The 133,317-nt window shown below is 57.8% G+C and overlaps 11 protein-coding genes across 16 annotated transcripts in view; 7 read left to right on the top strand and 4 right to left on the bottom strand.

The window, feature by feature from the left end:
* Idh2 (isocitrate dehydrogenase (NADP(+)) 2) overlaps positions 1-2,921 on the bottom strand; it is a 10,720-nt gene extending 7,799 nt beyond the window's left edge. Inside the window, exon 1 of the mRNA XM_042670429.1 lies at positions 2,789-2,921. Coding sequence (XP_042526363.1) covers positions 2,789-2,906 — 118 coding nt within the window. The 5' untranslated portion in view covers positions 2,907-2,921. The remainder of the gene's footprint in view (positions 1-2,788) is intronic.
* Positions 2,922-29,603: 26,682 nt separating this feature from the next.
* On the top strand, positions 29,604-54,479 carry Sema4b (semaphorin 4B). Its single transcript, XM_042670457.1, has 15 exons — positions 29,604-29,875; positions 38,743-39,086; positions 46,150-46,313; positions 46,412-46,474; positions 47,741-47,839; positions 48,045-48,156; positions 48,327-48,440; positions 48,517-48,668; positions 48,789-48,967; positions 49,065-49,215; positions 50,246-50,456; positions 50,582-50,697; positions 51,328-51,494; positions 52,735-52,820; positions 53,048-54,479. Exons 1-15 carry the CDS (start codon positions 29,604-29,606, stop codon positions 53,776-53,778), a joined length of 2,961 nt encoding a protein of 986 aa, XP_042526391.1. The 3' UTR covers positions 53,779-54,479.
* Positions 54,480-55,343: 864 nt separating this feature from the next.
* On the bottom strand, positions 55,344-58,146 carry Cib1 (calcium and integrin binding 1). Its single transcript, XM_042670423.1, has 7 exons — positions 57,996-58,146; positions 57,866-57,900; positions 57,130-57,238; positions 56,160-56,310; positions 55,947-56,065; positions 55,765-55,853; positions 55,344-55,555 (listed from the first exon to the last, which is right to left on the bottom strand). The coding sequence occupies exons 1-7, from the start codon at positions 58,044-58,046 to the stop codon at positions 55,534-55,536; spliced, it is 576 nt and encodes a 191-aa protein (XP_042526357.1). The 5' UTR covers positions 58,047-58,146; the 3' UTR covers positions 55,344-55,533.
* Positions 58,147-59,406: 1,260 nt separating this feature from the next.
* Positions 59,407-61,144, top strand: LOC122099988 (ER membrane protein complex subunit 5-like). The gene is made up of 2 exons (XM_042670424.1): positions 59,407-59,505; positions 60,384-61,144. Exon 2 carries the CDS (start codon positions 60,579-60,581, stop codon positions 60,972-60,974), a length of 396 nt encoding a protein of 131 aa, XP_042526358.1. The 5' UTR covers positions 59,407-59,505; positions 60,384-60,578; the 3' UTR covers positions 60,975-61,144.
* Positions 59,446-62,948, top strand: Gdpgp1 (GDP-D-glucose phosphorylase 1). The gene is made up of 2 exons (XM_042670422.1): positions 59,446-59,505; positions 61,652-62,948. The coding sequence occupies exon 2, from the start codon at positions 61,660-61,662 to the stop codon at positions 62,809-62,811; it is 1,152 nt and encodes a 383-aa protein (XP_042526356.1). The 5' UTR covers positions 59,446-59,505; positions 61,652-61,659; the 3' UTR covers positions 62,812-62,948.
* Positions 62,949-65,937: 2,989 nt separating this feature from the next.
* Positions 65,938-74,652, top strand: LOC122100009 (tubulin polyglutamylase TTLL13-like). The gene is made up of 14 exons (XM_042670456.1): positions 65,938-66,212; positions 66,493-66,533; positions 67,570-67,688; positions 68,816-68,946; positions 69,112-69,268; positions 69,624-69,767; positions 70,004-70,089; positions 70,390-70,621; positions 70,930-71,114; positions 72,261-72,446; positions 72,710-72,887; positions 73,146-73,322; positions 73,907-74,213; positions 74,390-74,652. The coding sequence occupies exons 1-14, from the start codon at positions 65,938-65,940 to the stop codon at positions 74,650-74,652; spliced, it is 2,481 nt and encodes an 826-aa protein (XP_042526390.1).
* A 503-nt stretch (positions 74,653-75,155) lies between these two features.
* Ngrn (neugrin, neurite outgrowth associated) lies at positions 75,156-78,313 on the top strand. Its single transcript, XM_042670470.1, has 3 exons — positions 75,156-75,353; positions 75,908-76,018; positions 77,329-78,313. The coding sequence occupies exons 1-3, from the start codon at positions 75,181-75,183 to the stop codon at positions 77,921-77,923; spliced, it is 879 nt and encodes a 292-aa protein (XP_042526404.1). The 5' UTR covers positions 75,156-75,180; the 3' UTR covers positions 77,924-78,313.
* Positions 78,314-82,698: 4,385 nt separating this feature from the next.
* Vps33b (VPS33B late endosome and lysosome associated) lies at positions 82,699-96,050 on the top strand. The gene is made up of 23 exons (XM_042670460.1): positions 82,699-82,843; positions 84,027-84,107; positions 84,659-84,720; positions 86,671-86,720; positions 87,024-87,091; positions 87,748-87,793; positions 89,412-89,506; positions 89,800-89,904; positions 90,522-90,618; positions 90,773-90,850; positions 90,972-91,045; positions 91,234-91,320; positions 91,469-91,559; positions 91,714-91,788; positions 92,047-92,111; positions 92,228-92,282; positions 93,771-93,817; positions 93,891-94,023; positions 94,487-94,560; positions 95,023-95,124; positions 95,236-95,311; positions 95,393-95,509; positions 95,728-96,050. The coding sequence occupies exons 1-23, from the start codon at positions 82,748-82,750 to the stop codon at positions 95,805-95,807; spliced, it is 1,854 nt and encodes a 617-aa protein (XP_042526394.1). The 5' UTR covers positions 82,699-82,747; the 3' UTR covers positions 95,808-96,050.
* A 2,554-nt stretch (positions 96,051-98,604) lies between these two features.
* On the top strand, positions 98,605-115,089 carry Prc1 (protein regulator of cytokinesis 1). 6 transcript variants are annotated; one of them, XR_006146060.1, is made up of 16 exons: positions 98,605-98,721; positions 103,135-103,267; positions 103,442-103,564; positions 103,823-104,056; positions 104,133-104,303; positions 106,604-106,753; positions 107,756-107,903; positions 108,685-108,821; positions 110,397-110,492; positions 111,531-111,677; positions 111,810-111,917; positions 112,377-112,487; positions 112,769-112,868; positions 113,233-113,274; positions 113,387-113,419; positions 114,314-115,089. XR_006146060.1 is itself a non-coding variant. In XM_042670416.1 (16 exons), the coding sequence occupies exons 1-15, from the start codon at positions 98,627-98,629 to the stop codon at positions 113,393-113,395; spliced, it is 1,881 nt and encodes a 626-aa protein (XP_042526350.1). In that variant the 5' UTR covers positions 98,605-98,626; the 3' UTR covers positions 113,396-113,419; positions 114,314-115,089. The 6 variants fall into 6 exon arrangements, 5 of the variants coding, with proteins under 5 accessions (XP_042526350.1, XP_042526348.1, XP_042526352.1 ...); XM_042670416.1 differs by having other exon boundaries at positions 112,769-112,945; XM_042670414.1 differs by lacking the exon at positions 113,387-113,419 and having other exon boundaries at positions 112,769-112,945.
* Positions 115,090-118,330: 3,241 nt separating this feature from the next.
* Positions 118,331-121,951, bottom strand: Rccd1 (RCC1 domain containing 1). The gene is made up of 7 exons (XM_042670455.1): positions 121,783-121,951; positions 121,333-121,699; positions 121,129-121,250; positions 120,177-120,269; positions 119,823-119,984; positions 118,863-118,892; positions 118,331-118,621 (listed from the first exon to the last, which is right to left on the bottom strand). Exons 1-7 carry the CDS (start codon positions 121,949-121,951, stop codon positions 118,470-118,472), a joined length of 1,095 nt encoding a protein of 364 aa, XP_042526389.1. The 3' UTR covers positions 118,331-118,469.
* A 1,531-nt stretch (positions 121,952-123,482) lies between these two features.
* The window catches only part of Unc45a (unc-45 myosin chaperone A), an 11,649-nt gene continuing 1,814 nt past the window's right edge, over positions 123,483-133,317 (bottom strand). The window contains exons 6-20 of the mRNA XM_042670413.1: positions 133,154-133,317; positions 131,783-131,951; positions 131,273-131,443; positions 128,581-128,752; positions 127,531-127,831; positions 126,853-126,947; positions 126,568-126,709; positions 126,309-126,449; positions 126,057-126,184; positions 125,893-125,959; positions 125,544-125,657; positions 125,253-125,368; positions 124,478-124,595; positions 124,237-124,392; positions 123,483-124,129 (exon numbers count right to left, since the gene is read on the bottom strand). The exon at positions 133,154-133,317 is cut by the window's right edge and continues 4 nt beyond it. Coding sequence (XP_042526347.1) covers positions 123,872-124,129; positions 124,237-124,392; positions 124,478-124,595; positions 125,253-125,368; positions 125,544-125,657; positions 125,893-125,959; positions 126,057-126,184; positions 126,309-126,449; positions 126,568-126,709; positions 126,853-126,947; positions 127,531-127,831; positions 128,581-128,752; positions 131,273-131,443; positions 131,783-131,951; positions 133,154-133,317 — 2,312 coding nt within the window. The 3' untranslated portion in view covers positions 123,483-123,871. The remainder of the gene's footprint in view (positions 124,130-124,236; positions 124,393-124,477; positions 124,596-125,252; positions 125,369-125,543; positions 125,658-125,892; positions 125,960-126,056; positions 126,185-126,308; positions 126,450-126,567; positions 126,710-126,852; positions 126,948-127,530; positions 127,832-128,580; positions 128,753-131,272; positions 131,444-131,782; positions 131,952-133,153) is intronic.

Below are 133,317 nucleotides of genomic sequence, written 5' to 3'. Positions count from 1 at the left end.
GTGAGGTTCTGGGTTGGATCTCCAACACCAAAAGAAAGAAAAAAATAAATGCAGCCAGATGCAGTAGTTCACACCTGCAATCAACCCCAGCGGCTGAGAAGGCCAAGGAGGAAGTTATCACTAGTAAAGTCCTGGCTGAGCAACTTTAGGAGAGCCTACCTCAAAGTATCAAAGGACAGAGGGTGTAGCTGAGCGGTATAGTTCATGCCTAGCACTGCAAGGTCCCGGGATGCAAGTACTTCAAAATAAAAGTGGGCTTGGAGACGTGGTTCCCGTAGTAGAGAACCAGCCCCTAAGCAAAAGGGTCAGATAACAGAATTGGAGTCTGAGTCTTAGAAAACAAAAAATAAAATAACAACTCTTTGGCATTTTTAGCATGAGCTCATCTGTAGTATAAACCCACTCCTGATTTTTCTTCCAAGGTTAGTGCCCTGAGGGGCAGTTTCTATACCGCCCACTCCCAGCCCCAGGGACCCAGGAGGTCTCCACACCAGACAGAACATCTGGGAACTGAGCATTCAGGAAGCCAGCAAGGTCTGCGGTGACCCGGCCAGGAAGAAGATGAGGGCAGGCAGGCTAAGTCTTTCTTGCAACGGTTCACCGTGCAGAGCTGCTAACTTTTCAGAACCACCAGCCACCCTGGCTGGAAGCTGCATGGTTAGAAAGAGACCTGGGCTGGAATTTGACCGGCAGCAAAGTCACAAGACCAGGCTAGCCAAAAAATATTCTTTCCTTGTGGGTGAGGGGAATGCCAGGGATCCTGTCCCCAGCGGCTGTGCCAAGTCCCAAGTGCAGGAGCCCTGGGCAGCATGTGCTGACAACCCTTCCTTCCACCCTGCTGGGGCTTTCAGAAGCTGCAGAGGACGGCTCCCTCCCCATGAGCCCCTGGCACGTCCTCCTTGGAGCCTGGCACTATGGTCAGCGTGGTCCTCATCCTTTTGTCTTTCTCCTTTTAACAGTGCAGGGAAGAACTGGAGAGAGGCCTGTGGTCCTGGCCTGGCTGCTCAGGAGGCTGAGCTGTGGCTGGTGGCCCGGCCGCTCGGGAGGCTGAGCTGTCGCTGGTGGCCCGGCCGCTCGGGAGGCTGAGCTGTGGCTCCTAGCCTGGCCGCTCGGGAGGCTGAGCTCTGGCGTGGTGGCCTGGCCGCTCGGGAGGCTGAGCTCTGGCGTGGTGGCCTGGCCGCTCGGGAGGCTGAGCTCTGGCGTGGTGGCCTGGCCGCTCGGGGGGCTGAGCTCTGGCGTGGTGGCCTGGCCGCTCGGGGGGCTGAGCTCTGGCGTGGTGGCCTGGCCGCTCGGGGGGCTGAGCTCTGGCGTGGTGGCCTGGCCGCTCGGGGGGCTGAGCTCTGGCGTGGTGGCCTGGCCGCTCGGGGGGCTGAGCTCTGGCGTGGTGGCCTGGCCGCTCGGGGGGCTGAGCTCTGGCGTGGTGGCCTGGTCGCTCGGGAGGCTGAGCTGTGGCGTGGTGGCCTGGCCGCTCAGGGGGCTGAGCTGTGGCTCATGGCCTGGTCACTCAGGAGGCTGAGCTGTGGCGTGGTGGCCTGGCCGCTCAGGGGGCTGAGCTGTGGCATGGTGGCCTGGCCGCTCAGAAGGCTGAGCTGTGGCGTGGTGGCGGCTCAGGAGACTGAGCTCTAACAATCGCAGTTCAAAGCCAGCCAGAAAAGGTCTGCTAGCCTCTTTATCTCCAAGAAACTACTCAAAAAAAAGCGGGCTGTGGCTGCGGCTCCAGGGGCAGAGCGCCAGCCGGGCACAGAGGCTCAGGACGGCGCCCGGCCGGGGTTCTAGTCCCAGTACCGATGAAAAACAAATACAATTTAAGACGACCCGAGGCCCGGGCAAAGCCGCGGTGCGGCGCTAAGTCTAGAAGTAGAGGCAGTGGAAGGAAGACGGAGGCCTCCCCAGGGGCGCGAGGGCCCGGGATCGGGGATGGGGATCGGGGACGGGGAATCGGGGGATCCAGGGATCTGGGGTCCAGGGACCGGGGAATCGGGGGCCGGGATCGGGGGCAGGGGCGCGACGGGCATGCGCGCCAGGTCCGGGGTGGATTCCCAGACCCAAACAGTGAGTGGGGGGGGAGGGGGGAGGGAATGAGGAGTGGGAGGGGGGAGAGGAGAGGGGAGGGCGGCGGGCGGCGGGTCCGGAGGCCGGGAAGCGCCTCCCGCGCCGCGGGGGGCGGAGCGGCGGCCACACAAAGGCGGGTCCCGGGCCAGCTGTCGGGCTAGGGCTCCGAAAATAACCGCCGAGGGGCGGGTGAACGCGGGGCGGGCACCGGGGGGCGGGGACCGGGGGCCCGGGACCGGGTGAGTGCGAGGCAGGCCGGGACCGGGGAGCCGCGTCCCCCCGCCGGCGCCCGCGCCGGGCCCACCCAGAGGCGCGGGGCGGGGCGTCCGGAGCCCCCCTCCCGGAACGCCGGGGGCGCAGGGCGGCCCCGGGCCCGGCCCCGACGCCGATCGCCCGCGCCCTTGCGGCCCCCACCCCGCCGCCCGCCCCTGTGTGGAGCCCCGCGCCCCCGATCCCCGCGTGGGACTCTGCCCCCCCGATCCCCGCGTGGAGCCCCCCGTCCCCGTCCCCCGCCCCCCCCGATCCCCGCGTGGAGCCCCCCGTCCCCGTCCCCCGCCCCCCCGATCCCCGCGTGGAGCCCCGCCCGCGCCCCCGATCCCCGCGTGGAGCCCCCGTCCCCGTCCCCCGCGCCCCCGATCCCCGCGTGGCCCCCCGCCCCCGATCCCCGCGTGGGCCCCCGTCCCCCGCCCCCCCGATCCCCGCGTGGAGCCCCCGCACCCGTCCCCCGCGCACTCACAGTGGCGCCGCGGCGGCTCCGCCGGGCTCCGGGCGCAGAGGCCCGCAGGCGCCCAGGCGGGGCCCGCGCAGCCGGAGGCGGCGTGCAGCGAGCGGAGGACCCGCAGGAAGCCCGCCATCCCGACGCGGCGAGGCCAGGGCCGGATCCGCGCGCCGGGCCGGGCCGGGCCTCCCGCACGCGGGGCGGGGCCGCGGGCCGCGGCCTTATTGGGCCTCGCCGGGGGGGCGGGGCCGGGCCGGGTTAGCCCCCCCCGCCCGCCCTCCCCCGGCTCGGCCCCGCCTTCCCCGGCTCCCCGCCCTCCCCGGGCCTCCAGGGTTCGCGCCCACCCGAGCCCAGCGTCCCGGAACCTCAGCCGGCTCGGCCCGCGCCTCTTCTCCGCGGTGAGCGCGGCTGCGGCCCAGGAGTCCCGGAAACTATGCCACAGCCCTCGAGTTCCGCAACGCGGGGCCTCCGTCCTCAGGATCGATCCCAGGCTCCAACGCGGGGCCTCTGTCCTCAGGATCGATCCCAGGCTCCAACGCGGGGCCTCCGTCCTCAGGATCGATCCCAGGCTCCAACGCGGGGCCTCTGTCCCAAGGAGCAAGCCCGGGCCCCCTCTGGACCTCCTGCTCGCCAGGCAAGCCAACCGTGGCTGCAGCCAGCCCTGCCCATTCTTATGGGGTTGGGTGGGAAGGCAGGCAGCACCCGGCCACCACCGCAACCAGCTGGCTCCCGCCCGGGCGCTTTCTAAAGTGAGAGCCCACAAGGGCTGCCGGTGTGTTTCGAAAACCCCCACAAATCCTGCGTTCCCAGTTGCATAGACTCAATCCAAATAGGAGCAACCTTTCTGTCCAGCCACCCACAGGCGCACACACACACACACAGTCTCATAATAAACACTGCCAGGCGGAACTGCCCCAGGAAGGTGACCTTGAACTGACTTCAAAGCTTCCCTCCAGGACAATCAGGCGAACAGAACTACGGCTCTGGTTTTGGAGTCCATTCAAGTGCGCCCATGGGGGCTGCATTAGAACCCCGCGAAGTCTAAGCCTCTGTCAAAATCCTGGTCTGGAGCCAGTGTGTACCCCACCCAAACCCTTTCCCTTTCCCTATTCTCTCAATTCTCTCACGTAAAACATGGGTAGAGGGGCTGAAGGGCTAGTTCAGGCAGTAGAGCACTAGCCCGTGGATGACAGAGTCATGCCCTCAGTTCAAATCCTGGTCCTAGAATAAAAATACTGGAAGCCAGGCACCGGTGGCTCACGCCTGTCACCTAGCCGCTGCTGCAGAGGCCGAGATCTGAGGATCACCCCACAAAGCAGCAGGGGCAGGAAAGTCCATAAGACTCTTGTTTTGTTTTCTTTTTTGTCGGTCGTGGGGCTTGAACTCTGGGCCTGGGCACTGTCCCTCAGCTCTTCAGCTCAAGGCAAGTGCTCTACCACTTGAGCCATAGCGCAACTTCCAGCTTTTTCTGCTTATGTGGTGCTGAGGAATCGAACCCAGGGCCTCATGCCTGCAAGGCAAGCGCTCTACCACTGAGCCACCTTCCCAGCCCTATTTTTTTTTTTTTTTCGTTAGTTATGGGGCTTGAACTCTGGGCCTGGGCGCTGTCCCTCAGCTCTTCAGCTCAAGGCGAATATTCTACCACTTAAGCCACATTTCCACTTTCAGTTTTCTGGTGGTTTATCAGAGATAAGAATCTCATGGACTTTCCTGCCTAGGCTGGCTTTGAACCAAGATCCTCAGATCTCAGCCTCCTGAGTTACTAGGATAACAGGCGTGAGCCACTGGCGCCTCTAGTGGTCAGTGTTCACATCTGTAAAGCAGAGGAGCCAAGGGTGTTGTGTTTGTGTGTCAGTACTAGGGCATTTATTTTGTGGGGTGTCTGTTGGCACTGAGAGGTGAGGGACAGTCTCTGGACCTAACTTGGGTCCTAGCACATCTCCAAGAAGGGTAGACCTTGGGCTGGGAAAGTGGCTCAGTGATAGAGTGCTTGCCTAGCATGCACAAAGCCCTGGGCTCGATTCCTCAGCACCACATAAGCAGAAAAAGCCAGAAGTGGCTCAAGGGGTAGAGTGCTAGCCTTGAGGAAAGAAGAAAAGAAAAGAAGAGATCAAGGACAGTGCTCAGGCTCTGAGTTCAGGCCCCAGGACTGGCCAAAAACAAAAGAAGTGTGGACTGCAGAGGTCCCTGGGCAGCTGCCTGGACCCAGCCACGGCGGAGAGCAGTGACTCAGACCTCATTCCTGGGCTGGAAGAACAGCAATGCCATTATTAGAAATGTGAAGATTGGAGGGGAGCAGGCGTGGGGGGAGAGCTATTTATGGGTCCCCACTGGCTTCCTGCCAGCTGACTGGTCCCTGGCCCCACCTGATCTGCCTGCCACATTTCCTAACACCTTCCTGCCAGAGCAGAGTCCTCTACAGCCACCCCGCAGCCCAGACACCCTCAGTAGCTGCCACTGGGTAGAACAGTGAAACCAGGATCACGTGTGCCATCCACGGCCTCGTCCTCCACCACCATCCTCTTCTGCTTTTCTCAAGAACCCTGCTCCTGGGCTGGGAAGGTGGCTCAGTGGTAGAGCGCTTGCCTTGCATGCCTGAGGACCTGGGTTCGATTCCTCAGCACCACATAAGCAAAAAGAAAGAAGCCAGAAGTGGCGCTGTGGCTCAAGTGGTAGAGCGCTAGCCTTGAGCTGAAGAGCTGAGGGACAGCGTTCAGGCCCCACGACCGGACCCAAAAAAAAAAAGAAAAGAACCCTGCTCCTAGCCTCGCCCTTCCTCTCACTTTCTGACAGACTGGGATCCGAGTCTCGGTTCTGGATTTATTTTGTTTTTGTGAGTGTGTGTGTGTGCCGGTATTAGGGCTTGAGCCCAGGGTCTGGGTGCTGTCCAGATTTGTATGTCCTGGTTGGAAGTGAGGGATACAACCCTAAAGGCCAGTCTTGAATCTTGAACGTATGTGACCCTATCTCAAAAAAATTTTTTTTAAATTTAAAACACAGATACGTGTGTGTGTGTGTGTCTGTGTGTGTGTGTGTGTGTGTCTCCTAGGACTTGAACTCAAGGCCTGGCACTGTCCCTAAGCTTTCGTGCTCAAAGCTAGGACTTGACCACTGGAGCTACACCTCCACCTCCACTTCTGGCTTTTGGTGGTTCATGGGAGATTGGCTTCTCCCTGACCTTCCTGGCTGGGTTGGCTTCCAACCTCAGCCTCTGCACCCAGCTACACACCTTCAGCTAAAAACCAATGGTAAGTTCAGTCCAGATGCCCAGGCCAGACTTTCTGGTAGCTTCCTTTAAATAAGGGCTTTCCCTTCTATGGCTTTTTAAAACTCAGGGGGAGAGGAAGTGAGGTAAGAGGGGGAGGGCACCCACAGCGGGCTGGAAGAAGCCCAGGGCTCCAGAAGCAGACACAGGACAAAGACCGGAGCAAAGTGACCCAGCCCTGGGAAATTCGCTTCCCACACTGGAAGAGTGCTGGGACCTTGCCACCTTTCCCACCGACGAACTGCCAGGAAAGCGGGGAAGGTCAGGGCCAGAGTCAGGACGAGGCACCAAACTGCATTTCTAGTGATTTCATTTCATTCATCACGCGCGCGCGCACACACACACACACACACACACACACCCCTTGTTTAGGCTTGGCTCTGGTGGCTCATTCCTGTAATGGTAGCAACTTAGGAGACTGAGATCTGAGGATCACATCTGGAAGCCAGCCTCACTAGAAAAGTGGTAGAGATTTCTTCTTTCTTTTTTTCTGCCAGTCCTAGGGCTTGAACTCTGGGCCGTCAGCTCTTCAGCTCAAGGCAAGTGCTCTACCACTTGAACCACAGAGCCACTTCTGGTTTTCTATTGGTTTGTTGGAGATAAGAGTTACAGACTTTTGCCGAGCGCTGGTGGCTCACGCCTGTAATCCTAGCTACTCAGGAGGCTGAGATCTGAGGATCCCAGTTCAAAGCCAGCCCGGGCAGGAAAGACCGTGAGACTCCTATCTCCAATAAACCACCAGAAAACCGGAAGTGGCGCTGTAGCTCAAGTGGTAGAGCGCTCGCCTTGAGCTGAAGAGCTGAGGGACAGCGCCCAGGCCCAGAGTTCAAGCCCCACGGCCAACCAAAAAAAAAAAAAGAGTTACAGACTTTCCTGCCCAGTTGGCTTTGAACCATGATCCTCAGATCTCAGCCCCTTATACACAGAAAAAGCTGAAAGTGACACTGTGGCTCAAATGGTAGAGTGCTAGCCTTGAGCAAAAGAAGCTCAGGTTGCCAGGCACCAGTGGCTCATGCCTGTCATCCTAGCTACTCAGGAGGCTGAGATCTGAAGATCGCAGCCTGGGCAGGAAACCCCATGAGACTCTTATCTCCAATAAACCACTAGAAAATTGGAAGTGGTGGGGCTGGGAAGGTGGCTCAGTGGTAGAGCGCTTGCCTTGCATGCCTGAGGCCCTGGGTTTGATTCCTCAGCACCACATAAGCAAAAAGAAAAAAAGCTGGAAATGGTGCTGTGGCTCAGTGGTAGAGCGCTAGCCTTGAGCTGAAGAGCTGAGGGACAGCGCCCAGGCCCAGAGTTCAGGCCCCACGACCGGACCCAAAAAAAAAAAAAAAAATTGGAAGTGGGGCTGTGGCTCAAGTGGTAGAAGAGCGCTCGCCTTGAGCTGAAGAGCGCAAGGACAGCGCCCAGGCCCAGAGTTCAAGCCCCACGATGGACAAAAAAATAAAAATTTAAAAATATAAATTAAAAAAAGTGTCATTATAAAGGCGATATACAGAGGGGTAGCAGTTACGTAAGCCAGGTGAACAGTCCATTTCTTTTTGGACAATGTCACCCCTTCCCTTACCCAGTTCTTCCTTCCCACCCCACCCACAAGTCGTACAGTTCACCGCCTGCCTGCCTGCCTTCCTTCCTGCCTTCCTCCCTCCCTTCCTTCCTTCCTTCCTTCCTTCCTTCCTTCCTTCCTTCCTTCCTTCCTTCCTTCCTTCCCTCCTTTCTTCCTTCCTTCCTTCCTTCCTTCCTTCCTTCCTTCCTTCCCTCCTTTCTTCCTTCCTTCCTTCCTTCCTTCCTGCCTTCCTTCCTTCCTTCCTTCCTTCCTGCCTTCCTGCCTTCCTTCCTTCCTTCCTTCCTTCTTTTGTTCCTTTCTTTTTTGTTGTTTTTGGTCATGGTGCTTGAACTCTGGCCTGAGCACTGTCCCTTGACCTCTTTTGCTCAACGCTAACGCTCACCACTTTGCACCATTGCTCCATTTCAGGTTTTTGAGTGGTTAATTGGCATCTCTTGGGGACTTTTCTGCCTGGGCTGACTTTGAACTGAGAACCTCAGACCTCAGCTTCCTAAGTAGCTGGATTCTAGGCGTGAGCCACTGGCCTCTGTATAGCTTAATTTCAACGTAGTGTCCAGTGAGTACCATTGTTGCATTTGTTCACCATTTCTGTGCCTAGAGTGCCAGTCTTAAAGGAAAAAGCTAAAGGACAAAACCCCAAGCCCTAAGTTCAAGCCTCAGTACCAATACACACACACACACACACACACACACACACACATATACACACAAAACAGATTTGACAAAGTCTGGTGGTGTAGCTTGGTAGTGGAGACTTAGATCCTGATTTAGGCTCTTTAGAGTCTGGATTTGAGCCCTAGCATCAGAAAAGGAGCAAAGTGGATTTAAGTGTAACCACAACTGAAAAGCTCTTTGATACTGTTTCAGTTCCCACATTATAACTAAGAAAACTCTCTGGAATATATTTTGTTACAGAAAAAATATCCTCTTGGCATGTCTTTGTATTGTTGGCGTGTGGTAGTGGCTTTTGACTTGGTGGGGGTTCATTGGAGGTAAGAGTCTCACAGGCTTTGCTGCGCAGGCTGACTGTTTTCACACCTCAATACTGAGATCTCAGCCTCCCTAGTAGCTAGGATTACAGGCATGAGCCACCATTAACTGGCAAAACTGTGTTATCAGCCCAGTGTATCTCATTTAACAACTGAAAGAGAAGGTTAGGAATAGAACACGCAAGTTCTTACTTTTTTTTCAGTCCTGGGGCTTGAACTCAGGGTAGAGCCCTACTACTTGAGCCACAGCTTCGGCTTTTTCTGTGTATGTGGTACTGAGGACTCGAACCCAGGGCTTCATGCGTGTGAGGCAAGCAGCCCTCCTAGCTGATTTTCAAAGCTCCTGGTATCTAACCCTGGTCTCTCCTGGGCCCCAGCTGCTCCTCACTCCAGCAGGCCCCTTTTGGAGGGACAGACCCGCAGGCCAGGGGAGGGTGACCTTTTCCCTCCCTGGCTCCAGGCTGTCCTGCATTCTGCTCCACCTGCAGGCATGCCCTTGGTGGAAGACTGTCCTGGAATGTGCTGGGCCTGTTTGTGGCTCATTGTGCCCAGCTGCTGGCCCGGCCACCCTGTCAGGTGTTCCCAAGGTCAAGCCGAGGAAGGCCAGATGGGGGGAGAGGGAGGAAGGGAGGGGGTGCCCTGCTCTACACCCCATGACACCTTGGTTCTCAGTGAGGAATGTCCTTGGTCTCCAGACCACACCCCTCCTCTGCCCTTGGGAGTTTACAGTCCTGGATCCACCCAGCTCCAGAGGCTCAACCCAGTCATCCTAGCTTCTCAGGCTGAGCTCTGAGGATCACAGTTCGAAGCCAGTCTGGACAGAAAAATCCCTAAGATCTTAGGAGCAGCTGATCAGCAAGGAGCCTGACGTGGAGCAGTGGCTCAGTGCTAGAGTGCCAGCCTTGAATGGGAAAATTAAACAAGAGCCCAAGGCCCCGCATTCAAGCCCCAGTACTGGAACTGTGTGTGTGTGTGTGTGTGAAGTCTGTGTGGTGTGGTCTGTGTGTGTGCTGTGTATATGTGTGGTGTGCATGTGTGTGGTATGTGTGTATTGCATTGCATGTGTATGTGTGGAACGTGTGTGTGGTCTGTGTGTAGTGTAGTCTGTGTGTGTGCTGTGTATATGTGTGGTGTGCATGCGTGTGGTATGTGTGTATTGCACTGCGTGTGTATATGTGGAACGTGTGTGTGGTCTGTGTGTGGTGTGGTCTCTGTGTGTGTGGTGTGCATGTGTGGTGTGCATGCGTGTGGTATGTGTGTATTGCACTGCGTGTGTATATGTGTGGAACGTGTGTGTGGTCTGTGTGTGGTGTGGTCTCTGTGTGTGGTGTGCATGTGTGGTGTGCATGCGTGTGGTATGTGTGTATTGCATTGCATGTGTATGTGTGGAACGTGTGTGTGGTCTCTGTGTGTGTGTGTGGTCTGTGTGTGTGGTGTGCATGTGTGGTGTGCATGTGTGTGGTATGTGTGTATTGCACTGTGTGTGTATGTGTGTGGAACGTGTGCATGGTCTGTGTGTGTGTGTGGTCTCTGTGGTGTGGTCTGTGTGTGTGGTGTGCATGCGTGTGGTATGTGTGTATTGCACTGAGTGTGTATATGTGTGGAACGTGTGTGTGGTCTGTGTGTGTGTGTGGTCTGTGTGTGTGGTGTGCATGCGTGGTGTGCATGTGTGTGGTATGTGTGTATTGCACTGCGTGTGTATATGTGTGGAATGTGTGTGTGTGGTCTCTGTGTGTGGTGTGCATGCGTGGTGTGCATGCGTGTGGTATGTGTGTATTGCACTGCGTGTGTATATGTGTGGAACGTGTGTGTGGTCTGTGTGTGTGGTGTGGTCTCTGTGTGTGTGGTGTGCATGCGTGTGGTATGTGTGTATTGCACTGCATGTGTATATGTGTGGAACGTGTGTGTGGTCTGTGTGTGTGTGTGGTCTCTGTGTGTGGTGTGCATGCGTGGTGTGCATGCGTGTGGTATGTGTGTATTGCACTGCGTGTGTATATGTGTGGAATGTGTGTGTGTGGTCTCTGTGTGTGGTGTGCATGCGTGGTGTGCATGCGTGTGGTATGTGTGTATTGCACTGCGTGTGTATATGTGTGGAACGTGTGTGTGGTCTGTGTGTGTGGTGTGGTCTCTGTGTGTGTGGTGTGCATGCGTGTGGTATGTGTGTATTGCACTGTGTGTGTATGTGTGTGGAATGTGTGTGTGTGGTCTGTGTGTGTGGTGTGGTCTCTGTGTGTGTGGTGTGCATGCGTGTGGTATGTGTGTATTGCACTGCGTGTGTATATGTGTGGAACGTGTGTGTGGTCTGTGTGTGTGTGTGGTCTCTGTGTGTGGTGTGCATGCGTGTGGTATGTGTGTATTGCATTGCATGTGTATGTGTGGAACGTGTGTGTGGTCTGTGTGTGTGGTGTGGTCTCTGTGTGTGGTGTGCATGTGTGGTGTGCATGCGTGTGGTATGTGTGTATTGCACTGCGTGTGTATATGTGTGGAACGTGTGTGTGGTCTGTGTGTGTGGTGTGGTCTCTGTGTGTGGTGTGCATGTGTGTGGTATGTGTGTATTGCACTGCGTGTGTATGTGTGTGGAACGTGTGCGTGGTCTGTGTGTGTGGTGTGGTCTGTGTGTGTGGTGTGCATGTGTGGTGTGCATGTGTGTGGTATGTGTGTATTGCACTGCGTGTGTATGTGTGTGGAACGTGTGTGTGGTCTGTGTGTGTGGTGTGGTCTCTGTGTGTGGTGTGCATGCGTGTGGTATGTGTGTATTGCATTGCATGTGTGTGTGTGGAACGTGTGTGTGGTCTGTGTGTGTGGTGTGGTCTCTGTGTGTGGTGTGCATGCGTGTGGTGTGTGTGTATTGCATTGCATGTGTGTGTGTGGAACGTGTGTGTGGTCTGTGTGTGGTGTGGTCTGTGTGTGTGGTGTGCACGTGTGGTGTGCATGCGTGTGGTATGTGTGTATTGCATTGCATGTGTATGTGTGGTCTGTGTGTGTGGTCTGTGTGTGTGTGTGGTCTGTGTATGTTGTCTGTGTGTGGTGTGCATGTGTGGTGTGTGGGACGTGTGTATTGTGAACGTGTGTATTGTGTGGTGTGGGTGGGTATGTGTGGATGGGTGTGGCCTGCATGTAACTCCGCTGGATGTAGGTTTGTCGTCCGCACCCCCATTCCTCGGAAGCGGATTTGCCCTGGGTCATTGAGACCTGAGGTCTGGAGCAGGGGTGGGTGGCGGGCACAGACCCTTGGGCAGCTCTGAGATCGGCTGGTCGGGTCTGCTGGTGTGGGGGGCGTGGCAAGACAGGGGGGAAGGGCGGGGTGAGGCAGGGGAGGGGCCGGGCGAGGCGGGGCGTGACAGGGGCGTGGCAAGACAGGGGAGGGGCGGGGTGGGGCGGGGCAGGGGAGGGGCCGGGTGGTGTGGGGGCGTGTCGGGGGCGGGGCGGTGTGGGGGCGTGTCCTGGGAGGGGCCGGGTGGTGTGGGGCGTGGCGTTGTGGGGCGTGTCAGGGGCGGGGCGGTATGGGGGCGTGTCCTGGGAGGGGGCGGGGCGGTGTGGGGGCGTGTCGGGGCGGGGCGGTGTGGGGGCCGGGTGGTGTGGGGGCGTGTCGGGGCGGGGCGTGGCGGTGTGGGGCGTGTCAGGGGCAGGGCGGGCGGTGTGGGGGCGTGTCGGGGGCGGGGCGGGGTGGGGCGGGGCGGGGCGGGGCGGGCGGTGTGGGGCGTGTCAGGGGCAGGGCGGGCGGTGTGGGGGGCGTGTCGGGGCGTGGCGTGGCGGTGTGGGGCGTGTCAGGGGCAGGGCGGGCGGTGTGGGGGCGTGTCCTGGGAGGGGCGGGGCGGTGTGGGGGGCGTGTCGGGGCGGGGCGTGGCGGTGTGGGGCGTGTCAGGGGCAGGGCGGGCGGTGTGGGGGGCGTGTCGGGGGCGGGGCGGGGCGGGGTGGGGCAGGGTGGGGCAGGGCGGGGCGGTGTGGGGGGCGTGTCGGGGCGGGGGCGTGTCGGGGGCGGGGCGGGGCGGTGTGGGGCGTGTCAGGGGCGGGGGCGGGGCGGTGTGGGGGGCGGGGCGGTGTGGGGCGTGTCGGGGCGGGGCGGGCGGTGTGGGGGCGTGTCGGGGCGGGGCAGGGCGAGGCATCTCGGGTAGGGCAGAGTGGAGCTGCGCCTGCCCACTCGCGCGGACTGAGGCGGGGTCCTGCGTGGGTGCCGGTGAGTCGCCTGCAAGAGAGGGGCCCGTGGTGGGCGAGGGAGGGGCTGCCCACACCACTCGCGCAGGCCTCACCGCACCGCACCGCGCGGGCCTCACCGCACCGCCCTCACCGCACCGCCCCGCCCTCACCGCACCGCGGGGCTGCACCTCACAGCCTGTACAGCGCAGGCCGTAGCACAGGGAACGGGCTGGACCGGGTAGGCCGCGCCGCACTGCTCACATCACGCAGGCCGTGCCCCTCAGCGCTCTGTCCCACACAGGCCGTGTCCCACGCAGGCCGTGTCCCTCAGCGCTCTGTCCCACGCAGGCCGTGTCCCTCAGCGCTCTGTCCCACGCAGGCCGTGTCCCTCAGCGCTCTGTCCCACGCAGGCCGTGTCCCTCAGCGCTCTGTCCCACGCAGGCCGTGTCCCTCAGCGCTCTGTCCCACGCAGGCCGTGTCCCTCAGCGCTCTGTCCCACGCAGGCCGTGTCCCTCAGCACGCCATGCCACACAGGCCGAGCCACGCAGTCACACCACACCGTTGTACCACACGACACAAATGCCTGGGTGCTGGCAGAACCTGAAGCTGCCACACGCGGGTTAGCAGAGCAAGGTAATGGTTCCTAAGAAAACACACCGGACCCTGGAAGGGGCTGGGGAGTGCGGGCACTGAAGAAGCTTGGGCCAGGGGAGGGGCACGCAGCTTGAGCAAAGAACTAACAAAGACGCCCACAGAATCCTGTCAGAGAAGCTCTGTCCTGACAGGTGGCTGGCATCCTGAGAGCGCCTGTGATCTCAGCCACTCGGGAGGCTGAGATCTGAGGACTGCTGTTCAAAACTAGCCTGAGCAGACAAATCCAAGAAACTGATCTCCAACTCACTGGCAAAAAGCTGGAAGTGAAGATGGGCACCAGTGGCTCACGCCTGTAGTCCTAGCTACTGGGAGGCTGAGATCTGAGGATTGTGGTTCAAAGCCAGTCAGAAGTAGCACTGTGGCTCAAGTGGTAGAGCGCTAGCCTTGAGCTGAAGAGCTGAGGGACAGCGCCCAGACCCACAGTTCAGACCCCATGACCACCCCCCCCCCAGAAAAAAAGGTCCTGATGATTATATTTTTACCACATTAAGGAGAGGAAAAAAGTCCTTTGGTGCCTTTGACACTGGATTTCTCATGAGATGCCCCCCCCCCCCGCCTCTGCTCTGGCTCTGCACCCCTTCCTCTCACATCCCCCGCTGCCCTGCTGCTGTTGGGATCCCCTACCCCTAAGTTCCGATATTCCCACACACACAGCTATTTAACCCGTGTTTAACTAGTTCCCTCCCCTCCCCCACCCCAGCAAAGTGGCTAATCAAGATATTTTTCCCAAACAGAGCCTGTTCTCACTGCTGAGTGCTTGGGGTCCACCATCTGGTGCCTGCATTGGTCCCTGGAGAAATCTGTAAGGAGAGACACCAGCTGAGGCCGGCCATTCCCTTCCCCGCCGCCTCCTCCCTGCCAGCTGTGTGCAACAGCCAGAGGTTGGTGGAGGGATCTGAGGCGGCAGCTCCTGGCAGCCTGCCGACAGCCCTTGGGGCAATGTCGTATGTCTCAGAGGCCCAGGCCGCTGGCACTGGTGGCTCACGCCTGTCATCTAAGCTGCTGAAGAGGCCAAGATCTTAAGATCAAGGTTTGAAGCCAAACTGGGGAAGGAATGTCTGTATGAGAGACTCTTTATCTCCAACGGAACCATTACAACAGCTGGAAGCTGAGCTGTGGCTCAAGTGGTAGAGCGCCAGCCTTGAGTGAAAAAGTCAAGCGGTGGCCTGGGACCCTGAGTTAAGTATTTTTGCCCTATCGTTTGATTTCTCATTGGCTTCAGCTCAGAAGGACTTGCTTGTAAGGCCACCAGCTGTGTGGATTTTTCTCCAATGGACACGAGGCAAAACCAGGCCAGCTGCCCCCTGTAGTGCTGCGGGGAGGCCTGCGTGGCCACCTGGCCGCCTCTCCTCACTTCCCACCTGCCCCTTCTTCTTTGCCCAGTCTCACCTCTTCCCTGGCAGTCTTTCCACTGAAGTTTGGCCAAAACTATTCCATAAATTACTACTCTTTATTCATCTATTTGTTTTGCTCATCAGGCAACAGAAGCTGGCCTTGAACTCGTGGCCCTCCTACCTCGACCACCCGAATGCTGTGATTACAGGAGTAGGCTAGCATACTCAGCCACTTTTCCCCATGTTTATCTGGAGCTTGAATCACATCCGTGAACATCAGTGTGTGCCTTTTTCTCTAAGGAGGAACTGCATGCTCTCTCCTCAACTCAGGTGTCTGGAACCCACAGGAGGATCTGGAGCTGAGGCTGCCAAATAGAATGTTCTAGTGCTTGTTCTTTTGAAGACATTTCCAGCCAAAAGCCCCTGCTCTATACTCTTCTCCCTTTCCCATGTGTGGCCTCACTGGAGGGTGTACAAGATGCTGATCCTCGGAGCTCCTGTTTAGAGCAAAATTATAAAAGAAGGCGCAGCGAGACCCGGAGAGCAGCTAGAGCAGCTCCCAGCGGTTCCGAGGCCAAGTAACAGGTGCCAAGCTGTTTTCCTTGCCTCATCTTGCTCTTGTTGGACTGACGCTGTTTTCTTGCCCAAGCTTTTATTACTTGTGTGCATGTGCGTGTGCTTGTGTGTGCATATGCGTGCATGTACTGGTACTGAAGCTTGAATGCAGGGCCTGGGTGCTGTCTTTTGGCCTTTTCACTCAAGGCTGGTGCTCAACCATGTGAGCCACAGCTCCAATTCCAGCTTTTTGCTGGATAATTGGAAATAAGAGTATCACAGCTTATCTACCTGGTCTGGCTTTGAACCTTGATCCTCAGAACTCAGCCTCCTGAATAGCCGGGATTACAAGCATGAGCCACCGGCACCCAGTACTGGTCTCTCTTGATGTCTGTCCAGCCCTCAGGAGGCCCAGACGGTGGGCTTCTTCCAGCAGCCTGTCAAGCCCTGCCTCCTGCCTGTGCGCATCTGGCAGCCACTGATGTTGCAAGCGGGTTTAGTTACAGGCTGCAGCCATGTTGCAATACTTGGCAGGTTGTGTCCTATGTGTATGTTGTGGCAAAGGTATGAGAAGCCTCTGAGGTCAGGATCTGCTTCTGGGCCTTGGAGTCCAGTCCCCCCCTTCCTCCTCCACCTCCGATGTCATCCCCAGCCTAGCAGCAACTCTAAGGCATGAGTGCAGTCACAGTCTCACAAACAGAGATGCTGGTAGATAGATTATCCATGGCAACATCAGAGGCTTTGCCTGGCTCAAACATTCAGTGAAGGGGGGTGGGGTGGGCAGCATCCAAGGTCCATGGACAAGACAGCTATTCACTCTGGACAGTTCAAATCAGAAAGAAGGGCAAGGTGGGTTCTGTTGCTTTAGGGAACACTTAGCAGGACTGGCACAGAGTCGGTAGAATTTGAATATTGATGGTCAGATGCCCCATCCTTCTGACTTCGCAGGTAAGTTTTTTTGTTTTGTTTTGTCAGTCTCAGGGCTTGAACTCAGGGCCTGGACACTGTCCCTGAGCTTCTTTTGCTAAGGCTAGCATTCTACCACTTGAGCCACAGCACCACTTCTGGCTTTTTTTCTTTTTTCTTATGTGGTGCTGGGGAATCGAACCCAGGGCCTCTGGCATGCAAGACAAGCGCGCTACCACTGAGCCACCTTCCCAGCCCCACTTCCAGCTTTTTCTATGTATGTGGTACTGAGGAATCAAACGCAGGGCTTCATGCATGCTAGGCAAGCACTCTACCTCTGAGCCACCTTCCCAGCCCCACACAGGTAAGTCTTAAGGAACGAGAGTCAGATATTTTTGCTATGGCTTTGAAAAAACCCAAACACCATTTTCCACATCTTTACTCTGAGATATCAACTCTCTCCCTTCCACCCAGCCCTACTTTTTTTAGTGCTGAGATAGAACCTAGGGCCTTGTGTATGGGGGGCACGTACTCAGTCATCAAGCTACAGCCCTGATAGGCAGGTGCTCTACCACTTGAGCCACTCCTCCATCCCAGCTTTTTGCTGGCCATTCTGGAGTTGGAATCATGGAGATTTTTTGGGGGGGCGTCCAGTCGTGGGGCCTGAACTCTGGGCCTGGGCACTGTCCCTCAGCTCTTCAGCTCAAGGCTAGCACTTTACCACTTGAGCCACAGCGCCACTTCTGTCTTTTTTCTTTTTGCTTATGTGGTGCTGAGGAATTGAACCCAGGGCCTCATGCATGCAAGGCAAGCGCTCTACCACTGAGCCACCTTCCCACCTCATGGAGATTTTTGTTCGTGGGCAGGCTGTGAACTTCTCTGGATTTCAGCCTTCTGAGTAGCTAGGATTACAGGTAGGAACCACTGTGCCTGCTTATTCTTTTTCCTTTAAATGTGATTCTGGGAATGAAACCAGACCATCTTGTATTCTCTCCGTGAGATACACCTCAGCTTAAGGGATTTGTGGTCTGTTCTCGTCTTTTATCCATGTAGTTTCTTTGCAATTCAAAGCACAACAGGTAGAAATTCTGTCTCTGGGAAGGTCAATCTGCGGTGCCACTTGTGCCACAAGGCGGCGCTGTCTCCCCACTCCTGGGCTAAGGACCCAAGGTGGCAGGTCCCACTGTGCCAAGCCTCAGCCCAGCAGTGCGAGGAGAGAGGTCCCTGAGACCAAGAATGGGGGGATCCACAGACACCCTCCCCCAGGCCTCTCCTGCCCCTGAAAGTCTGTCAGCAGAGAGGGCATGCGTCTGGGGTGCAGAGGCCGCGTTGGTCAGGCTGGGATGGAGGTCATGTTTAAATTACAGACTGGGGGCTGGGAAGGTAGCTCAGTTGTAGAGTGCTTGCCTTGCATGCACGAGGCCCTGGGTTTGATTCCTCAGCACCACATAAGCAGAAGAGGAAAAAAAAAGCCAGAAGTGGTGCTGTGGCTCAAGTGGTAGAGTGCCAGCCTTGAGCTGAAGAGCTGAGGGACAGCGCCCAGGCCCAGAGTTCAGGCCCCACGACCGGACCTGGAAAAAAAAAAAATTACAGACCGGGCAGGAGTGCTATGCTGGCAGGTTGGCCTAAGAGCCAGAGGGGCGGGTGGTGTCTGGGGCATGACCTGGGCTGTGGTGATAATTAGGGTGCTGGGTGGGGCCTGGCTGGGAGAGAAAGGGTGTGGACCCCACAACAGAGATACGCTGCTCTGGGCAGACAGGCTGGGCACTGCAGGGCGGTCCGGGTGAAGCCCACACGTCTTCCTCCAGTCCCCTGTGGTCAGGCCTCAGTCTCTCTGGACGACAGGCATTCTCTGAGGACGGGCCTGCCTTCCTCCTGCCTTCCTACCTTCCCTTCTTCCTCCCTTCCCCCTCCCACCCTCCGCTCATCCACGCAGATGGCGCTTGCTTGGGTCCCGCTGTCCAGGCCCCGTGGAGACGGGAGACATGGTCATCTCTCCTGGTCTCTGCAGTCTGCTGCTCTCCATAAGTTGATGTTTTTGCCAGTTTGTTCTGTGCCAGTCCTGGGGCTTGAACTCAGGGCCTGGGTGCTCTCCCTTAGCTTTTTTTTTTTACTTCTCTACCACTTGAGCCACGTCTTCACTCCCAGCTTTTTGGCAGTTATGAGTTTCATGGATTCTCCTGTCCTGGCTGACTTTGAACCTCAACCCTCAGATCGCAGACTCCTGAATCACTAGGATGACAGGCCTGAGCCTCCGGTCCCCACTTGGTCTCCATAGATTTACTCACAGCTCTCCCCTGGGAGTTCTCCTGTCCCTCTCTGCCCAGCCAGATGTGACCATCATCCGTCCTGGGTGACTTCCGCAGGCCCTGCCAGGCCCTGTAGGTCCCTGGGTGTGAACGTCCAAGGTGGGGCTCTCCGTGGCCACTGGCCTGGCAGGTCAGACCAGCACGTGGTGTCTACTCTGTCTTCACAGCCCAGCTGCAAGGACTTTCACTTGGCACAACACCTGGCGTGACTTCTCTCCTACTGTGCGGCGACCATGGCTGGGTTAGGCAAGGACGCGGAGGAATGTATTGCCCCACCATGGGCGGATGGAAGGAGGACCGGACCAGGAGCACAGTATCAGGCCACCGCCTTCGCCTCCTCTCCCGGCCTGGGTGCCGTCCCTGAGCTCTTTTCACTCAAGGCTGGTGCTCTACTACTTGAGCCACAGCTCCACTTCTGGCTTTTGGGCGGCTCATTAGAGATGAGTCCCATGGATTTTCTTGCTGGCTTTGAATCTTGATCCTCAGATCTCAGCCTTCTGAGTAGCTAGGATTACAGGCGTGAGCCACCATGCCGAGTTTATTTCTTCCCTTTTATTGGGCTAGGGCGCGTGTCCAGCATGTCTTTGAAGACATTGTGTACTTCGTAAATACCGGCAAATGATAGGCCCAGGAACTTTGGTTTGGTTTATTTGGCTGAAATCTCCGGTACATCTTTCCTGGCCAACACACCACCACTGCTGCCCCTCTGGTGGCCGTGGTGTTAGCTCCTGTGTCTCCTTAGGGCAGAGCTAGAGAGACCCCCCACCCAGCCAGGGGAGACCCCCACCCAGCCAGGGGCCCACGGAGCTGTCACTCCTAGTTTCCTCCTAAGAAAATTGAACCCAGCAGTGTGAGCAATGCTGGTCTTTCCTCCTTTCCTTTCCCTTCCCTTTCCTTTCTTTCCCCTCCAATGGGAAGTCACCAGGACTGGCTTTTCTGTTTGGATCCCTTTGTTCTTCTTGGTCAAAAGCAGTCTTGTAAAATGACGCCCTCTTAGCTGGTCTCTGGGCGTGAACGGCAGAGGCACCGGCGTGGCATCAGGCTCACCCGGCCCCTGCGGGAAACATTCGGGCTGTTTGCTGAGGAAACTAAGGCTCTGTGTTGGTGATGTGTTCCGGTCCCAGTGCTGTGGGAGGAGGGGAGGCGCCTCAAGTCATTCCGTACGTTTGATTTGGGTGATTTTATACAGAAACCTGGGACTCTTCCAACCATTCCGGAGTCTGAGATCTCAGGATCATGGTTCAAAGCCAGCCCAGGCAGTGAGCTCTGAAGCTGGAAAGGAGCCGGGCGCCAGTGGCTCATGCCTGCAATCCTAACTACTCAAGGGTCAAGGCTCACATTTCACCTGCTCAGGAAAGTCTGTGAGACTCTTACCTCCGATAAGCTACCAAAAAGCTGGAAGTGTTGCCGTGGCTCAGGTGGTAGAGCACTAGCCTTGAGCACAAAGAGTCTCAGACAGAGTCCAGGCCCTGAGCTCAAGCCCCAGCACCTACACAAGAAAAGAAAAGGCGGGGGGGGGGGGGGGGGGGGCTGGGAAGGTGGGCCCTGGGTTTGATTGCTCAGCACCACATAAACAGAAAAAGCCGGAAGTGGCTCAACTGGTAGAGCGCTCTCCTTGAGCTGAAGAGCTGAGGGACAGCGCCCAGGCCCAGAGTTCAGGCCCCACGACCGACAAAAATAAACAGCTGTCTGAGCTAACCCCCAGCCGAGCTCAGAGGTCAGAGCCAGATGAAATTCCAGCGCACAACTCCCGGAGGCTGGCAGCTGGGGCTTCAGGACTTGTGTTGTCACGCCCCTTCACCACGTGACCCTGGAGCGGTCACCTGGTCTCCTCCTGCCTCGCTTTCCCGATCTGAAGGAGGAGGCAATCACAAGGGTTAAGTGCAGTGACCCAGCTGGCTGTAGTAAGAGATGCTGGCTGTTGTGGTTGTAATTAAATCAGGAACCCCGGGTCACATGGCCTCCCCCGGTCACCGGAGACCCAGGTCCCGTGGGAGCAGCGGCTCCCGGGCCCCGTGCAGGTGTCTGAGAAAGTTGGTAACTGGATTAAAGAGAGCAGAGGCCCCAGGTGCTTGCTTGCTTGGTGCTTTGGTTGGCGGGGGGCCAGTTTCCTGCTCGGGCAGGGCAGGCTGCTCTGGCAAGGCCGGCTCCTCTTCCCTGTCCCTGCCGCCAGCTGGAGGCTGGGCCTGGTGAGGTCGGTCGCAACCCAGCCTGGGCCATGCACTTCCTCTCTGGAAGTCTGCTAGGGTCAGTGGAGTCAAAGCAGGAAGCCCTGGGGCACTCGGGTGGCATTCTAGGCTCTTCTCCTGGCTCTGACGCCTGGAACTTTCCTTCCAACCTCACCCAAGGGTACCAGCCTTGGTGGGGAGACACTGAGGCTGGAGTCTCAGGTCTAGGCTTGAGTGCCAGCTGGGAATGGAGCAGGAGGTGTCCTGGGGAAAGCCAGCTCTCTCCATGCCTGCCTGCCTATCGGCCTCCCCTCTCCCTCTCCCCCCCCCTCCCTCTCCCTCTTCCTCTCCCTCTCTCTCTTCTCCCCCCTCCCTCTCTCTCTCTCTCTTCTCCCCCCCTCCCCTACTGCCTGTTGAAAATGGCACTTGAGTCCCATAATCCCATCAGAGATGAGCTGTGTCTGTCCGTCTGTCCTCCTTCAAATCTGCCACCAGCCCACAGCTCCTGCCTGCTGTCCAGGCCCCCAGCACAGCTGTTCCCGTCCACTCACAGTGTCCGCCAGCCTCAGGCCCTTTGCTCTTCCTGTCCCTTTGTCCCAGAATATTTGCCTGTGCCCTTGGCTGCCCTGTCACTTGGGGCCTGCCCTCGGGGCTCACTCCCTGGGAACACTTTCCCGAGTGACCAGCCCTGGCCTGAACCCCTCTCCCAACATCACCCTTGCACTGTTGGGAATCGAGAGCACACCTGGTCGCAGCTCTCACAGCTGGTGCACACCTTGCACACCTGGCACACAGCTGGTGCACACCTTGCACAGCTGGCACACAGCTGGCGCATACCTTGCACACCTTGCACAGCTGGCACACAGCTGGCCCGTACCTTGCACACCTGGCACACAGCTGGTGCACACCTTGCACACCTGGCACACCGCTGGTGCACACCTTGCACACCGCTGGCACACACCTTGCACACCTGGCACACAGCTGGTGCACACCTTGCACACCTGGCACACAGCTGGTGCACACCTGGCACACAGCTGGCACATGCCTTGCATAGCTGGCACACAGCTGGCACATGCCTTGCACAGCTGGCACACAGCTGGCCCGTACCTTCCACACCTGGCACACAGCTGGTGCACACCTTGCACACCTGGCACACCGCTGGTGCACACCTGGCACATGCCTTGCACAGCTGGCACACAGCTGGCACATACCTTGCACACCTGGCACACAGCTGGCACATGCCTTGCACAGCTGGCACACAGCTGGCACATACCTTGCACACCTGGCACAGAGCTGGTGCGCACCTGGCACACAGCTGGCACACAGCTGGCCCATATCTTGCTCTCACTTCTCTGGGGTTCTGCTTTCATTTGTCACCCAGGTGGTTTGGGAGCTACATTTCCAGACCCCTTCATCTCCCTCCTGAATCTTCTATCACAGGTGCCCCAGCAGTGCTCTCTGGACCCCAGGATTCCCCACGGGCCCCCACCTCAGCCCACGCCCCCCTCGGCCCCCTGGTCCATGGCTTTCACAGTGTGCAGACAGACCATGCTCACCACGCCGCCTGCCTGTTGTCTAATAGCCCTGCAGGGCAGGTGGACCGGGACCATAAATGTTTTATTGGGGGGAAAACCCAGGCCCCCAGAGGCTTATAGAATTTGCCTGGTGCTGGGGGCCTCCTTAACTGCAGGGCCAGGACTAGAACTTGGACCTTAGGAAGAGATTTCCAGAAGCCACAGTTCCACTTCCAGCTTTTTGCGGGTTAATTGAAGATAAGAGTCTCAAGGCCTTTCCTCCCAGGCTGGGTTTGAACTGCGACCTTCAGATCTCAGCCCCCTGAGTAGCTAGGATGACAGGCGTGAGCCACTGGCTCCCGGCTGCTCTACATGTATTGAGGTCTGCAGGTCTCAGGCATTCTCAGTGCCCTGGTAGGTTGGTTCCACACCTCTGTTGTCCCGTAGACAACACCGCATTCATTCGCATCTAAGCTATGAAGATCTTTGTGCACTTTCAGTCCTCCTCTGGTGGCTTGTAATATCTGACACAATGTAAATGCTGCAGTCAGGAGTGAATCAACGATGAGGCGATGAGGCAACCCTCCCCCTAACCCTCCCCAAGCAGAGGCAGGAGGGTCCCAAGTTCAAAGCCAGTCTAGGCTACATAGTAAAATCCCGTCTCAACAAGCAAAACAGAAAAACCTCCATTGGGGTGTGGTGTCCCAAGCCTGTAATCCTAGCTACTTGGAGGTGGAAATCAGAGTATCACGCTGTTGAAGCCAGCCATGGCAAAAAGTTTGGGAAGGTTACAAAGGGGTGACACCGATCAAGGTGTATCGCATTTCTGAACTGCTTTGTTAATTGGTGGCTCCTTTGTATGACTACCTAGAGATTCAAAAACAAAAACAAAAGAACAACTTTGCAGGACTCTCTCTCTGTGTGGCCAGGTGCAGTGGTGTGTTCCTGACCCCCAGAGAGGGAAACAAACGGGATGGCAGGCCAGCCCCACCCAGCCCCTGCGTTAAAGCAGGACCCTATCTCAAAAGTAACCAGGAACAGCCAGGCGCCGGTGGCTCATTCCTGTCAACCTAGCTCTTCGGGAGGCTGAGATCTGAGAATTCAAGTTTGGAGCTAGCCCGGGCAGACCCTTGAGACACTTATCTCCACTTAACCACATAAAGTGGGAACCGGAGTTGTGGCTCAAGTGGTAGAGCGCCAGCTGGGAGGGGGAAAAGCTGAGTGCAAGCGTGAGGCTGAGTTCAAGCCCCAGTACCACCCACAAGCAGAAAGGAAACAGGAGATGCTACGCAAATGGCGGTTGCTTCTTGCTGTTCGGGGAGTGACAGGGTGGGGGGCGCGGTTCAGACGAGTCTGTCTCTGGCCCACGGCTTTGCTGTGTGTTGGGGTGGATCTGCGGAGAGGGAAGCTGCACAGGTCACACATGCATGTCACCCAGGCGAGCGCCAGAATTCCTGCCCGCTTCCTAGACTGCAAAAATCCCAGAAACCACAGCACATGTCTTCGTGCACCGGCTGCATTGCACTTAGTCCACAGTACTAGTGTTGGTACCTCCACGGAGTACCCAGTCCTTCACATGTTCAATGACAGATGAGGTTCCCAGAAGGGACTTGCCCACATGGAAGAACAGGAAGGGCGGGGCTGGAACCCAACCTGACCGGAAGTGGGGCTTGCTTACCTGCGTGGGAATTCGCCCAGCTGCAGGCCAGATGACGTTCTTTGCAGCTACTTGTTAAAACCCGAATGCCGTCTTTAGATGCCGTCACTGGGCTCATGACAGGGTCCCAGCCTTTCGCTGGGCTTTGCAGTGGGGAGGAAGAGACAAGGAGTTCCCAGTACCCTGTTGTGACGGTCGGACACAGGCTAGCTCCTCAGAACACAGAAGCTACATAGGCAGTAACATGGGACCTTTGAGGGGAGGCTTTTCAACCATCTCAGGGTTTTTGTTGTTGCTGGAAGTGGGGCTTGAACTCTGGGCCTGGGCGCTGTCCCTCAGCTCTTTAGCTCAAGGCAAGCATTCTACCACTTGAGCCACAGCACCACTTCTGGTTTTCTGGTGGTTTATTGGAGATCAGTCTCTTGGACTTTGCTGCCCAAGCTGGCTTTGAACCGCGATCTTCAGATCTCAGCCTCCTGAATAGTTAGGGTAACAGGTGTGAGCTACTGCCACCTGACTTCAGTTGATTTTTAAGCTAGGGTGTCAGGCTGGCCTTGAATTCTCCATCCTCCTCCCTCAAACTCCCCTCGGTGCCTGGATTAGAGGCCTGTGCCGTCGTGCCTGACACTCTCTTCTTTGTGCCTTCGTGTTCTATTTCACTTAGCGACTTGCTTTGTGCCCCCCACGTCAGGGCTTGGACTCAGCGCGTCGAGCACCACGCACACTCTCCCGCCGCCCATCACCCCGGCCACACCTGAGTGAAGAAAGCTTTTCCTTGATAATCAGAAAACACGAACAAAGTTGTTTTGTTTTAGAAGACTCCTTGGGGGTGCTGAATGAAGGAAAGAGACCCTTCTGCGTGAGTGACAAGAGTCATTCAAGGCCCTGTGGAGTGTCTGTGGCTGGACTCTGCCAGCCACTCGTGGACCCTCGAGTTGGGTCACCGTTGTGAGGTGCTGGGGGCGAAGTTGTTGGTTTCTGAGGAGAGAGGCAGGGATCCGTGTGGTGCCACGGGACAGCTGCCTTCCTCAGGGTCAGCGGGTGAGCGTCAGGGCCAGTGGGTGACGGAGCTGAACGGTGGGGAGCAAAGTGACCGGGCTCTGGGTAGTGGCCGTGAGTCACGGCCCGCAGAGTGTGGAGTTTCCAGGCCGTTAACTTACCTGCCCGCGCCCCAGTGAGTCAGGCGGGCCAGCCGGCCCAGTGCACCCACTCATCCACTTCCCCGCCCCGCCCTGCCACGCACGCAGCGCCTCAGCCCTGCGTCACGGGAAGGCGTGGTCCCTGTGCCACCGGAGACGTGTGCAGCCCTCCCAGGGTGAGGGCAGGCCGGGAACTGTCCAGAGGACCCGGAACAGGGTAAACAAATGTCACCGAGTCCTTTCCCGTCAAGGTCACCCTGGGCTGTCGCTCCCGGCAGACGTTGCCTGAAGAGCTGGAAGCAGCCAAGTCATCCCTCCACGGTGGTCCATTAGAAGACACTATGGCACTTGCAGAGATGGGGAATGTTACACGGCTGTTAAAAAGGATGAAGGAAGCTGAGCACCCGTGGCTCACGCCTGTAGAAATACAGAGCAGAAGCAAGTGCTGAGCAGTGGCGATCAGAGGCAGGAGTTGGAGGGGGAGAAGACCATAGAATCCTGAGAGGCTGCCACTGCCCTGCCCAAGGCTTGTGGCAAGGCAGCCGCACCGCCCACTAGGAAAGACGCAGATAACAGATAACACATTCATAACAGATAACACAGTCATAACAGATAACAAGCAGCCCGGACACTCAGGAGAGATAAGCAGCAGTGCCCGGAGCAGGGACCGGGCCTCAGGACTGTGGGGGGGAGGGGCTCCGTGACTCAGGAGTTGAGAGAAATTTATCTGAAGAAAATGATAATGAGTAAATGAATTCTGTGGATGCAAATCATGACTATGTGCGTGCCCAGGCACATGCACAGGTTTTGGGGTTTGAATTCAGGATCTCAGGTTCCACCGGACTTTTTCCACTTAAGGCTGGCGCTCTACCACTTGAGCCACAGCGCCACTTCCAGCTTTTTGGTGGTGGTGAATCAGAGATAAGAGTCTCACGGACTTTTCTGCCCGGGCTGGCTTTGAACCAAGATCCTCAGATCTCAGCCTCCTGAGTAGCTAGGGTGACAGGCATGAGCCTCCGGCACTGGGTATCATCACAGGAGAGTGTGAGCCCACCTTGGGTTCCATCCCCGGACCACACACAAAAAGCGGAACCCAGGAGGGCATGGAAGAACACACCGTGCACACCAGCACTCAGGAGGCTGACACAGGAGGATCAGAAAAAAGTTCAAGGCCAGCCGTGCTGCACAGCCATCTCCCAGTGCTCGGGCCGGGCTGGAGAGTATGGAGAGGGGGGATGTTGGTGTGGGCAGACGCCGAGGCCCGTGCCGCGTGGAGTGGAGCCTGGCATTCCTGCCCTCAGTTCCCACACTGCACTGAGCCGCTCTGGCAAAGCCTCAGCTCTGAGCTGACAGCCCTCCCTCCCGTGCTGCGTGGGGTCCCGAGCGCGCCCAGGTCGCCAGTGGGGCAGCCATTCCCAGCCAAGGCCCAGTGTCTTTGGCATCCGGCCCTGCCCCGGCCAAACCCAGAGAGCCTGGCAGGAAGTGACATCTTGACACAGGCAAGTGGGCTGTTGAGGGTCTGGAAACTTCTGACCTTTTATAGGGCATTTCTAGAGCCTCCAGGCTGGGGGAGGGGCTGCTCACCCTGCTATGGGAGAGGAGAGGTCACTGGCTCAGATTCCTGGTTTATGGGCTGGGGAGGGGCGGGTGGCAGGGGACAGAAGAGCCCTTGAGCTGCGTGTCTTCTGTGTGTGGGCAGGAGCCAGGCATGGGCGTGAGGGTTCTGTCTGGGATGGGGAGGTGGGGGGCTGGGTGGGGAGCAGGTGGGGGCAGCTGTACCTAAGCTCAGGACCGCTCCCCCGCCTCCCCCCCACAACCACGGAGGGCCTGCAGACATCCTCAGCCAGGCTACGCGCATCTGGGGCTCGACTTGAGATGGAGTCTTGTTGGGCTGCCCAGGTGGGTCTTAAAATTCTCCTCAGAGCTCCCTGAGAGTACCCAGGGCAGCCTGGCTACCACTTGAGTCACAGCGCCACTTCTGGCTTTTTCTGTGTATGTGGTACTGAGGAATGGAACCTAGGGCTTCATGCATGCTAGACAAGCACTCTGCCACTGACCCACATCCCCAGCCATGGGCTGGTTTGAACCTCGATCTTCTAGCCGCCTGAGCAGCTAAGATTGCAGGCGTGATCCACCAGTGCCTGGCAGGAGTATATTTCTTTTTGAACAATGTCACCTCTTCCTTTGCTTTCCCCTTGTTCCTTTTGTTGTTTGGAGACAGGATCTTGCTACCTGTCAAGTTCAGGCTGGCCTGGAACTTGAGATCCTCTCGCCTCTGTTTGCTGAATTACAGATGTGTGCCACCACCCTGGCCCTTTATTTAAAAAGGATGGTCAGGTGGCAGTTAAGTGTGCAATCTCTCTATATACTTACTTTTGTAAAAAGAAAAGAAAATTCAGTGTTAACGAGCTGACTGCCAACCTGAAGTGTAGTGTGACAATGTTAGGAAAACCAAGCAAACTCTTGCCATCCACGCCAGGGCGGGTAAGCCAGAACGAGATGGCCATCCACACACAGCCATTTGTGGCTGCTTGCTTTGTAATCGCCCCAAACCAGAAACAGTCCACGGAAACTGCAGCTCAGTGGTGACGAGTTCAAGTCTGGCACATTCCCACTGCACACTACTCAGTAACAGAAAGGAAGTGTCGGCGTATTGGCACACAGCTGTAATGCCAGCACTTGGAAAGCTGAGGCAGCAGGAGGAGCCTCAGGTCAAGACCACTCTGGGCTCTTTGTAAATTTTGGCCAGCCTGGGCTACCTAGTCACACCTTGTTTCAAAAACTAAAACAGGGCTGGGAAGGTGGCTCAGTGGCACAGTGCTTGCCTCCCATCCATGAGTCCCTGGGTTCGATTCCTCAGCACCACATAAGCAGAAAAGAAGCCAGAAGTGGTGCTGTGGCTCAAGTGGTAGAGTGCTAGCCTTGAGCTGAAGAGCTGAGGGACAGCGCCCAGGCCCAGAGTTCAGGGCTCACAACTGACAACAACAACAATAAAGAGCCAGCAGCCGGTGGCTCACGCCTGTCATCCTAGCTACTCAGGAGGCTGAGATCTGAGGATCACAGTTCAAAGCCAGCCTGGGCAGGAAAGTCCATGAGACCCTTATCTCCAATTAACCACCAGAAAACTGGAAGTGGTACTGTGGCTCAAGTGGTAGAGTGTTCACCTTGAGCTGAAGAGCTGAGTTGTAGCACCCAGGCCCAGAGTTCAAGACCCACGACCGACAAACAAAACAAAAACAAGACAAAAAATGAAAACAGAATAACAACAGCAAAAAAAGAAAGAAAGAAAGAAAGAATAAAGGAAAGATAGAGGGCTGGGAATGTAGCTCAGTACGTGTGAAGTCTTGAGTTCATGTCCCCAACACCACATGAACAAATTTGCACACACACACACACACACACATTTTTCTTTTTCTTCTCATTTTGGGACTTGAACTCGCAGCCTCATGCGCAAGCCCAGCCCTTGACTCTCACAGCTGGTGCTCTACCACTTGAATCATGCCTTCAGGTCTTGGCTTCCTGCTGGCTAATGAGGTATAAAGATTTGTGCGTCTGGGCTGGCTTTGAACCCCGATCCTCAGCTCTCAGCCTCAGGCCCCGCTCAGTGGTGTTATTTTTCACAGTGATTTCTGGAAGCACATGGGTGCTGCTGTGTGACGGAGGCAGCCTGGGCACTGCGGCCTGCAGGGGTGACCGGGGACGGAGGGCTGGGCGGGCGCATGGAGCCTGGACGGGGGGCGTAGGGGCTGGAAGGGGCGCGGGGCTGGACAGGGCGCGCGGGGGAGGGGGGGGGTTGGAAGGGGCGCGGGGCTGGACGGGGCAGGGGGCTGGATGGGACGCGGGAGGGAGGGGGGAATGGGGCGCGGGGCCTGGATGGGGCGCACTGGGCTGGATGAGGCTGGATGGGGTGCGGGGCCTGGACGGGGCGCGGGGTCTGGACGGGGCGCGCGGGGGGCTGGATGGGGCGCGGGGCTGGACGGGGCGCGGGGCTGGACGGGGCGCGCGGGGGGGGGGGGCTGGAAGGGGCGCGGGGCTGGAAGGGGCGCGGGGCTGGATGGGGCGCGGGGGGGCTGGACGGGGCGCGGGGCTGGACGGGGTGGGCCGCCCGTGTTTGGCAGGTGTTTGTGCAGATGCAGGTCCGTCCAGATGGAGGCCCGGGACGGGTTCGGGGGCCAGGGGAGGCCCGGGACGGGTTCGGGGGCCACGGGCGGCCTCAGGGGCGGGGGACAGTGGTCAGTGGAGCCCAGCCCGGGCTGGGGAGGGAATCCCCGCTAGGGAGCTTCAAGGTTAGGGAGAAGGTCATGGAGGGCGCAGGGAGTCACCCCTTCCCGTGCGCCTGCGCGGGGGGGGGGGGGGGGGGGCGGGGAAGAGCGGGAGGGCCGCAGGGGGAGGGGCGGGAGGCGGAGGAGCTCCGAGCCCGGCCGGGACGGTTCCCGTAAACACGGGGCGGGGCGGGGCCCGCACTTCCGGGGACGCCGCGCGCCCGACCCTCCAGGCCCCGCGGACGGCGCACGCAGCCGGGGACTTGGGCCCGGTCCCCGCGCACGCTGGCTCCGGGCCGCAGGTAGGCGTGGGGTCCGGGCCCGGCGGGGTCGCAGCCCGGCCGCCCCGCGCCCGCCGCCCCGGGGAGCGCGTCGCCATGGCAGCCGGAGGCCGGCCCCGGTTGCCATGGCCGCCCGGACCTCGCGGCCCCGCGCCCCGCCCCTCCTCCGGCGTGGGGACCGGGCCTGGGGTGGGCCCCGGGTCCCCAGGTGGATTTCGGGAAGCAGGAAGTCGGGGTCCCGGCCTTGCCCGAGCCAGGCCGCTGGGAGGGCCGCACGGCCCGCCCCGCACAGCCCCGCACCCGCAGCGGCGGTCGGGCTTCACCCAGAGGCCCTCGGAGGGAGACGGTGCAGAGCAGGGCTGCCCCTGGTGCGTGCAGAGCTCAGTCTCTGGGTGACCTAGAGATGGGGGTGGGCCCGGGGGGCGCCGAGCACCGCACTCCAGCCACAGCCCCCCAGACTAGTGGAAGCAGGCCCCGCAGGCGCTGGGCCTCACACCCGCCACCGCGCCACGCCACATCTGAGCCTCTGGGTGCCTTTCTCCAGTGAGCCAGCCAAACTCCAAAGTGGAGGGGTGGTTCAAGTGGTAGAGCCCCAGCCTTGAGCAGCAAAGGCTGAGGGACAGCCACCAGGCCCCTAGTTCAGGCCCCAGTACCTCATTTAACTTCAAGTTAAATGAGGACATCTGCGATCATGGGCTGTGCGTTTAGCCACTGTCCAAACCTCCAACTCTTCTGGGGCCCCCAAGGTCCAGAGGGGGCTCTCCAGTCAGCACCCAGCACCGTGTTCTTTAGTAAGCATTCAGCATACTGGCTGTCTCCCAGCTTGGCCTGGGGCTGGAAATGGAAACCCAGGTGGGTCAGGGCCGCTGCGTGCACAGGAGCTGCGGCAGAGGCAGAGCAGGGAAAGAGGATGGGGGTGAAAGTGAGTGTTGCACCCCGGCATAATCCCAGAGGAGAGGTGAACGGGCGGAATTGTGGCCTGCACAGCCCCCTGCCACGTTGGCTCTGACCACAACCTTTGTTGGAGACCCAAGAATGAGTGGCAGTGTCTGGGGAAAATGTATGCCCAGACTGGATGGGGCGTCTCTGGAAAGACGAGTTTTAAGCTGTGAATTCTGGGAAGAGAGCAAACCTGTGGGCTCCTTCCCCTTCAGCAGGAGCAAGGGTAGCTCACGCCTGTCATTCCAGCTACTCAGGAGGCTGAGATCAGAGGATCTCAGTTGGAAGCCAGCCTGGGCAGGAAAGTCTGGGAGACTCTGATCTCCAACCAGCAAAAAGCTAGAGGTGGAGTTGTGTGTCTCAAGTGGTAGAGCGCTAGCTTTGAGCAAAAAAGCTCATTGAGATCACGAAGCTGTACCTTCAAGCCCTGGACCCAGCACACAAAAATAAAGGCCAAACCGGGCGCCCGTGGCTCACGCCTGTCATCCTAGCTACTCAGGAGGTCGAGATCTGAGGATCACGGTTCAAAGCCAGTCCAAACCAGAAGTGGCGCTATGGCTCAGCAGTAGAGCACTCGCCTTGAGCTGAAGAGCGCAGGGATAGCGCCCAAGTCCAGAGTTCAAGCCCCATGACTGACCAAAAAAAAGGCCAAATGCAGGGAGACAGGGCTGAATGGAGGGAAAGATGAGGGAGGAAGGAAGAGCGGGAGAAGGAAGGAGGAAGAAGGAGCCAGCGATGCCAGGCTCATGCCCACAGGTGACTCCTTCCTGCCCTCCAGCTGCTGGTGGGGGGGAGGCATCGCTGGCTCCTGGCTTCCAGTGCCCCGGTGAGCAGCCTGTGGGCACAGAGGGCACCTCTTGAACTCAGGGCAGTGACAGGGTGGACTTCATGTTCCGCCCTGCCTGGGCAGGGACAGGTTGAGCCCTGTTGTCTGCAGCCCAGCCCTGTGGGGTGGGGATCCCTCCCGGGGAGGGGAGCGGCTGGCTCAGGCCCCAACAGGCCCCAGTGGGGGCGACGAGGGGCCAGGAGGGTGGCTCCCCGCCGTGGAGGGTGTACCTGGGTGGGGCCGGCTGTGGGAGCTGCAGCCTCAGCACCAGGCGTGCAGGAGGCGGCCGAGCCCGAGGGAAGGGCCTACAGGAGCTGCTCCTGTGCCTCTTAAGATGGGTACGCGGAGCTAAGCACCAGTGGCTCACGCCTGTCATCCTAGTGACTTAGGAGGCTGAGATCTGAGGATGGCAGTTCAAAGCCAGCCCAGGCAAGAACATCCATGAGACTCTTATCTCCAATGAACCACCAGAAAAATGGAAGTGGTGCTGTGGTTCAAATGGTAGAGCACTCACCTTGAGCTAAAGAACTCAGGGACAGTGCCCAGACCCAGAGTTCAAGACCCATAACTGACACCCCTCCAAAAAAAAAAAAGAGATGGCCAAGTAGTGACCCTCAGACGGTGCTGGTGATGTCCTGGGTAGAGGACTGGCCCCCGTGGGTGACTGACACTGCTGGTGACCTTACAGGTCCTGTCTTGGTCTCTTACATCCTGCTAGGAAGCCGGGGCCAGGGCTGGTGTGGTTGCAGCACAATGGGCCGAGTTCTTAAGTGGTGGTGGTTGTTTTGTTGTTTTGTTTTTATGTTTTTGTTTTTTGTTTTGCCAGTCCCTGGGCACTGCCCCTGAGCTGCTTTTGCTCAAGGCTAGCACTCTACCACTTGAGCCACAGCACCACTTCTGGCTTTTTCTGTTTATATAGAGTGCTGAGAAATCGAACCCAGGGCTTTTGTGCATGCTAGGTGAGCACTCTAACACCAAGTCACATTCCCAGCCTTCTTTTGCATATTATTTTCTTTGTGCCAGTACTGAGAGGCTTGAACTGAGAGCCCTGGGTGCTGTCCCTGGAACTTTTTTTTTTTGCTCAAGGCTAATGCTTGACCACTTGAGTCACTGCTCCACTTTGGCTTTTTGGTGGGGCCGGGCTGGCTTTGAACCGAGATCCTCAGATCTCAGCATCCTGAGAAGTTCGAACGACAGGCTGAGCCACCAGTGCTGAGTTCTTTTGTCTCTACAGAAGAACCAGTGGGCTCAGCCACTGTGTTCCTCAATTTCAAGGAGAGAGGGAGGGAGGGAGGGAGAACACAGCTGGGGAGGGTGTAGTTTGGGGAATGGAGATGAAGCTGTTTATTTACTGGCCTTGCCAGACCCTGGCTGCCAGCTGCAGGAGATGAGAAGGTGGCACCCGGCGGGTGGACGCCCCAAGGAAGCGCCCAGCCCCCAGGACCTGGCGGCCATTGGCTGATTTGAAAGCACACACTGGGTGTGCCAGCATGCGGCCTCCTCATCTAAGTGTGTCAGGCTGCAGCTGAGCTGGCCGCGGCCCCAGGACCCTGGGGCGGTGACGGGCGACTCCCCCACCCAGCCTGGCTGGGTGGGTGGGGAGCTGCAGCGGCAGGAGGGCCTAGGCAGAGGGCATAGTCCCTGGGGGGAGGGGGGGGGCGGGGGGAGGGCAGGACGTGGGAGCTGGGCCACAGCCAGCACACGTCCGTGAGGCTTGGTGGGCAGCTGGGAGCGGTCCAGCCTGGTGCCGCCCCCCCGGGGGGGCCGGGCACCCCTGCTCTGGTGGCCCCTCCCCCACGGCAGCAGAGGCCCAGCAGGAGCCGGGCTCCCCTGGACAGGGTCAGAGCAGGCAGGCCTGCCAGCGTCCATCACGCGCTGTACCACCTGCCCACACCCGGACAGGCTGGACGGAGGGATGGCCAGTGAGTGATTTCATTGTTGTTGTGCCAGGACTGGAGCTTGAACTCAGGGCTCCGGCACCGTCCTTTGGCTTTTTGGCTCAAAGCTCTGGTGCTCTACCACTTGAGTCACCAGCTCCACTTCTGGATTTCTTGCTGGTTCGTTGGAAATAAAGAGTCTCTCTAATTTTTCTGCTCGGGCTAGTTTGGAACTACAGTCCTCAGATCTCAGCCTCCTCAGTAGCAAGGATCACAGGCGTGAGCCACCGGCACCCGGAGGCCAGGCTTCTTGATGCTATATTCTGATGCACTTTTTACCCGTCATTCTTGTTTGTTTGTCGGTCATAGGGCCTGAACTCTGTGCCCAGGCCGGGCACTGTCCCTCAGCTCTTCAGCTCAAGGTGAGCACTCTACCACTTGAGCCACAGCGCCACTTCCAGCTTTTTCCAGCTTTTTCTGTGTATGTGGTACTGAGGAATCGAACCCAGGGCTTCATGCATGCAAGGCAAGCACGCTACCACTGAGCCACCTTCCCAGCCCCCACGGGTCATTCTTTTTTTTTTTAAATCTTATTCTTTAATTTTTTTTTATCCCTTCCCAACTCCCAATCCCCCCCCCCCCCCCCCCCCCGTCATTCTTGAGCCCTTGTCCTTCTACAGGTACGAGAGGAAGGGAGGAAGCGGGGGGCGGCCGGCAAGGATATGGGGGCCTGAGGACACTTTGCATTGCGCTCTCTGGCTGTCTCTCTCGGGAGCTCTTTATAACCCCTGACGTTCTGGCCCGGAACCCCTTGCCTACATCCAAGCCTGGCAGAGGGGAGCACTCCTGAGAGGTTGGTGTGGGAACCGGCCTCGAGCCCGCGGGAAATCCGCCCCAAGAATTTTCTGTTGCACTCCAGTTCTTCCCGCCCTGGGAGCCAGACAGCGCACTAACCAGTGATTGGGGGTGGGGGTGTGCACAGGACCAGGGAGGGTGTAGATTGGTGGTGAGCTCCTCTCCAGGCCAGTGCCCGGGACGGAGTCCATCATGGTCCTCGGGGCCTCTTGGCCCGGTGTCACAGACGAGCTTTTGGAGCCCGCCTGGGGCAGGATATAATTAACCACCGAGCCATGCCCCGCCCTGCCTCCTCAGAGAGCATGAACTTAGCTGTGTTGCCAGGAGGCTGTGGGCTGGCCCACCTCCTGCCCACTCTGGACTACTGAGCCGCATATTTAAATTTTGACAGATTCCAATCAATCAGGTGGCCACAGCCCAGAGGCCGCTGCAGGGAAGCGTGGCTAGAAGATATACAAGGAAATGCACTTTGACTTTCATGGTCATTTCTTGTGACTTTCCCCTATCATATATATATATATATATATATATTTATTTATTTATTTATTTATTTATTTTTTTTTGTTGGTCATGGAGCTTGAACTCTGGGCCTGAGCGCTGTCCCTCAGCTCTTCAGCTCAAGGCTAGTGCTCTACCACTTGAGCTATAGCACCACTTCTGGTTTTCTGGTGGTTTATTGGAGATAAGAGTTTCATGGACTTTCCTGCCCAGGCTGGCTTTGAACCACGATCCTCAGATCCCAGCCTCCTGAGTAGCTAGGATTATAGGCGTGAGCCACTGGCGCCCGGCTATCATGTATATTTGCATATGTCATATATATGATAGGGGAAAGTCACAATATATATAATAAATATGTACCTATATATTATAATATATATTGTCGGTTGTGGGGCTTGAACTCTGGGCCTGGGCGCTGTCCCTCAGCTCTTCAGCTCAAGGCGAGTGCTTTACTGCTTGAGCCATAGCACCACTTCTGGTTTTCTGGTAGTTCATTAGAGATAAGAGTCTCATGGACTTTCCTATCCAGGCTGGCTTTGAACCAAGATCCTCAGATCTCAGCCTCCTGAGTAGCTAGGATGACAGGTGTGAGCCATCGGCACCCAACTCATATATTTTGTGCTGATACTAGGGTTTGAACTCAGACCTTGGGCACTGAGCTCAAACATTTTTGCTTAATATGTTGCTTGTCCTCTACCACTTGAGCCACAGCTCCACTTCAGGCATTTTGCTGGTAAATTGGAGATAAGAGTCTCACAGACTGGCCCCCAGATCTCAGCCTCCTGAGTAGCTAGGAGTCCAGGTGTGAGTAGCCATCAAACCAAGGATGTTGCGCTTTGTTTTGCAGTACTGGGGATTGAACTCAAGTTCCCCTCCCCTATTTGCTATGGAGGGGGCTTCACCATGTAAACCCGGTTCCCCCCCCTGCCGCCGCTCCCTCTCTCTCAGCCTCTCTGGCATGTCCAGCCCAGCGTGATTTCCTAGGTGCTCCTCCTTAGACTGCACAGACCTTTGGGTGTTGCCCCTGTGTGGCAGGCAGGCGCCACCAGTCCTGTTACTGCTCTACTGCTGATCACCTGGAGGTGACGGCCCCAGATCTCACCTTTATATTATAGCCTCACTTTCCCAATACCCAGCCCTTTCCGGTCTGTGGGCGCCCCAGCCTGCCACCCCATGGATTCACATCCGCTAGGATCCTTGCCTGAGTCTGGCATTTCCTCATCATTTCTACATTTATCAGCCATTTCCTGTAAAGGAAAGTCTTCTCTGCCTCTCTCTGACTTCCCCTGTGCTCTAACGGGCTGTGTTGTCATTTGGATGCGTTACGGGAAGCTGCTACTTTACCATGCCGTTGGGGCTGGCCCCGGTCATCAGGCTGTCCTGCGTCCTTCTGACCCTATTAGTCTTGGATCATGTCTTTCCTCCCTGGCCCAGCAATGTTCTGGAACATTCTCTTTTTCCTCTTATGTTGATTACCTGGTGCTTTCATTTTCGTTCTCCAAGGAATGGTGGTTCTTCTTTTTTTTTTTTTTGCCAGTCCTGAGGCTTGAACTCAAGGCCAGGACCCTGTTTCTGAGCTTCTTTTTGCTCAAGGCTATTTATCCTTCCACCATTTGAGCCATAGCTCCACTTCCAGCTTTTTTTTGTTTGTTTGTGTGTTTTGTTTTTGTAGTTAATTGGAGATGAGAGTTTCATAGACTCTCCTGCCTGTCTTCAAATCTCAATCCTCAGATCCCAGCCTCCTGAGTAGCTAGGATGACAGGCGTGAGCACTGGCGCCAGGCACTTGCCTATTGTTATTGTTAGCATCTGATGAGCCGGTCTTGGGGTTGAACTGAAGGTCTGCCTGTTGTCCCTGAACTGCATTTTTTTTTTTGGTCAGTCCTGGGGCTTGAACTCTGGGCCTGGGCGCTGTCCCTCAGTTCTTCAGCTCAAGATGAGCGCTCTACCGCTGGAGCCACACACCACTTCTGATTTTTTTTTTTTTTTTCTATTTATGTGGTGCTAAGGAATCAAACCCAGGGCCTCCTGCATGTGAGGCAAGCGCTCTATCACTGAGCCACCTTTCCAGCTCCTTCCTGAGCTTCTTTTGTTCAAGGCTAGTGCCCTATCACAAGAGCAATAGCCCTACTTCTGGCTTTTTGATGCTTTAATTGGAGTGAAGAGTGTGAGGGACTTTCCTGCCCCAGCTGGCTTTGAATCTTGATCCTCAGGTCTCAGCCTCCTAAGTAGCTCTGAGCCACCATTCCGGCTCCAGCTGGTATTTTTAAGTGCATAAAGGGAAGAGCAGGTGCTCTCCTCTGTCCTTCTGCCCCAGAGAACCTGGTGGGGAGGACAGGGCCCCTGCTGTGCCACGTGTGCTTTATTATTATTAGTAGTAGTGACTTGCATAAAGGAGTAAGAAATGCTTAACCAAGTTTAGGATGACTCAAAAAATCTAGGAGGGAAAGCTAAAGCTATGATGATAGGATCGATATTCAAAATGACCTCAGTGGGATAAAATCTGGGCCGGAACCAATAGATTTAAGAGATAATTGCAAAGTTCTGTACAAGGTTGATGAAGTTCACGGGATAGGTTCAGGCTTTGGGGAGCGCTCCTCTGGATCCACAATACAAGGCAGTTCAGGTGATTGGTTGCATGAGCCAGCTGTATCCTGGCTCTTAGGTTATGTTCATTCACTCAGCCAGTGTTTATTGACAGTTTGCCTACTGTGTGTCCAGACACTACAAGGAGCAAAATCCAGACCTGCTTTGCTTTTTTTTTTTTTCTGACTATAAGTGGAGGAGGGCTGGGATCTGATTTGGATGGGTGGTGTGTGTGTGTATTGGGGCTTGAACTCAGGGCCTCATGCCCTTGCTTGGCTTTTTCTGCTTAAGGCAGGTGCTCTACTACTTGAGCCACAGCTCCATTGCTGGCTTTTTGTTGGTTAGAGATTAGAATTTGATAGACTTTCCTGTTTGGGCTGGCTTTGAACCTCGATCTTCAGATTGCAGCCTCCTGGGTAGCTAGGATGACAGGTGTGAGTTACAGCTACCTGCTCTCTGGCTTTGGTTTTTTTGTGTTTTTTTTTGGTCCAGTCGTGGGGCCTGAACTCCGGGCCTGGGCGCTGTCCCTCAGCTCTACCACTTGAGCCATAGCACCACTTGCAGCTTTCTTTTTTCTGCTTATGTGGTGCTGGGGAATCGAACCCAGGGCCTCATGCATGCAAGGCAAGCGCAGCGCTCTACCACTGAGCCACCTTCCCAGTCCCTGGGTTTGGTTTTTAAAGACTCTTTCTGGGTGTTGTGTGGAGACTGATTATATAGGGAGCACAAAGAGGAAACAGGGAGACCCATTAGGAGGTCTTGGCACTAGCCAAGTGAGCCGGTGGGGCGTGGGGTCCGGAGGGGCGCGGAGGGGTTGGAGGACGGGATCAGCTGGAGCCGCTTCAGGGTGGGATTGCCACCGGAGGCCGCGGAGGGCGGAGCGGGGAGGCAGCCTGGGTTGGACGCCTCGCCAGGCCGCCCAGTGGAACGGCCGAGGCCGTTCGGAGCTCGGAAGGGAGCGGGGGTCGCGGAGGTCCGGGCCCCAGGCGAAGCCGGGCGCCCCTGGCTGGAGACGGGCGCTGGGCTCCGCGGAGAGCGCAGCGGGGGCCCAGCCCGGCCGGGCCGGAAGTGGGGTCGGGGCCCGGGGCCCTGCGGAGGGGGCGCCCAGCCCCGGCCGGAAGTGGGGTCGGGGCCCGGGGCGTCCCGGGACGGCCTCGCGGGCCCCTGGGGCTGACGGACCGGCTCCCCGCGGCCCTGTCCGCGGCGCGCGGCTTTTCTCCGGCTGGGCTGGGACTGAGCCGGGCCGGCGCTCTCCCACCTGGGCCACGCCCGTCCGCGTGGCCGCGGTGGGCCGGGCGTCCCGGGAGGTCCGGGGGCGGGGCGACAAGTGTGCGCGGAGGGTCCCGGGGGAGGGGTCCTGGGTGGGGATCCCGGGGTGGGGGGTCCTGGAGGAGGGGATCCCGGGGTGGGGGGTCCCAGTATGGGAGAGGTCTCGGAGTGGGGTGGGTCCCGGAGGAGGGGGATCCCGGGGTGGAGGGTCCCGGGTGGGGGACTCACGGCCTGGTCCCCCCCGCCGCCCGTGCGCCCCGGAAGGCGGACGGGGAGGCCCGCGTCGGGAGCGCCCCTGGCCGCGGGGCGGGCGCCGGGACCCCGGGGCGGGGCGGGGCGGGGCGGGGCGGGCTCCGGCCCACGTGACCGCTCACCCCTCCCCGCAGGTCGGGGGCGGAGGCCGCGACGACGGGGGCGGGGACCTGCGCCGGGGACCTGCGATTCGAGTCCAGCGAGCGGAGCGAGCGGAGCCCGTCCGGACCCCGGACCCCGACCCCGGCACGGAGCCCGGCCGACCGCCCGTCCCGGACCCTGGACCGCGGAGCCCGGCCGAGCGCCGATCCGACCCCGGAGCCCGGAGCCCGGCCGAGCGCCGCCCCGGCCGCCATGGCCCGGGCGCGGGGCGCGCTGCGGCCCCCGCCGCCGCCGCCGCTGCTGCTGCTGCTGCCGGCGCTGCTGGCGCTGCCGCCGCCGGCGCGGGCGCTCGGCCCCCGGGTCAGCCTGCCGCTCGGTGAGTGCGGGCGGGGGACAAAGGAGGGGCGCGGGCCGCGGGCCCCGGAGCCGCCCTCAGCCCGGCGAGCGCCTCCTGCTTCCTCCTGCACCCCGGCTTCCGTGCGCCGTGGGCGCCCCGAGACCAGAAGCGGGGCGCGCTGGACAATGGACGGCGCGGCCTTCCTCCCCGCGGACGGCGGCCGCGGCCCCCGAGCGCCCGGCCTTCCAGGAGGGAGGCCCCGCGCCGCCGCACCACGGCACCACGGCAGGTGACCGAGTTCAAGGCCTGCCCCAGCCCCTTAGTGCGCACGGTTCCCTCCCGGTAAGATGGGGTCACCGGGGGACGGCCGCGAAGGGGCTGGGGCTCTGCGGGGTGGGGTGTGTTCAGTGCAGCCTCTGGGGGGCTCGCGGGGTGCGGGAGCAAGGACAGGTGTCCTGCCCCGCTCTGCGGCCCTCGCCCGCTGGGGATGACTCCGGACGCTGACTGTCTTCCTCCGTGGGTGGCAGAGGGAGGCAGGGGATGCGGCTCGGGTGGACGCCGTGGCTCGGGTGGACGCCGTGGCTCGGGTGGATGTTCCACCGTGGACCGGGTAGGGTTTCTCCCAGGGTGCAGGACTGGCAGAAGTGGCTGGCACTCCCCACAGACTGGCGCCGACACGCAGGCTGCCGTGGGCTCGTGTCACCCCAGCCCTCCTGCTGGGCCTGCAGAGGGGGGGCAAGGGCCCGAAATGCAGTCCGTGTCCCAGGCTGTGGGTCCTGGGTTCTGTGGCCCGGTCCACGCGCAGGGCCCCCTCTTCCTGTTCCAAGGCCCTGGGTTCAGTGGTTCCCAGCGCCCCACGCGAAGAACTTGGGAGCACACTGCTGTCTGTGGTGGATTGCTACGGTGCCTCAGTCCTCACCAGTCCTTGAGGGCCCCCGAGGGGACCCACCTGCTGGCGCGCAAGCTCACCTCAGCGCACGGCCCTTGTCGGCTTCCTGCCTTCTCCCAGGGGGGCTTGTTAGATGTTCCTGGCAGCCTGCCTGTCCAGGGCCTCTTGTGACCATAGGATGGGGGGGCCCTGGGGCCCTTCCCACACAGTCCTCTTAGGGCCACACCCCCTTTCCTGCCACCTGCCTTGCCCTACTCTTGGTCCCCTGGGACACAGATGCTCAAGGACAGTTACTGTGTCTATGGTTTAAAGGTCCCTGCAGTGGGACGTCCAGTCTGTGCTACCTCTGGGGTCCCCCCTGGACAGCACATGCTCCCATGAGCAGCGTGGGAGCCGGGGGGCAGCAGGGGCCCCCATCTGTGGAAGGAGACAGGGCTAGGCAGATGTCCCATAGAAGGGGTGTCTCGGGGGGTAGTGTGGGCCTAGGGTTCTCTGCCAGCAGAGTCCAGGACCAAAATGGGGTGTGGAACAACGTGGACTGTGGGGCACAGTGCCTCCCCACCTGGCCACGTGGGAAGAAAGGAAACGTGTTCCTCAAGCCCCGCCGAGTTACCGGGTTTACCCTTGCTGGGGACAGAGGGGCATTGTTAATGTCTCCAGCCGGCTCATTCCCAGAACCCCAGCTGCTCAAGAGACTGAGATCTGAAAACTGGGTTTGAACCAGCTTGGGCAGGAAAGCCTGTAATTCTTACTGTCCATTAGCCAGCAATGGAGCTGTGTCTCAAGTGGAAGAGAACCAGCCTTGAATGAAAAAGCTAAGTGACAGTGTCCGCACCCTGAGTTCAAGCCCCCGGACTGACACAAGAAAACAAACAAGAATTGATCAGAGAGTAGGGAGCTGGGCAGTTGACTGTGTGTCCTCAGGTCCTGAGCTGGGCTCCAGGGTCAGGGCCTCCCTGGGCGCTGGCTGCTGTGTGGTCTCCTCCTCCCGACCCCTGGCCTCCCCTTGGTGTGGCCGCTGCTTGTCCTGTTGGGTGGCAGGGTTGGAGCGGGTTAGAACGCAGCTGTGGATGCTGAGAGCCTGGCTGGACAGTGCGAGAAAGCATGGGCACTGGGTTCGAGTCCTGGTCTTGCAAGCCAGCCTTGTGCATGCCTGACTCCCCACTGGCAGACTGGAGCCTGGGCGGGACCCACCACCCTGCTGCCATGCTGGTCCTCACCCCCCCCCCCCCGCCGTGATGCGACCCCGGGAGGAGGTGCTGGCTGCACGGGTGGCTGAAGCAGCCAGGGCTGCGGTCACCTGTGCCGTGGGGTGCTAGTGGCCCCCCCTCCTGGGGAGCAGGTAGACAAGGGCGCCAAGGGCCGTAGTGTCCCAGCAGGGGCTCCTCGGTTTCATACGTGCCCTGTTGGGGGCTGCTGGGATTTGAACTCAAGACCTTGTACTTGCTAGGAAGGCACGCCACCACTCCAGCCCTGGCCCGCGTTCAGATGCCCCCGTTGCCCCTAGAACCTGGTGCACTTACAGAGCCGCACCCCCGCCTCTCCCCGTCCCCTCGGCTGCGCAGAATGCTTGCACACATCTCCACACACGTTCTCCTCCAAGCCTGGGCCAAGGCGCCCAGCAGGCCTTGTTCCCTGCCCTTCCTTGGGGTCTCCCTGCTCACTCTTTAACCACCACCGTGACCGGCCTTGCCGTGGGGCTGGGTCAGCACAGCCGTGGAGCCTAGAAGGTAGTGGGGCGGCCGCCGTGGGTGCTGGGCTGTGTGTCACGTCTGGTCGTGTCCAGGCTGGGGTCCCAGAGGGCAGGAGACTTGCCCCGGTGCATCATGGGAATTCTGCACGTTTCCAAGGAGAGGCCCCCGGGTCTTGGTCTCCTGTGGGAGGGGGAAGGCCTGTCCGAGAGCCAGGCCAGGCCGCCAGGTGGGCTTTGGGGAGTGGAGGTGTTCGGCCGTGGGGGGCGATGCCGAGGCTCGGAGAAGCTGGTTTGTTTGGTCAGGGGCATTGGCTAGAAAGAGACAGCCAGGTGTGGGCCACCGCTCCCGACTCAGAACCGCATCCTCCCAGAACACCAGCCCCGCACATCCACTGTCCAGCTTCGGCCCCTCGGGCTTGTTATGTAATCGCATCTGGTGAGGAAATCGCTGAGGTCAGCCGTGGACCCGGCCCAGGGGCCAGCCGAGGCCCGGGGCACGGCCGGCTTGACGAGGCTGGCAAGGTGGGGATGCCCGCCAGCCGGGCCTTCATGTGGCTTCCTGGCGGCTTAGGACATTTTAAGTTAGTGCTGGTGTTTAGAAGCCGGAGCCGCACCGCACTGGGCCTTCCCCAGGGAGGGGGACGTGGGCTGGGGAGCCGGGTGGCAGCGCGCGTGGTGCCACGTGTTCTAGGCAGGGCATTTAAAGAAACTAGTGCTCTTCACCGGCAGGGTGTCTCCTGGCTTGGTGGGGGGTGGGGTTGTCCTCAGTGGGCTCAATTTCCTTAGAACGAGTGGAACCATCGGGGCCGGGCGCGGCTGTGGGAGAGCGTGGGCCTGCAGGGGCAAGGCTGTGGGAAGCAAGGAGGGCCGTGGTGGTGCGTGGACCAGCTGCACCCGCGTGGGCTCAGGAGGGGCGGAGCTCAGGCCTGAGCGGGCACCAGCCTCACCACCCAGGTCCCACTGGGGGCTCCCCAGGGAGAAGAGGAGGTCCCCGTGGAGGCCGGGGCTTCCGGTTCACCTACAGCCCTCGCTGTGAGTGGCCCTTCCCTGTGGACTCTGCCCGGGGAGGGAGTGGCTGCCACTTCCTGCCCAGTGCTGGACGCGTTGTCAGGCCTGGATCTGGTTCACTGCTCACCGTAGCCCAGCCAGCCACTGGAGCTGCCGCTGCTGTGCGTGGACCCTGGGTTCCCGGGACGCGTCCCAGCCCAGGGTCCTCTGTAGGCGGAAGTGACAGTTGCCCCGCCCCCTTCCTGGCTCCCGCCCGCCGTGGCTGGCAGAGGCCAGGTCAGCACCCCAAGCCACGCCAGCTGTGCCAGGTGCTGTGGAGCAGGGAAAGGCAGGGCGGGGCTGAGTCACAGTGCCTGGGTGGGGACCGGAGGAGCCATTCCCGTCCTGACCCAAGCTTCCGGCTGAGTCAGGGAAGGGGCGAGTAGGGGGCCTGATGGGGCTGGGGGCTGAGCGGTTTCCACGTCATTTCTGCTGAGAGCCCACACGCCCGGTGGGGCCCAGTAGGGGCTGGGATTACAGGTGTGCCGGGCCCAGCTCACTCTGGCTCTTGGGGTGGGGCAGCCTCTGGGCGGAGAGGTTTCTAGGCTGCTGGGAAGCCAGCCACAGCCAGGCGGGCGGCCTCTGTGAGGGCAGAGCTGGCGAGCGAGGGCACAGAGGCCCATGGAGCAGACCGTCCGACCCGAGACTCCGCCAGCCCCCCACCGGGAGCCTGGCACAGAAACGGCTCGCGCCAGCACCTCTGTACAGAGAGCACACAAGCAGGGGCAAGCCTCGCGGCTGCACACACACGTGCGTGCGCACGCGCACACACACACGCAGGCAGGCCCAGACAGGACCGCGGGCAGACATCAGCACAGACACCCTGTCACTCTGCAGTGACCCCAGACCGCTGGGAGCTGAGACGGTAACTCCACTCCCACACGGCTGAGCACACACCTGCCCGGACACGCGGCTCAGGCCTGGAACCCACAGGCACGTCCCAGAGCCGAGCCGATCCCCAAGTGCTCTGAGACTCTGGTGGCCACGCTGGCCCCTCGGCAGCCACACCCAGGCACGCGGGTGGGGAGGCCTGGCTCCCCCAGCCACCCCGCCCCTCCGGCTGCTCTGGCCCGGCTGGATTTTCCTGCAGGGTTTTGGGGTTTTGTTTTGGAGCGTGTGCCAGACACCCCGCCAACACGGGATCACTTGCGCAGAGGTGTTTTGAGCACGGCTGGCGGGCAGTGCGGGTTATTATGTAGATTATTATTTACACTCATAATCTCATTCCTTAACAACCCTGCCAGGTGGTGCTATTATGGTCCTATTTTACAGATAAGGACACTGAGGCCTTAAGAGGTTGTTTGTCCCAGTGAACTAAAGGTTTCCTTTCTGAGAGGCAGAAGCTGGGCTTGAACTCAGGTCTCTGGCTCTCATGGACCTTGAAGCCCGTGGGAGCAGCCATTCCTGGTGAATCCAGAAGCCAGGGCTCTTGGTAACCTCACCCTCACACGAGTGGCTTTTTTCTTTTCTCTTTAGCCCCCAGGAGGCTGGGCACTAAATGTACCACTCCTCTCTAGAAGCTGTGTGGATGCTTTATGACCTGCTTTTGTGACTCTTTCCCTCCTTTCTATTTTTTTTTTTTTTTCGGTCGGTTATGGGGCTTGAACTCTGGGCCTGGGCGCTGTCCCTGTGCTCTTCAGCTCAAGGCGAGCGGTCTATCCCTTGAGCCACAGCGCCACTTCCAGTTTTCTATTGGTTTATTGGAGATAGGAGTCTCACGGTGTTTCCTGCCTGGGCTGGCTTTGAACTGTGATCCTCAGATCTTAGCCTCCTGAGTAGCTAGGATGACAGGCGTGAGCCACCGGCGCCCGGCTTCCTCCTTTCTATTTAAATATCTTCATTCAGTTTTCCCCCCACTCTGTCTCTGCTTCTGACTTTCATGTTTGTGTTTCACTCCTTTCGTTCTTCTTTCTTTTGCCAGTCCTGGGGCTTGAACTCTGGGCCTGGGCACTGTCCCTGAGGTTCTTTTGCTCAAAGCTAGCACTCTACCCCTTGAGCCACAGCATCACTTCCGGCCTTCTCTGTGTATGTGGTACTGAGGAATCGAACCTAGGGTTTCGTGCATGCAAGGCGAGCGCTCCACCACTGAGCCGCCTGCCCAGCCCCACATTCCACTCCTTTCTTTGCTTTGTGTTGTTGCAGGCTGAGGCTCTGTACCAGCACTGGACGTAGAGACACCTGAACTCATTGGTGTGGCGCTTTGCTGCCTCAGCGTCACGCCACGGCGACTTTGATTACCTGGCCACAGTCCACTGGTCCACGAGGCTTTGACTGGGGGCTGTGCTGTGCGAGTTTCTAGTTTCTCGTCAGCTGTTTAAAATTTTTTAAATAATTTCTCTCCTAACCCGGCAGCTGCTCAGAGCATAAACCGGAGCCGGTGGGCGGCCATTTCATTTGTGTCTACTTCCTGCACTCTTGATTTCCATCCACATCCCACTGGCGCAGCCTCCCAGGGAGCGTCCACGAGGGGTGAAACCCACCCGTCTTCTCAGTTCTCAGTCTCACAGCCCACTATTTTTCCTGTTTATATTTTTCTTTCAGAGTTAAAAGAGTTGAGTTGTAAGGGGCTGGGAAGGTGGCTCAGTGGTAGAGTGCTGGCCTTGCATGCATGAGGCCCTGGGTTCGATTCCTCAGCACCACATAAGCAGAAAAAGCTGGAAGTGGCGCTGTGGCTCACATGATAGAGCACTGGCCTTGAGCTGAAGAGCTGAGGGACAGCGCCCAGGCCCAGAGTTCAGGCCCCATGACCGGACCCAAAAAAAAAAAAGTTGAGTTGTGTTTATTATCTTCTAAACTCCATGTTTGCTGAGTAGGAGATACTTCATATCTTTCCGTGTGTGTGTGTGTGTGTGTGTGTGTGTGTGTGTGTGTGCGCGTGGGCGCACCAGAGCTTGAATTCAGGGCCTTCCCCTTTTGCTTGGCTTTTTTTCTTCCTCCTCACAGCTTTACTATTTGAGCCACAGCTCCACTTCCAGCTCTCGTTCTGGTGGTTAATTAGAGATAACGTCTCATGGCCTTTCCTGCTTGGGCTGGCTTCGAACACGGATCCTCAGATCTCAGCTCCTGGGTAGCTGGGATGACAAGTGGGAGCCACCCGTGCTTGGCTGAGTTGGCCTCTTGAGGTGTTTGAGGTCCAGAAATGCCGCTCTCGGGCTGGGAAGGTGGCTCAGTGGTAGAGTGCTTACTTTGCATGCCTGAGGCCCTGGGTTCAATTCCTCAGCACCACATAAGCAGAAAGAGCCGGAACTGGCGCTGTGGCTCAAGTGGTAGAGCGCTCGCCTTGAGCTGAAGAGCTGAGGGACAGCGCCCAGGCCCAGAGTTCAGGTCCACAACCGGCAAAAAAAAAAAAAAAAGAAATGCCGCTCTCCCTTTAAACCCAACTCTTCACCTCCCATCACCTCGCTGACCTTCCTGCCTGCCACCTGTCCCATTCTAGAGTTTTCTCTAGGTAATATGTGTCCTCCTCTCCCCAGGCTCGGAAGAGCGGCCGATCCTCAAATTTGAAGCAGAAAACATCTCCAACTACACAGCCCTTCTGCTCAGCCAGGACGGGGCGACGCTGTACGTGGGTGCCCGGGGTGCCCTCTTTGCGCTCAACAGCAACCTCAGCTTCCTGCCCGGGGGGCCATACCAGGAGGTGAGGGCCCTGGGCGCGGGTGGACGGGAAGGGAGGGGAGGACGCCCTGGCACTCCAGCCCTCGGCCCTTTGCACACGGCCTCCCTCTCCTTCCTTAGCTGCTGTGGCGCGCAGACGCGGAGAGAAAGCAGCAGTGCAGCTTCAAGGGCAAGGACCCCAAGGTGAGCCGGGTGGGTGGGGCGAGGCCGGGGGGCGTGGCCGGGGCGGCCCACCAGCCCCCGCCCCGCCCCCAAGGTGAGCCGGGTGGGTGGGGCGAGGCCGGGGGGCGTGGCCGGGGCGGCCCACCAGCCCCCGCCCCGCCCCCAAGGTGAGCCGGGTGGGTGGGGCGAGGCCGGGGCGGCCCACCAGCCCCCGCCCCGTCCCCAAGGTGAGCCGGGTGGGTGGGGCGAGGCCGGGGCGGCCCACCAGCCCCCGCCCCGTCCCCAAGGTGAGCCGGGTGGGTGGGGCGAGGCCGGGGCGGCCCACCAGCCCCCGCCCCGTCCCCAAGGTGAGCCGGGTGGGTGGGGCGTGGCCGGGGCGGCCCGCCAGCCCCCGCCCCGTCCCCAAGGTGAGCCGGGTGGGTGGGGCGAGGCCGGGGCGGCCCGCCAGCCCCCGCCCCGTCCCCAAGGTGAGCCGGGTGGGTGGGGCGAGGCCGGGGGGCGAGGCCGGGGCGGCCCACCAGCCCCCGCCCCGTCCCCAAGGTGAGCCGGGTGGGTGGGGCGAGGCCGGGGCGGCCCGCCAGCCCCCGCCCCGTCCCCAAGGTGAGCCGGGTGGGTGGGGCGTGGCCGGGGGGCGTGGCCGGGGCGGCCCACCAGCCCCCGCCCCGCCCCCAAGGTGAGCCGGGTGGGTGGGGCGAGGCCGGGGCGGCCCACCAGCCCCCGCCCCGCCTCCTTGTTTCCAGACACCTGGCACAGATTAAGTGCCATGCATCCACAGCCCCCGCATGAGCAGTGGGTGGGAGTTGGGTCTCTGCGGATGGCCTGGGCCGGCCGGGGTGTGCTGGGGCCCGAAGGAGGCCGCTGAGCTTCATCTGGTGCTTACCTCCCCCTCCCCTCCCCTGACCCAGCCCCATTCCCAGAAGCCTCCTGTGCTTGGGGTCAAGGTTCAATGTCTTGACTCCTTTATCCTGCAAACATCTACAAAGCACTCTCTCTCTCTCTCTTCTTTTTTCTTTTGCCAGTCCTGGCACTTGAACTCAAGTCCTGGGCACTGTTCCTGAATAAATGAGTGAATGAATGAGTGAATGAATGAGTGAATAAATGAGTGAATGAATGAGTGAATGAATGAGTGAATGAATGAGTGAGAGACAGAACCAGAGCTGTGGCTGCTGTTCCCAGATTTGAGTGTCCTGCCCCAGAGCCGAACCTGGGGTTCCTGGGAGGCGCGCGGGGCAGCACCCCCTGGTGGCACACATGGGCATGACACCCTCTCCCCCCCCCCCCCCCCAGCGTGACTGTCAGAATTACATCAAGATCCTGCTGCCCCTGAATCGTACCCACCTGCTCACCTGTGGCACGGCCGCCTTCAGCCCCCTGTGCACCTACATCGTGAGTGCCTGGCCTCCCGCCCTGCCCCGAGCTGTTCTTGGCGGAGGGCGGGGCCAGACCCAAGGCTGAGCTTCTCAGTCCCAGGGTTGGGGTCCCCAGGAGCTGGGGTCTCCAGTGGGGTGGAGTGGCACTCAGCCCTGCATGCGGCGCCTGAGCACGGTCCTTGCTGGCTGCGCGCCCTGAGCCTCCCGTCTGCCCCCTCCAGAACGTGGCCAACTTCACCCTGGCTCGGGACGCCGTGGGCAACGTGCTTCTGGAGGACGGCAAGGGGCGCTGTCCCTTTGACCCCAATTTCAAGTCGACGGCCCTGGTGGTGGGTGAGTGATGGGAAGTCAGGCGCGGGGCGCGAGGGCCGGGCCTTGGCAGCCCACGGTGAGCTGATCCCAGGGCCCTGTGCCGAGGTCCTGCTTCGGGCAGGGGTCAGGGGGGCGGGGGTCACCCCAGCCCTGAGCCGGGAGCCGTTCCCACGGGAACGTTTTCTTGGCAGATGGAGAGCTGTACACAGGCACCGTGAGCAGCTTCCAGGGCAACGACCCGGCCATCGCCCGGAGCCAAAGCCCCCGCCCCACCAAGACCGAGAGCTCCCTCAACTGGCTGCAAGGTGAACGCCCGCCTCCCGCCCCCCGCCCCCCCAGCCTCTGAGGTTCCCGCTGACCGCACTCCACCGCTCCACGCAGACCCAGCCTTCGTTGCCTCAGCCCACATCCCCGAGAGCCTGGGCAGCCCCCAGGGCGACGACGACAAGATCTACTTCTTCTTCAGCGAGACCGGCCAGGAGTTCGAGTTCTTCGGGAACACGGTTGTGTCTCGAGTGGCCCGCGTGTGCAAGGTGAGCGGCCCTGGCTCCCGAGGCATGGGGGGGTGGGGGTGGGGGGGCCGGGCAGCCTCCAGGGCCAGCGGCCCGGCCTCCCCTTCTGAAAGCTCGCGCTCGCTCTCCCCGTCCCTGTAGGGCGATGAGGGCGGGGAGCGGGTGCTGCAGCAGCGCTGGACCTCCTTCCTGAAGGCGCAGCTGCTGTGCTCGCGGCCGGAGGACGGCTTCCCCTTCAACGTGCTGCAGGACGTGTTCACGCTCCGGCCTGGCCATGACTGGCGCCGCACGCTCTTCTACGGGGTCTTCACGTCCCAGTGGTGGGCGCCTGCACCGGCTGCGGGGAGGGCCGTGGGCAGCGGGCGGGCTGGGCCTGGCCTCCCCTGGCCCCCGCCTCACCCGGCTGCTTGCCTGCAGGCACAGGGGGCCCACGGGGGGCTCGGCTGTGTGTGTGTTCAGCATGGAGGACGTGCGCAGGGCCTTTGAAGGCCTCTACAAGAAGGTGAATCGGGAGACGCAGCAGTGGTACACGGAGACTCACCCAGCACCCACACCACGGCCCGGCGCGGTGGGTACCTCCCTGCCCCTGGGTGGGCATGGGGACCCCGGGCCCCACGCCACGCCAGCACCAGGCCTGCCCGGCCCTGGTGGATAACAAACCACTCAGCCTCCCCGAGGCTTTTCTTCTCTTTAAGATGGGGCGGGAAGAGCCCGGAGGGCTTGCTCGTGTGAGGTAGTCCGGGCTGGGCTCGAGTGTTCCCCGTCCAGGCGGTTCTGTGATGGCCCTGCCCACCCCCACGGCCGCTGGGAGCCAGTTATTTGTATGTGCCAGTCCTGGGACTTGAACTGAGGGCCTGGACACTGTCCCTGAGCTTTTCCTCTCAAAGTAGTGCTCTACCACTTAAAGTACAGCTCACTTCCGGCTTTGTTTTGGTTAATTGGCAGTAAGAGTCTCATGGACTTTCCTCTCTGGGCTGGCTCTGAACTATGATCCTCAGATCTCCTGAGTAGTTGGGATTACAGGTGTGAATCACAGGCACCTAGCTTCATTAATAATTTTATCCAGGGGCTGGGAACATGGCCTAGTGTTTGCCTAGCATGCATGAAGCCCTGGGTTTGATTCCTCAGTACCATATGCACAGAAAAAACCAGAAGTGTTCAATTCCTCAGCACCACATAAGCAAAAAGAAAAAAAGCCGGAAGTGGCACTGTGGCTCAAGTGGTAGAGCGCTAGCCTTGAGCTGAAGAGCTGAGGGACAGTGCCCAGGCCCATAATTCAGGTCCCATGACCAGACTCCCCCCCCCCAAAAAAAAAAGCCAGAAGTGGTGCTATGGCTCAAATGGTAGAGCACTAGCCTTGAGCAAAAGCAGCTCAGGGACAGTACCCAGGTTCCTGAGTGCGAGTCCCAGGACTGGCGAAATATATCTATAGATAGATAGATAGATACATACATACATGTGTATATATATCTATATCTACAGATATAGATATGTAGGAAAAGAACTGTCCCCGCCCTGCAGGCTAGGCAGGGCCCGCAGACGCCAGGTGGCACCTTGGGCCCGCAGACCGGGGGCTCACCTGGCTGCGTCTCCTGCAGTGTATCACCAACAGTGCCCGCGAGCGCAAGATCAACTCCTCCCTGCAGCTGCCAGACCGGGTGCTGAACTTCCTCAAGGACCACTTCCTGATGGACGGCCAGGTCCGCAGCCGCACGCTGCTGCTGCAGCCTCAGGCCCGCTACCAGCGCGTGGCTGTGCACCGAGTGCCCGGCCTGCACCACACCTACGACGTCCTCTTCCTGGGCACTGGTGAGCTTCCGAGGCAGACTGCCACTGACTGGCTGGTGGGGGAGGCGGAAGGGAGGGCAGAGGGGGAGCATGACAGGTGGGACATGGCCCGAGTCAGAACACCCGCCTGTACATGCGCCCTCCAGGTGACGGCCGTCTGCACAAGGCGGTGAGCGTGGGCCCGTCCACACACATCATCGAGGAGCTCCAGATCTTCTCTCCAGGACAGCCTGTGCAGAACCTGCTCCTGGACAGCCACAGGGTGAGGGGACCGGGAAGAGCCCCGCGTTAGGCTGGGGGCCTACGTTTGCACCCGGCAGGGCCCCTCCCCTGCCCGCAGGAAGAGGGAGGGTTAACAGAGCTGGGTGCAATCCCAGCTACTCAGGAAGCAGCTGAGGTCCGAGGATTCTGGTTCAGAGCCAGCCCTAGCGGGAAAGTCTGTGACAGACTTATCTCCAATAAACCACCAGAGAGCCCGAGCTGTGGTTCAAGCAGTAGAGCAAGGGAAAGCTGGACGCCAGTGGCTCACGCCTGTCATCCTAGCTACTCAGGATCCTGAGATCTGAGCATCCCGGTTTAAAGCCAGCTCGGGTAGTCTGTGAGACTCTTCATCTCCAATAAACCACCAAAACAGGAAGTGGCGCTGTGGCTCAAGTGGTAGAGCACTAGCCTTGAGCTGAATTGCTGAGGGACAGCGCCCAGGCCCAGAGTTCAAGCCCCACAACTCACACACACAGACACACACACACAGAGAATTGAGAATTGAGGTTCATGCCTAGGCGGTCAGAAAGTGGGGTGGCAGGAACTTGACAGAGGCCCTTGGGGTGGCCCTGAGAGCCTGGTGCCGGCCCCGCCGGCCGCCCGTGCCCACCCTCCCCATGTCTCGCTCCAGGGGCTGCTGTACGCCTCCTCCCACTCGGGCGTGGTCCAGGTGCCTGTGGCCAGCTGCAGCCTCTACTCCACCTGTGGGGACTGCCTCCTCGCCCGAGACCCCTACTGCGCGTGGAGTGGCACCCGCTGCCGGCATCTCAGCCTGTACCAGCCCGAGCTGGAGTCGCGGTGAGTGCGCCTGTGCTCCCCCCCCCCTCCCCAGCTTCTCCAGCCTCTGGACGTTGCCATTCACACCCACTGACTGCTCGGCGTGATTATTCCTTTTCTAAAAACTTGCTAGTCCTGGGGTTTGAACTCAAGGCCTTGCACTTTCTTGGCCGGCGCTCCGCCTCTTGAGCTATGGCTCCTGCCCTGCATACTTCTTCCTGCGCCCCCCTCTCCTCCCAGAAGTCTAGTAGGTCAGTCCCTGCTGCCTTCCCTGCCAGGGTGGGCAGTAGCTGCAGGAGAATGGGAGTTACGCCTGTCATCCTAGCTACCCAGGAGGCTCAGATCTGAGGATCACAGTTCGAAGCCAGCCTGGTGAGGAAAGTCCATGAGACTCTTACCTCCAATTAATCACAGAAAAAGCCCGAAGTGGTGCTGTGGCTCAAGTGGTAGAGTGCCAGCCTTGAGCAAAAAGGAGCCGAGGGACAGTGCCCAAGCCCAGAGTTCAAGCCCCAGGACTGGCCAGAAAAACAACAAGTATGGTGCAGGCCTGTGAGCGCAGCTATGCAGGACACCCAAGACGGAGAACCTCAGTCTGAGCAAAAGCACAAGACCCTACCTGACACACTCCTGCCTGCTTCAGAAAGACCAAGCAGGAGTCTGCAGACAGACCTGAGGCTTCACCAACATGGCCGTGGCCGCCACCCACAGACGCAACAAGGCTGTTGGTTCAGGGGCTTTGTGCTTGGCGAAGCTTTCCATTTTCTGAGTGCATTGAGAATTCCCTTTCTTGCCAGGCATTGTGGCACGTGCCTCTCACCCCAGCTATTTGGGAGGGAGGCCATGATTGGGAGGATCGTGGCTCCAGCCCAGCCCAGGCAGGAGAGTTCATGAGACTCCCATCTCAACAGAAGCTAGGCACGGGGCGTGCACCTGCCATCCCAGATACAATGGGAAGCAAAAAGTAGGAGGGTCTTTTTGTATGGAGTTACTCAGATAACGGCAGACCCAGTTGTTCTGTACTTTATCTGAGGACCTTGTGCATGTGGTGATGACGGTCAGGAACCTTTTGGCAGCCTTGGTTGCAGTGGCAGCGAGTAACGTTCTTCGGCTGGGAGATGTCTTCTCCATCTCCCGCCCACCCACTACGCGAGGCCTGGAGCAACCTGCGCCTCAGGCCCCTTGCCCGGGTCCGGCTTTGCATGGAGGTGCGAGGGTCGCGGCCTGTGGCACCCCTGGCCTACCCACACTCTCTGGTCCCCAGGCCCTGGGTCCAGGACATCGAGGGGACCAACGCCAAGGAGCTGTGCAACGTTTCTGTAGCCAGGCCAAGGTCTTTCGTGCCAGCAGGTGAGGGGGCCGGGCGCGGGCCAGGCACACGGCCCCTTGCAGGCCCGGGTGGGCCTAACGGTCCTCCCTGACCGTCTCCCCCTCCCTCTGCAAGCAAGCCTCTAGAGAGCAAGGCTTGGGACAGTCCCGGGCCCGTAGAGGACCAGGGGTGCCACTGAGGGATGGGGGTGAGCCAGGACCAACCCAGACCCCAGCCTCACTCCGCCTTCTGCCTCTGCCATCCACAGGCAAGCCGTGTACACGGGTTCAGGTCCAGCCCAACACGGTGAACACCCTGGGCTGCCCGCTCCTCTCCAACCTGGCCACCCGCCTGTGGTTGCACAACGGGGCTCCAGTGGACACCTGTGGCTCGTGCCGCGTGCTGCCCAGCGGGGCCCTGCTGCTGGTGGGTGGTGAGCAGGGGCTGGGCACGTTCCAGTGCTGGGCCCTGGAGGGGGGCGTCCGGCAGCTGGTGGCCAGCTACTGCCCCGAGGTGCCAGAGCACGGGGGTGCGGGGCTGGGCGGCAGGGAGCCTGTGGTGATCAGCACGTCCCGTGTGAGCGCGCCGGCCGTGGACGCGGCGGGCTGGGGCGCGGCCAGGTCCTACTGGACAGAGTTCCTGGTCATGTGCGCGCTCTTCGGGCTGGCCGTGGTGCTCCTGGTGCTCTTCTTCCTCCACCGGTACCGGGGCGGCATGAAAGCCTTCCTGAAGCAGGGGGAGTGTGCCAGCGTGCACCCCAAGAGCCACCCTGCGGCGCTGCCCCCCGAGACCCGGCCGCTCAACGGCGTCGGCCCCCCCAGCCTCCCTCCGGACCACCGGGGTTACCAGGCGCTGTGGGACAGCACCCCCAGGCCCCGGGGCCCCCTCGAGTCAGAGAAAAGGCCCCTGAGCGTGCAGGACAGCTTCGTGGAGGTGTCCCCCGTGTGTCCCCGGCCCCGTGTCCGCCTGGGCTCCGAGATCCGCGACTCAGTGGTGTGAGCCGGCTTCAGGGGCCCTGGATGCACAGAGGGGCCGGCTGGACCCCATTCCTCGGGAGCTCCCCACGGTGCCCCGGGCTTCAGCCCTGCAGCGAGGGTCCCTTGCCACGGCCCTGCTGTCCTGGCCGGAGACGGGGCCGGGACGCTGCTGCTCCCTAAGGAAACTGAGCCCTACATCTGAAGAGCGGAAAATGTGAAGTCCGAGCAGGATCGCCGGCTGCGCAGCGCCCTGGCCCAACAGGGCGCCCCGACCCACACTACCCACCCGGCCTCTTCCGCCTCCCGCCTTACCCGGTGCCCCCCGCGCCCGGCCAGGGCCGGGACAGCCAACCTGCTAGGCTCCAGGGCCCGGCCGGCTCTCCCCAGCACCTCAGGGACCAGAGAGAGGCCCAAGAGCCTCGCCACCCAGGACCTTTCCGGCCTGTATCAGGCCGTGGCCACGCGAGGGCAGAGCAGAGCCTGGAGGAGTTCGTGACATGAACACTTGCCCCCAGGGACCCCTGGGAGCCCGTGTCCCCCTTCCCCCCATCTCCCCACCCGGACACCCCAGCCGCACCTCTACTTCTGCCATCACCCCTCCCCTGTCTCCACTGTAAGGGACACCGACCGACACTGCCCGCCCCAGAGCCCTCCATCTGGGTTTTATATTTTTTTAAGATGCACTTTACTTTTTTTTTTTTTTTTTTAATAAATGTTGAGTTAAATGTGTAGTCATGCCCTTCCTGTGAAAAGACTTCAGCTTTTTTGTTTTTTTTTTTTCGGTTGTGGGGCCTGAACTCAGCTTGGGCGCTTTTCCTCAGTTCTTCGGCTCAAGGCGAGCGCTCTACCGCTTGAGCCACAGTGCCACTTCTGATTTTCTAGTGGTTTATTGGAAATAAGTCTCACAGACTTTCCTCCCGGGGCTGGCTTTGAACCACAATTCTCAGATCTCAGTTTCTTGAGTAGCTAGGATGACAGGCGTGAGCCCCCGGTGCCCAGCTGACTTCTGCTTCTTGAGTTTGGTGTTTCTGGGGGTGCCAGGCCTCTTCTCTGGGGCCAGGGAGTTGGGGGCAGCTGGCCAGCAAGCAGCTGGGGGAGCTCGGTCACTGAAGGCAGGGGTCACCCCGCTTACCGCAGCCCCTTACTCTGTGTCCGGGTCAGGTCAGCCAGGGAGGGCAGAGGTTTGTTTTCTGTGTGTGTGGATGCTGGGGCTTGAGCTTGGATGACAGTCTCACTGACTTTCCTGCCCGGGCTGGCTTTGAACTGCAATCCTTAGATCTCAGCCCCCCCCCCCGCCCCCCAGTAGCTAGGATTATAGGTGTGAGCCCCTAGTGCCCCCAGCTGAGTTCTGGTCTCCATAATTTTTAATTTCTCAAATGATTTCATCATAAAATGCATCTATGACAGTGGGGCACTGCACCTGTATAAATCCACACCGTGACCCCCGTCAGTCTTCGTTAAGTGCCAGCCCCATTCCACCTTAGTATCTGGGGGGGGGGGCAGGGATGGTTTGGTGTCCTGCTGGTCCCTCTTGATTGTGACTTTCTCCCTCGGCGTGATCAAAGTCCAGCCCTTCTCCACAGCACATCACACTCCTCATGCTTTATTATTCATTAGCAGAAACACACCGATGACTGTGGTGGGGGATGGGGGGGCTCCACCTGCTGGGGGCTAACCGCCGTGGCAGCTCCGGGCTGGGCCGGCCAGGGGAGCCTGCACCTCACAGGAGTACCGGCAGGGCAGCAGCGCGTTCCTGGACGGGGCAGGGACTGTGGTGTCACAGGACAATTTTAAAGGAGCTGCAAGAGAGGAGTGTGGGTCAGGCTGCGGGCACCAGCCCCCGGCCTCCTGCAGCTGCAGCCCACGTTGGGTTTGCAGATGGTAGGGACTATGCCCTCTCCCTTCTGGTACGCGCTGTGCCCCTTCGCCCTGGGACACAAGCAGGGACTGTCGCCCCGGTACCATCTTCTATGGTGGGTGAAGACCCCTGAGCACCCAGAATGCCCACCTGGCAAAGTCCGGAGAACGGGAGATGACGTGCTGGAACTCGGAGAGATTGATGGTCCCGTCCCGATCGATGTCTGACTCTTCCAGGATCTGGGAGAGGGGAAGTTGAAACCAGAGCCCCTGGTGACCCCGCTTACCCCCGGACCGGTGAGGCCCAGCCCCCCCCCCCATGCCACCACTCACGTTGTCGATGAGCTGCTTCATCTCCACTGCGCTGAGCCGCGTGTCCTCCCCCTCCCCCGTGAGGCAGTTCACAAGCCGGCTCAGGTCTTCCCGGTCCAGGGTCCCGTCATCATCGAAGTCTGCAGAGAGGGCACAGGTGGCCAGAGAGAAGTCAGGAGTTCCCGGTGTCCACGCATGGCGGTCTCGAAGCCCGTGGGGAGGACCGGCACTCACCGAAGATGCGGAAGGCGTAGTGGGACTTGATGTCTGGCGTCGCCGTGTCACTGAACACGCTCAGGAGGTCCAGGAAGTCCTCGAAGCTGAGGCTGTCTCTGGTAGGGGAGGTGGAGAAGACCTTGCAGATTCTCTCCTTGAAGGGATTGGCCTAGGTGAGAGAACGTGGTGAAGGTCACAGGGAAGGTCACCACATACAGCCTGGTCAGAGCAAACCCCACTGGTAACTTGAGAGAGCTCAGGCTCATGGGGAAGAGGCCTTTAGGCCAGGATGGAAGGTCATGGGGGCACTTGAGGGCCAGCCCAGTCAGCTGATGAATGGGCAGGAATGGCTTCCTGGGCATATAAGTCAAAAGCATATACAACCTAGGTGTGGTAGCGCATGCCTGTAGTCCCAGCTATGGGAGGGCAGAGGTAGGTCCAAAGGTAGCTGAGGGCAAAAGTGTGAGACTCTAAAAGTAAAGAGGACTAGGGTATGGCTCACTTGGTGCGGCTGCTGGCCTGGCAAATGACGTGGGGCTTCCAGTTCAATCACCAAAGCTGTGGCTTGGAGATGCAGCTCAGTGGCAGCATGCTTGGCCCTGAGTTCAAACCCCATGACCACCCCCAGAAAAGAAATATTCAACCTAAGTGGGTCAGAGCGGGGAGAGGAAGGCACCTATGTAAAGGCAACAAGACCGGCTGGCTGTTTTTTAAAACACACTTGACAACTGTAACAGGCACTGGCTGAGGGGGAACTTGGCCGCCTGGGCGGCAGGTCTCCCAGACCCTCATGAGGTCACTCAGTTCCTCAAAAGGACAACACTTTTTTGAAAAGCACCATTCTAGATAATCCTGCAAGGTACTTTGATAAGTTGATGCCAGGAAATCAGGGCCCAGCGGGTAAAAAGACCAGAATGGGGGACCAGTGATGTCAACTCCAGGGCAGGATGTCTGGGCCCCAGCAGGGAGCATGGGCGTGGCTTCGTACCTTGAGTTCTGGAAGGCTAAGGATCCGCTCCAGGGACACCCGGGCCTGCAGGGACTCCTCCACGCTCACGTGCTCCCCGGGGAGCAGCTCACAAAACCGCTTGTGCGCTCTGGCAGGGAGGGAGGACGTGTGGGTGCTCTGAAGACATCCGGTCCCCTGTGGGCACTGCCACCTGCCCCTGTCCACCCCTGCCCACCCCTGCCCACGACCCTCATAACCAGGTGAGAGGCTGGGTCACATGCAGAGAACTTGGAACCAGGGCAGCCAAAGGGAGCTAGCTAAGTCTGGCCGCCACCAGTGGCTCACGCCTGTCATCCTAGCTACTCAGGAAGGCCAAGATCGGAGGACGGAGGTTCAAGGCCAGCCCGGGTATGAAAGTCCGGTAGGCTTTTATGTGCCTTTAGCCACCACAAAGCCAGGACTGGGGCACGGTAGAGTGCCAGCCTGGAACAAAAGCAGGCCCCGGGGTCAGGCCTCGGTAACCGCACTAAGTAAAGACAGACAAAGAGGCCGAGAAAGGAGCAGAAGTCGGCCCTAGAAGACAGGGAGAAAAAGCAAAATTAAAGCCTGGTCCCCCGCCCGTCCGTGTCAGTCCCCCGGGGGGGGGGGGCGGCCAGGAGCCGCACCCGGTCCGGCCCCGGGTCCCAGCACCGCGGCGCCCCCCGCGCGCCGGGCCCGCCCCCCGCCCCGCCCCCGGCCCCGGCCCCGGCCCCGGCCCCGGCCCAGGCCCACTCACAGCAGGATCTCCTGCTTGGTCAGGAACGTCAGGTCCTAAAAGGCAAACCCACCGAGCGTGGGGCGTCAGGCCGCCGCCCCGCGCCCCGCGCCCCGCTCGGGCGCAGCCCCGCGCCCCGCGCCCCGCGCACCTGGTACTCGGCCAGCAGCTCCTTGGACAGGCGGCTGCCCGAGCCCCCCATGGCCGCGCCGCGCGCTCCGGCAACTCGGCCCAGGACGCCGCAACTTTCCCACTTCCGCCCTCGGGCCGCGTCCCCGCCCCGTCCCCGCGGCAACCGCGCCCCGGGCCGCCCCCGGGCCCCGCCCCGGGCTCCCCGCGGCGCTCAGCCCGCCAGCCACCCGCGCCCGCAGTCCCAGCCCGCTGGAGGCGGGGCCGGAGGCGCCGGGGCGGAGCCTAGGCGCCTAGCCCCGCCCAGGCACGCTGGGGGCGGGGCCTAACGCTCCCGGGCGGAGCCTATGGATCTGACCACGCCTCCCTTGGGCGTGGCGCGTGCGCCGCGTGCGTGGTACCGACTACGCCTGCGCCAAGGGCGCCGCGACCTCGGGACGTTCGGAAAAGCGGCTGCGGGACGTGTCGGCGGTGAGTCCGGGGGCCTGCAGTGAGGGGCGGTCGCAGTCCCGAGCGGGGTCCGCTGAGGGGCACCTGCCCGGTTCCCGCGGCCCGCTGTCTGGGGAAGCTCCCCACCCGTCCTCCCGGGGAGGGCTTCCGGGACCCGGGCGCCGCGCACGTGCCCGCGCCGCTCCCCCGTCCGCGGCCCCGCGGAGGCCGAGGCCGGGGCCGGAGGCCGGCCGCCGGGGCCCGCCCATGCCGGGCTCGGCCTGCGGCCGGCTTCCGTTCTCGGAACCGGAGGACGAGGGAGGCTCGGGGCCTCCCGCGGTGTCCTGGCTGGATCCGCCCGCGGGCGGGCCGGTTCCTATCGTTAACCGCTGCAGGCCGGCCCGGGCCCCCGGCCCCTCCCGCCAGGCCCCGGCCCCGGCCCCCGGCCCCTCCCGCCAGGCCCCCGGCCCCTCCCGCCAGGCCCCGGCCCCGGCCCCCGGCCCCTCCCGCCAGGCCCCGGCCCCGGCCCCTCCCGCCAGGCCCCGGCCCCGGCCCCGGCCCCCGGCCCCTCCCGCCAGGCCCCAGCCCCGGCCCCCGGCCCCTCCCGCCAGGCCCCGGCCCCGGCCCCGGCCCCCGGCCCCTCCCGCCAGGCCCCAGCCCCGGCCCCCGGCCCCTCCCTCCAGGCCCCAGCCCCGGCCCCGGCCCCTCCCGCCAGGCCCCAGCCCCGGCCCCTCCCGCCAGGCCCCAGCCCCGGCCCCGGCCCCTCCCGCCAGGCCCCGGCCCCGGCCCCCGGCCCCTCCCGCCAGGCCCCTGGCCCCGAGCGTCTCCTCCACGCCCGGGGACCCCGCGCTACCCTTTTGCTTTGTCTCCTCTCAACCCCAGAACGGTGCGGCGCATAGTAGGCTCTCAGTAGCCGTTGACCGAGTGCAAACCCGAGCGGGCTGACCTGCTGTCAGGAGGAGGTGAGACCCCCGCGCCCTCCTACCGCACCCTTCCACCTCATCCGTGCCTCTGTTTCCTCGGACAGAGAGGTCCAAAGGCCTCCCGCCAGCCACACGAGCCTCCCCTCTACACCTCTACACCTGCCGTCTACACCTGGGCAGGTAAGTTGTAATTTAAAATCCGTAGGAGATGAGAGCCCAAGGCCTCTCTGTCTTGGTAGGCCTCCTCCAGGAAGTCTTCCCCGACTCCCTGACGTCAGAAATCTGTCATGTCTGCCTTACACCGTTGCCAGTGCTTTTCCCAGACAGCGTGTAGCGTGTGCCACTGAGGGTCACTGGAGTTTATGATGGGGTGAACATTTCTTCGCTGTCTAGTCCCTGAGAACCATGGGCCAGGACCTGGTCCCTCAGAACCAGAACCTCAGGTCCCTGGGGGACACAGTTGTTAACTTATTTACTGAGTGATTGTGGCCTGTAGCTTACCCAGCCACCATCAGAAGGTGGACATCTGAGCATTACTCCATTAAGACTGTATCAGCTGTAACCACAGGGACATTTCATACTGTGAAGTAACCATAGAGATCTTCCTACGGCTTGCAGGGCTCAGGGAGGTCGCTGAAGGATGGCCTAGCGGGGCAGAGGGCCGGGGAGGACTTTCCACCAAGGGAAAAGCATGAGTGAAACCACACAAACCAAGACTGTCATCCTAGCTACTCAGGACGCCGAGATCGGAGGGTTACAGTTTGAAACCAGCCCAGGCAGGAAAGACCATGAAATTCTTACCTCCAATTAACTGGCACAAAGCCAGAAATAGAGCTATGGCTCAAAGGGTAGAACGCTAGCCTTGAGTGAAAAAAAAAAAAACTTAGGGACAGCGTCCAGGCCCTGAGTTCAAGCCCCAGTAGCAGCGCGCGCGCGTGCGCACACACACACACGCACACACACATGCAAACACACACAATCTGTATCAGTGTGTGAGTTCCATCATGTAGAAAAGTGTTAGGTAGAAAAAGCAGCTGTTTTTCTTTCCCCCTATGTAGCCCAGGCTGGCCTTAAACTCCCGATCGTCCTCTGCTTCCTGAGGGCTGTGGTTACAGGCACCTGCTACCACACCGGACGCAAGAATCGTCTCAGGAATTATTAGCAGCAGCTTGCGAGAAACGTCCACGGGTGGAAGAGGGAAGAGCCCTGCCACCTTCTCTGGTGCGGGGTGCGGGGGCCGCTCCTTCCCCGGCATGGCGCCCACACTGTGGAAGGGACTGGTGGGCCTGGGCCTCTTCGTCCTGGCCCATGCTGCCTTCTCCGCTGCACAGCATCGTTCCTATACGCGCCTCACAGAAAAGGAAGACGAGTCCCTGCCGACAGACACTGTTTTTCAGACACTTCTGGCCTTTGCAGTTACCTGTTACGGCATAGTTCACATTGCAGGGGAGTTTAAAGACATGGATGCCACTTCAGAGCTGAAGAAGAAGACATTCGACACCTTGAGAAACCACCCATCTTTTTATGTGTTCAATCACCGCGGTCGAGTGCTGTTCCGGCCTTCCGATGCTACGCAGTCCTCACCCCAGGACGCGCTGGCCTCCAACACGTCATTGAAGCCAAGAAAATTCGAATCACTGCGCCCTTAAGGTTTTTACAAACAAAGAAGCAGGACACATAGGTGAAGAGTGGAGTTTGGGGTAAAAGGTACACACAAGCACATGCATACACACACAAGTATTTATATTTCAGATATAGTTTTTTTTAATCTAATGGTCTTTGTACATTGTTAAATCATTACTGGAATGTAAGTTGTCTATCTTGTATGTCTTTTTTATTTTCTTTTGAACCAGTTCATAACTTCTGTAAAAGTCACTGTTTCAAAAACATTTCCTTGAAAAACGTTGGGTTTGGGGATTATGAGGCTTCTTTTTCTTTTGTATTGGTTTTTAGGAAGGCTTTTGGAATCCCGTGTGTTGCTCTGTATCTTGAGTGACAGGTGATCTTCCTAGTGAGCCCCAAAGGCGGCATCCGGCTTTCCGATGTCCCCTAAAACATGGCTCAAGCCGGTGCTGGGGCTTAAACTAAACTCAGGGCCTTGAGCTCTTGCCTGGCTTTTTTCTGTCAAGGCTGGTGCTCTGCTAGTTGAGTCACACCTCTACTTCTGGCTTTTTGCTGGTTAGTTGGAGATGAGTTTCAGGACTTTCCTGCCCATACCAGCTTTGAACTGTGAGCCTCAGCTCTCGGCCTCGAGTAGCTGGGGTGACGGGTGTGAGCCTCTAGCGGTGGGCTGCTCTCCTATTTTTCGTGTCTGTGATCCTTTCAGGCCAGCCCATGGCGACTCCCGGTGATCTAAACGAAACTTCCTACCTGCTGTCTCCCAACACCTCGGACTGGGACGGGCAAGTGGTCCCTGACTTCACCTATGGGCAGGAGGAACTGGTGGTGGAGGGAGTTCAGTGGCCACAGGTCCCCAGCGCCCTGGACACGCAGCCGCAGTCCCGCTTTGACGCTGCCCTGTGCGCGGCCTGGGCACAGCGGGTGGAGCTGGGGCTCTTCCGCTACCACCTGGGCGAGCTGCAGACACAGACCCTGCCGGGCACCGTGGGGCTCGTGGCTCAGCTGAACGTGGAGCGCGGGGTGCAGAGGCGGCGACCCCAGGACGTCAGGAGCGTGAGGCAGGCCTTTGACCCCCAGCAGTTCAACTTCAGGAAGATCCCGAGGGGAGAGGTTCTTTTCCGTCTGCGCCCCGAGCCCCGTGGTCCCTGGGATGGGGATGGTGACATCCTGGTGGTGATCAATGTGAGTCCCCTGGAGCGCGGACACGTGTTGCTGGTGCCCGAGCCTGCCCTCGGTCTCCCACAGCGCTTGCTGCCCAGGGCGCTGCGGGCCGGGCTGGAGGCCGTGCTGCTGAGTCTGCACCCCGGCTTCCGCGTTGGCTTCAACAGCCTGGGGGGGCTGGCTTCCGTGAACCACCTCCACCTGCACGGCTACTACCTGGATCACAGGCTGCCTGTGGAGCAGGCTCCGAGCATCCCCCTGGATCCCAAAGGCCGACTGCACCTGCTCCAGACGCTCCCCGCGCCGGGCTTCCTCTTCTACGTGGGCAGGCCAGGGCTGGACATGGAAGCCGTGGTCAGCAGGGTGTGCCGGGCCACCGACTACCTGAGCGAGCACGAGATCGCACACAACGTGTTTGTGACGCGCGGGGCTCCGCCAGGAGAGGCGGTGCCCTCCTTTACGCTCTCGGGGCTCCGCGTCATTCTGTGGCCCCGGAAGCCCAGCTTTGGAGTAAAGGAGGGCAAGGCCTTCAATGTGGCCCTCTGTGAGCTGGCCGGGCATCTCCCTGTCAAAACCTCCCAGGACTTCGGCAGCCTGACAGAGACGGCGGCCGTGCCCCTCATTCGGGACTGCCTGCTGCCCCCGGCCCAGATGGAGGAGGTGCAGGCTGCGCTGGTGGCCCTGGTGGCGGGGGAGTCACCCTAGCCCTGGGCCGTGGTGAGTGCCCGTCCCTCGGCTGTCCACTTCCACCACTGCCTGGATTCCCACGCCTCAGGCGCCAAGGAAGCGCTGGCGCTGGCTCTGAGGGGGAGAGGCTGGAATAAATCTCAGGATGCTCTGAACCTGGCGTTTCTGCTGCCTCTTTAATGAGAAAGTGTGAGCCGCTGGCGCCGGGCCCTGTGGGCCCCCTTACCTCCGGCCCCAGCCGCTGTGTCCTCCGCCTTCCCCTTCCCCTTCCCGTCAGCATGTTCCTTTTTTGAAACACAACTTCACTCTGTTGCCCAGGCCAGCCCTAAACCCCGGGGCCCCGGGATCCTCCTACCTCAGCCTCCCAAGTGTCTGGGACTGCAGGCGAGCCCCATCATGCCTGGCTTGTCTGCTGCTGAGTGTCATGTCTCTGTCTCTAACTTGACGTCTGGCCCCGCATGCCTGCCTCCTTCCCCTCCCTGAACACCCTTCTTGAGTTCCCTCCCGGCATGGATGAAGATGTCCATCCCATCCTCTCGCAGCTCCCGACGCAGGTCCTGCCTCTGCAAGTGAGGAGATGGTGGCTGACAGACGGTCACTCGTCTGCGGTCCAGCAGCTAATAGAGGTCATGCAGACCGAGCCCAGAATCTGAGCGGGCCTCCGGCCAGCAGCTCCAGAGCCGATGGCGCAGCTCAGAACTCAACCCCATATGCCACGTCAAGAGGCCTGGCAGAGGCTGCACGGCAGCTGCGGGAAGACAGCGCTTCAGTCTGCCTTCAGCCTGCAGACGTGGACTGTGGCCTACACCAACAGGGACCTGGGCCGCAGTACAGTGCCAGCCGCAGGGCACTGGCCACACCGTTAGCTCAGTTTTCCTGGGAGGGAGAAACAGTGATCGCTGTCAGCACTGCTCAGGATAAACAGGTGGTGGTGGCCTGAAGAGGCTCTGTAGCTCCTCAGAAGCAGTTTCAGCCTCTTGTCACAAAGATGTTACTGGACAGTCAGGCTTCCCTTTCCTTAGTGAGATGTACAGGGCGGCGTCGCGGCACCAGGCCGCCCGCCCCAGGGCAGAACCACTGGAACTCCTCCACATAGCCCCTGGCGCCACCGTTTCGCTGTGGATTTTCGAGTTGGGAAAAGAAATACCAAGACAGGAGAGATAGGATTACTGGGAGACTAAAGGAAACGAGAGAGGGGCACAGCACCTCTGCGCTGAGCCCGGGGAGGGGGGAGAGCGCATCCTCTCCATGCTGATTGGGGAGGACGGGTCAGTAAGAGCTGTGGCTAGTGCCTGTGCGTGTGCAACCCTGAGCCCCTGCCCCTTCGGGCTGTGAGACAACAGAGGGAAGGAATACGGAGACACGGCCCAGCCCCCGCCCCTCCCGGGGGAAGGAGAGTCCCGGGCACCGGGCGGGCGGGCGGGCACCCCCAGAGCTGGTGTGAGGCCTGCAGGTTGCGGCGCCGGCCTGCACGGAGCTGAGATGCAGACTTTCAGTTGGATGTTGTGTATTCCAAAAGAAGCCACAGAGTGTCCCCGGTCAGGGGCGGCCGTGCCGCGTGACCCGCGTGACCCCTGTGACATGCTTACCCGCATTACAAGGGCTGCAGGTGCGGCTGGCGCCGTGGCCGGCGGTGAGGCCCGGCCTGAGCTTGAGCCAGGGCCTGGGCGGGGCCTCGGCCCACAGCCGGGTGGGTGTGGCTTCCGCGAGGGCCCGCCCCCAGAACGCGCCTCCAATGGGACCCGCCCCCGTCTCCTTGGCGACGGCGCCGCCGCCCGCCCCCCGCCGCCCTCCCGGGACCTCGGAGCTGCGCGTTGACCCCAGGGGGAGCGGGCTCCCCCTCGCCACGCGGGGACCCGCGTCGTGTGGAGCCGAGAGGCCGTCCCGGCGGCCCGCAGCGCTCGGGAGGCCCCGGAGAGCGGGCGATGGGCGGCCGGCCGGGCCCCGCCCCGGGGCGCTAGGGGCGGCCCGCAGCCCCCGCCGCGTCCTCGCCGCCTCGGGTGGGCAGGGTCCGCGTGGGGTCCCCCCAGCCCCGCGGCTGCCTCCGCCGCCGCCTCTCTCCGCCCGGACTCTCACTGGCGATCGTGATTGCGGGGCGGCGGCGCCCGGCCCGCACCCGACCTCGGCCCCGCAGCCCCAGCCCGTACCGCCTGTCGTGTCAGGCGTCAGGCGCACAGCGTGCGGGGGCGGGGGCTTACACTAGCACGCGCGGGGCGTGGGCACGCGCAGGGGCGGGGGCTTACACTAGCACGCGCGGGGCGTGGGCACGCGCAGGGGCGGGGGCTTACACTAGCGTGCACAGGGGTTTAGATTTACACTAGCATGAGCAGGGGTATAGTTTTACACTAGCACACGCAGATGTGTAGGCTTACACTAGCATGAGCAGGGGTGTAGGTTTACACTGGTGTGAACAGGGGTGTAGTTTTACACTAGCACATGCAGGTGTGCAGGCTTACACTAGCGTGAGAAGGGGTATAATTTTATACTAGCACACGCAGGTGTGTAGGCTTACACTAACGTGAGCAGAGGTGTAGGTTTACACTAGTGTGTAGGTCTGAGCACGGTGCTCACGTGCGCGTGCATTATGGCCATGCCTCACACCCTTGGTTGGAATTCAAACACCAGAGCTGTCCTCTTTTCCTGTTTCCAGGGTTTGTAATGCATTTTAATCAGACTAACCTCCACTGCTGTCTCCCCCTCCCCTACCACACACCTTCTGCGAGATTCTTTATGTCATCATCATGCACGAACGCCACGCCATTCCATGTTGCTCACTCTGCACCATTCTTTCTTGTTCTTCAGCTGCGTTCGAATGCTCAGATCTTCCCAAACACACCCACTGGCTCTCCCAGCAGCTCCTTTCCCATCCCCTAACAATGTTGGCCAAAGCCAAGGCCACGACTCCTGCCAGCCCTGACCTCCTGAGCGCACTGTGGTGTGTCCCGGCCCGGCCCTGCGTGACCCCGGGTGGTTAGAACTCCACATCTGTCCCAGCTTCCTCCCGCTGGCTCTCTCCCCACACCTCCTACTTGGCAGCACCCTTTCAACACCCCAAGAGCCTTCAGGTGAATTCCTGCAGGCCTGGAAGGAGAGCTGATATCATGTCTGTATCATTCCCACCCCTTCCCCTTAGAATCTAAGACCATGGAGCTCAGTACCTCCAAGTCCAGTGATTCCGAGGAGGACTTCATGGAGGAAGAGGAGGAGGAGGAGGAGGAGGATGAGGAGGTGGAGGAGGAATCCGAGGAGGAGTGTGTGAGAGAGGAAGTGCTCATCCCTGCTAAACCTTTGCAACACACCGCCTCAAAGCCACTTAAGAATGGGGCTCACTTACCCAGGGTAGCCAAGAAAATTCCAAAGAAAACTGTAGCCACGACTGAAGCCGAGGCTGGGAGGAGAAAGAGAAGGCGGAAACGCAGGTGCCCTGTCCCCTGGGGACTTAGGTCCCGGGAGTCACCCCCACCCCCACCCCCACAGCATTTCCAAGGTGGGAGTCATTCACCTTCTGGTTTAAGAAAAACAAAATTCAGGACCCTCAGGATGGGTTCGGTTTGGAATTTACTCCTGTGGATGCCACCTGGTCCTTGAAGCTGCATCTAGAGAAAAGGCACTTATGTTGGGAACTTGTTGGGCGTCTCTTCTGCCCAGGACCTGTCCCCTCCCCTGCTCAGCCTGATTTCTGCTATTCCTCCATTCCAGACCCCTGACCATCAACCTGACCAACTGCAAGTATGAGAGCGGTAAGTGCCGGCGGGGGGCTCTGAGGGCTGAACCCTAGAACGGGCTGGAAGGCAGTATGGACAATGCAGGCTTATGATCCCCCAGCTCCTTCCAGGCCTCCTTTCATACCCAGCCCCTGGGGTTTGCCCTGCCAGCCTAGAACCTATTTTGAGGTTCCTGGGTCTCCCCGCTGGGCTCCTGGCAGTTTGAACTCGTCTCAGGGGTAGCGAGGGTGCTGCCACAGTTAGCTAACAGGAAAAAAGAAACATGGGAGACCTGCTCTTGTGCCCGTTTTGCGTTTTTTTTTTTTTCTTTTTTCTTTTGGTCGGTCATGGGGCTTGAACTCTAGGCCTGGGCACTGTCCCTGCACTCTTCAGCTCAAGGTGAGCGCTCTACCTGTTGAGCCACAGCGCCACTTCTGCTTTTCCAGTGGTTTATTGGAGATAAGAGTCTCATGGACTTTCCTGCCAGGACTGGCTTTGAACCGCGATCCTCAGATCTCAGCCTCCTGAGTAGCTAGGATTACAGGGGTGAGCCACCAGCCCCCGGCCTTTTGCCAGTTTTTTAAAATGTGTTCCAGCGCTGGCGGAGAGAAGGGCTGCAGGTGGGTGGTGGAGTTTCTCTAGCATGCACAAGGCCCTGAGGGGTCCCCAGTGCCACGAACCAAACCAAGAAGACTCTAGTTCTTCTCATGGACTTTGAAGGCACATCAACAATTAAAACAAAAATTCCCGCTAGGCCGGGCTTCCCCTTCGTCCTCTCTTTCCCCTCTGTCATCAGTTGAGGGGTCGTCCACGCGGCCAGTCTGATCCCTACATAGGACACAGTCCTGGTCAAGGGGCAAGGGTCAAAGGTCCAGACGCTTGTGTCTTCTTCACCCAATAGGGTAGAAGGGTCTGACGTGTATGGTGGGCGCCTGTCAGTTCATGAACTCGGAATTGAGACCTCCCTTTCGGCCTCCGGTGGGTTCTGTGCTGTCCTTCCCACGAGCCGGCTGGAGTCCTGGTCTTGTTGCTGGGGCCTGAGCCGGCAGCACTGACGCTGCCGTCTCTGCAGTGCGGCGGGCAGCGCAGGTCTGTGGCCTGAAGGAGGTGGGGGAGGACGAAGAGTGGACGGTGTACTGGACAGACTGCTCCGTCTCACTGGAACGAGTCATGGACATGAAGAGGTTTCAGGTACCGAGGGCCCGGCCCGGGATCCGAAATGACCCCACCCCCACCCCTCCATCCTGGCACTTCCTGTGGCTACACTGTGTGCATCCGGGTCTTCCCAGAGACTCAAGGATCTACTGCTCCAATAAAACTGTTCTCTTGCTGAGCACATTCCGTGGGTGATTTGCTCTGCCTGCCTCCTGCAGGACGGGGGGGGGGGGGGGGGGGGGCTGGGAGATGTAGCTCCGTGATGAGCACTTGCTTTGCATGCCTGAGCTCCCGGGTTTGATCCTAAGACACAGTAGCCAACAGCAAGGCCAGCTGGACAGTCCGGCTCCCCTCCCCCCCACGCCCTTATCAGTTTGGCATCCCACAGCTATGGAGACATCAGGCTGGTGCAACGCTAGGTGGCACGCAGACCTGTGGTAGTGTCATTGGCAGGCTGAGGCATTACATTCACAAGTCTGAGGTCAGCCTGGACTACATATCAACACTCTGTCTCAAAAACAGAGCAGGGTGGTTAGTAATACGCCATGCATAGCTTTAATGATGGGGATACATTTCTTTTTTTAAAAAAATTGGGGGCCTGGGCTGGGAAGGTGGCTCAGTGGTAGAGCGCTTGCCTTGCATGCCTGAGGCCCTGGGTTCGATTCCTCAGCACCACATAAGCAAAAAGAAAAAAGCCGGAAGTGGCGCTGTGGCTCAAGTGGTGGAGCGCTAGCCTTGCTGAAGAGCTGAGGGACAGCGCCCAGGCCCAGCGTTCAAACCTCACTATAGACAAAAAAAAAGTGCCCAGAAACCCAGAGAAGGCCGGGGTGTGGCTCAAGAGGTGACCAGGCAGAGGCAGAGCGGGAGAGCAGCCAGCCGGGCCACCGTGGCGTCACGGCAGAGCCTGCGGTCTCTGGGCAGCTGGTTCTCAGTGTCGTTATTTCTTCCTGTTGTGGAGGAGTGCTGTGTAGAAGGCCCAGCGTCCTGGCTGGGAGACCTCGGTCCAGCCGCCCCCATCCCCTGGCCCTGGGGCGAGGCTGGGGATGGCCAGTCAAGGAGGGGTCTGTCTGAGAACCCTGGGTTTTGTCACGCTGGGGGCCATACGCAGTGTGTGCCTCGATTTCCCCGTTTCCCTCACCAGTCCTCTGCTGCCTCTCTTTCAGAAAATCAACCACTTCCCTGGTATGACGGAGATCTGCCGCAAAGACCTGCTGGCCCGGAACCTGAACCGCATGCAGAAGCTCTATCCCACCGAGTACAACATCTTCCCCCGGACCTGGTGTCTCCCGGCAGAGTGAGCCTCACCCCCCGGGGTGTGCGGGGGCGGGGCGTGGACGGGCAGGGGTCCCCTCTGGACCCCGGCCTGTGGACACACAAGGGGTGTGTCTCCTCGGAGGGCTGGAAGCAGGAAGCCCTCTCCCTAGGACAGAACCTCTGACCAGCCCCTCCCTGCACACAGCTACGGCGACTTCCAGGCCTACGGGCGCCAGCGGAAGACCCGGACTTTCATCTGCAAGCCAGACAGCGGCAGCCAGGGCCGCGGCATCTTCATCACCCGGAGCCCGCGGGAGGTCAAGCCAGGGGAGCACATGATCTGCCAGCAGTACATCTCCAAGGTCAGGGGGCCTCAGAGCCCACCCTTCCCCAAGGGAGGAGCCGGGGTCCCCGCTCCTGCACCCCTGGCTGCACGCACCACCTCGGGCTGGATGGAGCCAGCGGGATTCACCGCCATCCCGCTCTGGTTGGATCTCTAGTTTTCCCAGCTCCTAGTTGTTTTGGGGGGAGGGGTTCTTACCCACTTTCTGTGGCCATCACAAGGATTCCCGGCATCCTCATGTCATTACGGCGTTCCTCGTGCACCTAGCGTGCCTATCGCGACGTGGTCTGACTGCGAGCATCCGCGAGGGTGGCACTCAGTAGGAACTGAGCAGTTCAGGACGTGCTCTTTCCCGTGGGTTTGCCTGCTCTCAGCCCTTCCTCATCGATGGCTTCAAGTTTGACATGCGGATCTACGTCCTGATCACATCCTGTGACCCTCTTCGCATCTTCATGTATGAGGAAGGCCTGGCCCGCTTTGCCACCAGGCCCTATGTGGAGCCCACCAATAACAACCTGGTGAGGACAGGCTGCCGCCTCTCGCCTCTCCCTCCTCCCTCCGCTGCGGGGGGGGGGGGGGGGGAAGGGTTCAAGGGAGAACTGGCAGCATTGGGATCCCAGGAGGTGCCCAGCACCCCTTCCCCTGCACAGCCACCGGGGAGGGGGCTGGGGGCTGGGAGATGAGAGGAGGAGAGGAGGAGTGCCCAGCAGCATGAGCCCACCAGGCCACTCCCCCCCCCCCCCCCCGGGGGCAGGAAGATGTCTGCATGCACCTAACCAACTATGCCATCAACAAACGCAATGAGAATTTTGTCCGGGACGACTCCACGGGCAGTAAGAGGTACCTTCTCCATTTCTCCTTCCTGTGCCCCTAAGCCCACCGTTCCTGGATCCCATGAGTGCCTGGCTGGCTTTCAGCAGGCTGATTGCCTAAAAACACTCTGCCTTTATAAGCCTGTCCTGTGCCTGAGCTCTGAGCGCAGACCGTCACTAATAAACCTGGGAACTGGCTCCCCCGGCTAGCGCTGCCCTTGGAAGTGAGGGGCACCACACAGAATTAGGGTCCATCCCAGGGAGCAGCCACCTGCGGCCAGGCCCCGCTGGTAGAACCTGACCTTCCTCTGAGCACTGGGCCTCCCAGGAAGCTGTCGACGCTCAACGCCTGGCTGCAGGAGCATAGCCATGACCCCCGGGAGCTGTGGGAGGACATCGAGGACATCATCATCAAGACCGTCATCTCGGCCCACCCCGTCCTCCGCCACAACTACCGCACCTGCTTTCCCCAGTACCTGAGCGCAGGCATCTGTGCCTGCTTTGAGATCCTTGGTTTTGACGTCTTGCTGGACCACAAGATGAAGCCGTGGCTGCTGGAGGTGGGCTTGCTCTCCCGGGCTTGGCCTGACCAGGATCCAGAGCCCACCCCGAGCAGGAGACCTGTGCACGGGTGCCCTGGGGTGGTGGACAGGGGAGGGATGTGAAAGCTCTGGTGGCCTCCAATGCCAGACCTGCCGGGGCGCCCCGGCTGCGCTTGGAGGGACTCTTTCTGCAGTCCGGCTGACTGCACGGCCCGGAGCGTCCCGCCTCATCCCCCCCCACCTGGAGCTCGGCCTGTGGGATCCCCCCCTACTGCCCAGCCTTCTCAGGCGGTCTGCAGAGGGGTGGATGACGGCTCCTCCGGCAGGTAAACCACTCTCCGAGCTTCACCACCGACTCCCGTCTGGATCGAGAGGTGAAGGACGCGCTTCTGTGTGACTCCATGACGCTCGTGAACCTCAGGGGCTGTGACAAGAGGAAGGTGCTGGAGGAGGACAAGCGGCGTGTGAAGGAGCGGCTGCTCCAGTGCCACCTGCCGCTGCGGGAGAACAGGTGCGCCCTGCCCCGCCCCGCCCCGCGCCCCTGGAAAGCCCCCCCAGAGAGGGAGGGCCACGTGGGGGGCTGATGACCTATGATGGATGTTGTTTGACTCACATCTGCATAGATAATAAGTCCTATACGCAGCATGGCCATGGTTCAACCACCAGTCTTTCCCCTGCCCTTCTCCTCCAGCTGCCTAGTTTTCCTCTCTGGGGCCAGTCAACACTCTCAGTGTAAAGTTTAAACCTGCATACACACGATGCATTTGTTGAAAATAGTCCTCTCCCTCTCCAACTGGAACATGGTGTAATTTTCACCCTGTGTTCTGCATGCTGATGTATTCCAGAACTATTTGCATATCAGCACGAGACGTTTTATTAGCCAGGTGTGGTGGTACACACCTGATACACAGACACTGGGAGTCTGAGGCCAGCCTGGGCCTCAAACTACACAGTGAGAGTCATAGGCAAACATTAAAAGATATTTGTAGCCAGACACTGCTGGTTCACATCGGTCATCCTAGCTACTCAGGAGGCTGAGAGCTGAGGATCAGGGTTTGAAGCCAGCCTGGGCAAGAAAAGTCTGAGGCTCTTACCTCTGATTAACCGCAAAAAGCAAGAAGTGCCAGGCATTGGTGGCTCACACCTGTCATCCTAGCTACTCAGGAAGTTGAGGATCTGAAGGTCATGATTCAAAGCCTTCCCCAGGCAGGAAAGTCTCTGAGACTCTTGACCTCCAATAAACCATCAGAAAACCGGAAGTGGTGCTGTGTCTCAGGTGGTAAAGCACTAGCCTTGAGCTGAAGAGCTGAGGGGCAGCGCCCAAGCCCAGCGTTCAAGCTCCACGGCCAACAACAACAACAAAAAAAGCCAGAAGTCGAGCGGCGGCTCCAGTGGTAGGGTGCTAGCCGAGCATGTTTCTCTTAGAAACCTAGGAGAGTTTTGGTAACTTGGAGTTCTTGCTTAAGAGAGGACTCCAATTTCTGAACACCAAGCCTGTGTCCATGGTGATATTATACAAGGTGGGCCTGGGCCAGGCACGGCCAGGGGTCTGGAGGCCCAGCAGGAGTAGAAGGCTGTGAACATCCAGCCAACCCGGCTTTCCCTACTGCGCATTCTCACCGCCACCCTCCCGCTCCCCGGAGCTTGGTTTCCACAGGCAAGAACAGATGGAGTCCTCCCAGGCAGCCATGCGGGACCAGGAGCGATACGAGGACTCCCACCTGGGCGGGTACCGGAGGATCTACCCCGGGCCGGACTCAGAGAAGTATAAGCCCTTCTTCAAGCACTACGGCTCCCTCTTCCAGGAGACTGCCGCCTCCAAGGCCAGAGAGGAGTGTGCCAGGTACCTCACCCTGCTGCTTCCCCACGGCTGCAGGTGCTGGGCCCGCCCTGGAGCTGACTGCCCACCCCCCCAGCAGGGGCAGAAGAAGCCCAGAACGTGAGAAAGTAGGAATGAGCTATCAGATCCCGAATGACCCTCTCCTCTCCAGTGTGTGTCTCCTTCCTTGTCTTTCCTTGCCCATCAGTTCCAATTCTAGATCACTGCTTACCCCCTTCTTCCAACACCGTGCCTGCAAGAGTCTGACACTGCCCTGTCTTGGTCAGGCAGCAACTGGAAGAGATTCGCCAGAAGCAGGAACAAAAAGAGAACTCAGGCACCAGAAAGAGAAAGGACAAGGACCAGAGCCTGGGAGAGTCCGTCGGGGAGAAGAGTCGATGCGGGGCAAGGCCGCAGGGCCTCTGCACTCACTTGGCTCACCGGAACCGGCACCAGGAAAAAGAGGTGCCGGGAGTTTTGTGGCTCTTGTCTTTCCACGGGGAATCCCTGCTGCCTGTCCCTCCCTTGCCTGAGAGAGATGAGCTCCTGGTCAGTAGATTGAATCTGACCTTTTGGAAGGGAAGTGAGAGACTAGAGGAAAGGGAGCCTTGCTATAGGCCAGGGAAGGGAAGGAACAGAGTGGGCAGGGGTCCAGTAGCATCCTTGCTAAGGGTTGGGGACTTGGCCTTAAAGAACTGCATTAATTTCTTGTGTACCTTGTAGCAGCTACAAGTACTGGACACCATGAAGCCTCAAGAAATTGTGGAAGAGGAGGAGCTGGAGCGGATGAAGTGCATGCTGCAGAGGGAGAATCTTATCCGAAGCCTGGGTATTGTAGAGCAGCTTCACCGAATGCTGCACCCCAACCACCGGGGCCAGAAAAATCTTCCTGAGTATCGGGTGAGGGTCCCCGTGAAGCCTCCCACAAAGCAAGGGAACAAGGGCTGCGATGCCAGCTCCTGGTGGTGGTTAAACCAGAGGAGGTTGCTGTGATGCATCAATTCACCGAGCCTGGCAGAGCGGAGCGCACCCGGCGCCGGCCGGTGGGTTCTTTTGCATGTTTCTAAACACCGTTGTTTCTGGTACTGACACCTGGCAAAGTGCAGCCCCCTCCTTTCTCAATTCCAAGAGACTTGCTCTCTGTTCCTCACAGTAATGCCCGCCCCAAACTCCTGACTGACAAATAACAAGGCCACCCCCACACTACGAAGTTTCTGAGTAATCATCTCCCCAGCCCCGCTAGTGGCCTGCCTACAGAGAGGGGAGATAAGTAAGTCAACAATCTTGGGCCAACAAAACAGCTGTTGCATTCACTAATCCCCAGGCAAACCCGTTGGGTGCTCTGTGTTTGTTGTTGTTATTGAACCCCAAAGGAGAAACTGCTTCATTAGTGGCTATGGCCTAGAGTGGATTTGTTACGTATTTCTTCCAGCACTCCATCCCACCTCAGCACAGGTGTGACGGGGGCTGCTCTTCTCCTCTAGCCTAGACATCACGAGGACGGGCTGGGCGGTCAAGAACTGCAACCTCTGAATCTGGTGCCGTTGGTGCTCCTGAGAGGGGCCGCGTCAGAGCAGGGGCCCCTTCACATCGCGCAACCACTTCGGCCCCAGGTATTGACCCCCAGGGTCTTAGGGCCACTGTCAAGCATGAATGCGGCAACCACCCAGCGCCTGAAGCCCAAGAACTTCAACTGGACGGGAGACCCGGCCGCCACTGGCTCCTGCTCATCCTCAACCAAGAGCCACAGGAGGCACTATTTTTCCAGCGCCAGAGTCCGGCTCACTAGTCGTAAGTGTGACAATAGCGCATCCCTTTACGGCAGACACCCGGCCCCCGCCCTTACCAAGGGGGGGCGGGAGAGGACGGCGGTGCGATCGTGACGGGGTGCGGCCAGGACGCCCCGGGGCACGGGGTGCGTGGCCGTTGGGAAGCCGGTGAAGAGGGGCCCCGTGTCTCCACCGCAGAAAGCCAGGCCAGCAGGAGGCTGGAGGCCATCAATCGGAACCTGGCCGGATCGGTGCCACCGACCTTGACCCCGAAGCAGGGCTACGTCCTGCAGCGGGACAGGGAGGACGGGCCTGTGTGGAGCGAGGGCGCCGCGCCCTCCGGGGCGCACCCCGAGCGCAGGGCGGCCCGGGCCCGGGCGCACCCGCTCTGCCCCGCCTCGGCGCCCGTGACGCAGCCGCAGCGGGCCGGCGCCGCGCTCAACCTCAGCCAGTACCGGTGAGGGCGGGCGGGAAGGCCCGGCCGCTCCACCCGCCCCGGCCCACCCCGGCCCCGGGACGGCCGCCCGGGATCGGGCCAGGGCCCCGGCCGGCGGCGGGCGGGACACGGCGCCCCGCCGGGCCTCCGGCGCGCGTCTGCGGGGAGCGGTGCCGACGAGCCGCCCAAGAGCCGGGGCCGGCGCGCTGCGGGCCCCGGGCGGGGCCGGGCCGGGGGGTCCCGCGGGGCCGGGGCCGGGGGTCCCGCGGGGACCCCTTCCCAGCGGAGCCGGCTCCCCGGCTCCCGCGGCGCGGAGCGTCCCGCCGGGCTTCGCCCCGCCCGCCGGCCACGGGCGGGGCCCCGGCATCGAACCCGACTTTTTATTAAAGTTTATGTCGTTTTCCAGGCGCGTCCAGGCTCTCATTTAGACCCGCGCGGAGAGGGAGGCCGCTTCCGGCCCCGCCCACAGCTTCCGGTACCGGCCGCCACTTCCGGGCCCGCCCCCCGCGCCGGCGTGAGGCGCCGGGAGCTAGCGCGGGGCGTTCGCGTCGGCATGGCGGCCGCGCTGGGCCTCCGGCTGGGCGGCCGGCTCCGCCCCTTGGTCGCCCGCTGTGGGTTCGCGACCCGGGGGGTGGCGGGCCCCGGTCCCGGCCCCCTCGGCCGAGAGCCGGACCCCGATTCCGACTGGGAGCTGGAGGAGGAGCGGGAGCTACAGGAGGTGCTGAGGTACCGGCGGCTTCCCGGGCCCCCGGCCTGAAGCAGGGCCCGGCGCTCCGGGGCTGCGGGCCGGCCCCCCCCGGGGTTCCGGGCCGACCAACCGGCCGTCCTCCGGGGCTGCGGGCCAAGCGACCGGCCCCCGGGGTTCCGGGCCGACCGACCGGCCGTCCTCCGGGGCTGCGGGCCGGCCGTCCCCCCCCCCGGGCCTCCGGGCCGCCCCCCCGGGGTTCTGGGCCGGCCGTCCCCCGGGGTTCCGGGCCGACCACCCCCCGAGGCTGCAGGCCAAGCGACCGTCCCCCCGGGCCGGCCGCCCCGTCCGCAGCGGCCCTGGCCCTGCCATCTGTGGCACGGGGGCAGGCGTTCGTCTCCGCTCCCGCGGGCCCGAGCGCCCCCTGGTGACCTCTGGCCCCCGTGGGTGGTGTCCGGCACGCTCCCGGGCCGTGACAGTCGTAGGTTTAGGTTCGGTTTTCGGGGCGCCGTTGGGAGCGATGTTAAGCCGGAGGTCATGGCCGGGTTGCCTTCGCTTCCACGCATGGCTTCCGCCCTCCATTCTCTTCCCCCAGTACCCTGCAAAGACAGAGAAAAGCAATGCGATTCCAGAAAATTCGGAGGCAGATGGAGGCGCCCGGTGCCCCACCCAGAACCCTCACGAGGGAAGCCATGGAGCAGATCCGGTGAGCCTCTCGGTGCCTCCGCAGACCGCGGTGTGACGGAGGTGCGCAGCCTGCCCAGTGCAGCGCCTGTCTTTGGGACGCGGGGTGTCAGCGCAGCCCCGGAGCCCCAGAGCTCCACGCCGAGCTGCTTTTCCAGCCTGGACTGAGTTTGTAACGCGATGGCACAGCCAGTTTGTTTTTGCTAGAAATTTGCAAGGCTGAGCTACCTTCCCAGCCCTTTGCTAGAAATTTGAAATAGAAAATTGCGGGCATCACAGCATGTAATCTGGATAGTAAATCATTACTCCCAACTTTTTTTCTGGGCGCGGGGAGGAGAGTAGGGTCAATAACTTAAAGGATCAATAACTTAAAGAAGTTTTGAAAGGGATTTTTTTTTTGTTGTTGTTGTTGTTAAAGCTTTAATTTTTGGCTGGGCGCCGGTGGCCTGTCATCCTAGCTACTAAGGAGGCTGAGATCTGAGGATCATGGTTCAAAGCCAGCCCTGGCAGGAAAGTCCGTGAAACTCTTATCACCAATAAACCACCAGGAAACCATAAGTGACACTGTAGCTCAAGTGGTAGAGCGCTAGCCTTGAGCTGAAGAGCTGAGGGACAGCGTCCAGGTCCAGAGTTCAAGCCCTACTGACAAAAAAAAAAGCTTTAATTTTTACATGAAAAAAATATCTCTTTAAATAGGGGCTCAATTTGTAGTCTAGTCTGGCCTTATATCCACAGTCCTGTGTCAGCCTTCTCGGTGCTTGAATTGTAGGCATGTGCTACCATATCCTGCTTTTTTTTTTTTTTTTGTCAGTTGTGGGGTTTGAATTCCGGGCCTGGGCACTGCCCCTCAGCTCCAGCTCAAGGCTAGCACTTCAGCACTTGAGCCACAGAACCACTTCCAACTTTTTTTTTTTTAATGTGGTGCTGAGGAATCGAACCCAGGGCCTCATGCATGCAAGGCAAGTGCTCTACCACTGAGCCACCTTCCCAGCCCCCTGCTTTTTTTTTTTAAGGCATATATATATATATATATATATATATTATTTTGAATAGTGAATGTATTACAAATCAGAACAGATCTGAACATACCAGGAAGTATGCATTGAGACTGGTTTCCATAGCCGGTCTCGCAGTGTTGCTTTCTCTCGGCAGTTGCTGGGGTTTGAACTCTTCCTCTTGGGTGCTCTCATTGCTGTGAACCAGCTCCACATAGGGACGGCATCTGCATCTTGTGCGAGCCTCCTCTTCACTTACCTATCCCTGGTGTTATCCATTTGCTATTCTGGTAGGAAACTTCTTCACAACTTGAAAACCTGCTCCTTCTTCCTATAGGTATTTGCACGAGGAATTTGCAGAGTCCTGGTCAGTTCCCAGATTGGCAGAAGGCTTTGACGTCAGCACTGATGTTATCCGGAGAGTTTTGAAAAGCAAATTTGTGCCCACTTTGAAGCAGAAACTGAAGCAGGATCAAAAAGTCCTTAAGAAAGCTGGGCTTGCCCTCCCTGCCTGGCAGCGCCCCGGCTCTGGACACAGCTTGCCGCCATGCAGAGCGGGTTCTTTGCTTATTCCGGGGGATGAAGCCTCAGCCACAAGTCAGAGTCACCACACCGCCTTGGAAATGATAGCGTCCCCCGCTCACAGCAAAGACTCTCCCAGGAGACAGAAGGGGGGGAGTCAGGGAGTGCAGGGCCTGCGGAAGGAGAGCGAGGTTCCCTGCACCACAGCCTCGGGTCATCGGAGAGAACTGCAGAAATGCCCCCGCAGTGACCCTGAGGACTCCACGCCTGACGGCAGTAGGTGGCCAAACAGGGACAGGATGCAGGAGTTGAAGGCAGGGGAGCCAGATGGCCAGAACTTCAGCCCTAAAGTTGTACAGAGGGGGCAGGAGTTCTATGATAGCAATGGGAACTTCCTGTACAGAATTTGAGCTGGGACTAGCTTTGGCATTGACCTGGGCAACTGGCAGGATTTTTGCCTATGAATTGGCCAATTTGCAGTTGGAGGACATGAGGAACCTGCAGTTTCGATAGATTGAAGCTTCCTGGAGCATAGCTTCCAGTCTGATCCCCGTGGATTGGCAATCCTCAGTCACCTACATTGGCTGGACTTCCCGGGTATTGGAATCTGCCATTTGTGTGGCTGTGAGTTTCTGTGATACTGGTGACAATGTATTTGGGAGGAAATGAGGAGCCTGCCTTCTGCCTTTATTTCCTCCTCGACTGCAGAACACTAGTGATACTAATAGTGCCCAGTCACCTGTTGGTTCCCTTCTGAGCAGAAGTAAAGTCCAGTGGAGCCATGTGGCAGTTGCTTGCTACTCTGTGGGGCTACAATTTATTTGTGTGAATTTTTATTTTTTTGTCAGTTGTGAGGCCTGAACTCAGCCTGGGCGCTGTCCCTCAGCTCTTCAGCTCAAGGCTAGTGCTTTACCACTTGAGCCACAGCGCCATTTCTGGCCTTTTCTGCTTATGTAGTGCTGAGGTATCGGACCCAGGGCCTCATGCATGCAAGGCAAGCGCTCCACCACTGAGCCACCTTCCCGACTACAATTTGTTTAAGAATCTGGGAGAGTGAGAGGATGGAAAAGGTGGAAGGAAAGGGAAGGAACCCGCAACCCTTGTCATTAAATTTTACGTCAGTGGGGTCCAAAAGAGACTCCTAAGAGCCGTGTGCAGGGCACTGGCTCAGTGGCAGATTTTAAAGTTGAACATTTTTCTCCTAGTTGCTGGGGTTCTGCAAAAAGTAGAAAGCAGGCATAGGCTTTATAGTCACCAGTGTAACCTCTAGCCACATTTTATTTTTTTTGTTTTGTTTTTTTGTCGGTCGTGGGACCTGAACTCTGGGCCTGGGCGCTGTCCCCCAGCTCTTTATCTCCAGGCTAGCACTCTACCCCTTGAGCCACAGGGCCACTTCCAGCTTTTTCTGCTTATGTGGTGCTGAGGAATCGAACCCAGGATCTCATGCATGCAAGGCAAGCGCTCTACCACTGAGCCACCTTCCCAGCCCTCTCCAGCCAACATTCTTTTTTTTTTTGTTGTTGTTGTTGTTGTATTGGATCTGGTCATGGGGCCTGAACTCTGGGCCTGGGCGTTGTCCCTCAGCTCTTCAGCTCAAGGCTAGCTCTCTACCACTTGAGCCACAGTGCAACTTCTGGCTTTTTTCTTTTTGCTTATGTGGTGCTGAGGAATCGAACCCAGGGCCTCAGGCATGCAAGGCCAGCGCTCTACCACTGAGCCACCTTCCCAGCCCTCTCCAGCCAACATTCTAAAGGTTAAATGACATCTGATTCTACAGAGGCGCTATGAGGTGGGCGAGAACAGATTTCAGTCCCTTTTATAAATAAGAAAATTTAGCTGAGTGTTGGTGCTGAGTCGTGACTCAGGTCTCCACTGATACAAAAGAACACTGCACTGTGTACTATGCATCCTGTTAAATCTGTTTGTTCTTTTATTAGTCCTGGCTGTGGCTCTATGTAGGATGAAACATACAAAAAACAAAATAACATTTCCAACAGTGTTTCAGTTTGCTATACATGTTTAAGTGAATGAAGGTTGTTAAAACACTGACATCCTTACCCTGCTGGAATTGTGATGCCACAGCAATTTTTTATTTATTTTTTATTTTTTTGTCAGTTGTGGGGTCTGAACGCTGGGCCTGGGCGCTGTCCCTCAGCTCTTCAGCTCATGGCTAGCGCTCTACCACTTGAACCATTGCGCCATTTCCAGATTTTTCTGATAATTTGGTGCTGAGGAATTGAACCCAGGGTCTCATGCATGCAAGGCAAGCGCTCTACTACTGAGCCACCTTCCGAGTCCCTGCCACAGCAATTTTGACACTTGTTCTTTGGTGTACAGGACAAAGCCCCATCACATGACCAAAATTCTAGAAACCACAGAATAACCCTTACTCTCAATGCCTGTGATCATCATGTAGTTCACGGTAAAGACAGATATTTTTATGGTGTTACACTGATGGACATTTCTCTCGAGATTTACTTGAGAGGTATTTAATGCTGCTTGACAAGTTACAATTGTCACTCTAACTTGGAAGTCATCTGTCTTTTAAGGCCCTTTCCCCATGGTCTATGGAAATTATGAGACTGTAAAACTTTTTTTTTTTGGTCTAGTGGTGGGGCCTGAACTCTGGGCCTGGGCGCTGTCCCTCAGCTCTTCAGCTCAAGGCTAGAGCTCTACCACTTGAGCCACAGTGCCAAACTGGCTTTTTTTCTTTTGGCTAATGTGGTGCTGGGGAATTCGAACCCAGAGCCTCATGCATGCAAGGCAAGTGCTCTACCACTGAGCCACCTTCCCAGCCCCAAGACGGTAAAACTTTTTGGGGGGGTCCAGTCGTGGGGCCTGAACTCTGGGTCTGGGCGCTGTCCCTCAGCTCTTCAGCTCAAGGCTAGCGCTCTACCACTTGAGCCATAGTGCCACTTCCAGCCTTTTTTCTTTTTGCTTATGTGGTGCTGGGGAATCGAACCCAGGGCCTCATGCATGCAAGGCAAGCGCTCTACCACTGAGCCACCTTCCCAGCCCCAGAGACTGTAAAACTTTTTATTTATCTATCTATTTAGGGTCCAGTCATGGGGCCTGAACTCTGGGTCTGGGCTCTGTCCCTCAGCTCTTCAGCTCAAGGCGAGCGCTCTACCACTTGAGCTACAGCGCCATACCACTGAGCCACCTTCCCAGCCCGAGACTGTAAAAGTTTATAGATGAGTTTTCCATATTCCTTATCTATTGTCGCTGTGACCCGATGCTTGATAAACACAAGGACTTTCCAGCCCAGGCTGGTTTTGAACTGCAGTCCTCTGATCTCAGCCTCCTAAGTAGTTAGGATTACAGGTGTGAGTCATCAGCACCTGGCCTTGTTTTTAATCCTTTTTTCCCATGCAGAGGATTGAGCCAAAGCCTTCTTTTGCCTACTCTTTTTTGTTTTTGAGACAGGGTCTCACTACTACCATTGATAGCTTTGGCCTCATGGGATTATAGGCATGTACCACCAAAACTTTAGGGTTTGAACTCAGTTCCTTGGACTGGCTAGGCAGGTGCTGTACATCTTGAGCCAGGCCCCCTAGGCCCTCCTCCCTTTTAAGTCCAGGTGGCTTTTTTTTTTTTTTGGTCCGTCATGGGGCTTGATTTCTGGGGGGGTGTTGACCCTGCGCCCTTCAGCTCAAGGCAAGCGCTCTACCACTTGAGCCACAGCGCCACTTCCGGCTTTTTCCTTTTTGCTAATGTGGTGCTGAGGAGCTGAACCCAGGACCTCATGCATGCAAGGCAAGCGCTCTACCACTGAGCCACCTACCCAGCCCTGAGACTGTAAAACTTTATGGATGAGTTTTCCATATTCCTTATCTATTTTTGTGACCAGATGCTTGATAAATACAAGGACTTTCCAGCCCAGGCTGGTTTTGAACTGCAGTCCTCTGATCTCCGCTTCCTAAGTAGTTAGGATTACAGGTGTGAGCCACCAGCACCTGGCCTTGTTTTTAATCCTTTTTTCGATGCAGAGGATTGAGCCAAAGCCTTTGCATACCCTTTTTTTGTTTTTGAGACGGTCTCACTGCTACCATTGATGGCTTTGGCCTCAAACAATCCTTCTGAGTCCCTGGGATTATAGGCATGTACCACCAAAACTTTAGGGTTTGAACTCAGTTCCTTGGACTGGCTAGGCAAGTGCTACACATCCTGAGCCAGGCCCCCTAGGCCCTCCTCCCTTTTAAGTCCAGGTGGCTTTTTTTTTTTTTTTTTTGGTCGGTCATGGGGCTTGAACTCTGGGCCTGGGCGCTCTTCAGCTCAAGGCGAGCGCTCTACCACTTGAGCCACAGTGCCACTCCCGGGGTTCTGAGTGGTTCATTGGAGATGAGTTTCACGGACTTCCTGCCCGGGCTGGCTTTGAACTGCGATCCTCAGATCTCAGCCTCCTGAGTAGCTGGGATTTCAGGCGTGAGCCATGGGCGCCCGGCTGCAGGTGGCGTTATTACCATCAGGCCTCCCACCCCCGTAATCTCCAGGTCAGTTCCCATTGCCAAAGGCAGCCTCTTCCTTGGTTTTTTTGACCGTAGATTCGTGTTTTAGAACCCTACGTAAAAGACCAAGCAGGCATACTCTGGCATCTGGCCTCTGGCGCTGGCTCAGCTGACTGTAGGAATTGGCCAATTTACGTCTCTTCGAGTCACACGGAGCAGGCGGGACTTCCATTTCGCGGGCCGCACCGCGATCCTCTTCTCTCCCGTCCGAATCCCGTCTGCACCCTCCCCTGGCCGGGACTCGGGGTGGAGGGCGAGCCGGCCTCGGAGCGCAGACCTGGAGGTAGCGCCGCCGGCTGCCGGCCTCCGCGGGGCCGCGCGCGCCCGGCCCTGCCTCGTGCGGGCCCGGATTGGCTGGCCAGAGCCGTAATCCAGGCGCACTCCCCCGGCCGGCGGCGCCCGAACGCTGCCGCTTCGCCTCCGGCTTTGCCAGGTCCCTTCCCGGGCGCCGTCCACTTCCGGTTTGGGGCCGGGCCTTCCGGGGACCCCGGAAGGTGGTCTTTTCCGCGTCTCTCGGTCTCGCGCTGCCGGGGCCGCGTCGCCGCGGTCCGGGGCCTCGCGGACGGCGGGCCGGGGCGGGGCGCGGCGGCGGCGGCGGGTCTCCGGCCCTGCGTGGCGCGGGGCCGCTCGCGCACTCCGGGGCTCGGCGCGGGGCGTGCGGGCGTCGCGGCCCCGCCGCCGCCCGCGCCTCTCCCTCCGCGCACGGAGGCCCAGGCCGGCGCGTCCATGGCCTTCCCCCACCGCCCCGACGCCCCGGAGCTGCCGGACTTCTCCATGCTCAAGAGGCTGGCGCGCGACCAGCTCATCTACCTGCTGGAGCAGGTCGGTCGGCGCCGCCCCGCGCCCGAGGCCGCGCACCGAGGCCTGGCCGACCCGCAGCGGGAGGGAAGGAGGCGGCCCGGGCCCCGGCTCCCGGCCCGGCGGCCGCGATCGGGGCGCTCCCCGGAGCGGGAGTGCGAAGGATAAACGAGGTTCCCCCGGGGGAACCAGCAAGCGTGATGGTGGCGGATGGGCGCGGAGGAGCACAGCGGGGGAATGCGGAGGGACAGGGCCTGAACGGAGACGTGGGAAGAGGAAAAGTTACGTGTAGCTCAGCGGTAGAAGGCTTGTCGACGAGGCTCCCAGGCTCCAGCCCGAGGACCCCTTAGAAAAGTTACGCACGCACAGTAGACAGCCACTGCAAATTCCAACCCCCACGTCCATTTGAGACCCGACGCCATTCGCCATGAGTCTGGCAGCGATGGGTCGATGGGCAAGGGGAGGCCAGCTCGGGGAAAGTCCCATACTAAATTGGTGGCAGTAGGAATGAAGTGACGGCAGATCTTTAAGTCGTAGTAAAAGAAGACTCAGATTTAACTCATTAGTTCTTGGCAGGGACTCTGGTGTTGGGTGACTGGGAGGGGGCTTGGGGAAGCACTATCCTGGCTTTTCTCTTCCATTTCGGTTTTGCAGCGCTGGGGGTGGGGGTGTGTGGGAGCGAGGGTGTGGTTTGAACCCAGGCCTCACAAGTGCAAAGCACATGCTCTACCACTGAGCTACATCCCCAGCCCTGCCCTGGATTTTCTCTGTGTTACATTTATAACTAGAACAAAAATACCACTTGAAAAAAAAACAACAAAAAACGTGTCACAGTTACCTAAGGGAGTTGCAGGGTACAAGGTGGTTCTGTGGTCTTTGTCTTGGTTCCTCTTGAGACCTGGGGCTGTTGGGAGGCAGTAGGGAGGAGATAGAGGGTAAGAAGGATACCGTGCAGATCAAGGTCACTAGCGAGCTGAAGACTGACAGTTACCCTGAGAAAGGAAATGAAGTATCTTTCCAGGATAGGTGACTTTTCAACATAGGCATTTCAAGTATGGGTGAATAACAAATGAGCCGAGGTAAATGCCATCCAGTGTCTTCCCAACTCAAGAGATGTGGTCCTGTGGAACGGGTGGCCAGACACATTCTCAGCCAAGGGGGCATTTGTGATATAGGAGTGAGTGACCAACATACTATGTCTTTTCAGCTTCCTGGGAAAAAGGATTTGTTCATTGAAGCAGATCTCATGAGCCCTTTGGATCGAATTGCCAATGTCTCCATCCTGAAGGTATCTCCCCTCTTTCCAGGGGACTCTTGCTCCTCTTTGCTCTTCAAGCAGTTTTTCTTGGGATGAGTGTCACAGATTGATGAGGAATGATTACCTTTTCGGGGTAAAGATAGTGACTTTAGTTGAGTGGACAGAGGGAATCGTGATGGTGTTGGTGATGTGTCTGCCTTGTTTTCTCTTTGGTTTCTTGTTGACAGCTCAAGGAAGGTTTGGGCCTGAGGGATCATTGTTAGGGAGCAGTTTGATTCCATAAGGTAGCATAAGAAGGGGGGTCCTTCAGAAGTCTCCCATCTTTGTTTCATGCTTTGTGCCTTTTTTTTTTTTAATCAGTCATGGGGCTTAAACTCTGGGCTTGGGCACGATCCCTCAGCTCTTCAGCTCAAGGCGAGCACTCTACCGCTTGAGCCACAGCGCCACTTCTGGTTTTCTAGTGGTTTATTGGAGATAAGAGCCTCCTGAGTAGCTAGGATTACAGGCCTGAGCCACCGGCGCCCAGCTGCTTTGTACCTTTAATGACCTCTTGTCCACTGTTTTTTGGATTCTTTCTGTAGCAACATGAGGTAGACAAGCTGTATAAGGTGGAGAGCAAGCCAGCCCTCAGCTCCAGTGAACAGTGAGTATCTGGGAGAGTCTGTTTGGCCTCTGAGCTGGAGGCAGGCCCTGGCTGAGATCAGGCGTCAGGGTCTGACTCTGGCGGGTGGTGTGGTTCACTTCTTTCTTGAACTTCTACAATTTTGTGCCTGCACCGTTGTTTGAGCTCAGAATGACTCTTCCATTACTCTTTTTTTTTTTAATCCCACTTCCCTTTTTTCTCAAAACAATTTCCACAGATTCCACTGTTCTATTTTCATACATGAATATAAAGAATTTTTCACTGAGCCAGGCACCAGTGGTTCACACCTATAATCCTAGTTATTCAGGAGGCTGAGATCTGAGTATTGTGGTTCAAAGCCAACCCCAGGCAGAAAAATCAGTGAGACTCTTAGCTCTAATTAACCACCAGAAAACCAGAAGTGGAGCTGTGGCTCAAAGTGGAAGAACACCAGTCTTCATCTGAAAAGCTCAAGGACAGCTCCCAGGCCTCGAATTCAAGTCCCACAAAGGACCAAAAAAAACGATGCTGACCTCCTGTTGATAAATGGCCTGTTTGACTCTGTGTGTGTGTGTGTGTGTGTGTGTGTGTGTGTGTGTGTGTGTGTGTGTGTGTGTGTGAGAGAGAGAGAGAGAGATTTTTTTCCCCCTTGGTATCAGTAATAAGACAAGAACTCTAGCCTCTGAAGCTCTTAACCTCCTGTTGGGCTAATGCTTGAACTACTTGAGCCACAACTCCAGTTCCAGATTTTTACTTGCTAATTGGAGATAAGAATCTCTTGAATGGTTTGCCTGAAATGGATCTCCACTGAGATCTGAGCTAAGATTACACATATGAGCCACACCTGCCCAGGTTGAGTGTAATTTTTTTTTTTTTTTTTGGGTCAGTCATGGGGCTTGAACTCTGGGCTTGGGCGCTGTCCCTGCGCCCTTCAGCTCAAGGCGAATACTCTACTGCTTGAGCCACAGCACCACTTCTGGTTTTCTAGTGGTTTATTGGAGATAAGAGTCTCATGGACTTTTCTGCCCGGGCTGGCTTTGAACCGTGATCCTCAGATGTTAGCCTCCTGAATAGCTGGGATTATAGGCGTGAGCCACAGGTGCCCTGGCTAGTGTGTGTGTGTGTGTGTGTGTGTGTGTGTGTGTGTGTGTGTGTGTGTTTTTAATCCATTGAATTGGAAAGTATTTTATGAAAAGAAACCTCTGGGTTTCTAATAAAGGGACTTGAATTAGCCAGGCACCCGGGGCTCAGGCCTGTAATCCTAGCTATTTGGAGGCTGAGATCTGAGGATCACGGTTCAAAGTCAGCCCCGGCAGGAAAGTCCGTGAGACTCTTCAAGAAACCACCAGAAAACTGGAAGTGGTGCTGTGGCTCAAGCGGTAGAGCGGTAGCCTTGAGCTGAACTGCTGAAGGATAGCACCCAAGCCCAGAGTTCAAGCCCCATGACCGACCAAAAAAACAAAAAAGGGACTTGAATTGAAAGGTATTTTTTGTGGTTGGGACCTGGTAGGTCAAAAGAGTTAGCATTAATTTTTTTAGGGTAAAAGTTCAGGTCCTTTGAGAAAAGGCAAATGGTCTAGATGCATTGACTCAAGCTTATAATCCTAGCTACTTGGGAGGCAAAGATCTGGGAATCACAGTTCAGTGCTAGTTGTGCAAAAAGAGTTGATGAGACTCCCCCCTTAATCACTACCTGGGCTTGGTGACATGTGCTTGTCATACCAGCCATTGGGGAAGCACAAAGAAGAAGACCAAAGGCCAGCCATATCTCAGAAAACTAGCCAACAGTAAAAGTGCTTTGGTAGAGGCAGTCAGGTGGTAGAGTAACTGCCTAGCAAGTGTGAGTCCCCAGTACCACCAAGGAGAAAGAAGTCAGTGGTGAACAAATTGGGATGGTTTAGTTTCCTCTGAGCTGCTGTCACCAGCCCCATGAGTCCTCATCACCGCTCTTTCCTTCTTTCTCTCCCTTAGATTGTGCTTCTTGGTCAGACCCCGTATCAAGAATATGCGCTACATTGCCAGTGAGTACAGCGTGGTGCTGCGTATCACCAACATCTAGAAGACGGTGGGGGAGGTGGAAGGGTCTTGGCCATGAGGACCCTTTAGTAGAAAAGTGTTGCCAGGCGTAGTTAGGCACATGTATAATTCCAGTACCTGGGAGGAAGAAGGGTTGTGAGTTAGAAGCCGTATAGCACATGGCAAACCGTGTCCCACAAAACCAGATTGACAGTGCCAGTGGCCTAGCACCTGTAGAGGGTATTTCCTTCTTCTTTGTGTCTAACAGGTATCCTTGGCCTGCCGGGCTGTGTTCCTTTTCTCTATAGGTCTTGTTAATGCTGACAAATTGGCTGGCCGAATTCGAAAATACAAAGTGATCTTCAGCCCTCAGAAGGTGAGATCCGTTTCCTTTATTCCTTGTGGCACTACCACTTGAGTCACAGCCACAGCTTTCCTTCCCGCGTTATTGTTTAGAGCCTGCTGAGCAGCTAGGATTATAGGTGTGAGCGGCTGGTGCCCCGTTCCATTAGCCAGTTCTCACTCCCACCCTCTGAACCCTTGGAGTCCTGATAAAACACTCAACTTTCGGGGCTCCCCTGCATTGTCCTGTAGTCAGCTGGAACTCCCAGGTCTTTCGTGCAGTTCCTGGATATATTTGGAATTGGTTTTTGTTCAGGGTGAGAAATAAGAGGTCTAGCTCCAGTCTCTAACAAGTGGATAACCACTTTTTCTAGCACCATTTGGTGAAGAGACTATCTTTTTTCCAGTATGATTTTGGCTCTTTTGTCAAAAATTAGATGGCTGTAGCTATGTGGTTTTATTGCTGGACAATCTATGTAGTTCCAGTAATGTTAGCTACTGAGGAGTCGGAGATATAAGTGTGAAGGACAGTTTAGTGAAGGCTTGTCTTAAATTTACAAAGGGCTGGGTATGTAGTTCACAGATACAGGACTTGCCTATTAGTAGGCCCTAAGTGTAATCACCAGTACCACAAAAAGAAAAAAAGCAGGAAAAAAAGTAGTTACTGATCAATTTCCTTTTGTCTTCTAGTTTTACGCTTGTGAGATGGTGCTGGAGGAAGAGGGAATCTATGGAGGTGAGAGGGGATGAACGTGAGTGGAAAGGGAGGAGGAAGGGGAGGACGGAGGGAAGAATTACAGCCCCACATCCCAGCTGCTCCTTCTGCTCTTCCTGGTGGTCTCCCAGGAGGAGGTGGGAGGAGAAGCCCTGGGAGAGGATGGGCGTAGGCGTAGGACCTCAGCCAGGAGTAGGACTGCTCCATGCTGTCCTCGCCTGACCCTGCCTTCCAGGAGCTCCCTCAGGACAAATTGACCCCCAGGTCTTTGAATGTGTGCTTCCTGCAGTGGAGTGTTCCTCACCCTTCAACTCTGCCCCCAACCATAGCTCCAATTCCAAGCGCATTTGTCACCTTTTAAGGGAAGGCTTTCCTTTACCCTCGGATGTGGTTAGAGCCCTGTCAGTTGTGCTCTGGGCTGTCTGTTTTCTTTTTCTTTTGTGCTGGAGATTGAACCCAGGGCCTCAGGTTTGCTAAACGTGAACTCTTAACAGCTCTCCAGCCAGGGCTGGCTGGCTGGTTTACTTCTTTGGAGCACACGTCATTAAGTATTTTGTTGTAATTGGTGTGCTGCATACTTACTGCAAGAGGTTGGAAGCTCCAGAAGGCAGAGCAGGCCCACTCTGCACGCTGCTGTCTCCCACCGGCCAGCCCTGTGTGTGGGAGATTGCAGTAAGTACTTGCTGAAGACTGAGGGAGTGTTTCCCCAGCCCTGTGCTGAGCCTCCAGTGCAAACCCTCCACGTGCCACCCTGCATTGTACACACTTTTTTTTCCTTTTGGTCAGTTGTAAGGCTTGAACTCAGGGCCTGGGCACTGTCTCTAAATGTTTTCGCTCAAGGCTAGCGCACTACTGCTTTGAGCCACAGCACCACTTCTGGTTTTCTGGTAGCCCATTGGAAATAAGTGACTCATAGACTGGCCAGGCACCTGGGCTGGCTTTGAACTGCGATCCTCACATCTCAGCCTCCTGAGTAGCGAGGATGTCAGGCACAAACCACTGGTGCCCCACTTTACGCACTTCCTTTTTTCTTTTTTTTTTCTTTTGGGTCCGGTCGTGGGGCCTGAACTCTGGGCCTGGGTGCAGTCCCTCAGCTCTTCAGCTCAAGGCTAGTGCTCTACCACTTGAGCCACAGCGCCACTTCCAGCTTTTTTTTTCCCCGGCTTGTGGTGCTGAGGAATTGAGGCCAGGGCCTCATGCATGCAAGGCAAGCACTCTACCACTGAGCCACCTTCCCAGCCCCTTTACGCACTTTTCATTACCAGACAGCAAAGAAGGGCACGTTTTTTAAATTTTAAAAATTGTTTGCTGATGGGGTTTTAATTCAGGGCCTCATGCTTGCTTAGTGGTACTCTACCACTTGAGTCATGCATCTAACCTGGCTTTGTGTTCGTTTCTTGGTGATGGAATCTAGTGAACTTTTTTTGCCCTAGCTGGCTTAGAACCATGACCCTCCAGATCTCAGCCCCCTGAGGAGCTAAGATTAGAGACTAGAACCACCAGTGCCCAACTTGTTTCTTTAATGAGTTGGGTGCTAAGCGCTGAACCGGATCTGCAGCAAGCCCTCCACTGGGGTGGGTCTTCGCTCAGCGCATTGCCGAGGGCCTTGTCTGGAGGCTGACTCACTCTGTTGCTGCAGACGTGAGCTGTGACGAGTGGGCCTTTTCTTTGCTGCCTCTTGACACGGACCTGCTGAGCATGGAGCTGCCAGAGTTCTTCAGGGACTACTTCCTGGTGAGCACGGGCCCCGGTGTGGCTCGGTGTCCGGGAGAGGAACCATGCTGGGCTCCAGTGGGCTAGAAACAACGGCTCAACCTCTGTCCAAGTCTGGCTTACCATAAGGGATGGTGATCACTGAAGGGATGTGAGGATTGAAGGCTAGACTGATTTGCATAGGGCGGCCTTTAGCTCCATTAGGAGGAACTCTGGCCAGTGTCCCCCAGACTCCACTGCTCCTCTCCAGGCTGCTAGGGCTGACCATTCTCCAGTGGGGGTGGGGTTGATCCTGATCTTTATGGTCCCTGCAGGAAGGGGACCAGCGTTGGATCAACACAGTGGCTCAGGCCTTACACCTTCTCAGCACTCTCTACGGACCCTTTCCCAATTGCTACGGGATTGGTAGATGTGCCAAGGTAAGAGTGCTCCCAGAGCTGTCCTCAAAGTTTGATTCCCCTGTTTTGCTTTTGTTTTGCTCATTATGGGGCTTGTGCTGAGGGTCTAGATGCTGTCCCTGAGCTTTTTCACTCAAGACTAGCACTGTACCACTTGAGCCACAGCACCACGTCCAGCCTTTTCTGAGTAGTTTACTGGAGATAGGAGTCTCGCAGACTTTTCTGCCCAGGCTGGCTTTGAACCACAATCCTCCGATCTCAGCTTCCTGAGTAGCTAGGACGACAGGCATGAGCCACTGGCACCCGGCTTCCTGTCTTTTACCCAGCGTGGCCTGTCCAAGGGCAGCTGTGATGGGCTGAAGCCTGTTTTCGCCTTGCTTTCACATGCCGGGGTAGTTCCCCAGAGTAGAACTGGTGTGGCTAGCAAAGAGGCAAGAGCCAGGTCCCCTGGGTCACTTCCTGGACTGGTTACTGTCCGGGTCAGAGGAGAGCAGCAGATGGGAGCAGAAGTTCATGTTGTTCACACGGACTCCATTCTTTGGGGCCAGATGAAGCACCACGGGCCGAGTGTTGCCTTCTGCAGCTGGGGCCACAGTAGGGGTCTGGACGTAGAGCTAAGCTATCCTGGGCTCTTGCAGATGTCATATGAACTATGGAGGAAACTGGAGGAAGAGGAGGACAGCGAAGCAAAAGGCCGAAGACCAGAGATTGGGCATATCTTTCTCCTGGATAGAGGTGAGCGATGCCCAGCTCTCCTCTCACCCTCGGGCCCTGGGAGACATGGGCATAGGAAAGTAGAGACCACACAGGCTCCTGACGCTGACCAGAAGTGTGGGTGCCTGGCGGGGGGGGACACTGGGGACCTTCATGGCTGGGGTCTCGGTTTCAGACATGGACTTTGTGACAGCGCTTTGCTCCCAAGTTGTCTATGAGGGCCTGGTGGATGACACCTTCCGCATCAAGTGTGGTGAGTGCCGCCATCTTCCACATCCGGGCACCCGCCTCGGTGCCAGGGCCTGGACCGCAGTGCAGAAAGTAGGACCAGGCCTTTGTGGAGATCCTCACAGCTGTCCCCTTTGCCCTCAAAGGGAGCGTGGACTTTGGCCCAGAAGTCACGTCCTGTGACAAGAGCCTGAAGGTGCTCCTCAATGCAGAAGACAAGGTGAGCTGGAGAGGGCTTCCCACCCGTGATGGTGGGTGTCCTTGAACCCACTTCCTGTTACCAGCTCGACTGTCCTTCCACCTCTGCTGGCACTGCCAAGCGCTCTCTCCTGGCTTCTTCTCAGCCTCCAGCAGGGACAGGCTGGGGACAGACAGGTAATGAATGCTTCCAGCCTTGTTCTCCTGCAGGTGTTCAGTGAGATTCGTAACGAACACTTCTCCAATGTCTTTGGCTTCCTGAGCCAGAAGGCCCGGAACCTGCAGGCCCAGTATGACGTAAGGCTCCACACCCTTCCCCCTGCCTCCTGGCCTCAGTACTCCCTTCCAGTACCATGACAGGCAGCTGCGTCTGCTCATGGATGGGTGGCAACTGAGGGGGACGGATGGCTTCTCGGGGTGCTGACCTTATGCGGTGTCCCCACAGCGCCGGAGAGGCATGGACATAAAGCAGATGAAGAACTTCGTGTCTCAGGAGCTCAAGGGACTGAAGCAGGAGCACCGCCTGCTGAGCCTCCGTAGGTCCAGCCTGGGGCGAGGGGAGTGCTGCCCCGGAGAGCCCCGTGCTCTCCTGATAAAGCAAAGACACGCTTCTGGGTGTTTCTTCTGGCCCGTAAAGGGGACCTTTCCAGAACCAGGAGCATGTCACTTCCCTTCCTGCCCTGTCTGCAGATATTGGGGCCTGCGAATCCATCATGAAGAAGAAAACCAAGCAGGACTTCCAGGAGCTCATCAAGACTGAGCACGGTCAGTTGCAGGAGCCCCGCTCAGCTGTGCCTCCCGTTCCCACCCCGGGCTCCCAGCCCCAGGCCTGCTGAAAATATGTTCTCTGGCTTTTTCCAGCTCTTGCTGGCTGTGTGCAGTTGCTGGTTCCTGCTAGAAGTCCTGGGTCCCTTAACTACCCCAAAGATGGAGAAAGAGATGGGAGACACACCTATTTGTTAGCATGTGGGTGCAGTCGTTTAGCTGCTCTCCCATAACAGGCTCGCCTCTGGTTTCTCGCAGCACTGCTAGAGGGGTTCAACATCCGGGAGAGCACCAACTACATAGAAGAGCACATCGACCGGCAGGTGAGCAGGCGGGGCCGCCGCCCGGCACGGGCCGCCCAGGCGAGGTGTGGGGTTTACAAAGAAGAGAGCCGGTGAGTTACTCGCCTTTGGTCCTCCCAACCCTTCCTTCCTTGCAGGTGTCACCTATAGAGAGCCTTCGCCTCATGTGCCTTTTGTCCATCACGGAGAACGGTGAGCACCCAGGGACGGGAGGGCTGCGAATGACAGACACCTGCATTCCTTGTTCATGGGCGCTTTTTCCTTTAATATAGAGTGGTTTTTATTGGGGTGAAGTACCAGCTGGGTCATTTATTGACCCAGCCTACAAAAAGATCACTTCCAGGTCTCCCTAGAACAGCGGATGCGATGTAGGAGTGCATAGGCACTGAGCCAAGTGGTATATCTCGACATCCTGTCTAAACTCGTGTTTTCATCGAGGTTAAGGAGACACCCAGCTGATGGCACTGGCGTTAACGTACACATTGCTCACTCTTTCATGGTAGCTTATTTTACTGTTCTTTTTGTTGTTGTTGTCGGTTGTGGGGCCTGAACTTTGGGCCTGGGCGCTGTCCCTCAGCTCTTCAGCTCAAGGCGAGCGCTCTACCACTTGAGCCACAGCACCACTTCTGGCTTTTTCTGCTTATGTGATGCTGAGGAATTGAACCCAGGGCCTTATGCATGGAAGGCAAGCGCTCTACCACTGAGCCACCTTTACTGTTATTCTGACAACTGGTCACTATTCTTTTTTTCAATTTTTTTTTTTTTTTTTGGGGGGTCCGGTCGTGGGCCTGAACTCTGGGCCTAGGCGCTGTCCCTCAGCTCTTCAACTCAAGGCTAGCGCTCTACCACTTGAGCCACCTTCCCAGCCCCTCTTTTTTTCAATTTTTTAAAATTGTTATAGCCAGGCACTAATAATCCTAGCTATTCAGGAGGCTGAGAACTGAGGATCGTGATTCAAAGCCAGCCTTGGAAGGAAAGTCTGTGAGGTGCTTACCTCCAATAAACTACCCAGAAAAAGCTAGAAGTGATGCTATTGCTCAAGTGGTAGAGTGCTAGCCCTGAGCACAAGGAGCACAAAGAAGCTCATTCCTGAGTTCAAGTCCCAGGACTGGCAGGGGAAAAAGATTTTCCTGCCAGGACTGGTTTTGTACCTCCATCTTCAGAGCTTTGTCTACCGAGTAGCTAGGATTAGCTAGGATTACAGGTGTGAGCCCCTGGTGCCCAGCTTTATTCTATTTTTATTTTTATTTTTTTGTATTAGCTTACGGAGGGGAATTTCATCGCTTATTTTCCACACGTTTACAATGAATCCCCATCAGTCTCATCCCCTCTCTCACTCTCTCTTCCCTCCTTTCCAGAACAATTTCAACAAGTTTTTGTGTTTCGCTTATTCTGTATATGTTTTGTGGCCAGTACCAATGTTTGAACTTGGGGTTTGTGCATTCTCAACGTGGCTTGCTAGCTAGGCTGGCATCTATACTTGAGCCATGCCTTCAGTCTGGCTTTTTGTTGGTTATTTTGGTTATGGAGTCTTGTAGACTTTTCTGGCTTACCTGGCCAAGAACTGTGGTCCTCAAGCTCTCAGCCTTCTGAGTATCTGGGATGACAGGCGCAAACCACCTGCCTGGTCATTTTCTTCTTTCTCTAAACTGTTTATTCCTTTGTTTTCCTCACCATCAGGTTTGATTCCCAAGGATTACCGATCTCTGAAAACCCAGTACATGCAGGTAAGCATGCACTGAATCACCAGCCCTGCCGGACTCCGGCTGCATTCACGGAGCTGACTTGCATTTCCTTCAGAGCTATGGCCCCGAACACCTGCTGACCTTCTCCAACCTGCGGCGAGCTGGGCTCCTGACAGAGCAGGCCCCAGGGGACGCGCTCACGGCCGTGGAGAGCAAAGTGAGCAAGCTCGTGACCGACAAGGCCGCCGGTGAGCAGGGAGCGCAGGGGTGCCGCCCCTCCCCTGGGAGCTTGTCCTGTCCCACACAGGCAGAGCGCTGGTGTGAGGACAGCCACTTAGCGCGCGCTCACCGCACGCACATTCTCATTTAATCCTCACGGAGACTCGGTGAGGCGAGTTTTCTCTTTCCTCCTTTCACAGATGAGGAAACTGAGGCTGGCAGAAATTAAATGGCTTGGCCAAAGTCCCTCAGTTCAGTTAGTCAGGTCCGTTGGACTGCAAAGGTCCGTTGTTTAACCCAGAAACTTGGGTCGTCCTGTATCATCCTGTAGACTGCACGTGGTAGGCAGATGAGACCGCCAGACGGGAGGGGAGTGGGGAGTGGGAGGAGGCGAGCAGCTTCCGCCGGGCTGTCTTGTCCTAACCGGGTGGCTTCCGCGACACCACACATCGCTGCACCTCACACAGTTCCTAGCGCTGCTCTCGTTCCCAGGAAAGATTACCGACGCCTTCAGTTCCCTGGCCAAGAGGAGCAACTTCCGCGCCATCAGCAAGAAGCTGAATTTGGTATGTGGAGCAGGGCTGTAGGGGCGGCTACAGGTCATTCCTCTCCTAATTCATTCCTCCGGAATAAGTAGACCTTTGTGGTGTTGTATTGGTAGGAGAATTCCTTGTTTGGTGGACTTGTAACATGAGTTCAGTTGAACAGTAAGAACAAAGATACACAGTAGCAAGTACCTGCCAAACTCCAGAGGATTGGAAGTATGGGCTTCTATGCGCCCTGGAGGGACTGGAAGAGACCTCCCCCTCCTTCTCAGAGCATCACAGTGGGGGGCAGATGCACATTTGGGGTACTGGGGAATTGAACACAAGCGGCCATCTTGGTTACGGATGCCTTTTTCCAGCACCGTCCCATGTTCTCCTTGTTGGAATAAGAACTATAGTTTGTACTGCTTTTGTTCATACCCCACCCTCTGAGGAGTTGGAGAGCTGAGCGTCACTTGGCTAATGTTGTACCTCCGCCTCCAGATCCCTCGCGTGGACGGGGAGTATGACCTGAAAGTGCCCCGGGACATGGCGTACGTCTTCAGTGGTGCCTACGTGCCCCTGAGCTGCCGGATCATCGAGCAGGTAGGAATAACGTTTGCTCCTGCACCCTCGGCCCCTGACCCGTGCTAACACTGACCACAGCCTGCTGGCCTGGCCGGCGGCAGACCTGAGCCAGCGTTCCCGCCTTCCCAGGTGCTGGAGCGGCGGAGCTGGCAGGGGCTGGAGGAGGTGGTGCGACTGCTTAACTGCGGCGAGTTTGCGTTCACAGGTGGGTGGCATTGCCGGCCGGGGCTGGGCAGGATGCATCACCTAGCTCTGTGTCAGTGAACGTGGAATCTTCCCTGCTCAGACATGGCCAAGGAAGACAAGGCTTCCAGCGAGTCCCTGCGCCTCATCTTGGTGGTGTTCCTGGGTGGCTGCACGTTCTCTGAGATCTCAGCCCTGCGGTTCCTGGGCAGAGAGAAGGGTAAGAACACGAGGTGGCTGCAGGCCCCCCCACACTGGAAGGCTTTCCTTCTGCCTCACAGTGTTGCCAGCAGGGAGCCCCCGAGCCTGGCGAGCTGGGGTACTCAGGGCCTAGCAGTAACGTGTCTGTGCGCCGGTGCTGTGAGCTGCAGGCACTGGGTTTGGAGGGGCCCGTGCACCTGCTCTTGGTCACTTTTCCCACTCCTCTTGGCTCCTCAGGGTACAGGTTCCTTTTCCTGACCACAGCTGTCACCAACAGTGCTCGCCTTATGGAGGCCATGAGTGAGGTGAGAGCCTGAAGGCTTGCCAGGCCATGCTGCCTGGCGCCGGCGCCCCGCTGCCACACCTGCCCGGAGCGGAGCACCATGGGACTTATGGGACTTACGGAGACTTGGGAGATCTAAGGAGAGGTCACAACCTCCCCTGGGGTGTTCTTCCTTTTGTCTGTGAAATACAGGCCATGCTGCTAAGATTGGGGGAAGAGGAGTCCCTTGGTAAACCCTGCTCAAGCGTCACTGTAAATAAAGACTCTGTAGGCGACATCTGTCAGGCTCTGGATGTGCTCTTCACCAGAGATGCCCGCGACCGCTGGGTTCCTGTGAGGCTCCTCATTGCTCATTGCTCTCATTGACTGCCTTCCCCACCTTAATCTTCCCGGGATTATGAGATACAACCGCAGTTATTAGTGGACACTTCTTAGGCCTTTTCTGACAACTCAGTCTCTCTGGTCACCGCCCTTCTCCCTAACACCCTTCCCCCTTTGTTTTTGGTCAGTCATGGGGCTTGAACTCTGAGCTCTTCAGCTCAAGGCAAGCGTTCTACCTCTTGAGCCACAGCGCCACTGCAGGTTTTCTGATGGTTCATTGGAGATAGGAGTTTCACAGACTTTACTGCCTGGGTTGGCTTTGAACCGTGATCCTCAGATCTCAGCCTCCTGAGTAGCTAGGATTACAGGCCTGAGCTAGAAAGACAGTGAACATCTAGACACAGGTGTGGCATATCTGCTAACAGGTGCGGCACATCTGCTAACAGGTGCTTCCTTGAAACCCTCGTGTTCGCTCCTGTGATACTCATTTTTGTCTTCACATAGTCTAGTTTTCATTTCTGCTTTCTCTAGTGGCTCCTCTCTGCTCTGACTGTCCTGCCTGTTGCTTCTCCCCTCCTCCTCCTCAGCTAATTCCAAATTTCAAGTTTCACTCCCAAGGGTCACATTAGTACCTGCTACTTGTCACTCCACAAACTCAGCTTGTCTAGAATAAACTAGTAAACCAAACCTTCCCCCCACCCCCCACTTTGAGTCCCTGATGACAGGTGTCACCACACCTGGCTTCTAGCTGAGTGTTCCATGTTCTAGCATGAAAGACCAAAAGACATTATTGGAAAGGCTGTTCACAGAAGGAATGTGCGGCATCAGAATGCTTGCGCAGAGATGCAGATAAGTTGTACCAGGCACGGCACGTACACTCCACAACATTGCCACTGGAAAGGCAAGAGGGCCCTGTGACAGCGTTGCACACAGCCATGCTGCCAGGTTTCCATGCTGTGTGCATGCCCTGATGGCTGTCCTGCCGTGGCTCTCAGAACTAGTGTGCAGCACCTGACAGCAACTTGCTCCATCCCTGGGCGCAACCAAGAGTGCAAGTGAGTGCAAAAACATGCTGTTTGCCGGGCTCACGCCTGTCATCCTAACTACTCAGGAAGCTGAGATCTGAGAATCACAGTTCAAAGCCAGCCTGGGCAGGAAAGGCTGTGAGACTTTTTTTTTTTTTTGGTTGTGGGACTTGAACTCTGGGCCTGGGTGCTGTCCCTGCACTCTTCAGCTCAAGGTGAGTGCTCTACCGCTTGAGCCACAGCACCACTTCGTTTTCTAGTGGTTTAGTGGAGAACAGAGTCTTCACAGACTTTCCTGCCCAGGCTGGCTTGGAACCGTGATCCTCAGCTCTCAGCCTCCTGAGTAGCTAGCTAGGATGACAGGCCTAAGCCACTGGCACCTGGTGGCTGTGAGACTCTTAATCAGTTAACCAGCAGAAAACTGAAGTGGCTCTGTGGCTCAACTGGTTGAGAGCTAGCTTTGAGCTGAAGAGCTGAAGGACAGTGCTCAGGCCCTGAGTTCAAGCCTCACGGCCAACAAAAAACAAAACCTTGCGGCTTGCCTCAGTGGTGTGAATGTTGGGCACACTGCTGACAAGTTGAACCCATGATAAACACTTGTGAAACTCCTCTGGGAAAAAAAACTCCTAGAGGTGAATGAGATCAGAGCGTCCTTTACCTTCGGTGAAAAAACGAGAATTTGCTATTCTCACTGGGAACCAGTCATCAGAAAACAGCCCACACAGCGGCTCTGCCAGGAGCAGGAACACCCTCCTCCTGGGAGGGATGAGGTCCTCTCGTCCCTGCGGGGACCGAGGTCTGGTGCGGGCTCCAGCGAGAGTGAGGCTTGGGGGGGGGGGGGGGTTGCGGGGCCCGGCGGCCGGCGGTGGACCTCGCCTCCCTCCTCGAGGGCCGGTCGGGGTCTGAGGTGTCACGAGTGTCGTGTCGGACCCGCAAGTTCACGTGATAAAAATGCCACGGTACAAACCCACTGCGGTTTGTCAACACCACGCTGTGCCAGGGACGCGTTGGGAGACGCCGCGGCGGGGAGGGCGGGCCGGGACCCGGAAGGCCCCGGCCCCGCCGTCTCAGGCCCCCGAGTCTGCGGGCTCCCTCCGGCGACGCCCGTCTGGAGCCCGGGGCGGCGCCCTTCTCTCCGGGCTCCCCGGGCTCCCGCCAGTGCGGCCGCGGCGGGAGGCGCTCCCTCTCTTCACCGGAGCCGGCGGGGCTCGGGCGCGGTCCTGGACCCCGGGGACTCCCGGCTCTAGGACGTGCGCTGCCACGCAGACGTGCGCACGCGCACTCCGTCCTCCTGCGGCCCCGCCAGGAGCGCGGGCTCTCTCGGGCCGAGTCCTCACTGCGCAGTCGCCGCGCACGCCGGAGGGGCGGGGCCATTGTGGGTTCTGTGAAGAGTGACGGAACGCCGCACCAATCGCAGCGCCGCCCCGCCTTTCCGCTGGGTTTGAAATTCTGCCGGGCCCAACGGCTCGTGGAATAGTTTCTGAGCGCTGTCCTCCGCCGCGGAGCGATGTCGTCGGCGCTGGCGGTGTCTGGCGCCCTCGGTCCGTGTGGAGGAGCCCAGGTCGGGACCCGGCTGCGTGGAGCGTCCGCCATGAGGAGAAGGTATGGGGCGGTGGGAAGCCACGCTCGCTGAGGGAACGGGCGCTCCGCGGGGTCGGGGGCCGCCGGGGCCGGGCCTCCGCGTCAGTCCGCGGCGGGAGGGGGGGGGCGGGCGAGGCCGGGGCCGGGGCCGCGGCGGGGTCTGGGCGCGGGGCCGGGGCCGCGGCGGGGGCTGGGCACGGGGCCGGGCTGGGGCCGCGGCGGGGGCTGGGCGCGGGGCCGGGCTGGGGCCGCGGCGGGGGCTGGGCACGGGGCCGAGGCCGGGGCCGCGGCGGGGGCTGCGGCGGGGGCTGGGCGCGGGGGCGAGGTCGGGGCCGAGGCCGGGGCCGCGGCGGGGTCTGGGCGCGGGGCCGGGGCCGGGGCCGCGGCGGGGGCTGGGCGCGGGGCCGAGGCCGGGGCCGCGGCGGGGGCTGGGCACGGGGCCGGGCTGGGGCCGCGGCGGGGGCTGGGCGCGGGGCCGAGGCCGGGGCCGCGGCGGGGGCTGGGCGCGGGGGCTGCGGCGGGGGCTGGGCGCGGGGGCGAGGTCGGGGCCGAGGCCGGGGCCGCGGCGGGGTCTGGGCGCGGGGCCGGGGCCGAGGCCGCGGCGGGGGCTGCGGCGGGGGCTGGGCGCGGGGGCGAGGTCGGGGCCGGGGCCGGGGCCGCGGCGGGGGCTGGGCGCGGGGCCGAGGCCGGGGCCGCGGCGGGGGCTGGGCACGGGGCCGGGCTGGGGCCGCGGCGGGGGCTGGGCGCGGGGCCGAGGCCGGGGCCGCGGCGGGGGCTGGGCGCGGGGGCTGCGGCGGGGGCTGGGCGCGGGGGCGAGGTCGGGGCCGAGGCCGGGGCCGCGGCGGGGGCTGGGCGCGGGGCCGGGGCCGGGGCCGCGGCGGGGGCTGGGCGCGGGGCCGAGGCCGGGGCCGCGGCGGGGGCTGGGCGCGGGGGCGAGGCCGGGGCCGCGGCGGGGGCTGGGCGCGGGGGCGAGGCCGGGGTCTGGGTCTGGGCGCAGGGCCGAGGCTGGGGCCGGGCCCGGGGCCGGGGCCGGGGTCTGCGCGCGGGGTCGGCCGCGTGGCGGGCGCTGGGCGCGGGGCCGGGCGGGCGACGGCGGGGCCGCCCATCCCGGGCGGAGCCTCTGGGCCGCGGCGGCTCGGGTTCGCGGGCCGCGGCCTCTGCCAACCGCGCGGCGACTCCCGTGCTGGCCGTGCAGGCGTCCAGAAGCCCCTCGGGGCTGTGGGTGCGGCGTCCCCAGGGCGCTGTGGGGCGTTGGAGGGGTGTCCCCAGGGCGCTGTGGGGCGTTGGAGGGCTGTCCCCAGAGGCTGTGGGGTCTTGGCGTCCCCCGGGCGCTGTGGGGTGCGGGTGCGGGGTGCGGGTGCGCGTGCCCTGTGGCTCGTGCTGGTCAGGTCTTGCCCGCGTGTGAACGCCTTGCAAAGGCAAGTGAAGTGTACGGTGATGGCTGCAAGTGGCCTCAGTGTTCCTGTTTTAGAGGTGGTGTCAGGTGCAGCCAGTGTCACCCCTTCCCCTGTCCCGACCCGCAGGACATCAAGGAGAGCAGTGCACCTAAGCGAGGAGGAAGGAAGGGACAAGAGACACGAAGAATGACAGCAAGACAGGGACTCTGATCAAGCTGCTGCTGCTAAATTTTATTTTTCACACAGCTGTATTTATATGCTTGGAATAAGGAAGCTTTTTCTTTTTTTTTTTTAAATTTTATTTTATTTGAGAACATACTGTACAGAGGGGTTACAATTACATGGGCAGGATAATGCATACATTTCTTACCAAGCATTGCAGCCTTCTCTAAGGAAGCTTTTTCATTGGCCGTTGAGGAAGCTTTTTCATTGGCTGAAGCAGCTGTAGGATGTTTGCTTAGGGCCAGGTGAAAAGGTGGTCGGTCTTTAGCAGCTGCAGAGTGTTTACTTAGGGCATGGTGAAAAGGTGGGATTCTGTAAACTCAGCCTCAAGACGTTCCAGTGAGATAGTTAAGCCTATTATGTTGAGAGACTCAACTTTTGGCTCCCAACATTCCCCAGCTCTGTCCCTCCACTTCTGTGCCTCTCCTTACCTTCCCAAAGACAGATGAACAAGACAAAACACAAAAACAGCAACAAATGCTGGATATTCGTGGGGCCTGAACTCTGGGCCTGGGCGCTGTCCCTCAGCTCTTCAGCTCAAGGCTAGTGCTCTACCACTTGAGCCACAGCGCAACTTCTGGCTTTTTTTTTTCTTTTTGCTTATGTGGTGCTGAGGAATCAAACCCAGGGCCTTGAGCATGCAAGGCAAGCGCTCTACCACTGAGCCACCTTCCCAGCCCCAATGCTGGATTTTTTTAATGACAGCTTTAAGATACAATCCTGTATAATTCATATACAGGAACTGTACAACGATTTTTATTTTATCTTTTGCTGTGCATCCTGGGGCTTTAACTGAGGGCCTAGGCACTATTCCTGAGTCGTCTTCTCAAGACTAGTGCTCTACCTACCACTTGAGCCTTAGCACCACTTCTTGCTTTTTCTGGAGATAAAGTCTCATGGATTTTCCTGCCTGGACTGGCTTGGAACCACAATCCCCAAATCTCAGCCTCTTAAGTAGCTAGGACTTACCTGTATTAGCCTCTGGTCCCTGTCTAGATTTGAACTTAACATCAACCAAGTTGCATTGATCACCCTGGCTTGTCTGGCCTCTTGCTCATTGAATGTGTTTCTCCTCCCGTTGAGTTTCTCCTAAATTTTGTTGTTGTTGGATTTGAAATATAATTTCCACACAATAAAACTAACTTATTTTACATGTTTAGTTAGAATTCCCTAAGGGGGAGCCATATGGTACAGTGTATGCATTTCGCTTCTTTCAGTTGACATGGTTCAGAATAGTGTTGAGCTCATTGTATTACTCTGCTGTAGGAAGGTGGTGTTGTTGATGCATTGAGTTTGTGGACACCTAGGCTTGATAACTTCCATGATGTTCTGAGCAGTTAAGTGCTGTGAACATAGTGTACGTTTCCTCACGTTCATACATAGAAGTTGAACTGCAGACACTCCCAACAGTTTTTTTAGATGATTGTACTAGTTTATATACTGTACCAGCACCTGATGCTTTTTAACTTAGCCATTCTTTGGGCTGCTCGTCGTAATTTAAGGATAAGAGCAAAAGCTGGGTGCTGGTGGTTCACACCTGTAATCCTAACTACTAAGGAGGCTGAGATCTGAGGATTGAGGTTCCAGGCCAGCTTGGGCAGGAAAGTCTGAGGCTCTTATCTCCAGTTAACCACAGAAAACCTCAAGTGAGGTGTGACTCAAGTGGTAGAGCACCAGCTTTTAGTGAAAAAGCTAAGGAACAGCATCGAGGCCCAGAGTTCAAGCCCAGGTATTGCCACAAAATGGGAACAAAAAATAGTAATTGCTAGCTGTTTCTTTAATGCAGTATTTAGTTCAGTGTTATTTACCCCCGTTTCCCTTGTCCTTCTCCATAGTAGTCCCTCAGATTCATGTTGTATGTTTATCTACACATGTAATTATGTGTGTACATAGATATGTATCCACAAATATGTGTCTTTTGTTTTTGGTGGGTCATGGGGCTTGAACTCTGGGTCTGGGAGCTGTCTCTCAGGTCTTCAGCTCAAGGCAAGTGCTCTACCGCTTGAGCCACAGTGCCACTTCCGGTTTTCTAGTGATTTATTGGAGATAAGAGTCTCATGGACTTTTCTGCCTGGGCTGGCTTTGATCCTCAGATCTCAGCCCCGAGTAGGATTATAGGCATGAGCCACTGGTGCCCGGCTATGTGTGTCTTTTAAGTTTAGCTTCCATATGAGCAGATATATACATTTTGCTTATTGTGCTTGGCGTGTCCTGCTTCTGATAACTTTTTGTAGATTCTTTTTTTTGGGGGGGCGGGGGGTCCGTTCGTGGGGCCTGAACTCTGGGCCTGGGTGCTGTCCCTCAGATCTTCAGCTCAAGGCTAGCGCTCTACCACTTGAGCCACAGCACCACTTCTGGCTTTTTTTTTTCCTGCTTATGTGGTGCTGAGGAATTGAACCCAGGGCCTCATGCATGCAAGGCAAGTACTCTACCACTGAGCCACCTTCCCAGTCCGAACTTTTTGTAGATTCTTACCAGCAATAAATAGCTTTGTGTGTGTGTGTGCGTGTGCGTGTGCGTGTGCGCGCGCGCGTGCGAGTGCACATGCACTGGTCCTGGGGCTTTTTTCCCCCCTTGTTCATGGGGCTTGAACGCTGGGCCTGGGCACTGTCTCAAGGTGAGCACTTTACCAGTTGAGCCACATTACCACTTCCAATTTTTTGGTGGTTAATTGGAGATAAGAGTCTCATGGACTTTCTTACTGAGCTGGCTTTGAACCACAATCCTCAGATCTCAGACTTCTGAGTAGCTAGGATGACAGGCGTGAGCCACCGACGCCCAGCTAAGAAAGGTATTTCTTTTTTTTGTGTATTAGTGAAGTGCTGGCCGAGGAGTCCGTCGTCTGTCTCCAGAAAGCCCTAGTAGACCTTCGGGAGATATGGGAGCTGATTGGGATTCCAGAAGACCAGCGCTTGCAAAGAACGGAGGTGGTGAAAAAGCATATCAAGGTGAGTGGAGAGCCTTGTGCTGGGAGGGCCTCCGTGTCTCCCCAGAATGGACGGAGATGACTTCTAATCAGCTGCACTTGGGTTTTGTTTTTAAGTACTTTCTAGAAATTTCGGAATTACCAGGGTTTTGTTGTTGAGGTCTCAAACTTTTATGAGCTGTTTTTTCTTTTATAGGATCTCCTGGATAGGATGATTGCTGAAGAGGAGAGCCTGAAAGAGAGGCTTATCAAAAGCATATCTGTCTGTCAGAAGGAGCTAAACACCTTGTGCAGTGAGTTACGTGTAGAGCCTTTCCAGGTACGTCAGCCCACAGCAGAGGTCTCAGAAAATCCAGCCTGCATTTAGGGGAAGTATTGTTTTGGGACTGCAGACAGAAGGCTTCCCTGTAAGGATGGTGCTAGCATGGGACGAGGGGAAGACAGGCTGCATGGCTAATTAGTTCCAAGCCGGGCCCTAGTGATTCATGCCTGTAGTCCTAGCTACTGAAGAGGCTGAGATCACAGTTTGAATCCACCCCAGGCAGGAAGTCTAACAGAGGTACATTATCTTAAATAGGAGGAAGGAGAAGTGACTATCTTACAGCTAGAGAAAGACTTGCGCACGCAGGTTGAATTGATGAGAAAGCAGAAGAAGGACAGAAAACAGGAACTGAAGCTACTTAAAGAACAAGATCAAGAGCTGTGTGAGATTCTTTGCGTGCCCCATTATGACACTGGTAGCATGCTGGTTCCCAGCATAGAAGACCTGAACCAGCTGAGGAAACATGTGACGTTTCTTCGAGAAACAAAGGTATACTTACTTGCTGCTGCACCTCCATCTCCAGCTGGCCTTCCTCTAGGTATCTTATAATAGATTTGTTTTGCAGAACTCTAGACATGAGGAGTTTGTGAACATAAAGAGACAAATCATCCTGTGTATGGAAGAACTGGAACACACTCCAGACACTAGCTTCGAAAGAGATGTGGTGTGTGAAGATGAAGATGCCTTCTGTTTGTCTTTGGAGAACATCACAACCCTACGGAAGCTGCTGCAACAGGTGATCTTCTCTCAAGATGCACATGGTCTGAGGTCTCACTGGTGTGTGTGTGTGGGGGGGGAGTGCTGGGGGAAAATGACTATGTGCATGTGTGCATATGCAGGCCCTGGGGCTTGCATGCAAGGCTTGGGTACTTTTCTGCTTAAGGCTGTACTGTATACCACATGAGCCACACTCCCACTTCTGGCTTTTTGCTGATTAGTTGGAGATGAGTGTTCTGGATTTGTCTATCCTGATTTGTATGCCCAGGCTGGCTTCAAATCATGATGTTCAGATCTCAGCTTGGATTTACAGGTCTAAACCACCGGAACCCAGCTTCACGCATGACTTTTTCCTGGTTAACTGGAGATGTGGATTGGGTTTGTCTTCCTCTTGGGTTAGCTTTGAGTCACGATCTTTTTTTTTTTTTTTTTTGTCGGTCGTGGGGCTTGAACTCTGGGCCTGGGCGCTGTCCCTAAGCTCTTCAGCTCAAGGCGAGCGCTCTACCACTTGAGCTACAGCGCCACTTCCGGTTTACTGGTAGTTTATTGGAGATAGGAGTCTCATGGTCTCTACTGCCCGGGCTGGCTTTGAACCGCGATCCTCAGATCTCAGCCTCCTGAGTAGCTAGGATTACAGGCGTGAGCCACCAGTGCCCGGCGAGTCACGATCTTTAGATCTTAGCCTCCCTAATAGCTAGGATTACAGGTGTAAGCTACAAGTGCCCAGCCAACTCTTTTTTTTAAGTGGTACAGTGCATTACCCGACTCACGCAACCGTAACCCCTCTGTATGTCACCTTTATAATAAAAATAATAAAAAAAATGAACTTGGCCTTACACTTGCTGACATATGCCACTGCTTGAGCCTTGCTTCCAGTCTTGCTTTCGGCTGGTCATTTTGGAGATGGAGTGTAGGAAACTTTTTTGCCTAGGCTGGCCTTGATCAAATCCTCCAGATCTCAGCTTCCTAAGTAGCAGGATTATAGGCATAAGCCTTGAGTGTCAGACTAGCTTTTTCTTCAGTCTTTCGTGGTGCCTGAACTCAGCCTGGGCACTGTTCCTGAGCTCTTCGGCTCAAGGCTAGCACTCTACCATTGGAACCACAGCGCCACTTCCGGCTTTTTCTGCTTATGTGGTGCTAAGGAATTGAACCCAGGGCCTCATGCATGCAAGGCAAGCACTGTACCACTGAGCCACTTTCCCAGCCGCTTCTTCAGTCTTTTTTTTTTTTGGGTTCGGTCGTGGGGCCTGAACTCTGAGCCTGGGCGCTGTCCCTCAGGTCTTCAGCTCAAGGCTAGCGCTCTACCACTTGAGCCACAGCGCCACTTCTGGCTTTTTTCTTTTTGCTTATGTGGTGCTGAGGAATTGAACCCAGGGCCTCATGCATGCAAGGCAGGTGCTCTACCACTGAGCCGCCTTCCCAGTCCTTAAACCTGAATCTTGAACCTGAGTACCACTGTACTCATGTATATCCATATCCATAGCATGGCTATATTCATAGCATGGCTCAAGTTTTAGAACACCTGTCTAGCAGAGGGCATGTCCCTGAATTTAAACATCAGTTCCTCTAAAACAAACGCTCAATTTGTATATAGATAAGAACTATTAAATTTGTAACATTCAGTTGAAATTTCAAATGAAGTATTATCAGCTATCTGAACTAAGGGTTAAATGGAAAAAAAAAGTTCAACTCAAAATCTGAATTCTAATCTTAAATCCTGACAGCCTTACAGGTTGTGTTCAGAGGCACCTAATCATGTCTTTTAGAACTGCGTAGAAGGGGCTGGGAAGGTGGCTCAGTGGTAGAGTGCTTGCCTTGCATGCATGAGGCCCTGGGTTCGATTCCCAAGCACCACATAAGAAAAAGAAAAAAAGCCGGAAGTGGTGCTGTGGCTCAAGTGGTAGAGCGCTCGCCTTGAGCTGAAGAGCTGAGGGACAGTGCCCAGGCCCAGAGTTCAGGCCCCACGACCGGACCCAAAAAAAAAAAGATTGGTGCCAAGGGCTCATGCATGGAATCCTAGTGCTCAGCCAAGATCTAAGGATTTCAGTTGGAAGCCAGTCCATGCAGGAAAGTCCATGAGGTTCTTTTTCTTAGCCACCAAAAAACCAGAAGTAGAGTTGTGGCTCAACTGATAGGGCAACAGCCTTGAATGAAAAAGCTAAGGGACAGATCCTAAGTGCCAGCCCCAGTACTGGCACATAAACAAAAAAACAGGTGAAAGAACTTCCTCTCTGTGAGAATCTAAACTTTTTTCTGGGAGGGCCAGAAGGCCAGTCTTTCTATGTGAATGTTCTCAAGTAATGCTTTTTCTTGCTATAGCTGGAAATGCGCAAGTCACAGAATGAAGCATTGTGTGAGGGGCTACGTGTGCAAATCCAAGAGCTCTGGGCTAGGCTGCAGATACCTGAGGAGGAGAGAAAAGCCATGAATACTTTTATGACCGGCTCAAAGGCCAACATCAGGAAAGCGGTAAGAAATGTAGTGGGTATTGTATAACAGTCTTTCTTCTGTAAGATATCCTCCCCACCTTCTACATTGGGGAACAGCAAAGGATGGCCTGTTTGCCGGGGCTGGTGGCTCTTGCCTGTGATACTAGCTACTCAGGAGTCTGAGATCTGAAGATCGCAGTTCAAAGCCAGCCTGGGCAGCAGAAACCTGGAGACTCCTATCTCCAATAAACCACCAGAAAACCGGAAGTGTCGCTGTAGCTCAAGTGGTAGAGTGCTAGCCTTCAGCTGAAGAGTGCAGGGACAGTGCCCAAGCCCAGAGTTTAAGCCCCACGACCGACCAAAAAAAAAAAAAAAAGATGGCCTGCTTGTTTTTGTTGTTTTGTCGGTTGTGAGGCTTGAACTCCGGGTCTAGGCACTGTCTCTCAGCCCTTCAGCTCAAGGCTAGTGTTCACTACTTGAGTCACAGCACCACTTCTGGTTTTCTGGTGGTTTATTGGAGATAAGAGTTTCAAGGACGCCGGGCGCTGTTGGCTCACGCCTGTAATCCTAGCTACTCAGGAGGCTGAGATCTGAGGATCACGGTTCAAAGCCAGCCCGGGCAGGAGAGACCGTGAGACTCCTATCTCCAATAAACTACCAGAAAACCGGAAGTGGCGCTGTAGCTCAAGTGGTAGAGCGCTCGCCTTGAGCTGAAGAGCTGAGGGACAGCGCCCAGGCCCAGAGTTCAAGGCCCATGACTGACCCAAAAAAAAAAAAAAAAAGTTTCAAGGACTTTTCCTGCCTGGGCTTTGAACTACGATTCTCAGGTCTTAAGTCTCCTGAGTAGCTAGGATGACAGGCACCTAGCTGCTGCTTTTTATCTTCTTAGATTTCTGCCTTCTGTATATGTCATTACTACTAATTATGTTGATTTACTTCTGTGGCTTTGTGTTGTAATTTTATTGAAAACAAGGAGAAACTTCTATAAATCTCCATGAAAATAAAAAATATGCTGACCACATTTAATTCATGTTTTTTTCAGCTGCGATTAGAAGTGGATCGGTTAGAAGAGTTAAAAATGCAAAACCTGAAGAAAGTGATTGAGGCCGTTCGAGCAGAAGTGGCTCAGTATTGGGACCAGTGTTTTTACAGCCTGGAACAGAGACAGGCTTTTTCCCCCTACTATGCTGGTGAGTTCATGGTCTGCTCACTGACAGTTGTAAGCCCAAATCTTCACCAGAAAATTGTTTCCTTTTCTGAATAGACTTACCCAACTCTCAGAAATCTCTGTTAGCCTTGTGCCCGTGGCTCACGCCTGTAATCTTAGCTACTCAGGAGGCTAAGTTCAAAGCCAGCCTGGGCAGGAAAGTCCGTGAGACCCTTACCTCCAATGAACCACTAGAAAACCAGAAGTGGTGCTGTGGCTCAAGCGGTAGAGTGCTCACCTTGAGCTGAAGAGCTGAGGGACAGCGCCCAGGCCCAGAGTTCAAGCCCCATGACCGACCAAAAAAAAAAGACATAAGAACACTAAGTACATTTTGACTGGGTTTTATTTCCCAGTGCTGGGTTTGAATTCAGGGCCTTAGGCTTCTTGTTTGTAGCAGCCTAACCTGGAGGCATACAGCAGGTAAATATATGTCTGCACCCAAAGAAGTCTAACTCACAAAGCCCCTGGAACTCCAGGTCACTATGAGTTGAACTTAACAGTTCAAATTTAGGCAGTTCCCTGACCCGTGCTTCTGTTGTCTAAGCAAGGCAGAAAGAAAGAATATGAAACAACCCTGAGACAAGACAGGAGATGGACAGATTTTAGAGAATCCTTTCAGTCCCTGGCAGCTGATCATGTCTGGCTTTTGTTCGTTTTGTTTTTTGTGGTGATGGGTTTAGAAAGCAGGATGTCATACAGGCTAGGCAACAGCTCTACTACCTAGCTACTCCTTGATTTTAAACTGCTGGGTGTGTCTGTTGCAGATAATTTTACAGAAAACCTGCTGCAGCAACATGATGCTGAGGTTGTACGGTTAAAAAACTACTATGAAGCTCACAAGGAACTCTTTGAAGGTGTTCATAAGTGGGAAGAGAGCTGGAAGCTCTTCTTAGAATTTGAGGTACTTCCCTAATTTCTGTTTTTTCCAGAGTGAAATGAAGCATTAATAAAGCATGCCCTGACCCCAGCTGAGGCAGGAGGATTGTGAATTCTAGGCCAACATGGACCTTGTCTCAAAAATACAAAAAAACGAAAGCTGGGCACTAGTGGCTCACACCTGTAATCCTAGCTACTTAGGAGGCTAAGATCTGAGGATCACTGTGTGAAGCCAGCCAGGCAGCAAATTTGTGAGACTCTTCTCCATGAACTGCCAAAAAAAAAAAGCCAGAAGTAAAGCTTGTTGCTCAAGGTAGTAGAGTGCTAGCCTTGATCAAAAAAACACAGGCCCACAGCCGGGTACCAGTGGCCCACGCCTGTAATCCTAGCTACTCAGGAGGCTAAGATCTGAGGATCACGGTTCAAAGCCAGCCCGGGCAGGAAAGACCGTGACACTTATCTCCAATAAACCACCAGAAAACCAGAAGTGGCGCTGTAGCTCAAGTGGTAGAGAGCTCGCCTTGAGCCGTAGAGCTGAGGGACAGCGCCCAGGCAGAGTTCAAGTTCAAGCGCCTTGATCGACCAAAAAAAAACCAAAACACAGGCCCTGAGTACTGGAACACACAAAAAAATCCGTTTCCTTTCTTCTTTACCAGGCTTCTGATATCTGGAAGGGAAATAATTCTTTCACATTTGATTTCCAAAAGTCAAAAATGATTTATATTCTTCTCCCATTTTTTAGTAGTACTTGATTTATAACCAATGTAATCTAATGAAAGTATTTTGTATTTAAGGGGAAGCCAGGGATGGAGCACAGTCATGGACATGGCGGGCTGCTGCTGACTTGTGACTTCTTTTTTTTTTTTTTTTTTTTGTCGGTCCTGGGCCTTGAACTCTGGGCCTGGGCGCTGTCCCTCAGCTCCTCAGCTCAGGGCAAGCGCTCTACCACTTGAGCTATAGCACCACTTCCGGTTTTCTGGTGGTTTACTGGAAATAGGAGTCTCACAGTCTTTCCTGCTTGGGCTGGCTTTGAACCACGATCCTCATATCTCAGCCTCCTGAGTAGCTAGGATTACAGGCGTGAGCCACCGGCGCCTGGCGTGACTTCCTTTTTAGATGAAAAGGAACTCGTGTTCTTGTACACCAGTGGGTGGCTGTGCCCATGGCTGGGAGGTACCCTGGCTTGGGGGGACAGTGCTGCTCACTGCTGAGAGGAGACAGACTGCAGAGCTCAGTCATGTTAGTAACGTGTTCTGTTTCATCAGAACAAGGAATCCTAGCAGAAGCCACTGGCCCATCTAATCTAGATTTTATTCTAATAAAGCTGTATTTTTCAGTCAGGACTGGTGGCTCATACCTGTAATCCCAGCTACTCAGGAAGATGAGATCTTCCAGCTTGGGCAGGAAAGTCCTTAAGACTCTAAATTCAATTAACATCACCAACCACAACTAAAAAACAAACTAGAAATGGAGCTGTGGTCAAGTAGAGTGCTAGCTGTGGCAAAAAAAAAAAAAGCTCAGGGACAGCACTGGGCTTCGGCTCAGTCTATAGGACTGGCACAATGAATGAATGAATGAATGAATTTCATACTTTTCACAGAGAAAAGCTTCAGATCCAAGTCGATTTACAAACAGAGGAGGAAATCTTTTAAAAGAAGAAAAACAGAGAGCCAAACTCCAGAAAACACTCCCGAAGGTAATACTGTTCTGATGGGTTTTTTTGTGTGTTGTGTGGATCAAATCTAGCTTCACATAGTGCCAGAGCTCTACCTCCGAGCTCCGCCCTCCGGGCCTGTTTCTGTGTCCCCTTCCCCCTGAGACTGCCTGCTGGGTGGGGTTGAAGTGGAACGGCAGCTGCTGTGTGAGTGTACCCATTTGCGAGAGCTGCGGGAACAAGCACCACAGACTGGGTGGGCTGCGCAAGGGATGCCAGCTTTGTCTTTGTTCTGGAAGTGTGAGTGAAGGTGTCATTGACAGACCGGTGTCTGCGTTGTAGCTAGCCTGTCTTCACTCCAGCTGTGTCTCGACCGCCTCATTTCGTCAAACCCCTTTCAAAGAGCCTTTCTCCCGACAGCCACATTCTGAGGTCTAGGGGGCCATGAAGGCTGGACACAAAGTCAGCCTGTAAGAAGACCAGGCTCGCTTACAGACCCTTCATTACTGTTTTTAGTAATCGTATTTATTGATTCGTTTCTGAAACTATTTCATAGTGTTTTATTTATTCCTATAACTGTCACTTTCCTTAGAGATAGATAATAGTTCTGATTTTACAGAAATCAGGTGCTGGAAAGTAATTTTCTCGCAGCCGGTACAAGTACAAGCTCCATATTGCACCCCAAATGGTTCAGCTCATACCCCTGTTCAAAACGCTGCTCACCTTCCCAGTGAACGCTCACTTTAGGCATCAAAAACTGGTTTGAGTCAGACTTGGCACAACACTCCTATCATCCCAGCATTCAGGAGTCTGAGGCAGGAGCACTGTGAATGTGAGGCTTGCCTGGGCAGTAACATTTTGTCTCAGTCAAAGAACAGCGTTGGTATTCAGACCCTGAGGTGGTGGGTGTTTCCTTAGTGTGCTGGGAAGGAACCCTCCTGGCCTTGATTGTCACTTCTGACCTCCTCCACGTGGGCCAGTGTCCTGATGTTGTGCCAACATTCATTCTTTAGGGTAACCATTCATTTGGGGGTCACACCAAAGTTGAAGTAGTTAACACGTCATTGTTTCTGGTCTCAGCTGGAAGAGGAGTTGAAGGCCCAGATTGAAATGTGGGAGCGGGAGCATTCAAAGTCCTTTGTGGTGAATGGGAAGAGCTTCATGGACTATGTGGCGGAGCAGTGGCAGCTACATCTGCTGGAGAAAGAGCAAGCCAAGCAGGAGCGGGTAAGTGTGTGAAGAGGGTGGTTGTGGGTGGCCCATTGCTGCGCAGGGCGGGGCCTGAATAGAGCTCCCGAAGCCCAGGCTCTGAGACATCTTTGGGGCCTCACCCTGGCTGCTCCTTACTTTTTCACACAGCAATTAAAGAATAAGAAACAGACGGAGAAGGAGATGCTCTACGGCAGCACTCCCCGCACATCCAAGCGGAGAGGACTCACCCCGAACACACCTGGCAAAGTGCGCAAGGTGAAGCCCTCGTTCTCCCTCGGGCCCCAAGGCCCTGCGTGGCCTCCCTGCTCTCTGTCCCACGAGTCTAGTTTCATGTCGGGGGGCGGGCGGGATTTCCAGCCCCAGCTCTAGTGTGTGCCGGCTTAAGTTCTTGGGTTAAATGCAGTTAGGGACCAATGGTTTCCAACACGTTAGGATGAAGAGCCCTTCAGATGTTTCTCTTAACTACATTGATAGCTCTGGACAGGCAGGATTCCTGGTCAGCTGCTGACAGCTTTCCTATTAATGAACTGAAAATAATCTAAATGTAAAGCAGTTGGGGCTGCGTGTGGCTCAAGTAGCAGGGAGTGGCCTGCGTGGGGCGCCCTATCTCTGGGGTTTAGAGCAGCAGCAGCACCTGCAGGGGCGGGCCTGGGCACAGGAGGACCCACCTGCCCACCCACTTGTTCTCACGCTTGGATCTTTGCTTCTCCTTAGCTGAACACGACCACCATGTCCAATGCTACAGCCAACAGCAGCCTTCGGCCCGTCTTTGGGGGCACGATGTATCGCTCCCCAATGTCTCGACTTCCTCCTTCTGGCAGCAAGGTCAGTACACTGTAGAAGGACATCTTCACATTCACCCAGAGGCCCGAGAGGTGGAGTTGGCAGATCACTGTGCTGGGGAAGCTGAACTTGGGTTGGGCTCACTCCCACGTAGCAACAGTCTCAGTACAGTCCCACACTCAGGAGAGCAGGGCAGAGCGGTTCTGCTAAGCCGGCCAGGGTGAGTGTGCAGGGAGACTTTATGTCCAGAAGTCCACTGAGCAGTGTAGGGGTTTTGTGCATTCAGTGTAAGTGATTTATGGCTGTCTTTCCCGTCTTTCCAGCCAGTTATGTCTTCTACCTGTTCCGGGAAGAAAACGCCTCGTGCTGGCAGGCATGGGGCCAACAAGGAGAACGTGGAGCTCAACGGCAGCTTCCTGAGCGGTGGGTACCCTGACTCGGCCCCCCTGCAGCGCAACTTCAGCGTTAATTCTGTTGCCAGCACCTATTCTGAGTTTGCGGTAATTCACTTTTCTAAACTCTACCAGTCTCTGGGGAGCACACAGTTGGGGCACAGTAGGCGTCTTCCCAAGGGACCCCCAGGCTGTTTGTTTGTTCAGGACAGGCAACCTGGAGGCCGACCCTTCCTTTCCTGCCTTGATGGTGGTGAGGATGGGTGGCTTGAAGGCTGCAGACCAGGTCCTGCTTGAGCTACACTGCTCTCTGGCTGCAGGGAGACCACATTTCACTGCCCTGGTGCTTGCTTGGTGTGGAGTTCTTGGTAATTGTCCTCGTTCTTTGTTCTTAGAAGGAGCCACCCCTCTCTGACAGCTCTGCTGTTGGGCTTCAGGTCTGTATAGCAATTCCCGCATGCCCCACATCCCTTTTCCAAACTGATCTGTCATCTGCCTTCACTCCCGTCTGGGCCACGAGTACACTAACCACAGACGCTTTTTACACAGAGGAGGTGACAGTGCTTACGGTGAACAAAGAAGGTGAGTGTGTGGCTCGTGTTTGCCGTCGGCTGGCATGGGCAGAGCAGTAAGGAAACCTCAACTGCATTCTCAGCCCCACTCAGTGGCAGGCAGCCTCAGACCTGAGAAGCCTTCACCCTTTCCACCTGTGGTTATCAAAGACCTGGGATGTGCTGACAACGGGAGGGAGGCCCCAGCTGTGTGCTGCTGATCTTGAGGCTCTTGGCCTGGGTGCTGCTTATGCCGGAGTCTGCACTACTAACCCCTTGGCGCTGGGGGGCTGTTCTGTCTACTGAGGCTGCCTTCGCTCAACTCTAACACCGTGGCTAACCACACGTGGGGCACTAGATACAGATGTGTGGCACACTGGCCTCCACGGCCTCCAGCCCTGGAGCCCAGGCTGCCTCACTCACCCTCCACGGGAGACGGTGAAGCCCAGGCTGCCTCCCTTGCTGACCCTAACTGCGCTTGAGATGTGGGGCGCACCTTACAGGGTAGGGAGCATATTGCCAGGAGGGCACAGCCAGAGCCCGCTCACTTCCCTGATGGAGGGCTTGAACACGCCGCCTCTGCCGGTCTTCGATGTTCACACTAACTGCTCGCGATTGTCCTTCCTGCCTTTTCTCCTCTGTCTGCATGGTGCGCTCAGGCAGGAGAACAAAGCACCAGCAGGCCTCAAGGCCCTCACCCCAGCGGTCGGTAGACAAACAGCCTGAGCTGGCCCACTGGTTTATCAGGGGCTCAAAGTAAAGCATATCATGTAGCTTTGGAGAGGGGTTTTCTGATGGGGAGTTTAAGAGCATGCCCGGCTGTGGCAATCAACGGGAGCATGCGTGTGCACACGCTCAGTCTGCCTAGTGGAGGGTGAGGGCCGCACCTGCCGGTCCTAACCTGAGATCACTTGCTTTTCAACAGCGGGAACTCTCAAAAGCCTCCAAATCTGATGCTGATTCTCGAATCCTCAATTCAACCAACATTTACTCCTGAGGAGCGCTGACCGTGTGGCCGGCTCTGCATTCCTATTCCTAGACTGGTGATGAACAGGGGAACCCAGACAGGTTCTAGGGATGTGAGTGGACGGCCACAGGACTGGGTTTCACCCAAGACCCTGTAAAACCTGGTCACGTCCGAGTACAAATGTAGTATCTGGGACTTTTTCTGTCGCATTGTTCTTACTAGAGGCATGACCGAGAGCTTGTTATCGTAGGTACGTGAAGTAATTTTCTGGTTAGCTTGTATAATTATTAATTACCATGCTTGTTGTATAATTAGCAACTTATTTGACTAATTGTGTAGCTACTGGTAACTTTGCTGTCGCCACAGTCTGCTGAGGGGAGGTAGCACGCCACACCTGGACAGTGGGTTCAGCCCACCCCAGCAGCTTTGCACACGCTACCCACTAGGGAGCTGTTCCTGCACTTGCACCCAGGGGTGGACCCCTCCCAAGACACTATTATTTATTCCTGCCCTGCCTGCACTACTGCTGTCAGTACACCACCTGCTTCCCGAAGGCTGACCTGTGCTGACCTGGTCCATGATGTCAGCCTCTCTAGTGAGGTATATAATCTTGTTTTAATAGATATATATAGACATATGTTTTTAAAATAAAATGTATACTTTACCTTTCAAAAATACACATTGTGATGTCACTTTTCCTCAAATCAGTTATTTGTGGTGTTTGGCCTGTTGACTAAAGCAAGTTTATGTCCTTTTGGTTATGATTTTTATATGCCCACAATTTTCCTTAAAAGGATCCGGCATGAAGGCACACACCCCTAAGGCCAACACTTGGGGGGGGCGGGGGGGGGGAGTTGTGACACTAACACCACTCCAGACAATGCATGAGAACCCTTCAAGAAAAAGGGGCCAACATTTCTTCCTGAGCTGAGCACTGGTGGCTCATGCCTGAAATCCCTGAAATCCTAGGTACAGGCTGAGGACTGCAGTTCAAAGCCAGCCTGGGCAGTAAAGTCTGGGAAACCCTTATCTCCAATTACCCACCCAAAACTGGAAGTCGAGCTATGGCTCAGTTGGTAGAGTACTAGCCTGAAGCACAAAACAGGGTTAGCACCCAAGCTGAGGTCAAGACCCAGGACTAACACCAAGAAAAGGGGTGGGGAGGGAAAGTTGCAGGCCCCAGAATGGGCTGGGAGGGTGGCTTGCCTTGCATGCATAAGGCCCTGGGTTTGATTCCTCAGCACCACACATGCAGAAAAAGTTGCAAGTGGTGCTGTGCTGAAACGGTAGAGCACTAGCCTTGAGCTGAAGAGCTGAGGGACAGCGCTCAGGCCCCATGACCACTCCCTCCCCTCCCCAAAAGAAGGCCCAGACACCTTACATTATCACACAGCTGGTTGCATGCAGATGTCTTATAATAAAAGCTAGAAATGTGAAAAGAATGTAAGATTCAAATGTTAAAAATCATCCAAAGAAACAGGCATGAGTCATTGAAAGAAAATATAAATATCAGCTAAAGAACCAAAGTTTGGAGATGTGGTTCACCTGGTACATCACCTGCGTAGCAAGAGTTCAAGCCCCATGACCAACCAAAAAAAACCCCCACAAACATCAGTAGCTTTTCTGCACACCAGTGAGCAGACGGGAAAATCGGGAAAACAATTCCATAAAATGTGCAATAGCCTCGGGGAAAAGAAGCCAAAAACGCACCCAGTCAGGGGCCTGTGGTCGACAACTACAATTTTAGCAATTCAGAAGGCTGAGATCTCAGGAAAGTGGCTCAAAACCAGCCGGGAAGGAAAAATCTATGCCAGAAAATAAAACCTGAAAAGACACTTTACAACAAAAGCTCCCAGCCATGCGTGGTGGAACATGCTTATAATCCCAGCACTTGGGAGGTTGAAATAAGACCCCAGCCTACATGTGACACCTGTCTCAAACCAAAACAACTCCCATCACCAATGAACAAAGCCACGCAGATGTACTGGACTTCACCTGCAAATGTGATGTGCGTTTTCATCTCTAAACTACTAGAATGGCCGGTGTGGTGCTTAGAGGAAGGCGGCCGAACACCAGCCAGGCAGGAAAGTCTGAGACTTTCTTGAACTCGGGCCTGGGCAATGTCCCTGAGCCCTTCAGCTCAAGGCTAGCGCTCTACTACTCAAGCCACAGCACCACTTCCGGCTTTTCCCGCTTATGTGGCACTGAGGGAGGGCTTCATCCATGCAAGGCAAGCACTGTACCACTGAGCCACCTTCCCAGCCCCTGCATGAGACTTTTATTTCCAATTAACCACCAGAAAACTGGAAGTGGCTTGTGGCTCAAGTGGTAGAGTGCTTGCCTTGAACACACAGTGCCTAGGCCCTGAGTTCAAGCCCCAGGACTTGGGGGGGGGGGGTAGGGAACTATATATATATATATATATATTTTGTATATATATATGTATGTATTTTATATATATATATATATGTATGTATATACATAATGTTCCAGGCCACAACGTAGACAGTTATACAACACAGAAGTATAGAGGCAGAGCGCGCCTGGCATGCCAGAGCAAGGCCCAAGTTCAAACTCAGCACTGCCGGAACAAAGAGTATCCATTTACCTGCTACTCAAAGCCACACAAACTAAAATCAGTGGCAAAGTTCTAAGTGAAAATATAGCAAATGACACCTCTAGGATGGGTGCAGGTGGCTCACGCCTGAAATCAAAACACCTGAGGCTCCCACAGGCTGTACCCACCATCGCCTGCAGCGCCAAGGTGGGGCGTGCCAGCCCCCAGAGTAGAGAGATCCCGGGAACCCTGATGCTCAGCAGACGTGGCAGGAGTGCGTGTGGCTGGCACGGAGTGGCAGACACGCCTACTCCGGTGGAGTCTGCTTAGCATGGGAAACCTGCTTTCAGACCTGAGAATGGGGCTTCACAGAGACCTATCTCTGAGAATGGGACTTCACCGAAGTCTACCTCAGAGAATGGGGCTTCAAAGAGGCCTACCTCCTGGAAACGCTGGCAAGCCCCTGGGAAAGATGTGCTTGTTTTTCTTTTCTTCACTGTATAGGAGTACCTATTAAACTTTTACTGTTCCTGCTGCTCATTGTACTTACTCATGCTCAACGTTCCCTTATTCAAGGCTCTTAAGAGTGTTGACGACTCCAATATCTGATGAGTGTCTTAAAAATATGACAAACTCACCAGAGTTAAGTGCTACCCTGAAACCCCTCTTATGGAGGCTAGTAGACAAGTCATAAGTAAATATAAAAGTATTGGGGGTTTCATGATGTCACTTCAGCAGAAGGAATTGTTTGAAAGAGATTTACAAGAAGCTGTAGGCGCGGCCAGAACAGAAAGAATGTATGGCAATTGCTGAGATAACTACTTAGGAGAAAGAACTTCCTGTTTCTCTCTTTCATTTACTAAGAGACTTGCTGGATCTAGGCCTCCTTGGTGCTTACTATTAAAGAAGGAACAGGAAAGATCTTATGGGACAGTTAAGGCCTCTATAGAAAAAAGTAATGGTTAATTGGTGATAAACATCGAAATCCATTGTATTTTTTTTTTTTTTTTGGTCCGGTGGTGGGGCCTGAACTCTGGGCCTGGGCGCGGTCCCTCAGCTCTTCAGCTCAAGGCTTAGCGCTCTACCACTTGAGCCACAGCACCACTTCCGGCTTTTTTTTTCTTTTTGCTTATGTGGTGCTGAGGAATCGAACTCAAGGCCTCATGTGTGCAAGGCAAGCGCTCTACCACTGAGCCACCTTCCCAGCCCCCCCATTGTATTTCTTAAAAATAGAGGTAAAGCCGGAAACAAGTGCCTATCAGGAGACCAGCTGGTGACCACTCAAGAATGAAGCCCTGCAGCAAGATTGTGCAACCTTTTGCCCTTTCCCATGGAGACTTTTGCTATAAAAGCTTGTCATCCTCTGCATTAAATCGCACTCAGCATCCACTCCTCTTGTGTGTGAGTTGTCTGTTTGCCATCTCCCCACCTATTCCAGTTCCTCCACTAGGTGTCCTCCGTCGTCCCGACAGAGCCGGTCCGCGGCACTTCACTAGTCTGCTTTGTGCGCTTCTTTATAGGGGATTTAAAGAACACAGATGTACACCCGCACAGATGTCAGCTCTTCCTCTTTTCCACTGTGTACACGTAAGTGTTCCAAGGCCCACACGTGACGGCTCTTACGTGGAGCTGGTTGTCCACGAAGTACTTCACCCGCCGGGGCTGGTCCAAGCTGGCGCCGTCGTCATGGCCAAGCTGTCCGTATTTACCTGAAGTAGAAGGAGGGCCGCTGCCATCCCCCCCTCGCCCCCCCCCCCCCCCGCCCGCCTCCCCTGCCCCTTCCCTGGGCCGCTGTGCTGCCTGGACAGCACAGAGCTCCGCACCCTCCTGGGGACACGTGCCCAGCCCTGTCTTTAGCCCACGGCCTGTGGCCTGCGAGTCTTTGTGCGTCAGTCACCCACAGTCCAGTCCTGTCCCCACCTTAAGGACACCATAGCAGTGTTCACTTACCCCAGCCCCAGGTGTAGAGCTCCCCTGCTCCTGCAAGCAGAGACAAAGCGACACTTGCTTGTGCGCCCCAGGACCCTTGCCTGGCCCAGCCCTACACACTCCAGCAAGGCCCAATCCATCTGAGGCTGCACACAGAGCACCACGGGCCCGTGACCACTGTCACATTGGGGCTGGCAAAGGATCCAGCTGCACCAGGGGACCGTCCCGTACCACACAGCTGCTGAAGTGGGCTGTACACTTCACATTTGTGTCTGTGTGCGGAAGATGTCCTTGTTAGCCTCCTACAGGGAAGAACCTTCTGGGCCCGACAGCTGGGAGCTATTACTTTTACGTGTTGGCTGGCTGAGATTACACACCTGCAATCCCAGCACCCGAGGCTGGGGCCGGGTGCTGTGAGATCAGGCCAGCCTGGCTACAGAGCAAGCGCCGGGTCTGCGCACTAAGGTCCACCCGCCCGGACAGAATGTCCTCCAGACTTGAGCCAGCAGGATGCCAGACCAGAGGTGTGGCTCAAGTAGTAGAGCCAGGCACCACTTCTGCTTTTCTGGTGGCTTGTTGGAGATGAGTCTCGTGGACTTTCTTGTCCAGGCTGACTCTGAACTGTGATCCTCAGCTCTCAGCCTCCTGAGTAATTAGGACTACAGGTTTGGGCCGCCAGCGCCCAGCTACAAGCTGCTTTGTTTAATGGCAACTCTACTTAAAGAGAACCTCCAAGTAGCAAGCAGAGTGTGAGGTCCTGGTGCAAAACCCAGCTCTGGCATGCACACACAGGGCAGTTTCTGCTGGGGACGCTGGTCACCTTCCCAGCACCCAGGAGGGTCCAGGAAGCGCGGGGGGTAAGGCTACCCTAGACCACGTGGCGGAATTATTCTCAACTTAAAAAAAGCAAAATGAGGGTGATGTTTTGGGCGGCCACACCCCCTTCTGCAGCCCTCCAGCCCCGTCCCGAGCCCCACTCACGCGTTACCACGGCCGTGTGCCGGGACCCACAGCTGGCCTTGATGGCCTCAGAGCCCAGGGGAAGGTCCAGTAGGGCGGGGAAGGGCTGGACAGCTATGAAGGTGGCCGGGGCTCCATCCTCAGTGCTGGCTCCTCCCTTCGCGTCGGCGCCATCTCCACCTCCTGGGGTTTAGCGTGGTTACAGTGATGCGGAGCACTGAGCGCACCAGAACTCCCACGTTCCACAGGGCTGGCAGGCTTCGCTGCAGGAGCTCCGAGCTGCTGTGTGCGCCCCAGCGGGGATGCCTCCCGCTCCTGTGTGCAGTGGCCTGGCCCAGCTCACAGCCCAGGACGACTCACCGTAGGGCCACTCACCTTCCCCGGGGGCTGTCTTCTCTGCCAGTCTCCTGGTGGGCAGCGCTAACTGCCCTGACTCATTCCAGCCCCAGATGTAAACATCGCCGGTCTCTGTGAGAGAAGAGCTGCTGCCCTCAGCAACAAGCACAGCCAGCCCGCCACCCACCCGCCCGGTGTGCACCGCAGCCTCCTCATCTCCGCCTAGGTTCCCTTCTGGTCAGCCAGGCAGCGGCTCAACAGGCTCTTCTGCCTCGGCCTCCCCTGTGGCTGGGACTCCAGGCGTGCGCCTTGACACTGCACTTGGCTGGACCTCCATTTTCTTTGTCCGTGGGCCCGGCGTCCTTGGCTCTGACCTCGCTCTCCCTGCGCTGCGCTCATGCACTCAGTGCCCCCTCTGGGCTGGGCTTTCATGTGTGCGATTCCTGCGCCCAGGCTCTGGCAATCCCTGGACAGGGGATCTGCCACTGGGTTCCACCCAAACCCTGCTGGTACTTTGGGTCATCCTCTCACAGCCCAGGACTGGCCTTGAACTCATGATTCTCCTGACCCCACCTCTGCTGGGATTACAAGAGTGCCGACGCTTTTCAAAGGCAGCCATGTAATCGTTACAGTAGTCCCGAAGGGAGACGATGACAGGGTCCCCCTTCACACAGCATCCCCACTGAGGCACAGAGGGGCCAGGCTGGGGCTCATAAAGGGGTGACTTGAAGATAGGGCACCTTGCCAGACACCTCGGCACTTCGGGCTGCAGATGCCTTTCCTGAACCTTCGGAGGGGAGCTTCCACCAGAGAGTCGAACCTGGCTCCCAGCCTAACCCAAGAACTGGGGTCTCTGGGTGAGCAGTGCCAGGCCCGCCCGGGCTCCGGGAGCAGGAGCCGGCTGCACCCCGTGGCCCCCGCGGCGGTGGGGTCAGCGCCACCCTCGCCCAGGGTGCCCGCCATGGGCCTCCCGGCCGGAACAGCCACTCACCGCTCAGACAGACCGAGTGCCAGCCGCCGGCCGCCGCCTCCACCATGGTCAGGCCGTGCAGCGCCTCCAGCCGCCGCGGCTGCGGCTCCGCCTCCAGCGTCCCGTGGCCGAGCTGTCCGTGCCTGGGGCAGGGGGCCGGGCATGAGCTGCGGCTCGGCTCATGGAGAAGCCCCTCCAGGTGTGCGCGTGAGCGCAGGGCCTCACCTGCCTCCGCCCCAGGAGAACACCTGGCCGTCGGCGCCCAGCAGCAGCGCGTGCTCGGCGCCCAGGTGCAGCTGGCGCGCGCGCAGCTCGGGGGCCAGGGCGCAGCGGAAGGGCGGCCGCGGGCTCACGTAGGCGCGGGCGCCGGGCAGCAGGGGCAGCGCGCCGGCCTCGCCGTCGGCCGCGGGCGCCAGGCTCTGGGCCCACAGGGGCTCCCCGCGCAGCGCCGACCGCGGCGCCCAGGCCTGCAGCTCGGGCGCCAGGCCCGGCCGCGCGCGCAGCACCACGAGCAGCTCCTCCGAGGCCCACGCGTCGCGGCAGCCGTGCGCGGCGCCGCTCACCGCGCCGGACAACGCCAGGCCGCCGCCACCTGCGCGGGGGACAGGGCGGCGTTGGGCAGGAGCCGGAGGGGCCCCCCGACCGCGCCCCCGGGGCGGGCGGGCGCGTGCTCACGGGTCACGCAGGCGGTGTAGCTCCAGCTCGCGCTCACGCGGCGCAGGTCGCCGCCCGTCCGCAGCGGCTCGGGGGTGCGGAGCGCCGCGGGCCCGCGCCCCGAGCCCGGCGCCTGCCCGAAGCCGCAGAAACCGAAGCCAAACCACCTCCCCGGACGCCCCTCGGCCATGTCCGGAGCCGCGGGGGACGCGGGGACGCGGAGGAGTCGGCGACGCCCGGCCCGGCCGTTCGCGCGGACGAGGCCCCGCCCGGCACGGGACTCCCCAGCCTCGGCCTCCACGACGGCCGCCCCGGGCAGGGCCGCCGCGGGCCTACGCTCCCGCACAAGCGAGCCGATGCCGTCCCGCCACGCCGGGGGGCTCAGCCCCGGGGAAGGGTCGCTGGTCTCGACTCGGCGCCTCCACCCCTCAGGCAAGGCCCTCCGAGGGGGCTTCGAGAAAACTCCAGACCGCCGAGCGGCGTCCGCGGAGCGCCGCTTCCGGCCCCAAGCGGCCGCCAGGTTCGAGGAGCCGCGCGCCGGGCCAGGCGGCCATTGGCCGCAGCGGCCTCCCCGCAGCCAATCACCGGAGACCGCGGTGACGTCACCGCCGCAGGCCCAGAGCGGCCCGGACTGGCTCTCTTCACCGCGGCCGCCGCTCCGGCCCAAGCGCGAGGGTTTGAGCCAGTGAGAACCGGTCTGAGGAGGAACGAAACGCCCAGAGGACGGCGGGGCTGGGACTAGAGCCGCTGAGGAGGGAGACACAGCAGCCTGTGAGACCTGCGGCTCCGGCGCTCACTTCCGGCTGGGAAGCGGAAACCGAGTACTACTGTGCGCAAACTGACGACCAACCAGGAAGAGGCCGCACCAGGGCACCTCGGTTGATTGGCCGGGCCGCTGCCACTCACGCCTACTAGGCCAATGGACTCCAAGCTCGGCGCTCCACTCCGGAGCCGCCCGCCCCAGGGCTCGGCTTCTGATTTTCCGCGGGAGGGAAGCCTTGGGGCGCTGTCTGCACCCCAAATCCCACGCGGGGAGGGGGCGTCACCCAAAGCTTGCAAGATTAAATAAGTACTGAAGCTGAGCGCCGGCCCGGGGCCGCCATCCTGACTGCCGGGGAGCCGGGGCCGGGGCCGGGGCCGTCATGCTGACAGCTGGGGAGCTGGCCACTCACCAGGCTGAGATCTGGGGAGGGTGGTTCTGAGCCAGCCCCAGCAGGCAAGTCCAGCGTAACCACCAGAAAAGCGGAAGTGGCGTCAAGTGGTAGAGTCTTTAGACAAAAAACTTAGGGACAGCCCCCACGCCCAGAGTTCAAGCCCCAGGATTGGCAAAAAAAAAAAAAAAAAAAGCATTCAAAGCCAGGCACTGGTGGCTTACACCTGTAATCCTAGCTACTCAGGAAAATTGGCGTTTGGAGCCAGCTGGGCAGGAAAGCACGTTAGACTCATCTACAATTAACCACCAAACACTGGAAATGGAGCTTTGGCACAAGTGGTAGAGCACTAGCCTTTATCAAAAGCAGCTAAGAAGCAAGCTTACCACCTCGGCAGCCCCACCTTGCCCAAAGACAGAGCATCTGCATTTTTTTTTGGGGGGTCCAGTCGTGGGGCCTGAACTCTGGGCCTGGGCACTGTCCCTCAGCTCTTCAGCTCAAGGCTAGCCCTCTACCACTTGAGCCACAGCACCACTTCCGGCTTTTTTTCTTTTTTACTTATGTGGTGCTGAGGAATTGAACCCAGGGCCTCAGGCATGCAAGGCCAGCGCTCTACCACTGAGCCACCTTCCCAGCCGAGCATGTGCATTTTTGTCCCACATTTTATTGCTGGGGTACTCACACTGCTAGGGTGATTGCTGTGCCTAGGCTGAGTTTGGGATGCACCCTCCCCTCCCCAACGCTGTACAGTAGGTTCACAAATCGAGTCTCTGGTCAGGCTGGAGGCAGTGCAGGCAGGGCAGGGCCGTGTGACTGAATGTGGTCCCTAACTCACAACGGAGGACGGGAAAGCGTGGCTGGCAGAACAGGCAAGTGTCCGGCATCGCAGGCCCGTCAGGTGAAGCCGCTTCTGTCCTCAGTGCTGCAACAGTCACGTGCAGGGCCCTGGGCCCGGGCCCTCACTCCCCGGCCCGGCCCGGCTGGATGAGCCCGTGCTCCATGGCCTTCCCCAGGGAGGCCGCAGCAGCCCTGCTGACGGGGCCGCCCTCGCCCTTGGCCAGCACGGACAGGATCTCTAGCACCTCGCTCTCCATCAGGGTGCTGGCAATCTCCCTGGAGGCCTCCACCATGTTCAGCACCACCACAGCGCCCCGGTGCTGCAGCTCCTGGTTGGAGCTCAAAAGCAAGGCCTGCAGGATCTCTAGCCAGTGTGTGGTCTGCAGGGAACAGCAGGGGTGGCCATCCAACAGGTTAGGACCTCTCCCACCAACCTGCACCCTCCCCCCCCCCCCCCCCCCCCCCCCGGCCAGGAACCGGCACTGACCACTTGCGGGACTCGGCAGCAGAGCGCAGGCCGCAGGGAGGTGAGCATGGCCAGGCCCCCGGCCGCCGCCCGACGGAGCAGCTCGTCCTCCTCCCCGCTGTACAGCACCAGCAGCTTCAGCCGGTCATTGCCCTCGGCTTCAAAGAGGTCCTGCACCTGTGGCCAGATGAAGAGAGGACTCGGCGGTCAGGGCAGAGCCATCCGCGTCCCCACCCGTCAGGACCCCCGGCCCGACTCTCACCTCCTTGCTCATTGCCAAGTTACACATGCACTCCGTGGCCGCCCGGCGGATCATCTCATGCTCCTCGAACATGTAGCCCTCGATCATGGGCACAGCTTTCTCCTTCAGGATCTTCTGTCTGCAGACCGAGGAGGGGCAACGTGGTCAGGCCCCTCCACCCACAGCCTCTCTGCTCACACCCCATGGGACGGAGCCCTGAGCCCTGTCAAGGACCCCCGCCCCAGGAACGGACACGGCCCAGAAGGCCAGGAAACAGCAGGGGCGGCGGCAGTGCACGAGAGCAGCCTGCAGCCCTAACCTCACTGGGCACCAGACTCAGTATGAACCACACGGCCAGGTGCAACGTGATGGCATGGGCTCATCGGTGACTAATGGAGGGGCTCGGGACGGCAGCCACCAGAGCAGAGGAGTGGACTGACAGGACACCACTGGTGGCACCTCCGCCCCACCACCTCCAGCCTGGACTCCACGAACTGAGGAGAAAGAGAGCCTCGAGCAGCCCTCAGCCGGGCATGGCACTGAGGCTGTGGACAGAACGGGGGAGGGCAAGCCAGGGCTGGGGGCTGCGGGTTCAGTGCAGCAGGACTTGAACCCAAGCCGTCTGGCTTGGAAGCCTGGAACGTTCTCACTCAGCGCCGTAGCCTCTCTCGGCCTGTCTCTTCATCGGTAGGCAGCAGGGGAGTTGTGTGAGGTTCTGTGTAGCTGAACCGGGAAGGGCGGGGGGCGCATGGTCCAAATCTGGCGCACAGCCAGGCCCTGTGCCTCTGCCACTCACCGGAGCCTCTCGCTGATCCCAGCCAGGTTCGTCAGAGCCATGAGGGCCTCGAAGTTCTGCAGTCCTGAGCAGCTGAGGTGCAGCAGGGAGACCAGGGGCCGCACGACCTCATAGATCTGTAATGTGCACCCCCTTTCAGAGCCCACCCACGGGGTGCCACCTCCACGCTGCGGGCTCAGCAAAGCTGCCACTTCCTCTGGGTCCCAAGTAAGAACCCAGGCAGTGGCCAGGACCCAGCCAAGGCAGGAAGCCGCGCACGTGTGCGGGGGAGGGTGGGGGGGAGGGGCTCACCCGCTCGCCAGGGAAGGTCATCTCGGGGTTGGAGGTGATGGTGAGCTTGGCCAGCGCCTGGGCCGCCTTTGTCTGCCCCACATCCGTGCCTTCCAGCGCCAGCGGGAGCAGAGCCTGCAGGAGCAAGGCGTGGGCACCGGGCCTGACCACCCTGGCTCCCAGCCGCTGGCAGCAGGCCCTGCTCAAACTTCACGGGCGGGCGGGTGGGCAGGGAAAAGACCACCCCAACTTGGAGGGAGCCTCCCCTTCCCCCCACAGGCCGTCCCAAGGCTCTGCCACGCCCTCCCGACTGCTGGCCACAGCCGCCCGGGCCTGTGGCGGGGCGGGAGGCCCCGCGGTGCCCGCCTACCTTGCCCCCGCCCTGGGCCACCACGGTGCCACGGTCCTCCACCTCCTCCACCAAGGCCAGGAAGACCCTGCAGGGAGACGCGGGTGTGGGCGGTGATCCGAGCACTGGCAGGCAGACACTGACACCCCATCCTCGGACTGGGGGGTCCCCACTCCAAGGCCCACCTGGAGAGCAGCTCCCTGCAGGAGCTGGTGAGCGCCGGGCTCTCCGCCCTCACCATGCACGTCATGGCCGACACCACGCCCGCAGCCAGCAGCTTCTTCACCCGAGCTCGAACAAAGCTGGGCTTGTCCTGGGGAAGGAGGCAGCTGAGGGGAAGGGAGGGGACCCCGGCTAGCAGGACAGGAAAGGGCCGCCCTCGCAGTAGGGCGCTGGGGCGGCTGCAGCGGGGGCCCTGCCCGCCCAGGGCCACGCACCTTAGGGTGCTGCTCGGGAACGGGCTGCTTGGCGTACTTGGCCAGCTCCACCATCTTGGGGTCCGGCTCCTCGTAGTCGTAGCTGTTGGTGCAGTTGACGAGTGCCGAGGCCACGGCAAAGAGCACCGACCTCTCCTCCGACTGCAAGAGCGGAGGGGACACTGAGCGCAGCCGCGCCCGCCGCCCCCCCCACAGACGTCCCTCGTGCCACACGGGCGGCTGGCCAGCATCTCACGAGGACCCCGGGGACCCAGGCCACCTTGCTGAGCTGGAACAGCGCCTTCAGAGCCACCCCGTCCTCCACAAACTCTTCCTTCACGTCGGCGTCGAAGGTGAGGTAAGCCAGGCCCTCAGCTGCCCAGCGCCGCGTGCCCGCGTCCATCTGGTCATTGCACAGCCATCTGCACACGCAGGCAGGGGACCGCCTTGAGCACGGGGGCGGGGCGGGAGGGGGGAGGGGCAAGGCAGAGGACGGAGGCGGGGCGTCCTAGGGCTTGCAGGAGCCGCCCGGCCCCCAACCCGACCCCTCGGGGTGCACACTCACTTCCGGCACTGCTTGGCCAGTTTGAGGGTGGACCCTTCAGCAAACTGCTTCATGCTGAAGTCGGTGCCCCCGGCCGAGCCGAGCTTACACAGCCCCTGCGGGAAGAGGACCAGGCTGGGGGCTTGGCTGCTGGGACCAGGCAGAAGCCGGGCTTCCCATGCCGGCCCGCCATGTCTCCCCCAGCCCACCGGGCCTCCCCACAGCCCGCCATGCCTCCCCCAGCCCGCCATGCCTCCCCCAGCCCGCCATGCCTCCCCCAGCCCGCCATGCCCCCCACAGCCCGCCATGCCCCCCACAGCCCGCCATGCCCCCCACAGCCCGCCATGCCCCCCACAGCCCGCCATGCCCCCCACAGCCCACCATGCCTGCCGGCTCTCCCGCAGCCACCTTTGCAGGACGTGGGGGCGCCTGAAGAAATAAGTCCTCACAAGCACCCAGCTCCTGCACACGCAGGAACACAGACCCACACAGCCAGCTCCCGCACACGCAGGAACACAGTCCCACACAACCAGCTCCCGCACACGCAGGAACACAGACCCACACAGCCAGCGCCTGCAGACACGGCACTGACCACAGGGGGCAGCGTGAGCCAGCATGGAATGGAATGCACCGCCGTGCCCACCGCCCCCCATCTGGGAAGAGCCAGTCCCACTCTCTGGCCTCCCACGCCCCGCTCACCACCAGGGCCCGGATGCGGATGCTGTCGCGCTGGCTGCGCTTGTACAGGTCTTTCAGCAGCGAGACGCCGTTGGCCGTGATGAACGAGGCCCGCTTGGCCTTGCCGGCCGCATGGATCAGAGCCTCCACGGCCACCAGCTGCTCGTCCTCCCGCTCGGAGGCGCAGAGTGCGATCACGCTGTCCATGACGCCGCTCAGCTCCAGGGCCCTGTTGCCGGCATCGCACGGGCCCTGCAGGAGGCACGACACCGTCTGGATGGCCCGCAGCTTCCCGGCCGGCCCGGGGCCCTCGAACCAGCTCCTGAGAGGTGCAGGGCGACCGCGGTCAAGCCGAGGCCACACACAGGCCCCACCCCGGCCCAGCCCCTGCACCTCGGCACAAACAGCATGGAAAGCTGCCAACAACGGACGAAGATGCTGACTCGACCCCAGTTCCCGGGGCTCCAGATCTACACACGCCAGCCTCCCCCATGCACCTCCACCATGACCCCATGCACCCCACACTTGGTGGGAGCAGAGGCCCCGTCCTGTCCCCATGGCCGGCATCCCCGGGGACAAGGACTGGCCGCTTTGACCTGGTATTTGACTGTGATAACGGACAGAGCGCACAACAAGCACTTGGTACGTGAGCTTCCTAAAGCGAGAACCAACTTATGGAAAAGCTCCCAGCGAATCAGTTTGGAAGAAAGGTGGTGCCAACCACGCAGGAGGCTGAAGCAGAGGGCTGCTTGAGTCACGAGTTCAAGGCCAGCCTCGGCAGTACAAGTGAGGTCCCGCCTTAAAAAAACCCCAAAAGACTGGGAACATGGTGTAGGGGTGGAGCGCCTTCCTCCCATGCATGAAGCCGAGGCACCACTCCTCAGCACCACTACGCAGAAAAAGCTGGAAGTGGCGCTGTGGCTCAACGTGGTAGAGCACTCGCCTTGAGCTGAAGAGCTGAGGGACAGCGCCCAGGCCCAGAGTTCAAGCCAGGACCAACCAAAAGAACAAAAAGGTAGGCCTCCCCAAAGCCCGGGGACGGGCTCAGGGAGGGGGAGGGGACGGCCGTACCGGATGTAGTTCTCGCAGAGCCGGTGGAAATTCTCCCGCTCCGCGTCACACTTCAGGTCATCAAAGAGCTTGCTAAGCAGGATGGAGGCGCTCATGCGGCTGTTCCCCGCCTCGGACAGCGCCTCACAAGAGTCCTGCACGGAGCCCCCCACCTCCAGAACCTTCTTTAGGCCTGGAAAGAGAACGTTGGTGGAACCCCTGAAAAGTAAAGAGGCGTCCGGACAGTCGAGGTGCAAAGAAGCCTGAGGAAGCGGCGGGGCTCAGAAGGGAGGTCAGCGCCGCCCCCCCTGCAGGGCTCCACCTGGGGCCCAGCCTCGCTAGAGCAACAGCCTGAGTTCAAACCCGAGTATCACCACAACTCTAAATGTCTTGGCCTGGGAAGGTGCTCAGTGGTACAGTGCTTGCCTAGCAGGCAGGAAGCCCTGGGTTCCATTTCTCAGCACCACATACACAGAAAAAGCCGGAAGTGGAGCTATGGCTCAAGTAGTAGAGTGCTAGCCTTGTGCAAAAAGAAGCTCAGGGACGGGGCTGGGAAGGTGGCTCAGTGGTAGAGCGCTTGCCTTGCATACATGAGGCCCTGGGTTCGATTCCTCAGCACCACATAAGCAAAAAGAAAAAAAGCCGGAAGTGGCGCTGTGGCTCAAGTGGTAGAGTGCTAGCCTTGAACTGAAGAGCTGAGGGACAGCGCCCAGGCCCAGAGTTCAGGCCCCACGACCAGACCCCCCCCCCCAAAACAAACAAACAAACAACAAAGAAGCTCAGGGACAGCGCCCAGGCCCTGAATTCAACTCCCAGGACCCCCCCCCCCAAAAAAAAAAAAAAAGCCATGTTTGTTCTTTAAGTTGGAATACAGACTCACTAAAAAAGAAATCTTTAGGCTAGGAGCCAGTGGCTCACACCTGTAATCCTAGCTACTCATGAGGCTGAGATTGAGGATCAAGGTTCAGACCCAACCGAACAGAAAAGTTGGTGACTCTTCTTACTCTCCAATTACTCTCCCCAACACACACAGCCAGAAGTGGTGCTGTGGCTCAAGTGGTAGCATGCCAGCCTTGAGCAAAATGCCGCAGAGCAGCACCCAGGCCCTGAGTTCAAAACCCAGTACCAAAACAAAACAAAATCCCACAACTTGAGCTGTGGAAGCTAGTCCAACCCTTGCTGACACACACGCACTCTCCTCCACAAGCATGGACACTCAACTAACTGAAGCAAATGACTTTTTTTTTTGTCAGCCGTGGGGCTTGAACTCTGGGCCTGGGCGCTGTCCCTCAGATCTTCAGTTTAAGGCGAGCGCTCTACTACTTGAGCCACAGCACCACTTCTGGTTTTCTGAGTGATTAACTGGTGATTAGAATCTCATGAATTTTCCTGCCCGGGCTGGCTTTAAACCACGATCCTGAGATCTCAGCCTCCAGAGTAGCTAGGATAACAAGAGCAAGCTACCAGCGCCCACTAGGCAAATCACTTTTCTCCATTTTTGTTGCTATCCATTAGTTGTCTCTATATGCAAATAATATATCCAGGAGACTTGCTGCCGCCCACCCTCTCCCTCCTGCTCCCCCACCACTGAGCAACCTTGCCACTCCATTTTCTCACAGGGACATAGAGGTTTTTCATGTGTACTGGTACCGGGCTTTCAACTCAGGGCCTTGGTTTTTTCATTCAAAGCAAGCATTCAACCACTTGAGCCACTTCTGGCCTTTTGGTAGTTAACTAAGTTACAGTCTTTCCTGCCTGGGCTGGCTTTCAGCCTGGATCCCTCAGATCTCAGCCTCCTGAATAGCTAGGATCACGGGGCACGAGCCGCTGGAAACCAGCTGACAATGGGTGTGTGTCTGGGTTGGCTTAAAAACCCAGATTACAGGGCTGGGAAGGTGGCTCAGTGGTAGAGCCCTTGCCTTGCATGCATGAGGCCCTAGGTTCGATTCCTCAGCACCACATAAGCAAAAAGAAAAAAGCTGGAAGTGGTGCTGTGGCTCAAGTGGTAGAGCGCTAGCCTTGAGCGGACGAGCTGAAGGACAGCGTCCAGGCCCAGAGTTCAGGCCCCACGACTGGACCAAAACAAAAAAACGAAAAACAAAAAAACCCACCCAGATTACAAGCATGAGCCACAACACTGGTGTAACAAAGTACTTTGACTACATCCACCCTCCTCTTTTCTGTGCCCACCCGCCCCCCACTAGTACCGACCCCTGCATACAGCCTTGTCCCGCCCTGGACTCTTGGGTGGTACTAACTGTTCAAGGGTTTCACTGCTGCCTTCCACTTGTGTACAGAACTTCTACCCCCCGATGCCGGGCGCTGGTGGCTCACGCCTGTCATCCTAGCTACTCAGGAGGCTGAGATCTGAGGATCGCGGTTCAAAGCCAGCCCGGGCAGGAGAGACCGTGGGACTCCCATCTCCAATAAACCACCAGAAAACCGGAAGTGGCGCTGTAGCTCAAGTGGTAGAGCGCTCGCCTTGAGCTGAAGAGCTGAGGGACAGCGCCCAGGCCCAGAGTTCAAGCCCCACGACCGACAAAAAAAAAAAAGAACTTCTACCCCCGAGGTCTCGTCTGGTGCTCTAGCCTAAGGGGCCTTGCGGGCCCAAGAAGCGTGGCAGTGCACACGCTGTGCACACCCAGGCAGTTGCAGGGCTGCCTGTCTCCTCCACACTGCCACGCACTGAGCCTTGGTGAGCCCCAACACCTACCCTGGTCGATGACCCAGAGCGTGAGGCTGTTGTTGGGGTCCTTAGGAGACTTGCGAGGCACCACTTTAATCAGAAGGGTCAGGGCGTTGTCGCGGCCTTGGCTGGAGACCCCCGCTTCCGTCAGGAGCTCCAGGAGGCTGCTGAGGAGGACCCTCAGCTCCCGAGCGGGATCTGCCATGGGAGCCCACACACTCATCTCAACCAAAACACAAAGCCAGGACCAGTGCCACGCTCCATGGTGGCCCACCCGTCCAGCCCAGAATGCCCCTCACAGACAGACACAGGAAAGGCGGCCTAGACCTGAGTTGGCTGCTAAGCCTTCCTCTCGAACATCTTGAGTAAAAGCCAGGTGTAATGGTGTACACCTGTAGTCCCAGCCCTTGGGAGGCTGAGGCAGGGAGATGAAGAGTTCAAGGCCAGCCTAAGCCACACAGCGAGAAACTGTGTGAAGCCATACTCGTGGACACCCTGGGTGAGAACCGGCCAGGCGGGGCCAGCGCTGCCACTCACCCACAATGATGGCGCCTTCTTTGCCCCGGAAGCCTCTCTTGACGCCCTCCTTGAGGGCATCGCACATGACCTGCAGCAGATGGCAGGCAGCCAGCGACACGGCCTGGTTCTCGACGCCCAGGATGGAGACCAGGCGCCGAGTTCCCACCACGCTCAGAGTCGCCACAGTCTGGGGTGCAGAGAGGCAGAGGAGGCCCGGTTGGTGCCGGGCTTGGGGATCCCTCACCAGGAGCAGGGGTGTGACGGGGGAGGGGGAGGACCAATTCCCAGTGGATGACGGACGCCTGACGGGGGTCAGCCAGATCCCACGTTTCACAGGCGTCCTCCCCAGCCTCCACCTCCTCGTGGGGAGCGCTTCGCCCTGGCCTTTCCAAGAGGGACAGAGCTGGACCAGGCTGACCACCAGCTCTTCTCGAAGGCCTCCCTGAGTGTGGCCAGCACGCAGGGGTGTGGACAGGCATGTAAAGCCCCTACGCACCACCAGAAGACACACAGAACTGAAGAGGCTGAGGGACACCCAGCCCCGGGAGGCCCAAGACCTCAGCCCAGATTTCACTTAAGAGCTCACAGCTGTGACGCAGAAATGTAACTTCCTGCCTGATGCTGGTGGCTCACGCCTGTCATCCTAGCTACTCAGGAGGCTAAGATCTGAGGATCGCAATTCAAAGCCAGCCTGGGCAGGAAAGACCATGAGACTCTCATCTCCAACAAAACATTCAGAAAACACAGTGGCGCTGTGGCTCAAGTGGTAGAGCACTCGCCTTGAGCTGAAGAGCTGAGGGACAGCGCCTGGGCCCAGAGTTCAAGTCCCACAAACTGACCAAAGAAAAAAAAAAAAAAAGAAACATAGTTTCCTCTAAAAGCAAGAGAGCAGCCCCGCACAGCAGCACATGCCACGAGTTCAAGGCCAGCCAAAGCTATACGAAACGAGAGTCAAGTAAACAAACAAGCGACACAAGGGTTCAGTCCCCTAGCACGAGTCAAGTCAAGCGCTGGGGGCTTGGCCGTGACTCCCCCAGCCGAGAGGCTCTTCCCGACGCACCATCCTGAACCAAGCCCTGCACAGGGCGGTCTCCAAGGTAAAGATGCGGTGGTGACATCACTGACCTCGTGACCACTGCGAGGACCCCTTCCCAGAGGCAGCGCAGTGTGCTTTAGAGCCAGGTCTTGTGTCACTTTGCGGGCAGCAAGTTGGCTTTCACCCAGGGACACTGTGTGAGCCGTCTGCAGGACGCTGTGCTCAGGGTGCTGAGGCCTTTTTCCCTCTCTCTAGCTGCACGTGTCCCCCGGCTCCTATCTTCTAATCTAACTTCTTTTTGGAATGAGGAATGGGGGGACAGAAGATGGACTAAAGGACTGAAGCCCGCCTACCCGTGACTGGTGCTCGGAACAAATGCCGACCAGCGTGCGCAGGGCCGCCAGCATGAGGTCGGGCTCCCCTGTGTCCAGGAGGCGCTGCAGGAGCGGAACCCCATTGTTCCGGAAGATCTTCTCGGCTCCTGCATCCTCGCGGGCCAGCACCACCAGGTTCTGAG

This window comes from Dipodomys spectabilis, unplaced genomic scaffold (genome assembly GCF_019054845.1).
Source record: "Dipodomys spectabilis isolate Male_0828 unplaced genomic scaffold, ASM1905484v1 ptg000552l, whole genome shotgun sequence".
NCBI classification, from domain to species: domain Eukaryota; kingdom Metazoa; phylum Chordata; class Mammalia; order Rodentia; family Heteromyidae; genus Dipodomys; species Dipodomys spectabilis.
This window is presented reverse-complemented; position numbering and strand designations above follow the sequence as displayed.

Excerpts from the sequence above, each read along its gene's own strand:
- Ngrn (XM_042670470.1), top strand. The coding sequence starts at position 75,181 with ATGGCGGCCGCGCTGGGCCTCCGGCTGGGCGGCCGGCTCCGCCCCTTG. Across the intron at positions 75,354-75,907 it reads GAGCTACAGGAGGTGCTGAG|TACCCTGCAAAGACAGAGAA; the intron begins GTACCGGCGGCT and ends CTCTTCCCCCAG. Across the intron at positions 76,019-77,328 it reads GAAGCCATGGAGCAGATCCG|GTATTTGCACGAGGAATTTG; the intron begins GTGAGCCTCTCG and ends TTCTTCCTATAG.
- Prc1 (XM_042670414.1), top strand. The coding sequence starts at position 98,627 with ATGTCGTCGGCGCTGGCGGTGTCTGGCGCCCTCGGTCCGTGTGGAGGA. Across the intron at positions 98,722-103,134 it reads GCGTCCGCCATGAGGAGAAG|TGAAGTGCTGGCCGAGGAGT; the intron begins GTATGGGGCGGT and ends TTTGTGTATTAG. Across the intron at positions 112,946-113,232 it reads GCACCTATTCTGAGTTTGCG|AAGGAGCCACCCCTCTCTGA; the intron begins GTAATTCACTTT and ends CTTTGTTCTTAG.
- LOC122100009 (XM_042670456.1), top strand. The coding sequence starts at position 65,938 with ATGGAGCTCAGTACCTCCAAGTCCAGTGATTCCGAGGAGGACTTCATG. Across the intron at positions 69,269-69,623 it reads GCCAGCAGTACATCTCCAAG|CCCTTCCTCATCGATGGCTT; the intron begins GTCAGGGGGCCT and ends GCCTGCTCTCAG. Across the intron at positions 70,622-70,929 it reads TGAAGCCGTGGCTGCTGGAG|GTAAACCACTCTCCGAGCTT; the intron begins GTGGGCTTGCTC and ends CTCCTCCGGCAG.
- Sema4b (XM_042670457.1), top strand. The coding sequence starts at position 29,604 with ATGGCAGCCGGAGGCCGGCCCCGGTTGCCATGGCCGCCCGGACCTCGC. Across the intron at positions 48,441-48,516 it reads CTCCCTCAACTGGCTGCAAG|ACCCAGCCTTCGTTGCCTCA; the intron begins GTGAACGCCCGC and ends CGCTCCACGCAG. Across the intron at positions 49,216-50,245 it reads CCACACCACGGCCCGGCGCG|TGTATCACCAACAGTGCCCG; the intron begins GTGGGTACCTCC and ends CGTCTCCTGCAG.
- LOC122099988 (XM_042670424.1), top strand. The coding sequence starts at position 60,579 with ATGGCGCCCACACTGTGGAAGGGACTGGTGGGCCTGGGCCTCTTCGTC.
- Gdpgp1 (XM_042670422.1), top strand. The coding sequence starts at position 61,660 with ATGGCGACTCCCGGTGATCTAAACGAAACTTCCTACCTGCTGTCTCCC.
- Cib1 (XM_042670423.1), bottom strand. The coding sequence starts at position 58,046 with ATGGGGGGCTCGGGCAGCCGCCTGTCCAAGGAGCTGCTGGCCGAGTAC. Across the intron at positions 56,311-57,129 it reads TTAGCCTTCCAGAACTCAAG|GCCAATCCCTTCAAGGAGAG; the intron begins GTACGAAGCCAC and ends TCTCTCACCTAG. Across the intron at positions 55,854-55,946 it reads TGAAGCAGCTCATCGACAAC|ATCCTGGAAGAGTCAGACAT; the intron begins GTGAGTGGTGGC and ends CCCCTCTCCCAG.
- Vps33b (XM_042670460.1), top strand. The coding sequence starts at position 82,748 with ATGGCCTTCCCCCACCGCCCCGACGCCCCGGAGCTGCCGGACTTCTCC. Across the intron at positions 91,789-92,046 it reads GCTCATCAAGACTGAGCACG|CACTGCTAGAGGGGTTCAAC; the intron begins GTCAGTTGCAGG and ends GGTTTCTCGCAG. Across the intron at positions 95,312-95,392 it reads CGGCGAGTTTGCGTTCACAG|ACATGGCCAAGGAAGACAAG; the intron begins GTGGGTGGCATT and ends TTCCCTGCTCAG.
- Rccd1 (XM_042670455.1), bottom strand. The coding sequence starts at position 121,951 with ATGGCCGAGGGGCGTCCGGGGAGGTGGTTTGGCTTCGGTTTCTGCGGC. Across the intron at positions 121,700-121,782 it reads CTACACCGCCTGCGTGACCC|GTGGCGGCGGCCTGGCGTTG; the intron begins GTGAGCACGCGC and ends TCCCCCGCGCAG. Across the intron at positions 118,893-119,822 it reads GCACACGGCCGTGGTAACGC|GAGCAGGGGAGCTCTACACC; the intron begins GTGAGTGGGGCT and ends CTCTGCTTGCAG.